Here is a 139,845-nt window from a genome sequence, read left to right on the forward strand (position 1 = left end):
ATTTGAAATGATAATAAAACTTTTAAGTATATATTTAGAGAGAAAAAATGATATTAAATGAAGTCATGAACATAGATTAACTGTTGCATTATTATTGATTATATATCTCGGGTCATGAATCTCAAGTAGACTAGAATTATAATTAATTTTTTTGTGTAGGTTGAAGGGTCGACCAACTTATTGCCCGCTCATGAAGTTCAAACGCGGCTTAAAAACAGCTTTTGAACTTATAATTAATTTCATACGTATCCTAGACACTTTTATTTATTATAAAATAGAAAAATAATATGCTACGTATCTTATGTGAGCTCCTTATATGAGCATCAGTCTTGTTTAACGTGCATTTAGCGTTGTTTGTTTCAATTTATATACTCCTATTGATTCTAATACATTAAAAAATGTTATTGCAATTTTTAATTTTAAAAAATTTATAAAAGTCAAAGATTGATATGATTTGCTTGTTTGCTCTATAATTTCAAATAAAATAATAATAAAATAAATCAAATGAGAGTGATGCTCATTATAATAAGCTTACAGTAAGATACGTAGCATATTATTTCTCTATAAAATAAGTCATTATAATTGTGATATATCAGATTTACTAATGATATTGGTTTTAGTTTCTCCTTTCACTATTTGTATAAATCTCTTATAATATCAAATTTAAATAATTTAAGCCCAACAATAAATATTGAACCCAATTTATTTGTCAAAAAACAAAGGCCTAAAATATACCTTCTCCTATCTCAGATTCAATTCAACAATGGAAAAGCTATAAATAAGAAATTTAATGCTATCGCTGACCAAGAACAATCCTTTGAAGACCTTCGTCAGTCAACTCACTCTTTGTGCAAAACCCCAAAACCACTGAAACAAGAATTACAAATAAAAATTGAATCTTTGCGCCGCGTTCAAAATGGGAGTCTGATCAATTCTTCAATTTTGAAGTGCGTGAATCGATCATCGAGATAATGGGGGAGGCGCGTGTTAGATCTAGATGTTTTTTGTGTGTGATCGTCGTGTTAGTTTTGTTTGGTTTGTTTTCGCCCCTTTCAGCTCAGAGCCGCAGCCCCAAGAATGTGCAGGTCGCCCTTAGAGCTAAGTGGTCTGGCACTCCACTTCTTCTAGAAGCTGGGTACTCTCTCTCTCTCTCTCATACTGTAATAGCTACATTAGCTTTGATTAACATTGGCTATATGGTTATGAAATTGAAGCATTGTATCTTGGTTTGCATTTGCAATTGCTTGTATTGAATGGCTGCATTAGCTTTAATTGACATTGATCATGATTGTAGGGGAGTCTTTGATGAGCTGAGCTGGTTTGTTAGCTTCAATTCTGATTTCAATTTTTTGAATTTGGTAGGGAATTGTTATCTAAAGAGTGGAAAGATTTGTTCTGGGATTTCGTGGAATCATGGATCCACGCGGTGGATTTGGATTCGGATTTGAGGACTGCAAAAGATTGCTTGAAGAAAATAGCTGAGCATGGGAAGTCTCTGTTGAGTGAACCATTAGCATCAGTGTTTGAATTCTCTCTAACTCTTAGGTCAGCTTCACCTAGACTAGTGCTGTATCGCCAGTTAGCGGAGGAATCTCTTTCGTCTTTTCCTCTAGCTGATGATGGAGGGACATCAGAACCGAGTGAAACTGCGAAGCTTGATATTTCTGAAGCGTTGCTTTTGGGAAAGAACGTCAAGAGTCCTGGAAATAAATGTTGCTGGGTTGACACCGGTGGTTCCCTGTTCTTTGATGTCAAAGATTTGCACAAGTGGCTGGAAAATCCCGTTGACACGTAAGTCCAGCTCTAGGTTGTTCTCGTCTGATTATTCGAGGATATGAGAGATTTATTATAGACTTTTATGTTTTATACTTCCAGTCAAGATAATGTGAATTTCCAGCATTGTTTTGAACTATACCTTTTGTGCCTACAGAAAGGATAATGCATTTCAGTCTCCAGAGATTTTTGACTTTGATCATGTCCATCCGGACTCAACTGCTGGAAGTCCCACTGCCATTCTCTATGGAGCTCTTGGGACTGAGTGCTTTAAGGAATTTCATACGGCCTTGTCAGAAGCTGCTAAAAATGTAAATGCTCAGAAACAGAATTTCTCTCTTTTTTAACTATGCTAATCTTCTGGTCTGAGTGTTTCTGGAATTCAATTCTTCTTAGGATATGATAGGAAAACTTTTGTCTTAATAAGTTACAAATTTATTAGAAAAATAAGAAAGTAGGCAGGACAAAGTAGGCTAGGAGATTTCAAGGATACAGAAGAATATTAGAGGAGGTGGTATGGAGTTAAGTTTTTAAGTTACATGGTGGGCCTCAACCTGCAAAGATTCTAAGGCCTCGTTTGTGTTGAATATTGGAAAAGATTGGAGCTGTATTTGTGGTTAGCCTGACTTCACCTTCGGGAATTTCTCATCCCTTTCTGTTCCATAGGGTTGTTATCCTCATAACGCACACTATGATCTTGTTTATTTAGCTAACTAGTTTATCCTTCCACTTTTGAACTATGTGAGTTTTGTAAAGTGTTCCGTTGTTTTGGGGCCGGCATACTTATGTCCCTACTTCCTACCCAATGACTGTCAAGACCAGAGATATTCTCCACTTTTTATATTTGTAATGCCACTCATCCTCCTTAGTTGGGTGATATAACTAGAAGGACTCTTCCGTTTCTTATTCATCTATTATTTTCTGACCATTTTTTATCAACCCTTTAGGGAAAAGCCAAGTATGTTGTCAGATCCGTATTGCCTTCTGGATGCGAACAAAAAACTTCTCCTTGTGGAGCCATTGGCACTGGCGATTCTGTAAACTTGGGTGGCTATGGTGTAGAGCTAGCACTGAAGAATATGGAATACAAAGCTATGGATGATAGTGCAATAAAGAAAGGTAAAATCCCATGTCCTTGCTAGATTGATAAATCAATGATGGCATGAGTAAGTAATGTGGTTATGATGCATTTAATATCATACTAATACTCTTTGACACAGAACTCTTACATTGTCCAACCGTAATTTTTTTCCAAACAGTCTAATTTCATTGGACTTTGAGATTGTTTGTAGCTTAATTGCATTTACTTGGAAAAACAACTAGCCTCCCTGATAATTAACAATAGTGTGACATACCGTGATTCTAAAGGTTTTTTTATAACCATAACAGGTGTGACTCTTGAAGATCCCCATACTGAAGATCTTAGCCAAGAAGTCAGAGGATTCATTTTCTCCCGCATTTTGGTTTGTTCATCCTCTCACCTCTTCATACAAAATTTATCTGTCAACTGTAATGTAATGGATGGAAGGCAAGAGAATGAAACATGAATAGCTGTGTCATTTTTGATTTGATGTTTGGACTCTCTTCAGTTTAAATTATCTGATATACATATCAAAAGGATGGAAAGTAATTACAGTGACTAAATCTTATACCCCTACGAATTAGGGCAGTTATGCAGTCATAGACTCTGAGCATACATTCACTTGTGGAAACAGATATATAAAGAGTGAGATATATGATAAATACTTAATTACTCATGCATTTCACTGTTGTTCTCAATAATGGGAGAGTCGAGACATTAAGGTTGCCTATGCTGTATGTAAAAGTAGCTTATCTCATCGAGGACCTAGATGAGATGCTGACTACCAGTAAATATTTTTGTGAAGTCTACAATAGAGAACATTCAATGAGAAAGAAAGTTTTTTTTTTTAAACTTAAAGCTTTGAATCATCAGTAATCTTGTGTGCATCACAAAGAAAGTCATACAGTATGATAAGGAAATATATTTTAATCAAGATTGAATGTGGTGTATGTAAATCCTATAGACCAGTTAATTTATTGTTGAAAAATCTTTGTGCTTGTGCAGGAACGTAAGCCAGAGCTAACATCTGAAGTAATGGCTTTTAGGGATTATCTATTGTCATCTACTATTTCTGATACACTGGATGTTTGGGAACTAAAAGGTAATTCTATCATTGTAGCTTAAACAACGCATTATAAAATATAAAGTTTAATCATTTACAAACCTTTGTCTTTTTAACTGCACAGATTTAGGACATCAAACAGCACAACGGATAGTGCATGCCTCTGATCCTTTGCAGTCAATGCAGGAAATCAATCAAAATTTTCCTAGTGTTGTTTCTTCACTGTCTCGCATGAAGGTATTGTAATTTGTTTTGGAGATTATACAGACTTTGATATTAGATACTCCCTCTGTCCGCGAATAGGAGTCCCGTTTTTCCATTTTAGTCCGTCCGCGAATAGGAGTCCCGGTTCATTATTACTGTAAATGGTAAAGAGACCCCACATTCCACCAACTCATTCCACTCACATATCATTTAAAACTAATATATATATATATATATACATATATATATATATATATATATATATATAAATGGACCCCATATTCCACTAACTTTCTTCCACCCACTTTTCTTAACATTTCTTAAAACCCGTACCATAATGAAATGGGACTCTTATTCGCGGACAGAGGGAGTAGTAGTAATAATGTATAAGATGTGATCTGCATGTGACTGCTGCTCTTTAAAGACATCGTGTCTTTCTGTGAGCTGATGCCGTGTAATTAATATTTTGTAGCTAAATGATTCCATAAAAGATGAAATTATAGCCAACCAGCGAATGCTTCCACCCGGAAAGTCCTTAATGGCTCTGAATGGTGCCTTGCTGAATGTTGAAGATATAGACCTTCATCTGTAATGCTTCTTTCCTAAACCACTCATTTAGATGTTCTATTATTCTCTCTTCAATTTAATTCAATCCTTGACAAGGAAAATAAAAATGCCTCTAATAATTATTGGTCTATTATTTATCGGGGTTGGCGGTGCATTGGCCCTTTACCTTCATCTCATGGAAACAAGTTTTGAGGCAGTTTGGCTTGCATTAGATTCTGCCACAATCATTTTAAGAGCGTTCTTTATGCTTCACATGCAAAAATGTCAAATGTTAAGGAGGGTTGTTGTACTGACTTTATGTTGGTCACTTTGGTTTGAGAGATCTTGTGTGGTATAGGACTAGTTCAGAGTTTTGTGGTGGGTCTCAAATCATGAGGAATTTAAGACTTTCTCTTATTTATTTTATGCAACAGAAAGTCAGAGTTAGGTAGGCTTTGGAGTTGTATAATTAGCTATAAAGCTGTAATTAGTCTGTTTATAACTCGATTTAGTCAGTGTATTAACTGCACAGAGAGAGAGAGAGAGAGAGAGAAAGAGAGAGAGAGAGAGAGAGAGAAGTCTTCAGATATTTGTGCAATTTTTGTCCAAAAAAACTTGTTCCCAATTATAATTCTTTTAATGTTGTGTTGTGCAGGTTGTTTGACATGGCACACCAGGAGTTGACACTGGCCGATCAGTACAGAAAACTGAAGGTATTGAAATTCCACCAAGCATACAATTTTATTTGACTATAAGAAGTAGAAGAACTCCAACTATCTTTTGGAATTTCATTTATCCTGAATGATATATATTGAGGCTATTCCAGAAAGTTCCCACCTGTGTGATGGTTCAATGCTAGATCTTTTGGCCTGCAATCTTCCCTCCCTGCACTGTGCTTGATCTCATTGAATATCTCATGTATTTGAATACTAATAATGAATGTTGATAAAATCCTAGATCCCTCCAAGCACCGTAAGGAAATTCCTCTCGGTTTTGCCACCTTCAGAGACACATGCATTTCGTGTTGATTTTCGTTCAGACCATGTTCATTACATCAATAACTTGGAAGTAGATGCCATGTACAAGCGCTGGAGAAGCAATTTAAATGAGGTATAGCTATTTTTTTTGTTATTGGACTTAGATTACTTGCAGATTAAATTGATTACATGTTCTTACACGATGAGATCGTAGATCTTGATGCCAGTCTTCCCTGGACAATTACGATACATTCGAAAAAATCTGTTCCATGCAGTTTTTGTTTTGGATCCTGCATCTCCTTGTGGGCTTGAGGCAAGTTTTCCATTCTGCATATCACATGTGCTTCATTTATATGATATTCGATATCCGATGCCTTTGGTAATCAATTGGAATGTTGCAGACAATTGACACTATCATTGCCTTGTTTGAGAACAATCTTCCTATGAGATTTGGTGTGATATTGTACTCAGCAAAGTTAGTCGAAGGGATTGAAGCAAATGATGGTGAACTTCCAGTTGCTCGTCTAAAGTATGATGAAGACATTTCAAGTTTGGTAAGTGGAGTATTTAGCTTACAAAGTAATAAAAATGTCTGTGTTTTCTTGTTTTTCTCTTATATGTCTCCGACTCTCCAGTAATATGTAAATGTTTCTTCAAGAATTCAAGTATCTTGTACGGCCTATCATCTTCTTTAGTCTTTGGTTGAATTATCATCCTCCAAAAACCCCAAACATTACTCACCTTCTCCAACAAATTTCTTCCCAAGCAATATTCTTTTCCTAGACATGTGTAGTAACAACAATCAAACGCATACGGCCTCGTTCCTATCTTCTAGGGCTGGTGACATATTTGTGTGATATACTAGTCAAAACATAACCAAACATTATCTTGAAGTCTTGTTACGTTCTTTACTTAGGTTTAGGCGTTCTGCCTAAGCTTCTTGGAACCCTTGATTATTTTCATTCTATAATCAGCAAACATAGCTCTTTTTCTTCCTTGGAGATAATTTGTAATTAAAATCAGCAAAGAGAATTTTCAGTCCTATATAGTGTAACTCGGAACAATTTTCTTTGAAGGAGCTTCTGACTGCACAAATTACATGATCTTAGGGTGAGCAAATCATAACTATTCATTATATTGTATTGAAGAAGGTGGCTTCTTGATAAACCTGTATAAATATTATGACCCTTGAAGTCAGTTTTTGGTTTTGTGTGGTGAAGAAGGAAAACAGCCTTGTGGTGTAATATCGAGGTCTAGGATATTGTGCTTACAATTATGAATTTTCTCTTAGATGTTTTAATAGTTGCACTTAGATATTTTAATATAATTGAACTCTCTTTCTCTCTCTCTCTCCTGTTTTCCTAGACTAGGGACCAATTATATGGTATAAGAAACTGAAAGAAATTTTCTTGGTAATGTGAAAAAAGAGAGAACACACTGTATCTATACTTTGTTTGACCCTATGACCTTGATGAACCACTCTTTACTCTCCTGATGATGTGTTGTTTCAATTTGTCAGATCATACGCCTCTTCAATTACATCAAAGAAAATCATGGTGCTCCAACGGCTTTCCAGTTCTTGAGCAATGTAAGAGTCTGATGCGCAAAGAGTGATATATTGGGCATTCTTACTTACTCGAACTTTGTGGCACTAATTCCCTTGTGGGAATCTGGTATTTGGTTCCAATTTCTATGGGTTTGGATTATCCATTCCCTATTGTGTGATCCTGTTAGAGACTTACAGTTGGACAGCTACTCACTTATCCAAACATATAATTATTGATCTATGCTTTATCATCAGTTGGGTGTCATCGTCTAGAAATTGTACTCTATTATACACATATTTTAATCTGTATTTCACAATCACAGGTGAACAAATTGAGAATGGATTCAGGTGCAGAGGATGGTCCCGAAGTGCATCATGTTGAAGGGGCTTTTGTGGAAACAGTGCTGTAAGACTTTTAAATTTACCTTCTTGTAACTGTGATCTTGTTGTAATTTTTCCTCTCATCTACAAGGGTCATTGATTCTCCAATTGAATATATGTGTTGTTGGTGAAATTCTTGCCAATTTTCAGAGATCTAATTATAATTTGCCCTTTTAGGCCTAGGGTGAAAACGCCCCCTCAAGAGACTCTATTGAAATTGGAGAAGGACCAAACTTTGAACGAGCTGTCTGTGGAGAGCACCATGTTTGCCTTTAAACTGGGCTTTGCTAAGCTTGAGTGTTCTCTATTGATGAATGGACTTGTCTATGAACCTAACGAGGTACTCTTTTGCCATCCAATAAAATATTCTGATTTATTAGCATTGAACTTTATTGGGGTTGATTTGTATGAGTCATGTGTGAGTTAGTTACATCATATCTTTTGGTAATTCCTAAGTATTTGTATCATTTAGCATTTATCGGCTTCAGAAACTGATTTTTGCCATCATATTGAATTTAGAATATGTGACTCATTCTTTGAAAATAACTTTTGTACTTGTTTAAGATGTATTACTAGTTTCTTTCATGTATCATATTGAGTGTGTTTATCCAATCCTTTTAATGCTTGGCACTATTTCTTTGTGAATGGATAATTGGCTATTCCTAAATCACAGAATCAAGCTTCAGAATCTTTGTGTTTAGTTAATGTGATTTTGTTGTTGGTTCTTCCATTACCAGGAGGCTCTTATGAATGCCATGAATGAAGAACTTCCCAGAATACAAGAGCAAGTATACTATGGACAAATAAATTCCCATACAGATGTTCTGGACAAATTTCTCTCTGAAAGTGGTGTTCAGCGTTATAACCCAAAGGTCAATTTTGATCACATGTTCATAATTAAATTTGGTTCTGTACATGTTTATCACTTCGTGTTCCTTTTTTGGTGTGTTTCTCTGGCTAAAGCTCTTCGAACCTTTGATCCTGCAGATAATTGCAGATGGTAAGGTCGTCAAACCAAAGTTTGTCTCCTTGTGTGAATCAATTCTGGTGAAAGAATCAGTATTGAATGACCTCCACTACTTGCATTCATCTGAAAGTAAGTTCTTGGTGATAAATATCAAGAATGTTAGCCTTCATCTTATATTAAATATCTGATCTTGAGCATTTTATTTCAGCATTTGATGATGTGAAGCCTGTCACTCATATTCTTGCTGTTGATGCCACTTCAAAGAAAGGGATGAAGTTGCTACATGAAGGAATTCGCTATCTGGTGATATTAATGTTGCAGTTCGTTTAATTTAATAGTATTCATAATATCATTTCTCCATTGATAGGTTTTGTTTAGGATATCTACACTATGCCCTAGATATTTGATAGCCGCCCTCTTTAAAAGAAAAGCACTTAAAAGTACTGGATGTGACCCTTGTAGTCCTCGATTGAGCCTATATCCCTTTTCAGTTGACCAGGACGTTAAACAGGATAAATGGGAAACTAGGAACTGCTTCAGCAAGTTCCATTCACTTTGTCGCCCATTTCATTGATATAGTTAGAAATACTAGTTATGTTTTATAATTCCAACACTAATTGATTGCATGGTTTACTTGTTCCGAAATGTTTTCCTCTATTTCTTCTTTGTGATAACGCTTGCATTATGTTTCAGATTGGTGGCACCAAATATGCTCGGATTGGTGTGTTGTTTAATGTCAATGATGATGCAACTTTACCAAGTCTCCTTTTCATGGAAGTCTTCAAAACCGCAGTATCCTCATATGGGTTAGTTGAGCTTGTGATTTTGGTAGCCCCCTTCTCCCCTCTTTCCCATGCTATTTCGTCTTATAGTCTCTCTTATTTGCTTTGCAGACATAAAAAAGGAGTGCTACAGTTTATCGATCAACTCTGTTCATTCTACGAAAAGGAATATATGTCGTCTTCTGGAGCTACCGAAAACCATCAGGCACTTATTGATAAGGTGGTACAGTTAGCAGATGCAAATGGGTTGCCATCAAAGGGCTTCGTATCTGCCTGCTCGGGATTTTCTGCTGAAAATTTTAGGGGTTACTTAAAGAAGGTTTGTTTTTCTTCTTCTTCTGGTGTTCTGTACCACTAAGTCATGAGTTTTCTCTTTAGTCACATTTCTTTTTCTCACATAGATGTAAGTACTATTTTAGCATGGAGCAAATTAATGGAATGTGGTCAGGGTCAGAGTTGTTGCCATCATCTTTTCAATTATTCTAGATGCTTGTTGTCTCCATATACTTATACAAGATTCAATTGGACGCTGAATTCTTGCATGGTCCAAGGGGCCTCTTGTCTATCAATGTAAAACTATCCATCTGTGGTGTGACAAAGATTCTCTATCAATGGTTATTCCATCATGCAATCCAGGTTGCAATAGCGAGATACGACATGACAACCAAGCCAACAAAATAGTCTAGCGCTTAAAAATACGGAGTACCAGTTTTGGCACTAGAAAATTAGAATACAAAAGAAATTCACTGAAATAAAGACATTAACCTTGCACACTCTGTGGACTCTTGTTTCGCGAGTGGGGCTAGAAAAGTTTGCTGTTATATTCTATATGTACCCAAAGTAGATATATCAGTGCCCAAATTATTTATAGATATGTCCTACATACACTGTTGACATTTTGCTCAATGCATGTGCAGGTGACCCAGTTCTTGTATAGGACTATTGGTCTTGAATTTGGGGTCAATGCAGTTATTACCAATGGCAGAGTGAGCATCCTTTCACTAATCTTGATATATATTGCAGACTTTGGATCAGCCTGTGCTCGTAATAATTTTTTGAAATAGTTTGCACTTTGCATTTAGTTGCAATTGTCTGTTTGGTTTGAATGTAATAGGAGGCTCTTTGAATATGTGAGGAATTCATTTAGTTGGTGGGACTGGATTGGGTTTTGAAGTTGCTTGTTTTTTTATAAAGAATATTGGTTAATATATTGTGTTTCATAAACTCATAATGCATTCGATTTACCACATTTTCCCCAGCTGAGTTGCTTTTTGGCAATTAATTAAATAATTCTTGTACTCACTCAGGGTCCTTGTATATTCCATTTTGTTCCACAGGTGGTCCGACTCTTTGATGGTAGTACATTCTTGAGCCACGATTTGCATCTTCTTGAATCCTTAGAGTTCAAGCAGCGTATTAAACATATTGCTGAAATCATTGAAGAGATAAAATGGGAAGGTATTGATCCAGATGTGTTGACAAGGTACATCGATGGTCTAGGCTCATTTGCTGTTAAATCCATAATGTCACTGTATTCTTGTAAATTAGTTCTATGTTTGAAATCGTATGAAGAGAATAGTATCTTAAATGCTGCATAGTACTCTTTACCCTACCAGTTTTATGCTACTGTCTTTGCTAGCTCAGTTTCAGCACATTTTTTCATTCATATCCATTAAGCTGCGAATAACATATTTAGTTTTTTCCTCTTTGCAGCAAATTCATCAGTGACATTGTTATGGCCATCTCATCCTCAACTTCTACAAGGGATCGAAGCTCTGAAGGTGCCCGTTTTGAAATTCTGAATGCTGATTACAGGTACGGACTACTTGTTTGCAAGAATTATTTTATTTGGAGGTGGGAAAGGGATATGATAATTTGCTCGGTGTTCCTTTTCGACTCATTTTTGCCATGTCCTTATATAACACGTTGGCATTCTTGGATAATGCAGTTGATTCCTTTTATGCGGTCACTTCAAAAGCTTTTAAGTCAATTGCTATCAAATTTCCTCCTTGAATCGGTGCATGAAAGTGATATAATTGGTTAATAGGATTACAATTTTCTTCAGGATCATTCTCTTGCGTCGATAGTTTCTCTTATTCTGAAGAATCTGAACTTCTAATTTTCAACTCAGTGTATTCACCAAAATCCTGTTTGGTTGTTTGATCTGTACTGCATATGATGTATTATCAGATGATATATATCTTGACAATGCATTATGTTTGATCAATTTGTGCATCTAATGTGGATGATTGCATGAAGTACTTTGTTTAGTAAAATTTAAACATTAATAAAGAGAATAAGTCTAAACTTTCTGCAGTTTGCTCATTGACTAAACACCTTCTGCGATAAAACTTTCTGCAGTGCTGTTATTTTGCAAAACGAAAATTCAAGCATCCATATTGATGCCGTGATTGATCCCTTGAGTCCTTCTGGCCAAAAGCTTGCAGCTCTTCTTCGGATTCTGTCGAAGTATGTACAACCAAGCATGCGACTTGTGCTCAATCCAATGGTAAGAGTGTCGAATCAAAAGCTGCCTCAGGATACCTTACTGAAAATTTACATCATATACCATGAAGCAAAATGTGCTATGTAGCATAAAGCGAGACTATAAGAACAAACTGTCCTATGCATCAACCCAGAACCTTATTTTGTTATTTAAGTCTTAATTTTCTCTGAAGCTTATGTCGGATTAACTGATTAAGTATCAATGTATTAAGTTGGAAAGGCTATCCTGCATTTGCTTCCTGTTAAAGGCAAAAAGAAATTTAAAATTTTACCTCATGTTTACGAGTATATTGTTATTTATGTGCCCAAATTTTATTGGACAATCTTTATGGATACGTCACTGAGTATGTCACTAAGCCTTAAAAAATAATGACTAAATTTGTTAGTTTTTCCTGGCAGAGTTCTCTAGTGGATCTTCCTTTGAAGAATTATTACAGATATGTAGTGCCAACAATTGTAAGTGTTAACACTCTTAGCCCATCACCCATTTATTTCAGATTCCGTTGCTTCCTGTCCTCACTGTCATTGACTTTTCAGGATGACTTCAGTGCAACGGATCATGTCGTGCATGGTCCCAGAGCATTTTTCGCGAACATGCCACTATCTAAGACTCTCACCATGAATCTCGATGTTCCCGAACCATGGCTAGTTCAGCCTGTAGTTGCTGTGTAAGTTTATGAAAAAGCCCTGCAAGCATTGGCATGTCAAAAATTCATTACGAGAAATGTTCTGCAAGCATTGATATGTTTCCTTTAACATTTAATTTTAATAAGTGTGATAATTTGCAGCCATGACCTGGACAACATATTGCTAGAGAATCTCGGGGACACCAGGACCTTGCAAGCAGTGTTTGAACTCGAAGCTCTTGTCCTCACAGGTACTGTTTTTGCTTCATTATTGAGTTTGATAATCAGTCAAAGATACTAATGGAGTAATACGCAATCAGGTCATTGCTCTGAGAAGGATCACGAAGCCCCTCGGGGCCTGCAGTTGATTCTAGGGACTAAGCATGCTCCCCACTTGGTCGATACTCTTGTGATGGCAAATTTGGGCTACTGGCAAATGAAGGTTCTTCCTGGGGTATGGTACTTGCAGATGGCACCAGGCAGAAGTTCCGAGCTGTATGTCATGAAGGAAGATGGTGAAGGAGCCGGTGACACGACTTTGTCGAAACGAATCACAATAGATGACTTACGGGGTAAATTGGTTCATATGGAAGTGATTAAGAAGAAGGGCATGGAGCGAGAGAAACTCTTACTGCCGGCTGATGATGATAGTCACTCTAATAAGAAAAAGGTAAGAAGCTATGAAATTCACCTATATGTTTTACTCTGTGTATAATGCCCCTATAAATTTTTGTTTATTAGCTTCAGAATCTTATTTTTTGGGGATTTTTTCGAATAAATGTTCAGGGATCTCAAAACGGCTGGAACTCAAATATCCTCAAATGGGCTTCTGGATTTATTGGAGGAAAAGAACAGTCAAAGAAAGACGTGAGCAGTTCCTTGGTAATATTAAAACTCGTTAATGGACATTCCTATATACTTATGCTTTTTCACAAGATTATGCTTCTCAAATAATTTCACAATTCATTGCAGAAGCCAGGAAGTGGTGGTCGTCATGGGGAAAAAATCAATATATTCTCGGTTGCATCTGGGCACCTGTAAGTCCTTATATCTCCACTTCGACAATTAATTTAAGCCCATGGTTGGAAATTTGGTTTAAACAAAAACAAATAAATAGATTCAAACAAAATAAACGGCTTTAAGGGTGAGCATCTAGTGTTTCTTTCCTTGACACTTGGTATGTGAATTGGAATTGGTGTGTCAAATTTTAAACTCTCTGCATTTACATCTAACGTGTGACACACTACTTTTATGCAGGTATGAGCGTTTTCTCAAAATTATGATTTTAAGTGTCCTGAAAAATACAGATCGACCGGTCAAGTTTTGGTTTATAAAGAACTATCTTTCTCCTCAGTTCAAGGTTTGCCCTTCACTTTTGTCACCACCTCCGTCCCATATATATTGACACATTTCTTTCGGGAATGGGATTTTATGGAAGTTGACTTAAAGGTGAAAAAACATGTCAAATTGTCAATATATACAGGGCAGAGGGAGTGATATTTGTTGTTCTCTTTGCTAATCTCAACTTTATCTGTATAAAATTATCTATCATCCGCTTAAGCATTACTTACGATTTTTGGCAGGATGTGATCCCTCATATGGCAAATGAATATGGCTTCGAGTATGAATTGATCACGTACAAGTGGCCTACATGGCTTCACAAACAAAAGGAGAAACAGCGAATAATATGGGCGTATAAAATCCTTTTTCTTGATGTCATTTTCCCACTTGCCCTAGAAAAGGTATATTATGGTTGCTTTAATGATGGTTCGTTTCGATCTACTGCAACTATATACGTAAATGTGGTTTCTCAAACTGCAGGTTATATTTGTTGATGCCGATCAGATCGTGAGGGCAGACATGGGAGAACTTTATGATATGGATTTAAAAGGACGGCCCCTCGCGTATACTCCTTTCTGTGACAATAACAAAGACATGGATGGCTATCGGTTCTGGAAACAAGTAAATCCCCCTTTTTATTTATCGATCTTTTCCTTGTGGTCGTAACTTCTAAGGAGATTAAATTTTTAATCAATCATTATAGCTGATTGATTTTTAATTTTGTGAACAGGGATTCTGGAGAGACCATTTGCAAGGAAGACCGTATCATATTAGGTATTTGTCTTTTCGTTTCTTTTGGAATTCAATATCTTTTCATTCTGATAAACAAGCCTAACGTGGGGTGGGATGCTTCTGTAGTGCATTATATGTCGTTGATTTGGTCAAATTTCGGGAGACAGCAGCAGGGGATCAGTTAAGAGTGGTTTACGAAACCCTAAGCAAAGACCCCAACAGTCTCTCTAATCTCGATCAGGTACATGATGAGTTTATTTGGTTGCTTCAACTCTGCCTTTTCCGGTTTTCTTGAATAACGGGTAATGCCATGCCGCTCTTTGGGATTTAGTCCCACAATCCCACAAGGTTTGAAAACGGAGTATCAAATCACGAAGTTGCAATATTTCTCGATTGTATGTACATAATGACGCCTTTTAGTGATTTTTTATTTTCTTATCTTTTTTTAATTAAACATCTTCAAAGCCACTGTTTTGTGCATGGATGGGAAAATTGAGAGAAATTGAAACTTCATAATTTAATACTCCGTATTTCTTTTTCAGACCTTATGAACCAAACTTCGTGATTGAAATCGACTATTAATCCTAGTATTTTGTGTGAAAGTGACGCGTTGGTGATGAGATTTGATGTGTGTTTCAGGATCTTCCAAACTATGCTCAGCACATGGTGCCCATCTTCTCCCTGCCACAAGAATGGCTGTGGTGCGAGTCGTGGTGTGGCAACGCAACAAAAACCAAGGCGAAAACCATAGATCTGTGCAACAACCCCATGACTAAGGAGCCCAAGCTTCAGGTTTTTTTTCCCAACTCCTCAACTCTCGACACCCACTTCACGTCTCTGCCTTCATCACTTCTCAGCTTTCGTCTTTCGTCTTTCGTCCTCTGCTTTCTTGTAGGGAGCGAGAAGAATAGTCGCAGAGTGGCCAGATCTTGATCTAGAAGCCAGGCGCTTCACCGCCAAATTTCTGGGCGAGGATATCGAACCCAAAGAGCAAGTCGCACTGCCTCCCCCCGAAATCCAGAAACCAGCTGCAGATTACTCAGCAGAGGACGCGGAATCAAAAGCAGAATTGTGAATGCAACGGATTCTTGAGCGAAAATTCGACACGTTAAAGTTTTGCGAAACCCCTTGGTCTAACACTGTGAATCAATGTTTACACAATGCAGTATTTGCAAAAATGTGCAGCATTGGTCTAACAATGTAGTCTAGATAGTTCTCAGTGATAGAAGAAGAGACTCATTTTTGTCTGCAAAATGCATAGTAAGATTTTTGTTACGAAACTGAATTATTCATAGTTCTGTTGTTCAATTTGTAGTGGTTTTTTTCTTCTGATTTATGATGATTATAAGGCAAATGGGTGACATTTGCTCAAGTTGTCGATGAAATACGGAGTATGCAAAATGTGATCTGTATGGTGGTTAATTAACTTAATTGATTTATATCTATACATATATAAAAGGAAAGGAGAATTTTGAAGAAAATGACAATAATGTCATCATTATTCATGAATTATTTCATAAACTTGTGGAAATAAAAAGTTTACATTCTTTTGGTGATAATTATGGAAAGTGGAAGTGAAAAGTTTTTAATATAATAAGATTGTCATTATAGATTTTTTAAAATAGAATAGCATGCCTAATCTGCGGCATCTCCGACTCTGTGAACTACTACGCACAACACACTTAATTACACACTACATTTCTTTCTTATAGAAAACCAAATACCACTGTGCACTAACACATCATTGACATCAGTGATTTTTGTGAAGTATAGGGATATTTTATTTCCTTTCTAGAAGGCTTGATGCTGACAATAGATATTCCTCCAATTTAATCTACAATATTATAGAGTATTATCGAATAAAATAAATCATATCCGAGAATATTCTGTAATGTATCCAATATTGCACGGTTGCACCAATATAAATAGCCATCTACTATGCTTCGATCTTGAGAAATCCTATTTTAGATATCTATTCTGGCTCCAAGCAAAGAAATAGCCATATACTATGCTTCGATCTTGAGAAATCCTATTTTAGATATCTATTTTGGCTCCGAGCAATGGCTCCATAATAAAGCAACGGAAGGATAGCTATGTTAGTGATTTTAAATATATTGATGATCACGTATGCTATGATGATAGTGAGGTGATTTTTGTATTACTACTTTAGAAAAAAAATTATACCCAGTTGATTTCTAAATCTCTAATTTACTAAAGCTCAAAACTGTTGAGGATATATAGGAATTTAATCATTGTACACCGAATTATAATTAGAACCTTGCATAAAATGCAAACAATTTTGCTTTTTTTTTGGTAAGATTCAAAAAATATGCTGCTATATCTATTTGTAAGGGTGTCAATCGGGCCAGCCCAAAGGGTTTCGGGCTAACTCTATCGCGTTTCGGGTCAATCGGGTTGTATTTTTTCGGATTATAAAAATTCAACTCTAATCCTAGAAGCTCGGGTTTCATGCTAACCCAACGGGTTAATTAGGTTGCTACCGATAAAATTAACATGCGATCAATCTAATAAATAATTATGAAAATTAGTTTTATTTATAAAATGTAAAACATTTAATTATGATAGATTTGATAATTTGAGATATATACTGAAACTCAAACATGAACATGAACAAATATTAATATTTGAGATTTGTGCAAAATGAAGTATAAACATATTTCAAGAAAATTTAAAGCATGTTTTAGAAATAAATATATTTTTTTAGTAAATTTAAAGTTTCTAATTTATTTATCTATTATTATATTAATAATTTATGTATTTAATATAGAATTAAAAGTTATTTTTATAGTTATATATATTATACAAGGGGAGTGATCAATTGCTAACTCATCATTTAATTGTTAACTACAACTAATTTAAGATCATAGGATTTTAGAAAACTAGTGGTTTACAATTTGCCACGTGTAATTTTTCGTTTTTATTAATTAAATTGTAAAAGATAAAAAAAACTACCAAATTAGGGTTTTGGACTAAAATGTAAATATGGTGTTTCGAAGATATCAACACAATGTTTTGAGAATGTTAACACATTGCTTATATTGATATTTTACATATATTATATTAACATATTTTATATATCATGTTGCAGTTTAAAAAATTGAAAATTTTCGAATTTTTTTTCAAATTTTGACATCGAAACATATGCAAGAGAGATCTCGTTAGAATCTTTATCAAATTATCTTTAATTTGATATATGTTGTGAGAAAAAATAATTTAAATCGAGAAAGTTATATGCATTTTAACATTATGAGATATTTTTCAAAAGTTAGTTACAACTAATTTATTGTAAATTGACCTTAATACCCTTATTTACGTATTTTTTTATCGTATTGACATTCCGGGGTTAATAATCTAGGCCTTTAATTTGAATATCTAATGACTATTATTTAGTTGTAGTTAGTAATTAAGTATTGAGTTAGCAATATAACACTCTCCTATTATACAAATAATCAATGAAGTGACGAATTATGAGTCAAATAAATAGAACAATAGAAATTTTATCGGGTTTTCGGATCTGGCCCTAACATGTTGCGAGTTAATCGGGTGCAGGCTAATCGGGTTGTAATTTTATCGGGCTATGAATTTTCAACTCTAACCCTATAAATTTGGCGGGCTATTGTGGGTTGCACTCCTATTTGATACCCTCAAAACTGCATAGAATCACTTCACAATCTGAACTTACTTAACTGCTCTTTTCGTGACGAGCAATTTCCCGAGCCAAAGACTTGGAGCACAAGACGACTGACTGCAACTGACTGCAGTTGCTAGAGCCCGAACGTTGTTCAACATCAGCATCACCAGTAATCTTTACACGAGCACACACCGCCGTGGAAGTGGTGGAAGCGGTTTCTATCACGAACTACTATCTCTAGGTCCATGGTGCCCGACACAAACTTGATGAACTCATGACAGTCTCCACAGATACGAAGGTTCTTGAAAATCCTGATCTTCCCAGCAGCACTGCCCTTGTTTATGAGAGCCAACCCCAAAGCCAACCTCTCACTGTGATGCAAAAGATTATCCACCCTTTCCTTGCCCGAAACATTGTGAAGCGCGTGCTTTGCATCCGGTGCATACCCTGCTTCAGTCACCGCGTCTCCCAACTCCTCCAACTTCTGATGGATATCCGACAGCCTCGGATGGGATGCATCCTGAGATAGGAAGACATGAACTTGAGCATCAACCTCGACCCAGCTGCAACCAGGTTCCTTCTTCACGCCTTTACTAGACATGGATGCTCGTACCCTAGAGGCATCGTCCCACCTCCCTTTTGCAGCGTAGAGATTAGCTAGCAAAACGTAGTTTGAATCTGTTTCAGGATCCATTTCGAAAAGTTTCTCAGCAGCTTTTTCACCCAATTCCACATTTCCATGGATTCTGCAAGCACCGAGTACATTCTCCCATATCAATGCATTTGGAGTTAGCTCCATGTCTTTGATAAGGCGTTCAACCTCACTGAATTTGCCTGCTCGGCCAAGCATATCGATCAAGCAAGCATAGTGCTCGATACTGGGAGAGATGCCGTAGGATTCCCTCATTGAGTGAAAATATTTTTTTCCTTGTTCAACTAATCCCATGTGGCTGCAGGCACAAAGGATACCTAGAAATGTGATTTCATCAGGGAGCAGTCTGTCGTTCATCATTCTATTAAATGCTTCAAGCGCCTTATCGCCCTCTCCGTGCTGAGCATATCCGCATATCATTGTGTTCCACATTACAGTATCGCGCAGTTCCATCCCATCAAACAGGATTTCAGCATCATTGATGTATCCACATTTCCCGTACATGTCAACCAGTGCGCTAGATACGAAGATGTCGGAAGACAGCCCTGCTTTAACCGCCAATGAGTGCAACTGTCGTCCACTCTCAAGGCTGGCAATCCCGGAGCAACCCCTCAAACAGCTAGCAACGGTGAACTCGTTAGGAGCAACACCTTCTCTCCTCATCTCATTGAAACAACGAGCTGCCTTTTCTCCTTGATTCGTCTGTGAGAAACCTGAGATCATAACTGTCCAAGTGAATACATCTCTTTCATTCAACGTGTTAAATATGGCTTCCACATCCTGCATCCACCCACACTTGGCATACATGTCGATCAGAGCAGTCCCAACATAACCATCTCTGTCGAATTTGTCTTTTATTATGTGGGCATGAATTTGTCTCCCAACTTCAACATTCGAAAGGCTTGAAGATGACCTTAAAGTGCTAATATAAGTATACATATTGGGCCTAAAACCATCAACAAGCATCTGTCTGAAAATCTTGCTTCCTTCATGAGAAGTTTCATCATCATGGAATCCAGACAAAAGGGCGTTCCAAGTAATGACATCTCGATTAGTCATTCTATTGAAGATACAGTACCCGTCTGACACTGACCCAAGCTTCGTGTACATGGAAATCAACGCATTACTCAACAAATCATCAGATTCAAGCCCAACTTTGTAAGCACAGCCATGAATGCTTCGACCATAGCGCAGGTCACCTATATTTGCAGCAGCACTAGCAATACTTGAGAGGGTGAATTGATTAGGCCTCATCCCAGATTCCGTCATCTGTTGAAACAACTTGGCTGCTTCTTCCTTCAGACCTTGATTATCAAGCACACTGATAATCGAGCTCCACGCAACTATATCAGGATTGCTTATCTTCCCAAACACTTTTAAGGCGTCATCAGCCACTCCACATTTCGAGTACATATTAACTAGACTACATGTAACAAAATCATCAAGCTCACCACCAACCTTGATCGCCATTGAATGGATCGCTTGACCGGCTCTAAGAGCACCGGAGCTAGCTATCCCTTTCAAAACAATCGATAACGTGAAGTTACTAAACCTCAATTCTGCCTCATCCATTTTCAAAAACAATCTTAAGACCGCCTCTCCATTTCCCACCTGTGCATAACCATTAAGCAAAGCACTCCACAAGAAATCATTTTTCTCCGGCATCATACAGAAAACACCATCCGCATACTCCAGCTCCCCACATTTCGAATACAGGTCAATCAAAGAGGAGCCAATGTAAACATCCGACAGAAGGCCAACCTTAACCACCTCCGCGTGCACTTGCTTCCCAAAATCCAAATCCAACGACAGCGAGCAGCCCTTCAGGACAGTGGCCAAAGTGAACTCGTTCGGCCTCACATCATCCCTCCTCATTTCACAGAACAACTCGACGCTCTTTATCCCATTCCCTCGAGCTACATAACCCGATATCAGAGCAGTCCACGACACCACGTCTTTAACCGGCATTTTCTTAAACACACGCCACGAACACTCCAACGCCCGACATTTTGCATAGAAGTTAATCAAAGAAACCCAGAGATGCACATCAGGCTCAGTCCCTCTTCGAACAATACAGCCATGAATCGCCCTCCCTTCTCTAAAACACATTCCAGTCGCACAATCCCTCAGCTTTTCCGAATACCATTTAATCCTGTTTTCCCCGTTCGACGCTTTTACCACATACAAAGATCGTATCTTTTCCGGTTTTCTTCTCCAATCCACCCTTTCCCCAATTCTCGCAGCAGAAGTCGAAATTGACGAACAAGAGCCGAGCAATTTCGGGAGATGGTTTTTACTCAGGCAAAACGTCGAACACCTGGCGGGAACTCCGTACAGAGTTGAGAGAACGCCTCTGATTGCGGTTTGTGGTGGACTCCGCATTTGTGTAAAGCCAAAATCGCATCCCATTAGCTTATTCACGAGTAATAAATGGTAATCATTAGTGTATTTATTGGTTGTAGAAGGCTTGGCAAAAGCTGTGGAGTTGCGGCTGCGGCGGCGGGGGAGCTTCAATTAGGCGTTTCTCTCCGCCTACGATGAGCAGTTCCTCCTCACTAACCTCCGAGCTACACCGGTTCCTCCTCAGCCACGTCGACATTGTCGTCTTCCCGCCATTTCGCCTCCCTTGCTAGTTGCTGTCTGTTGCTATAGTTTATTTACAGAGCTCTCTATCTCTCTCTTCTTAGTTTGGACCTAACTGTTGGGCCCAATTATATTTGGGCCGAAATTAACGGGCTTAGGAAAAGCCCATAATCTAGTCGTGGATTCATAAATTCGAAGCCCGCTAAATTGTTGGCTATTTTTTAGGTAAAGCCCAAAAGTTAGGGCAATAGAGTGATGAGTCATGATTGGTCGTTAATACCATCAACTTTGGCTTATTTTTTAATTTTTTCTACAAACTTAAAACTTTGCGTAAATATCACAAATTTCATATTTTGTTTCTGATTTCTCACTATACTTAAGATTGAATTTGACATGGCTAAATTATTAAAGTGTCAAATACTAGCAAATAGTCGTTAATATCATGAACTTGACTGAATTTCAAATCTTTTCCACAAACTTTAAATTTATTAAGAGATATTATGAATTTCAGTATTATAATTGTTGTCATTGTCAAGGAAAAATTATGAAATTTGATCGTGAGGTTTGTCTCAAAACTTTAAAAACATACTTCAAAAGCTATGAATTTTAAATGTTTTCTCAATTTTTTTGATAAATCTAATTTGCACAAAGTTATATGGTTTGTATCTAATGCGATATTAAAAAATTCTACAAGGATGAGACCGTTTGTGAATTTATTATTTTTCTCAGTACATGATCAATTTGAATAATTCAACCACATTATCATTTGCCAAATCAATAACATATTAATGCATGATGAATCTCCAACTTCAATATTCCTACACCATTACTATTCCACACTCGCATCAAAATAAAATAATTCCTACGTACATGTAAGATTATTTTATTTTGTTGTAAATGTTTATTTTGTTGTAAGTGTTAGAATAAGAATAGCTTAGAATGTTGGGGTAGGAGATCCGCTCAGATATTAATGATATTATAAATATGAAATCAAATACGGATTATTATTGCTTTCTAAAGTCTCTAAGCGAAGCCGAAATTCAACAAAAAATAAATCAAATACGGATTACTATTGATTTCTAAAGTTGCGAAATTCAACAAAAATTCATGATATTAAATCCACGTGACAATATCTACCTTTCTTCTTCCCGCGCCCTCCTCAGCTGCTCCTCCGGATTTGAAAAAACAGTGAACTGAAAAAAATCCCTAAATGGAAAATCCAGAAGAAAATCAAGTCACTGAGGAGCAGCGGCGACGCGCCGAGGCAAATCGCGCCGCCGCCCTAGCCAAGCGCAAGGCCATCCTCTCCCTCGCCGAACAACCCTCCCATGGCTGGGATCTGTCCAAGTGCCGCAAGCTCTCTCCGGAGACTAGCATCCACGTCGCCAAACCGCCCCTTGCCTCCTGCTCAATCGCACCGCCTGAGATCCTCCACGTGCGGGTGGAAATTTGCGCGCCTGATTCGTTTTCAGTCTCTCCCGTCGCTGCCGAGGGTTTGGCGTTTCCCGGCGAGGATGCTGCTTTTGAGAAGCTCGCGGATTGTTTATCGAATGTGTGTGAACTAGGTCGTTTTTAAATGTCTGGTTTTGGAAATTGTTGCATTGATTGTGTGTTTTTTAGTTTTTTTATTTTTTGTGCTTTTTTTTGCTGGGATTTCGCATAATTGAGCCGGTGGTGTTTTGTTTGTGTTTGATAATATGCCGAAATGCTCAAAATGATAGGGTGGGAATGCGGTTTGTTCTGTTTTGTGGGTAGAATGTGATTTGGATCAGACAGTTTCGAGGGATTTGGTATTTGCCTTTTTGCTGAGATTTCACACAATTGACCCGTTGGTGTTTTGTTTGAAAGTGTGATGACATGAAGATATGCACAAAAATATAGGTTGGAAATGCAGTTTGTTCTGTTTTGTGAGTAGAATATGAAAATTTGGATCAGATAGTCAGTTTCGAGTGATTAGCTTATTGCTTACTATTTTATTCCTGAGGTTTTGCACAATTGAGCTGGTGTGTGTTGTTTGCAAGTGTGATAATATGAAGAAATGCTCCAAAAAGATAGGTTGGAAATGCGGGTTGTCCTGTATTATGAGTAGATTATGGAAATTTGAATCAGATATTCAAATTTCGAGGGATTCGTTTATTGTCTTTTTGCTAAGATTTCTCACTATTATGCTGCTGGCATTTTGTCTGAGAGTGTGATAATATGAAGAAAATGCTCCAAAAAGATAGGTTGGAAGTGCTGTTTTATTTTCTTATGGAACGAATGGGTTGATCAATTCATTGTTTCCATGGCAATGTGTGTATCTGGTTATTCTTAGGAACGTACCTAGAAAATTTGATGTTTGTTTATTTACTTAATGTGGGCTGAAACTTTTATGAGAAAATTAAGCAAACTTTTAGGTTGTTTTCTTAAGGGAAGATGGACTGCATATATTATTCTCCTTAACAGTCTGTTTCAGTCCCTTTATACTCCCTCCGTCCTATAAAAATGGACATTTGGGATGGCACGGAATTAATGCATAACTAGTAAAGTAAGAGAGAGATAGAAAGAGAAAGAATATAGTATTGTTAGTGGAAAATAGGGCCCACCTTATTAGAGAGAAGAAAGTTACCAAAATAGAAGGAGATGTTTTTATGGGACATCCCAAAATGGAAAATATTTTTATTTTTATGGGATGGAGGGAGTATTCATTTTAAATCTTGATAGTGTAAATTGGCAAATTTTTGTACAAATCTCTGTATATTCAGTTGGTGGATCAATATTCTCTATTTGCATTGTGACCAGGTGGCTTTATCACACTACACACAGAACACTGGTGGTGGAAGGGGTAGTGTTTACAGGCTTCATGATTATCACTCGGTTTTGAAGTCCTTAAAGAGTCGCAAGGACATTGTATGTGAAGATATACCTTGGTGTACTTTCAATGTTGTTGAGAAATTCTCGCATTCATTCATTTCCGGAAGATGGACGCCATGCAGGCCTGAGCACTTCCCTGATGAGAAAGTGGATGAGTTGATTTCCGAGCTCCCAAAAGCGTTCTTAAAAGCTTTACTACCTTTTCAAGTTGATGGTGTTCGTTTTGGACTGAGGAGGGGTGGTAGGTGCCTCATTGCAGATGAAATGGGTCTCGGTAAGACTCTCCAGGTACAAATAGTAACTATGCATGTTATAGAATCTTCAATCAAATCCAAGGGATGCCCAGTTTGTGAACTGTTCCTTTTTATTATTTATTTCATTTGAAGGAGGTATGTCGTTTCATATTTTATGAATGTCATGTCAACAGCTGCCAGTAATATGATGAAATAATCCTGTGGTCTCTAGTTAAGTAACCTTTTATTTCCTACCATGTAAATAGCATTAGGACTTCTAAATTTTATCAGGTGGATAGCCCAGTCTCACTGCGTAGAAGTTAGAACTTACTGAAGTTGCTCACCAGAGGTGCCAAAGTCTAACTGGAATAGGATGTGGCTCTGCAAATATGAAAGAAAATCACAGTTTTTGAATAATGAATGTGTAGCGTGCCAGGAAAAAAATGCTGTGATCTGAAGTTGCAAATTTTGCTTCAGCTGATATGACACAATATTGTATCTGCTGAAGTTTCCAAAAACTTTTTTATGAACCTGTCACTGTCCTGTGTGATTAATAAATTCACATCAAATGCTGGTGCTTCTCCCTCTTATCTTCGGTTTAGTAGTTCTCCACCTAACATTCTTTGGTAAATTTTGTCTGGAATGAGGCACCTTCATTTCTACTTAGTGTGAGGGTGCATAATGGAACCTGCTTGAATACATTACCTTAGATCCTAGGATATTCCTATCTTACAAGTCTTTTACTCTTGACCATTGGATGGTATATTAATAGTCTAAAAGAATGATTGATTAATATAAAATGCTTATAGAAAGTGAAAAAATAGAGAAATTGTGTTTCTTTGTTCTCAAGAGTCTCTCAAGGAGGATCTCAAATAGGTCTTGTATATTTTCTTTGTTTTACTTTCCCGTTGGTTTCTGGAAATTGTGCTACTATGAAGTTTTGTTGTACTAATTCCCCCTAAAATCAATGAAGGTAATTAAGGAGAAAAGAAAATTGTTGAACGCGGAACGTACTTGAGTAGTATTAGTTGTTTCTAATCAATATGGAATTCCTTGTTTTATTTGTTTGTTATGGCTAGCTAGTTTCTTTTGTTCATAATATTTATCAAACTACTAAGACCCTTGTTTGCACTAGGCTATTGCAATCGCAGCCTGTTTCAGGAAGGAAGGTTCCATACTGGTTGTTTGCCCTGCTATTTTGCGATATTCATGGGCGGAAGAATTGGAGCGCTGGTTTCCTTTTTGTTTGCCTTCTGATATTCACTTAGGTATACTTCAATATTCACTTATTGCTTGCCACTTTATACCTTCCATGGAGAATCTGGAGATCAATGCAATTAGTTTTCTTTGTAAACTTTTCCCCACACCTCTGAAGATAACAGAAAATGCAGTTTTTTAATACGTTCAGTGACTAACAATTAAGAGGGTTTTATTTTAACCACACCCTACTGCACCGATATATATGGTCAACAAGTATTGCAAATTACTTATAAGTTTAGTGCAGTTACTTGATAGGTTAAGGGCAAGAGTTCTCATATTTCTCACAATTAAAACTTTTTTTTATTAACCACACTCTGTATAGGATATAATTATACCTATAATTATAGTATACTACTTCTCACTGTATACTACAGTTGTTTTAGCTGCTTCTGTTTCTCCTTTCAGTTTTTCGTGGTCCAGACAATCCTGCAAGATTAGCTAAACTTCCAAGAATTGTGGTCATATCATACACCATGCTTCGTCGTTTACGAAGTAGCATGCTGGAACAAGATTGGGTCACCTTGATAGTTGATGAATCGCATCACTTGCGCTGCAGCAAACAATCATCTGAAAAGGATGAGGTACAAACTTGTCGATCACATTATGCTTTCTAATGGATATTGTCACATTGAACTTTTAATTTTGTTAAATTATGGATACTTGCGTGCATAATTTAGTAATCATATAAACATGGGCATTACTCAAACTTTTACTATGTCCTAGATCACTGTATATCTATGAGGTCAAGAAAACTTTAATGTATCTTTTCATTTCATGTCACTCACAAGTTTAGCTTTTATTATACTGGGTCGAAAATTGTCATTTGTCTGGTTAACTGAGACATAAAATTGATGATTATGCTCATCAGTTGGTTTATTCTTCACATTGCCAAGAAAGGTTTTGTCTTTAATTTACTAAATTGACCAGGCTTATACCATTAACCTCTCAAGCCTCAGCTTGAAAAAGGCAAATCATCATACCTATGCATGCACAATCATGAAAGTCATGTGCACAGTCCTCAAAGCGTGCCAGCACTTTCTTGGTCATTGTGGCTAGAAAGGATTTGAGTATCAAAAAGCCTGTAAGGGATTTTAGGTTCTTTCTGGGTATCAAATTGTAAAGAATTGAAGGCTTGTTTTTCCTTTTGTTTTATTTTGTTTTATTTGTTTCAAATGTTGCAGATTGGAGCTGTATCTTTAGCTAGGATAATAGTAATACTTTTTGGGGATGTGTCATCCCTTGTTATAACTCATCCTTTTACAAATAAAATCTGTTTGATCTGGTTACTACCATAGAATAATGTTCAGAAAGAGTATTGTGAGCACGTGTAAATCTTAATACAGTTCTATCTTATCATATTTGCAATAGCATAATTTCAGTGGTTATTTGATCATGCAAATTGTGACCATACATCTGGCTTTTTTTTCCCCCTTAATTCACGCCAAAACTTTTTTGGATGTAGTTAAAGTAGCCCTTCTAAGTTGTGAGCTTTTCTTCAATCATATGAAGTCATTGCCTTATCTACTCTTTAATAAATTATTCTTTTTTTCTCAGCTACAAGTTGTGCTTGATGTGGCTACGAAAGTCAAGCATCTCATTCTTCTCTCTGGAACTCCCTCTCTGTCAAGGTTGTTGAAATCATCTTTTTTCCAGCATCACTAGCAATATTGACTATTAACTTTCCCGTACTGCTTATTTGTCGTTTTGTGTCAGCTGCAAATGCTAATACAGGGTTGCATTTTTTCCTAGGTGATAATAGGCCTTTTGACATTTTTCATCAGATAAATATGTTGTGGTAAGTGATTCGACATTGCACTAGCAGGAGTTGTGATATGCCTTCCTATTTTAATTTGTTAATTGTTATGCACCTCAATTTGATGCAGGCCAGGTTTGCTTGGGAAGGGCAAGTATGACTTTGCGAAAACTTACTGCTCTCTCAAAGAATTTCACGGTCGTCAAGGATCAGTTTTTAAGGTGCCTTTGGGTTGACTCTTCTATGGTTATTACCTAGAACTAAAATGTGTTTAATTTACATAAGCGGGGTGCATCTGCATCTCTAATATGTTCATCCTGCCTGTAATCTCATGTAGCTTATGCAAGTTTCCATTTTTCTTATTATGATCTGTGGTTATTTTTTACCTAAATACCCCACCCCCTGCATCTTTGAAACATTTTGACTTATGAAATGTATTACTATATAACCATCTCTCATTCATAGGATTTCTCTAGGGGAACCCGCTTGGAGGAATTAAATATTCTACTAAAGCAAAGTGTAATGGTGAGGCATTTGCACCTCTATTTCCTTACCCCTTTAAATATGTTAAATATAATTGAAGTTATGTGTCTTAAGCATTCAAGAACTGCAATGTATCTAATTAATGAATCTGGACATTTCACAAAAAATAAATCCTTAAAAGTTGAAAGTTCGACTCTTCCAACACAGTGCACCAGGTAGAAGTGGTCTTTGCTTAGTTCACAACTAAACAGATATGAGGTATATCTTCTGAAATATGACAATAAGTGTTTCTGAAGTAAGAGAGTGATTTTCAGTTGGGCCCACTATATATAGTTCTCTTAAATATATGGATTTGCTTCTGTACTCATAATTACTTAAATTCATTTGTGATGCTGCAGATTAGACGTCTAAAGGAACACGTTTTACTCCAACTACCGCCCAAGCGTCGGCAAATCATAAAATTAGTTTTGAGTAAATCAGATATTAATTCTGCTATGGTAGCTCTAGGGCTTGAAGATGTTGATACTACTGCAGAAAGTGATGCTGAAAATGCACCTATTCCCATGTCCGATGTAGATCCAGGTGTCATTTCATATCTTTTAAATGAATATGCTGGAGTTGAGCAGACTTACCATTAGCAATTAGCATGCAGTAGAGTTATTGATTTTCAAGGAACCTTTGTTGTCATGCACTCATGCTACACCTAAAGGTTCAATATCTATCTTTGACCTCTTTTGGATAAGATGAGCACAGGATTGGGTGAATTTGTTTTGCCCGGAAAAAGATGAAATCTTTGTTAATTTGTCATTACCTGGTGTAGTTGTGGCTTGAGGATATTATGATATCTTTGTTAATTTGTCATTGCCTGGTTAGTTGTGACTTTGAGGATATTTGATGGTTACTATGCAAAATCCTGTGCATGCTCATATCATATTATTTCAAATGGAAATTAAATAGAGAAAACATATGCCTGAAGCCTCTTGTTTGAGGTGCAGTGGCTAATAAAGAGTGAACTTCTTTCTTCTCTTTCCATGCAGATTGTGATATGAAGAAGAAATTGTCAAAAAAGCTATCTGCACTTGGTTTAGCAAAGCTACCTGGATTCTTTGAGTGGCTCTCTTTTCATCCTATTATGTTGGAAAAGGATGGAGATGAAATCAGGCAAGAAAGTTCGAGTTCACACAAAATGATAATATTTGCCTATCATCATAAGGTGCTTGATTATGTACAGGTGAGAAAATCTATTTAGAATGACTATTGTATTTAATCCCCTTTTGTTGTATAGTTTTTTAATTTATGGACACATGTGTTTATATCGAAGTACGGGAAATCATTTAGAAAATACTATATTTCATGTAGGTGTTAGTGTTTCAGTTAACATTGCATTACATAGTCAGGCAGTGCTTCACTGTCTTCTGATACTAAACATGTCTTTATATGTATGTGATCTCTACCTTCTTTTGCTATTGCTCAGGCATTTCTCTGTGAGAAAGCAATGCAGTTTGTTCGTATTGACTGTACTGTAACTGGTGTTGACAGGCAGGCAGCTATTCAGTCATTCCAATCATCAAAAGAGGTTTGTCATCTGTTATTATTTTCATATTCTGTAGAAAATTGATGTTTCTAGTCCTGTTTGTGCTGTTTATATCTTTTCCTGGAATATTCTTTTTCTGGTGTGGCCTAATGATGATGAGATTTGATCCTCCAGGAACTTTATTACTATTCTTTCAGCTGCTTGTGTGTAATGCCACTGTACCTACATTTTATTCTACCTAAAGTCTTCTGTCAAATGATTTTGTATTATGTAGTACTTAGGTCAAATTGCAAAAAAATAACAGAAGTTCATTGTTCAATTTCTTTCAAGGCCCTTACTTGTGCATAACAACTCTTTTGAATTTCACCAGGTTAAAATTGCCTTGATCGGCATCCGTGCTGGAAGCACTGGTCTTAACTTAACATCAGCAGACACTGTTGTGTTCGTGGAATTACCTACGAACCCTGCTGATATTCAACAGGTTCCTTCGTATTTCTGCTTCTTTAAGTTTCTGTTTTGAAGTTACCGATCATCATATACTCCACTTCCTTTATATTGTTTAAGGATTCCACTAGAAGTGTTGTTGAAGCCTGGTAATATGGAGTTATGGTTCCATTGTACAATTTAATTCCTTCGAAGAGGAATCTCAAACTAACTGGGCCATCAATAAATACTAATGTTCCTTTTTCTTGCCAATTTTCCTCTAATATTTGTTTATTCATGAAACATAAAGTACTTCTTGAGGATCATAGAAAAATTGATCCTTTCGGTAGATTGGTGGCATATTCTGCAATTAGGTGTTGCTGTCTTTTCTACTAATTAAGGCTTATTTGTTATTCCGAAAGGTGTGAAATTCAGCTGCAGATTGGGGCCTAGGACCTCAATGGGGCTTAGGCAGTGTTAAGTGGGGAAGCAAAGTGCTATTAAGTGCTGATTGATGATATTTATAATGTTGTTTACATAAAGATGATGAAATGCTAATTGTGTGCATTCTTTAATTGACAGTACCGTTTATGACTGGTCACTAGTTGTGGGTTTATTCTTGCTGATTTTGACCTTTGGATCGATAGTATTTAGGAGCATATTAAAAAATTAGTCTAGCTAGTTCTGTTGAAATATCAACTACATAATCTTATATTGTCTCCACTTTTTAGGGGCTTTGATATCTTCGCCTCTTTTAAAGTTTCTTGATTGATTTATATGTCATTTGTGGTTTCATGTCCTGTTTTGGAACATGGCAAGGTCTTAATTGTCAATGAAGCTTGCAGTTTTGTTTATAATAATAATCTTTACATACTAAGTGATGCTTTTACATTTTTTAAAAATTTGAAGGCTGAAGATCGAGCTCACCGGCATGGACAGAAGAGAGTGGTGAATGTATACATTTTCTGCGCAAAGGTGGCTGTTATAACAGTACTATATAATATATTAGCTGATTATTTTCATGAAATGTTTTCTCTGGAATTTTCTTCTGTGGCACTTATATTGATTGCTTGTCAGGATACTTCAGATGAGTTACAGTGGCAGCAACTTAATAGGAGTTTGCTGCGCGTTTCTTCTACTGTCAATGGGAAGCGTCACGCTACACGTGAGATAGAGGTATATAGCTTCAAGTAGACATTTTTTCAGTACTTCTTTAGATGCATCAGGATATTGTTTATAGACATCTATGCATCAATAGTCCCAATAGATGATGGCATTTAGGTACTCACCTACCAGTAGGTACCCATGTACCTTCTGAATTTTAATCCATTAGCTTTGTGCAATTTATCTCGAGAGATTTATGATAGCTTCTTAAAGATCTTCTATAAAGAATATTCCCTCAAATTCAGTGTTGAAGATTGATTTAATGGTTTTCCGTTTGTGTTTAATTGAGAAGGTTTTAAGAAATAAACAGCTGAACTGACCGGATTGAAGGAGAAAAGACGTCAAAGTGGTTCTGTAAAATGTTTATGTTGCTGTTGGGCTAGAAAAGTTCCAATATTTTTAGATATTCAGATACCCAAAAGAAGACACTTGATGTTCAAATATGACTTCCAAGAGATAGAGAGAAACAGCTGCATATTGGATATACTTGATAATTTGGACACCAACTATTTGCACTCAATATCTGATGCGAGTTTGCCACTATGCAGTGTGATTATTAGCTTCTAATTTCTAGGCAGGAGTCGAATTTTAAGTATTTTTTGTTTCTTCCCAATTTCCTTTCCTTCGACCTATTTTGTTTCAACCTTGAGATTTAGAATTTAATGTTTAGTTATGACACTGTTTCTTCTATTGGGTTCTTATGCTGCTAGGTTGAGGGTGTTTCTTCTCTAGAAAGCGCAAGAAGTACAACTGAGAATAGCAAGCAATCCATCGTATTTCAAAATGCTTGTGTAGAGCATGAACCAGACCTTCCAAAGGCATCATCTGATATGCATGTAGAGCTAGATAACAGTTGTGTTGAACTACATGAAAGTGAAATAGCATTGAATGGAGATGGACGTGTCAACAAAGTTGAATGTGGAGTGAAGGCTGATATCCAGCGAAGCAGTCTTCGCTTTGAGGTAAGTTAATTTGTTTAAACAAATATGTCACTGAAGTCCATGTTTCTGCTTGTGCATGTTGTGGGAAACTGATTACTTGTGACAGAAGCAAGAATTTATAAACATATGTAACAATAATTTATTGAAAACAATGCAATCCAGCAAGCCAGATAGTATGTATGCAGTTGGTTGAAGCAATCATAGAGTACACTGACACAAATGGGTGAGGTTAGTGGAAATCATAAACTGCTGTTGTTGTCTACGATATTGTTGTGATATCTTCTAGCTGTCCATGATGATTTTCTAACTGGACTGGGGCTGGGAATAGGATACATGATTTAGTGGATGTCTTGTCCCATAAATGTACCAGTCTGCTAATTTGTGTATATACATGAGCACCTTGGGACAAAGTTGGATTTGCTTATTTATTTATCTACGATTAGTTGCTACCGCAAAAGTTATGTATTCTATCACAACTCTAAGGAGTTCTTTAATGTGATGTCTTTGTATTGTATTGTATTGTAAATTATAATTTATTCCTTAAGTTCTATGTTCTCAGGTGAGCCAACACACTGGCAGGATCCACTTATACTCATGTACCTCAGAAACACAATGTCGACCGAGCCCACTTTTTAAGAGTTTTCGGCAAGAGGAGGTTGAGTGTCACTCTCTTGCAGACGAAAATGAGAAACCCAGTGGTGAATCAGTTGATGATAATTCAATATACATGGAAGCTCTTATGTCTTTCATCAATGAATGGAAGGAGCTGAGGCCTATTGAGAGGAGGAGATTGATCAATAAACCCTTGCAGCTTCCACTGTCTTGCGAATTATGTTACTTGAATGAAAGTCTTAATCACGAAACCGGGGTTAGTACTTAATAGTTAGCCGATCTTAACCTTTGACTCATGTAATATGCGCTTTTCACATTCAATCATTTAATAACTGAACTATCCAAATCTTGCAAGAAATTTGTTGACCCCAACTCTGCTTATTTATCTAGGGACTACTGAGAGGTGGCAGCAGCAGGCGTAAAACACCTTTAGATGAGATAGGCAATTCCTTACCATCAAATGCTGCTTGGAGAAATGTCAGCCTGTGTAGTGGCCAAGGTCAGAAAACGAAAACGTATACTCAAGCTTGGTCGGACATGGATGAACCACTCTGCAAACTGTGCCAGAATCCTTGCATGTAAATCTTTTAAATTCTCTTTTCCTGGTGATATATGAAGCAACTTATTGATGGCTTCTTCGGTGGCAGGGGAAATGAAGCCAAGTTGCCCCAATTCTTTGAGGATCTTTTCTGTGGTTTGGGCTGCTTTGAAGAATATCGCTCACGAACTAGCAATAGATTCCTTCGTCAGGTTTGAACTCAGATTTCCTACAGATGAACCTGTATATTTGTATCAGGTGTTTCGTTATTCTCATTTTATCGTAATCAACTTGCAGGGCCTTTTCCAAATCGAACATGGCATTTGCACAAACTGCCAACTTGACTGTCATCGACTTGTGAAACACTTGAGAGTTCTGTCAGTTGAGAAGCGGGAAGCATACATTAAAAATGTGGCTCCGAATATTGCAACACACAAGAAAATGTATGTCGTAATCAGATCTAAATGCTTTCAAAAAGTGTTGGTTAAACTCTTATCTCAAGGACAAGCTTGCCTACTCACTTGAAAATAGCAATTTTCTTCGGAATGCACATTTATGCCTTATTCCTTTTTTGTTTGGCATGTTGCAGGCTAGCCAAGCTTGTTCAGGACCCTTCCGAAGGCAATGCTTGGCATGCAGACCATATCATACCCGTGTATAAAGGAGGAGGTGTGTGAGATTCCTACTCCCCCCCCCCCCACCCCCCCCCCACCCCCCCACACACACACAATTAAAAAAATGGCAAATTAACCAAAAAGACCATCAAGTTTGGTCAAATTCTGGTCAATCCCGCAACTTTAAAAAATGCAGACCATATCATACTCGTGGATATATGATGCTTTGCTCTAAAGAATTCCATACTTGAACTTTATAGGCGAGTGCAAGCTGGAAAACCTGAGGACCCTCTGTATTGCTTGTCATGCTGATGTAACCTCTGCACAATGTGCTGAACGGCGTATTGCTCGGAAAAAAGCTAAGAAACAACTCAAAGTGACGATGAGTGACCTCATAAATAGTGAAAATCGGACAGACATACTAAAGGTGCTGTAGTTCTTACTGGAATCTCTGTCTGTCTCTTCCCCCCATCCCCAACCCCACCAAATAGATCGACTAGCTGTTCCTTACTCCATCATGAATCAAATGAAATGCTTATCTGCTGGTTAGCGGTTACTTGAACTCTGAATCTCCCCACCGCAGTTGATACACACTATATTCGGTCAATTTAAACATTCATCTCGCTTCTTGTTTAAACATTCATCTCGCATCAATCAGGTTCAGCAATTTTAAGAAATGCACCATGTGATATCTCTGTCATCAGAAATACTATGTTGCTAAATGTCATCTTAATTCAACACACTCAGTATGCTACATTGATATTTTGGTGAGTATTGTCTAAGTTACGTTGCGTTTGTGCCTTCAGAAATGTGATCAACAGTCCGGAAGTAACATTGTGGATGACGATTTACTAATTGACATTCCCGGGAGTGCATATTCGGGACCAAACATCAACGGGTTGAACGAGCAAAATCAACAACCAGAAGTGGTTGGTCAATCTTCGTCAGAACATATTCTCTGCAGCAGTGGTGATGGCAAAATAGTCGTTCACTGCGAGAAAAGTTGACACTTGACCACTGGAAAATCCATTCGCTTGAGAAAGGCTGTCAAGAATGAGTTCGGGCTTGAGACAGTCTCTTGAAACTACCCTGGCGTTCATCCACTGGAAACAAGAACGGATCGCGTGGAGGGAATATTGTACCATATCGAGTCTCTATCGCTCTTTAGTCATAATTTTCATGACATTACGAGCATAAGATTGCTTAATGTAAATTTCGATGTCTCTCTAGTCTCTAATCATTTGTTTCTCACACGGGAAATTCAAAATGAGTTCTCATTTGCTTCACTTCATTTACAAACTACAGCTCTCAAGATCAAGAATATTTAAGGATGTTTGCTTGAGTATTTTTGGGGATTTGGAAAATGTTATGCTAATGCTCCCTCCGTTCCAAGTAAATCTATTCGTATTTATTTTTGGAACGTCCAAAACTAAATTAGTCAATTCATCTTTCGGCAAAAATAAACTCCTAATCTCTTTTATACTTTTATCGCTCTTCATTTATCTATTCTATTCTCTTTCACGTAATTTCATTATACTTAGATTTCATGTTGAAAATAAATGTACTTTGTATATCAATTAACTTTTTTTTTTAATATCAATTAACTTGGGACAAAAGGAGTAGTAAACATTAGTGTTTGTTTATATATTGAGAAAGAGAGATTATTACCAGATGCCAAATCACACTTTTGAAGAAATTAATTAGAGACGTTTGTGAATATTCTTAAATGTTTTATTGAAGTAGAAAGATTGGAATGAAATTACAGATGATCAAAAAAATTACTATTGCAATAAAAATTGAACTACTAGCTTCTGAAATCTGAATAGAAATAAAATGTTTGTATAATGAATAAAAAAGTGACAAAAAGTCAAAAAGTGACAAATAAGGAGACTTATTTAAGACACTATTGAATAACAAATTCCCCTTCCTTTTATTTACTATTCAAGTCATTTCTGAAACCAGGTAGTATAATATAATTCTCATTTCTCTGTTTTTGGATATAAAAAATCTATCTTTCCTAAGAGACATTAAAGCTGTGTATACTATTATAAATATATTATGTATTCAGACTAGAAAGAAAAGTATTCACCTCAAACTAATTCACCGTTGCTTGTATTAACCTCTGCTGTAAAAAACTCTTCTGCTTTCCCGACGAAGCTTACCGGGAACCTCGAGTGCAGCATCAACGTGGAAGTTTCCGAAGCAGATTGAGCAGCACCCGTCTGCATTTCTTCACTAACCTTCACCAGTTTGCTGTCTCTAATGTTTCTCGACTTCAGACCTCTCGTGTTAACACCACCACCGCCTCTCTGGGGAACGAGACGAGCATTTCTTGGATTGCTCCGGTTGGATTTCTGAGATGTGTCAGCTTGAGCTTTTCTTTCAACACCGGTCCGACTCAGAAGTTCACCAGCATCCTCGGCTGACAACGGGCCACACTGGTTTGAATTGCTTTTGCACGACTTGAGTGACGGGAGGAGCATGTCCATACTGAGCTCCTGCTGAATAACGGCCTTGTTCTGTTCACATCCGTATGAGGCAGCTACTAATGTGCCGGCTAAAGCAGGCATCAGCTCCGGATCGCTGAAGAACACGAAGGGCAAATCGCAAACCTGTTGATTACGAAGCGTAGTTAGACTCTCCGACGTTAAATCAGAGGTAATGTTTGAGATGTCAAGCAAGTCGATTCCTCACCTTGTGAAGAATCGTAGGACTCTTTCCCCAGCGTAGGACGGCTTGATTTTCGGAGTGGAATAACGCAAAATAACCAAGAAGTGCCAAAGATTCCAGCAAGAGGGTTCCAATCTGCTAATTCCAGTATACAACAGTTTTCTTTAAGAAAATCAATAGATATTAAGTACTCCTTTATTCCCAAGTTAATTGAGTCGTATTCCTTTACGGGATGTCCTGAGTTAAACAAGTCATTTCTTTTTTTTTTTTTGCAAAAATCAACTCTTTTGGCCTCTTCACTCATCTGCTTTATTCTATATCCACTATATTCACCAAATAAAACTTTCTTAAATCCCGTGCAGAAAAGAAACGGCTCACTTAACATAGGACAGAATGAGTAATAGATTAATACAAAGTTATATTATTACCCCTCAACTGAGTATTTATGAAAGATAGTAATACATTAACATCAAATGAAATTATAATAGCATTTAGATTGGCTTCCAATTCAAGAAAACAAAAAGGAAAATGTACAATTACCTTATCATTGGCGACTCCCCAGTTGCTTGTGCAATGAGAAAGAATAAAACTCATCAAGTGAAAGAACTCCATTTTAAGATCTGGTTGAGCCTGAAATATATTTCGGAGGAGAAAATCAACTTTGGACTGAAAAAATGGAGGAAGGGGGTTGGGGTGGACTTCGGAGTTGGGACTTACCAGCATTTTCTGGATGAAAGATATATCTATCAGAGCCAGATTGTTCAAGACCTTCAGAACTCCAGTCGCTACTTCCTCAAAATTAGATGGAAGCACGTACGAGCTCTGAAAATGGTTCAAAAAATTATTCATGACGAAACAGTGCTTGAGGCTTTAGCACGTTCACTCACACACACAACAAGTAAGATATACTATCTACATAAAGAGCAGAACCTAAAAATTAAGTTCAAATTCGCTAATATTCATAATCGAATTAAAGCTGGATTCTTCCATTGCTGAGCATGATTTCAAATATTCAGATCGAATTACTAACAGCTCACAACAAACAAGAAAAAAATACGGTGCATAATAAGATTATTGTGTGGAAATGTTGACGTTCACCAACCTGTTCAGGAGATAATCGGTTATTTCCCTGCAATAGCACTGCTGTTAACATGGAAGGAAGACATACTAAGCCAGTCTCGGACATTGCCGCAAGAAGAAACACAGCAGGCTGCTTTGCTTCGGGGCCGTTTCTATTTTTTAGCTCAGCACTGTTACCTACACATTTATTGCTGTCCTCACACTGATACTTATCTACCAGAGGTCCAGCTGAATCATCCATGGCATCTTTAGAAGCAACGCGATCAACATCAAGAGAGGTATCACATTCAGGAACTTGACTATCGGTCACCTCAATATTTGAACATCCATCTTTTTTACCCTCTGGCACATCCAGAGAATCTGCCGGTAAATCGCCAGTTGGCAAAGAGGGTGTGACATCCATACTAGATTCATGTTGTAAATCAGCTGGCCCAGAAAATTCTCTCTCCCCGAGTTTATTTCCTTGCATTATATCATTTGGAAAAGAATCCCAGTCTATCGAGTATGACCCTTTGAATTTTGAAGTCAGAACTGTCAATAAATTAATACCTAGGAGAATAGATGAAGGGAAAGGAGAACCTTCCACCTGAGGTCTATCATAAAGCGCAAAAAGATCTCTTAACCGGTGAATAATTTGGTATGCAATAACAAGCTCTATCAAACCATCCTGCATCTGCAGTTGGTACTCGTTACAGCTAACATGATCAACAATTGCTGCAATAGTCCACAGGAAACCATCCACAATTTCAGAAATTGACTCCAAATTTCCATTCAACACTTTACTTGACACGATATTAGTTGGACCAGGAAGATTTGATGATGCCGCCATCTTGATATAGTTCTCAAGGGCGGTTGCCAACATTGGAATAAGTGGGGGCAAAAGATTCTGGACAAGAAAATAGCATTTGTTTGCCGGCGTTGCCAGCACTACCTTCAAAAGCCTTAAAAGATATATAGTAACCTGGCAAGCTTCGGGTTTGGACGTGTGAGAAGCAGGAAGGGCGGAAGCAATAAAATCAAGCAGGCCGGCTTGTCGAGAAGCCTGCAATTCAGCATCCTTTCCCTCCAGATACTATAATTGAAAACCAAAAAGGGAATACAAGTGTGTCAAGGACTCAAGAGTAATTGATAACTACATAATAAAGAAACACATAAATCAGGAAAAAATAGTCAACTAAGTACTTCGAGTGAGAGTCAATACCTTGATAATTTCAGCAGTTATCAGTCCAAAATTAGCAGCACCATCTTTTCTTGCTTGGCGAAGCTTTTGCAAATCCTGAAGCCACCTACCGACTTTTCTCCTTGCAGTTCCAACAGCAGTCCTATAACCAAGACTACAACTTTCAAGTGCAGCTGAAGGCTCGGGAAATTCATGTTTTAGAGACATTAGCCTTTGACGTATTTTTTTAATTCTCTTCTTTAGCGAGTGTTGCAACGCCTCACCATTTACAATACTAGTACCAGATGGGAAACTACTATCATTGGTAAGATTATCATCTCCATTGCTGTAAGCAGCTGACCGAACTTGGGCTTGGCCTTCTTTACTTGCAAACCGTCTCAGTAAAGGCGAAGACTGGTCCCTAAAATCCATAGATGCTCTTTCTCGAATTTGTTCTAGATAAAATTTCCGCCTCTGTTCGCTTTCACTGAGTCTTTCAGCTAATTTCTGAGCCAAGAGTTCAGCTTCCTCCTGCCGCGCTTTGGCTCGGATCTCTTTCCTCCTCATGTGTTCTATAGCCTTGGCTTCACGAGCAGCGCTTGAGGCTTTCCTCTCTTCTTCCCTTCTAACTTGAGCCTCTTCCTTTCTTCGCTGAGTTTCTGCAAGGCGCTGCAACTTCTCAGCTTCGATGATCCTTTTACGTTCCAAAACAGCCTCTTCCCTGGCCATGTCCTCTTTCTGTTTAGTTTTTATTACCTGAAGCTTCTCTGCTCTCCTCAACTCGGAATCATGAAGCTTCTTGCGCAATATGTGCTTTTTATTCTCTTCATTCAGTGAGGTGATAAAACGTACCTCATTAACTTTACTGGTCTCATCGCCAGCTCTTCTCACAACCTGAGCTATATAAGCTTCATGTCTGGATTCACTACGTTGATGGCGAGCATACATTGACTCTCGCAACTTATTGCTGCGCACAGTTTGCCATTCACTTACACGGCTCAGTTTCTCCGATGTACGTTGAAGCCTTTGCACTCTCTCGTGCTCAAGTTGAGCTCTGATTCTGGTGGCACGAGCATGTTTCTCTTCAGCATCTTTTTTTAGATCAAGAGCAGATTTTTTCTTTTTCTCAGGAGACATAAGTTTATCATGCAGAACACGAACCCGCTCAGTGCTTTTCCTGCTTAAGCCAGGTGAATATGAGAAGCGGGAAGACACACGATGTGGGATCGCAAGTATGTCCTCCCAATTTCTCTTCTCTTTCCAAGCATCCATGGACTTCCCTGAAAATCCATTTCTCTTCTCCCTTTCTCTTTCAGGAACAGGTCTTCTCAACGGATCAGCCAACTTCATATTTTTCTCAGCAGTGTTGTTCTCTGTTGGAGTTTTGCTCTTTCCATTAACGTAGGGAATAGAACCTTCTTTTTGATGTAATTTCAATGCCCCAGAACCTGGCTTTGAATCGTGGTTTTTCTTTTCTTTATTTAGATGCTGAGCTGTAACTGATACACCAGTCATGTTGTCGGCCACCTTCACTGTTGATTCTTTAGAGCCACTCACCAAATCATCTTTTTTAATGTACTTCTCCAAGTCCACAATATCCCTTGTTCCTAAGTTACAACTCTGACAATCAGACCCCGGATTCATAGAGTTGTGGGAACGTTCACTTGTTCTCTCTCGCTGTATTTTGCGGAAAGCTTCAAGAGATGAAGACAAAATTTCTGCCCTGTGTGGTGAAGTAGTCATTCGACGGACCTGTCATCAGATAAAACAAATATATACTAAGAAGTCTGCAGAAATTGATGTCAATGAAATTGAAGAGTTAGACAAACCCTATGGGAATGAACACATAGATTCATCATATTTTAAACACTTTTATAAGCATCATTGTCAGTTATAAAATCTCGTATGACATAAATATATTCCACAAGAACTATAAAATGAAATTACAAGAGTACTAATACTATCATTGCTTTGTTTGAGAATCTAATAGACTACATATTTCTCTAACCAATTTATTCATTGTTTGTTGCTCAATTACTAGCGTTATGAGTAAATGCATTCAAACAAAAGAAGGGGAAACCTAAATGACACGAATTGAAAAGAGCACGAATGCTAACCTCCCATGAGAGGGCATGTGGTCTGCGATGATCGGACTGCAAAACCAATGGACTCCCATCAGCCCCATGAGACGAGGATCTTTTTGATTTCTCAAAAGTTTCTACTCTGCTATTTAATTCTCTAAAGTCTAATGCAGCTTCTTCAAGAACAAGACTAGCTTCTTTCATTTGCTCAAGATCGCATTCAAGTTCACAGAGAAGATAGAGCTCATCTACAGCCCTATTGAGGTTTTCAAAGAGAAAGCACCAAAGACGTTCTCTGAATCTTTCTTTGCTTTCACCCACCTCGACTGAAGCAACAGCATCTGCATTCTGGGCATCTAGAAGACCATCAGAGTTTGCTTCACTTTTTTTATTGCTCGATTCTTCAATTGGAACTGCCAATATAGATTCTTCACTTTTAGCTTCATCAATTGTCCGACTACTTGTAGCCGAATCCAAAAGATGCGCAACTGAAACATTAGCTGATTTGGCCCTTTCTGTCTCTTTGTTGTCTCTGCAGGCACCGTTTTCTCCAGATGAACTGCAGGGCACCTCATTATCTGGCTTGACATGCTCGTGTTCGAAATTAGAGCCCGAAATAGAAGTACTCTGACCAACTATTCTCTCACTAGTAATTTGATCTTTAACGTCTTCTGAAGATACTTCATTCACCTCCTTATCAGTTTCTTCAACAGATACAGTCCTCAGAGATGAAGAATGGGGTTCTGGAAGACAATGATCCCTATCAGATTTCGTCTCATCGGGATCAACTGGAACGATGCAGGGAAGACACTCAGAAGTATCATCAACCTTCACAGAGACCAAATTGCTATTTTTGACTCCCACAGACTCAAATTCAGCTCCGGAAGCTTTTCCGTAGTGTTTGAGAGTTCTCTCATCCAAATCCCCCCATTTTATTTGTGGAAGGACATTATCTTTGTGGGTACTTCCTTGACTGACGACTACTTTATGACTAGGATCTGCATTACTTTTAGCGGCCAAATGAGAAGAACCTAAATCTTCATTGCTTTGACTGACAACACGTTTGTCAAGGTAATGATTAATTGCCACATTCCCATTAGAACTCGAGGTGTGTTTGGTAGCATTAACGCTGTCACCATCAAGGCAACGTTGAACTGCCCCATCATCAGTAGAGATAGAAGCGGGCTCTGTAGCCTTGCTGCTGTCACGCTCACGATCACGCACAGCACAATCTTTACCTTTATTATCTCTTTGGTTCGTTGCACTTGAGCTACTCTCCGATTTTTTAGCAATTGATATTTGATTATTTGGCTTGCTAAACCTCTGTTTTCCAGACAGCCCTTCAACCCAACCATGTAATGAGAACTTCAAATTGCTTCTGTGTTTCTGAAAAATAAAATGATCACCTCAATCGAAAGATAAAAATGGAAATCATATCCTAGTTTCCTACCCATGGCCATTACCCCGAAAGTAACTTAAAGGTCCTTAAATGCTTACCAGAAAATATAGAAAAAGGAAATGTCACGAACTTTGTAGTTCTATCCCAAAACCATGTGGTCGGATAGTACACATAATCCAAAGTTCGAGCAACATAACCAAAGAGAAAAACAATCCATACATCACAAACAGGCAACGGATTATGCTTTTCGGCATTACCACTTCAGCAGCTCTATGAAATGGAGCATCAATCAACTACTACTACACTAATAAACATCGAAACACATTAACCACCAAGAAAATGCCTGCCCACATATATAATTCAAAAGAGACAGTTAAATTCAATTTCCATCCATATCATATGAAAACACAATTCATTATTCAAGGTCATCAACGATTACAACATAGAAAGCATAGATATAAGCGGGTTCGGACAAGGGGAATCATCAACTTTTCGACCTTTTCAAACCATGCCCATAAAATATTTTGAGAATCAAATGTCATGAACTTTCTAGTTCCATCCCACAACCACGTAGCCGGATAACGCTCATAATACAAAGCTCGAGCAACATAACAGATCCATCATCAGCATTACCACTCCAACAGCTCTATGAAATGAAGCATCAAACAACCACTACACTAAAAATTCATTCTTTTTCACTAAAAAACAACATTTAAACACATTAATCACCAAAAAATTCCTGCCCAAACACACAAATGATTAGAGACGATTAAATTCAATTTTCATCCATACCATATCAAAACACAATTCATCACTCAACCCCCAAAATAAACCAAAAAAACAAACCTTTTTCACTTGCATCCATCCAGAAGCCTGATCATCCCCACCATCAGTCCTCTCCATCAAAAACCTCAACACCCAAATTCTTTCCTCTCTTTCCACAAATCAAATTTTCAATCCCACATAAATTTTCCTTTTCAACATCAAAACACTGTGAAACAAACGCATCTGCGCCGATTCTGCCGAATAAATGAGATTGATGGCTCAGTAATTAAGATTTCAAACTACAATTAGAAAGTAGATACTGATGAATTGATGGTCCCGGGCGAAAACGCCTCAGAAATGGCTGCTAAATTCGGATAGAAAAGCAGTGTTTTTGTGCTGATTAAAGGTGAAAAATTTCAAGAAAATGTGGAGCAGATTTGTCAGTAAAGAGCTGTGTATTCACAATTTTTTTCCTCAAACAAGAAAAGAAAAGATTTTGGGCGAGAGCCGAAAAGAATGATCATGGAATATTGACAGCAATTTAAGAATTATTAAAGCTTGATAGAGATATAATAAACCATCAAATGATATTTTATTTGCAAAGGGCAAATTAGTCATTAAAAATTAGTAGTGTTAAATTTTGGCATTTTCACATTTTTAGAAATTTCTTCACAAAATATATTTTGAGTAAAAAAAATTTAATCATTTTTCTTAACAAATTAGCTAATAACTTAACAATGTCATCAATTTGAAATACGTATATCAAATTAACATGCAATAACGTTATAAACTAAAATTCAAGTACTATTGAGTTATAAAAACAAGTATTTTTAAGAAAACATTATATAGTTTCAATTTTAAATAAGCTTGATAGAAGCTATAATATTTAAAGTACGAGGTTATGACTAATACAATACATAAATTATACTAGTGGGTTCAAAAAGTAGTACTCATCACTTGATTTTAATTTTTCAGATTCGAGTCAGATATGTTTTTTTCAAAAACTATTTTACAAGCTTATGAGATAATACTCATATATCAGTTATATTATAGGGGGAGTGTTATATTGTTAATTCAATGTTTAATTGCTAACTATAACTTAATAATAGCCATTAGATATTCAAATTAAAGGCTTAGATCACCAACTACCAAATGTCAATACGATCAATAAAAAACGTCAATAAGGTCATATGATTAATTCCAAAAAATATCAATAGGGGTATTAATGTCAAGTTAGTTATAACTAACTTTTAAAAGAAATCCCAAAACTTTAAATTCATATAACATATATCAAATTAAAGATAATTTTATAAGGATTTCAACGATATACTACGTGCATATGTTCCGACGTCAAAATTTGTAAAAAAAATCTAAATTTTTTGTATTGATGTACACAGGTTAATGTCAATGCAGTTAAGATAATATGTCAATATAAAGCATATACAATGTCAACCCTAAATTGTGTTGACATTCTCAAAGCATTGTGTTGATATTTTCGAAACACTATATTGACATTTTCATCCAAAACCTTAATTTGGAGTTTTTTTATATCTTTTTCGATTTAATTAATAAAAACGAAAATTACACGTGACAAATTGTAGACCACACGTTTTCTAAAATCATATGGCTTTAAATTAGTTGTAGTTAGCAATTAAATGATAAGTTAGCAATTGATCACTTCCCTCAGATTTATTATTTCAAATATTTATAGAAAAAATGTTTCATATGCTATAACTATAGAACAATTTAAAAATAAAATATATGTTCATTGTATGGAAATAATTTAGTCGAGTCAATATTTATACTAAGTATTCATAATGTTAAATACACAATATCTATATGAATTAAAATACTTAGGGTTAAAATGGGCCTTTAATATGGATTAACTAATATTTTTAAATACACAATATCTATATGAATTAAAATACTTAGGGTTAAAATGGGCCTTTAATATGGATTAACTACGATATTTTAAAGCCCAACTTTTAGGCCCAATAAAATTAATTATATGATCACAAACAATGAACAGTTACACAAATCTCCCGCGAATTCACGATCAAATTGAGCAAAGAGCAAACCCTTCCTCCGCCACCGCACCGCCGTTCGCCGCCGAAATTCGAGAGTCTCTGACTCGCATCTGCTAGGTAAATCTCCTTCAACAGCTACATTTCAATTTCTCAACCGTGGAAACTTAGAAATTACACGTTTTTAGCGGTATAAACTTTTAATCTGTCGCGATTATGTTGTGATGTTGTTTGGGTAAAAGAGGCGTAGGATTTCAACTGTTGATTCGAACTGATGCGTTTGAAATTCAAAGCTGTTTTGAGTGCCTTTTGCTCTGTATAAGCTGTAATGTATAAAATTTTCGTTAATTTTATGTTAATCTTTTGGTATGGTAAATCAGCATGAAGGGAAGAGTTTTGGTTGTGTTTTGACATCTTCAGAATGTTGAATGGCTGGTATTTTGCTAAACCTAGTTTCCAAGTTGAATATTAACATGTGCAGAATGTTGGTATTTTGCAAAATCTAGTTTCCAAGTTGAGTATTAACATGTGCAGAATGTTGGTATTTTGCTAAATCTAGTTTCCAAGTTGAGGATTATAACATTTACAGAATGATGAATGACTGGTATTTTGCTAAAAACTAGTTTCCAAGTTGAGTATTGACATTTGCAAAATGATAGATGACTTGTATTTTGTTTAATCTAGTTTCTAAGTTGAGGATTATAACATATACAGAATGATGAATGACTGGTATTTTTGCTAAAACTAGCTTCCAAGTTGAGTATTGACATTTGAAAAATGATAGATGGCTTGTATTTTGTTTAATCTAGTTTCTAAGTTGAGTATTGATATTTGCAGAATGATGGATGACTGATATTTTGCTATATCTAGTTTCGTCCAAGTTGAGTATTAACTTTTGCAGATTGTTGAATGACTAATACTTTGCTATATCAAGTTTCCAAGTTGAGTATTAGCATTTTCCAAATGTTGAATGACTGATTTTGCTAAATCTTGTTTCCAAGTTGAGTATTGACATTTGCAACATGGTGGATGACTTGTATATTTGCTGAATCTAGTTTCTAAGTTGAGTATTGATATTTGCAGAATGATGGATGACTGATATTTTGCTATATCTTGTTTCCAAGTTGAGTATTAATTTTTGCAGATTGTTGAATGACTAATATTTTGCTATATCTAGTTTCCAAGTTGAGTATTAACATTTTCCAAATGTTGAATGACTGTATTTGGCTAAATCTAGTTTCCAAGTTGAGTATTGACATTGGTAGAATGATGCATGACTGATATTATGCTAAATCTAGTTTCCAAGTTGAGTATTGACATATGCAGAATGATGCTAAATCTACTGCGATATTGTGCCAGATTCTGTGATGGAGAAGTTTGTGGCGATATTCTGGGCCATCATAGGCTGCACCTGCAGCTTCCTTTGCCCCCTTTTCCTAGGGCGGGACGACTGGCCAGCCATTGGCGATACGAGCCGTGTTCAGCTGGTTGTGATGCTTGTTAGCTGCACTGCTGCAGCTGGCGCTTATCTCGCAGGATATGCATGCAGGCCCCGTGATACTGAGGGTACAGGGCTGAGGGATGCGCTTCTCCTCAGCATCTGTTGGATGGTCTTCGTGGCCTGTGACCCCTCGCCCAACACTGTGGGGCTCGTGTTGCTGTCTGAAGCTGTATACATGCTGCTGGAGATGGCCAGACCCATCTCTCAGATCTACATCATGCTATTCTGCTTTTACGGTGCTTACATACCTGTTATGACTGATGTTCTTCGTGATGGTTGGGATTGTCGCTACCTTACCCAGCCTCTGCTGCTCACTCAGCCCATGATCATTCACAGCTTAAGTTGTAAGATGTCACAGTTGCTAGAAGGAAAGAGAAAGAGAAAGAGAAAGAGGGAGTAGGAGTTTGGAGCTTAGCTTGGTGGTGTAGTTGTGAATCTTGACTGCTTGAATCTTAGTTTCTTACTTTTGCAAAGAAACTTGAATCTTGTTAATGAATTAGGAAATATGATGCTGGCTAGGTCTTGTGGCCCTTTGTGTAGCTTGAGCATGTAACGTTTTCCCGAATATGTACGTACCTCGACTTTTGTGCAGCGATGAATGTAGAAAAAATGTTGATAAAGTCTCATTGGTTTATATTTTGCTTATGTACAAACTAGTAGTGGAGCAATATTGTATTGACATTGATTTGGTATTGGAAAATTATGCTGTAAACAAGAACTTAGTTACTCAAACATTATTGTCTAACTAACTATACTGGTAAACGCAATAGTTACTCCTTTAATGGGTTTGACAGCATGTTGTATTGAGATTGATTCTTGGTATACTATAAAATTATAGTGTGTTGTGAACAAGAACTGAATTACTCAAGCATTATTGCCTAACTAAGTTAACTAACTATACGAAGAACGCAAAAGTTAAATCACGTCCTAATAGAAGTTATGGTGAATACAACACATAGATTTTATAGGATCAAGACATATACTCCCTCCGTCCCGCTTTAGGAGTCCCGGTTGAGATAAATTAATAAAAAATGCCTACAAAGTGTTAAAGTGGGTCCCAACATCCACTACAACTAATAAAAAAGTGTTAAAAGTGGATCCCAACATCCACTAAAACACTTATTTATTGGACACTCAATTAAAAGTGGGTCCCAACATCCACTACAATATTTATTTATTACACACTTAAACACTTTTTTCTTAAAACATGCGCCCGACTCAACCGGGACTCCTAAAGCGGGACGGAGGGAGTAATAAATAAGTTTTAATCATGTTTGGGATCAGTGGCGGATCCGGGGGGGCAGGAGGGGGCGGTCGCCCCTCCCCCGGCGGCCGTGAAGGTTGAATTATACCAAGGTTTTACCGGAAAAAGCCATGTTCGCCCCCTCCGCAGGAAAAAATTGAGAGAGAAAGAAGACTTGTTAACTGAGCGGCAGTGGGGATCGATCCAATATCAGAAGATGATTTGAGATAATAAAGTTATTGGAATATGAAGATAATGGTTTATTGCCGGAAATGGAGATTTTAAGCGCAGAGATTGAGTTAAGAAGACGAACAGTGGGTTGGGCCTAATTATTGGGAAATTTTGAGAAATTTGTGGACTGCAGTTATAGTTATTTATTAATAGACTCCACTTCTCAAGACAGTTAGTCATAAATATAATTACCGGACTTATTGCTAGAAATTTTATTACTTCAATTCTTAAATAACAAATGAAATTTACACAATAAATATTATTATGGGCATGTATTAAACATATTTTAGTTGATTATAACTTTAAACTTTATATAACTTTAAATTACTCCGGTAAAGTTATACTTTTGTAACAATTTTATAAACTAGTTTAATGTAAGTGATATTTTACAGAAATTTTATACCAAGTTAGTTTTCAAATGAAAACTTTAGCAACCTTTTTGTCCATTATTAATATTTGATAGAACCGTAAATATTTGGAACCAAAGCTAAGACACAAAATATGTATGACTATAAAGTTCTTTTGAGCAAAATATATGAAATCAATTTTAAACTTTAGTCTATCGAATATATCAAATATAGTAAGAAAATATGATAATAATTATGGGTGATGTTGTCGTTTATATGTACGAGAAGACGGCAAACAACGTTTTAAAGAACAAAATTCCGCCCCCTCCGAAAAATATTTCTGGATCCGCCACTGTTTGGGATGACTATGAATATAAGAATCCTAGTCAACAAGGTGATGCTCATAAGTCTTATCTTTCAAAATTCAAATGAGACGATGTTCACAGGTCATAAGCAGTCGCCAAACTCTAGACGAATTGATACTCATGGTCTGTATTGACTTTTCATGCCCAAAACGAGATGATACTTCAAAAATATATTTATAAATTTCAAATGAGATAGTAATCGTAAATCAGTTCTACTATTTTAAATATTTGAACAAAAAATAATTCATATGCTATAATTTAAAACAATGTAACAAATTATAGTGTTCAGAAATTTTCTAAAATGGATCATATTACTGAAATATACAATCCTCCATTAAAAGTTAATAAATGGGCCTACATGGGCTAATTTTATATTTTGAAGCCCAAATCATTAGGCCCGATAATATTATACGTGCGTATTTTAGCACAATAAAAGTTTGGATTCACAGTCTGCTTCCCCTGAGTTAAAGCTGTCGGACCTATTGTTTGAATCAGACCTTGCTGAGGTATTTACTTTGATTATTGTGTTTTATCTTATTTAATGAATTAATTATTTGTCACTGATCATTATCCTTTTTACAGATTTCTGATAAAGCATTTGTCACTCCTGATCTATCAATTATAACTAAGGAGAGTAGTCTTGAATGCAATGCTGAAAGCTCAATTAAAAGATGTTTGGAGCTGGATTTTGATAGTTGTGAAGATTCCTTTGGTGATATGTTGAAGAAGAAGAAGAAGGAAGACAGTGGTTCTGATTAGTTGAATGTTGAAACTATTGTGTTATGCTTATAGCTTTTGTATGTTTGATTTTTTCCATTTGCATTGTTGGATGGCTATTTCTAATGATTTATTATCATATTGAAGTTTATGAGATTTTATTACTATTTCAGTTATATTTTACTTCTAATAGTTATTAGTCATGCTTTCTAGACATATAACATTTAATATAATATATATCACCTAAAGTTATTCGTTACTGACATCTTTTCTTAAATTTTTAAAGTAGTAAATGTCTTTTTTAAATTGTATATAAGCATGTTCAAGTCTAAAATATAATCTCGTATAGAATGATAGAAAATCATGTCATAATTTAGAACTATAACTAATAACTAATAAGTACTCCCTCCGTCCCGCTTTAGCAGTCCCATTGACTTTTCTGCACTTGTTTTGTAAAAATGATAATAAATAGTTAAAGTGGAGAAATAATAAAGTAAAAAAGAGAATAATATAGATAAGACTCTTCTCTATATTATTCTCTTTTTTACTTTATTATTTCTCCACTTTAACTATTTATTATCATTTTTACAAAACGAGTGCAGAAAAGTCAATGGGACTGCTAAAGCGGGACAGGGGGAGTAATAAAGTAACGGAGGACTTGGTAAAGAAAGTACCTTTCTGACTTTGTGTGAAGTAATACATGGTTTTTGTACTCTAAATCCACCATACTTCTTCCTGTCATGAAAGAATATATGTATTAAATAAATATAATTTATCTTATATACAAATTTATTCATTTATATAGTTTGAGACTAAATCAAATTATATCCAACATTTCAAACTACATGGCAATAATACCGAGTTTTCTTCAATATCTCTTATTATATCCAACATTTCAAACTACAAATTTATTCATTTATATAGTTTGAGACTAAATCAAATTATATCCAACATTTCAAACTACATGATTCAATATAAGAATCATGGCAATAATACCGAGTTTTCTTCTAGCTTAACTACATGTAATTTTTTTTTGGCAGCATTATCTTTATTTATAGCTAATAATAAATATCTCTTCCTAAAAATTTGAATATCACATATTAGCAGCATTATCTTTATTTATAGCTAATAATAAATATCTCATCCTAAAAATTTGAATATCACAAATTTGGAATTTGATTGTATCTCTTTCTGTAAGAATTTAACTGACTCCTAATATCATCAAAATAATTATCTTATAATTGTAACAATATATGTGTACTTTTTGTAATTTGTTTTCATTAATTGTTATGTTCATTAACTTTTTATGGTTGAAAATTTAATGTGTTGTAGCATATTTGTAGAGTCTCAAAAGTTGGTGAAGCTTGAAAGTTTTATTGGTACTTGTGTTTTCCTAAGGAGATAAAGCTATATCACCTATGTCCTCATTTGTATCAGCATTGGTTCAGGAATTCGTTAGGTTCATATTTTTCTTCTTTAACCTTTGCTGCTGCAGGTTTCTTCTCAAAGGGAACTGTAATTGTGTTTTTAAATATCCAATTACACATTACTGTTGAAGAAGAGATGAGTGAACATTAAACTAGGTGTGTTTTTATTCCCTTCATTTTAGTTTTGTCTTTTAAACTCTACCTTTTCATTTGCCCTTATTATGCTATGTTAATAATTGAAGCCAGTAGTAGTTTTAGGATTCCATATTAGTAAAAGTAGACTTTTATCTTTCATCTTTTATGTATTCTCTATAATAGTTTAGCAGAAATAACTATTTTGTTTAGTTTTTAAAGGCCCTTAATGAATCTATCACATTATGAAATACATTTAAGATGAAATTGATAGATAATTAAGAGAAACACATAACTTAATGAAGTTTCCTATCAAAACCATCACAATACCAAATTAAAGAACTCCAGACATAAGATCAATAGTTGTACCAAAAATTTGTTTCTCAATTAGTAATGCTCCTAATTCTACAACCACATACACTATATTTTTCACATTTTGGTTAGTGTTTTGATGTTCCATGTTGTAGCTACTGTTTTATGATGTTTTAATGATGTTTTATGTACATTATTGTACAACTTAATCAAATGAAGAAATTGAAGAAATCTATTATACAATAAAAGGTTCTATTGCTTATGAAACCCCAATTAATCAATCAGGTAAGTTGTATATACCTTAGATCAATGGCGGATCCAGAACATATAATCCGTGGGGTCGAAAATACTCCCTCCGTTATAAACGAGTTACGCTACATTCATTTTTGGGACGTCCCACCATAAGTAAGTCATTCCCTTAAAGCAAAAAATCTTCCCTCTTACTTTGTTTTCTCAAATACTTTATTCTTTCCACTCCTCTACTTTTCTCTATCTCATACTTTACTATCTCTAATTTAACTCGTTAAAATTTAATTCATTAAATCATATGCCAAAAAGAAATGACTCGATTATAACCGATGGAGGGAGTATAATATATAAATAATTATTTAAAAATCATTATATTTTAAGTAGTCACTAAATATTTGTATATACAATAGCCATTAAAATTCTCATTACCCAATATTTTAATAATAATTTCAAAAAATGAGTAAACAAAAAATATAATAAAATTGTAGTTGATGAAACGAAAATTATAAAAATAATTTTTCTTAGTTAATCCACAAAATGAGCCAACCTATTAAACTACAAACATTTTTTTGGTGGCCCAACAAATAAGCATAAAATAGACCCAAATATTTCAATCATCTTTTTCATCCTTTCCAACATCAAATTTCTGCAACCCCTCCCCTTATCTCTTCCTCTATTCTTATTAGTATTGTTTCTCTTATTTTTTGGAAATGGGCGGAAGGCTTCGGGTTGAGTTGAAGCTGCCGCGGGGTCGAAGACGGAACTGCACCAGGTCGAAGGTCGAAGATGATGTTTTCCGGCAGTGTTCGGTGGACCGCCGGTGGGGTCGGCCGACCCCGCGCGACCCCACCTGGATCCGCCAGTGCCTTAGATAATACATTTGTTGTGTAATGGCATTGTAATCTTTATGTTTCCTTTGGTGATGTATTGTTCTCTTCTATTTACCTGTAAAACAGAATAATGTTAGAAGTATATCAATTAATTTTTTTAATCTAAAAAAATCATAGGAATATTCTATTACAAATTCTTATCTGATGAAACTATGATTTTCTTTGCTTTGATTTTCACACAATGAAATTTTGTTAGATTGTTGTTTTACCTTGGATTGAAAATCCTTCGATTTTTCACCAAAACCTTGGAATTAACCTTTGTCTTAGTTAGTTGCTGGATTTGTTTGAAGCTCTTCCTTCTCCCTTGCTTCTCCTTCGTCGGCCACCAGTTTTGGTGTTGGGAAATTCTATTTTTAGTTTGTAGCTGTTGATTGGAAACTTTTATAGCACTTCGCCCCCTCTTTTAATCCCGATCTTCGACCTCTGTAGCCGGTCTATCGATTTTGAGCGCGATTGTCGGTGTTGGTGTCTTTGGGCAATTGAAGAGTTTCTGTCAAATCCCCAGATAGGCGATTATGTTTGGGCAATTAAGTGCCGGCAATTGGTTAGCGGTTTCATTTTTGACTCCGATTTGTGATTTTTAGAAACTATCGGCATTGCATGATTGATGGAGTGTGTGTGTGTGTGTGTGATTTTGTGTTTGGCGTAGGAGACGATGTTGGTCCTCTATAAAGCAAATGCTTTGTATTTGCAATTGACACACGGCTACTCCTTAACTGTTAAAACCTATCTCATTTATTAAATTAAAACTTAGTATGTATAACAGTTAACTAAGACAATATTCATTTACTTCATGTTTCGACATTTTATAATTTGTGGTCATTTTGTAGTTTTTTGTTTTAATTTTAAAATATGTGTTGTTTACAACAATTGTATTAATGATGTAATATTTGGTGTAGGTATTGTTGATGTAACGGTTGAGAGTTCTTCAGTGCGGAGCAACATAGATAATGTTGAGTGTAATTTACTTGATGCGAATGAGAGTACTATCGCTAGCTCAAGTTTGGTTAAAAATGAAGGTATTTTTCTCGTTTTGATTGAAATATTTTTTTTATATATTTTTAGAATATTTAGTCATTATCTTTTAAATTATCCATTCCAATATTGTATTAGCAATATTGTAGTTTAGTTGTTAAAAAAAATGCAGTACTATTAATCATGAATATACAATCTTCAAATAAGGACAAATTTTTACCACGCTTTAATTATTTAGTTTAACTACCAACTATGTTTGCACATGTACAAGGTACTTTTACATTTTTTTTAGTTTTTAATTTTATACTGCCTTATTTCTTTACAGAATTTTGGGATATTGGTGACGCTTCGTTCACCTGTTCACATTGTGGTGCATGCTTTTGGTTTGAGGAACGTCTGGGCAAACCATATAAGGCCAAAAATCCTAAATATTCGCATTGTTGTATGAATGGGAATATTTAGATTCCTAATATGATATCTCCTCCTGAATTATTACATCAATTGATGTTTTCAAACGATCTGAAAAGTACCCACTATTTGAAAAATATTCGTTCTTACAATTCAATGTTTGGATTTACCTCAATGGGAGGTAAGGTTGATAATAGTATCAACACAGGTCGTTCACCTCCCGTCTTTCGATTGCATGGGCAAAATTATCACTTAATTGGTAGTTTATTGCCTTCAGATGGTTGCGATCCAAAGTTTGCTCAATTGTACATCTATAATACTGAGAACGAGGTCAATAATAGAATAAAGTCTGTTGGGTATGTTTTTCTGGGAGCTACTCTTAAATTTGAAGTTATTAAATTAAGACTTTTTGTCATTATTTGATTCAATAATATCTCGATTTTTCAGGAGGAGTGTTGCCGACAATGATCTTCATTCAGAAATAGTTGGTGATATTCAGAATATGTTGGATGAAAACAATGTTTTGGTACAATCATTCCGAATGGTCAAAGAAAAGATTAATCAAGAAAATCAACCCAATGTAAGTTTAAGGTTGCTCGGTAAGAGAACTAGGGATGGAAGAACTTATAACCTACCTTCTGTCTCTGAGGTTGTTGTTCTTGTGGTGGGTGATTTTGATGAAGCCTTGGGTGATAGAGATATTATTGTTGAGACTCAATCAAGGCAACTGCAGCGTATTAGTGAACTTCATCCTTCTTATCTTGGTCTTCAATATCCACTTATTTTCGCTTATGGCGAGGATGGTTATAAAGAAGATATTGGTTTTTTCAATTGTAGAAATTCTTCCTCGACCCGTAGAAAGAAAGTTAGCCCAAAAGAATATTTTTCGTATCGGTTGCATGAGAGAATTGGTGAGTGTAACATTATTTTTTACTCTCGACGATTATTTCAACAATTTATCGTGGATGCCTATACGATGATCGAGTGTGGACGACTAAGATTCATTCGATCTAACCAGAAAAAGCTACGGGCTGAAATGTATAATGGTTTGGCTGAGGCTGTTCTTCGAGGGGAGACAGATGGCTCCAAACATGGAAAACGAGTGATCTTGCCTTCCAGTTTTGTTGGTGGTGCACGCTATATGATTCAGAATTACCAGGATGCCATGTCAATTTGTAGATGGTTTGGGTATCCAAATTTGTTTATTACATTTACATGTAATCCTAAGTGGCCTGAGATAGTTAGATTTGTTGAATCCAAGGGGCTGAAGTCGGAGCATCGACCAGATATTGTTTGCAGGATTTTTAAAGTAAAGTTGGATAATATGATAAGAGATCTTAAGACAAAAAAAAAAATTTGGTGCTGTCAAAGCAGGTTTGGTTACATTTTTTATAATTCTATATTTGCATCGTTTAATTACGTTTCTTATTTTCTCTGATGACTAATATGTTGTTTAAATTTTTCTCGCAGTTGTCTATACTGTTGAATTTCAGAAGCGTGGATTGCTCCATGCTCATATCCTACTTTTTCTAAGCAATGAGGACAAACAACCTCATCCTCGACGCATTGATGAGATTATTTTTGCTGAACTCCCTGATCCAGTAACTGGTCCCCTGTATTATGATAATGTCAAAGAATTCATGATGCATGGGCCATGTGGTGTTATTCGAAAATCGTCTCCGTGCATGGTTAATGGTCGATGTTCCAAATATTTTCCAAAGAAATATATTGCATCCACGTCGTTTGACGATGATGGTTATCCTGTTTACAAACGTAGTGATAATGGTCGTGTTGTTTTGAAGGATGGTGTGCCATTAGATAATAGATACGTTGTTCCTCACAATCGGTTTCTCCTAATGAAATATCGTGGTCATATCAATGTTGAGTGGTGCAATCAATCACAATCTATCAAATATTTATTTAAATACATAAATAAGGGATATGATCGTGTGACAACATCCTTTTTTCAATCTGGTGCCGAGGGTGCTGAACCAAATTTGGATGAAGTCAGTTTGTATTACGATTGTAGATATATATCGTCATGTGAAGCTGCTTGGAGAATACTTGGATTTGAGATTCAATATAAGGATCCTTCTGTTGAAAGATTGAGTTTTCATCTTCCAAATGAGCAACATGTTATTTTTGAGGAATCTGAGGATTTGGATGATGTTTTGAATCGTAAAACAATTCATGAAAGCAAGTTTTTGGCATGGATGCAAGCAAATAAGAAATATCCTGAAGGTAGAGATCTTACTTATGGTGAATATCCAACCAAATTTGTTTGGAAAACGGATCACTGGCAGCCTAGACAACAACGATTTTCTATTGGGAGGCTGTTTTATGTTGCTCCTGGTTCTGGTGATCTGTATTACTTCAGGTGTTTGTTGAATATTGTCAAGGGAGCTACATCATTTGAAGACATTAGATTTGTAAATGGTGTTCAATATGATTCATTTCGGGATGCTTGCTTTGCATTGGGGTTGTTGGATGACGATAAAGAGTATGTTGATGGCATTGTGGAGGCTTCTTTTTGGGCATCTGCGCATTCTCTAAGACTATTGTTTGTTAGTTTGTTGACCTCCGAATCTATTTCACGCCCTGATGTAGTTTGGCAAAGTTGTTGGAAATATTTGTCTGATGATGTTCTCTATAACCAACGAAAACTTTCAAATCATTCAGGTAACTTATAAGTGAAATCAATTTTGTTTTTGTTATTTATGTTAGGGATTTTTTTATTTATATCGTGAATTTAATTTACTATTTTTTCGGTATTTGTAGCTTTGATGCTCAATGATGATCAAATTCAGAGTTTCGCTTTGGCCGAGGTTGAGAAAATGTTGGCCAATGTTGGCAAAAGTTTGCGTAACTTCAGCTGTATGCCGTATCCAAATTCAGAGTATTTTGAAACTCCTGACAATAGATTGATCAGTGATGAGTTATGTTATGATCGTGAAGCTTTAGCAAGAGAACATTTGGAATTTGTATCCAAGTTCACTCATGAACAACTTCATGTTTATGATACAATAATGTCAAGTGTTGATTTAAATGCTGGGAGAATGTTTTTTGTATATGGCTATGGAGGTACTGGTAAAACTTTCATATGGATGACATTGTCTGCAGGGATTCGTTCGAAGGGTGATATTGTTTTGAATGTCGCTTCCAGTGGAATAGCTTCTTTATTATTTGCCCGGTGGTAGAACGGCCCATTCCCGCTTTAAGATTCCTATCAATGTGAATGAAGATTCGATGTGCAATATAAAACCAGGGAGTGCACTTGCTGAGCTCATTTTGAGAGCTAAACTTATTATATGGGATGAAGCTCCAATGATCCATAAACATTGTATAGAAGCCGTGGATAGGAGTTTCAGAGATATTATGCGTGGATGTAATGAGTTTAGTATGGACCAACCTTTTGGTGGAAAAACTGTAGTTTTTGGTGGTGACTTTAGACAAATTTTACCAGTTATTCCTAATGGTACAAGGCAAGACGTTGTCAATGCTACCGTTAACTCTTCTTATCTTTGGAGGAGTTGTACAGTTTTGAGGTTGACAAAAAACATGAGACTATTGAGTGTTCAATATGGTGATGAAGCCTCCAAGTTAGAGGCTTTTTCCTCTTGGGTTGCCTCTATTGGAGATGGGGTTATTGGTGGTCCAAATGATGGTGAAGTATCTATTCATCTTCCTTCTGACATTGTTTTGTCTAATTCTGGAGATCCTCTTAGAACCATTATTTCCAACATATATCCTTCGTATATGAATCCCCACGAGTTAAGTAATTCTTTGCATGGTCGTGCAATACTTGCTCCTACTTTAGAGGTAGTTGATGAGGTTAATCAATTCATGATTTCATTGGATCAGTCTCAAGGTCGAGTTTATTTGAGCTCTGATAGTATATCAAACTCTGATTTGACATCAAATGGCTTTGCTGAGATTCATACAGTTGAATTTTTGAATAATTTGAAATGTTCAGGTACTCCTAATCATGAATTGTTGCTGAAAGTTGGTACTCCAGTGATGTTGTTAAGGAACATAGATCCTTCTAATGGTTTTTGTAATGGCACCCGATTGATTATTACACGTTTAGGTGACTATGTTTTGGAGGGACAAGTATTGACTGGTCATAATGTTGGTCTTAAGGTGTTGATTCCTCGAATGACTTTAATACCATCTGATCCATCGTTGCCATTCAAATTCCAACGACGACAATTTCCATTAACTGTGTCTTATGCAATGACTATTAACAAAAGTCAAGGTCAATCGCTTTCACATGTTGGATTGGTTCTGAAAAAGCCCGTTTTCAGTCATGGACAACTGTATGTTGCTGTATCAAGAGTCACAAGTCGTGATGGTTTGAAGATATTAGTTTGTAAAGATGATATTGATAGGAGTGAAGATTCTACTATTAATTTTGTTTACAAAGAAGTTTTTCAAAATTTATAAACTCATGGTTGTTGTTGTTACTATTGTACTTTCTATTTTTCTATTTTTGTGATTTTTGTTGTGGAAACTTATGATCTATTTATTTAGTTAAATTGTTAACTACTATTTTGTAATTCTGATTTTATTATATTGTTGATTTTATTATATTGTAATTGTGTAAGATTAGCCCTCAAAATTCATTTTAGTTGCACATTTCCTTATATACATTTTAATCAACGGACAGATAGTTTACTTCGCGGACAGAGATTGATATTTTTCTCCATATTGTATTTATATTTATTTTAAATTTTAAACTACTTACCAATTGTCTTCATTATTGAAAATCCTATGACCCGTGCATAGCACGGGTGTTAACACTAGTAATCATAAACTGTGAGCTAAACTCCTCCGCGAATTCACAAATTAGTAGTGGGATAACTTTTCTCGAAATCTCGGGCGATGATAACAAGGCATCGTGGCACGTCTCCATAATGCCTACTCTATTCGTCCTACAAGAATATGAACTTTCTAATTTTGGAAACACTTTTTTCTCTAATGAGGTGAGATTCATTCTCCAGATAGGTTATTTACCTTTTTTTTTCTATCTCTCTTTTACTTTATTAATTTTACATTAAAACATGTGTTGAATACAAAATGTATATTTTTTGGGATAGAGAGAGTATATTACAATATATCTCATTAATATTATCTTACTTCCACTTATGGGACTAATATAAATTTAGATCAATTGCATTTTAATTTATTACATATTGTTTAATGGATCGAACACCACCCATCTATATCCTATCTATATCCTAGTACTAACTAGTTTGAACCAACGGGTCGCAGCGCAGTTGGCAGCGCGGAGTTGTGGTGACCATGAGGTCACGGGTTCAAACTCCGCCATTCACTTGGAGACTTTCGGCCTTAATCCGCAAGCTCGGTCGAGCAGGATTAGTCGGATTCCGCCAAAAGGCGGATTCGGTACACCGTAGTTAAACAAAAAACGGATTCCGCCAAAAGGCGGATTCGGTACACCGTAGTTAAACAAAAAAAAAAAACTAGTTTGAGTAACAATGGGCCCTACAGTTTGGGCTTACCATTTTCATTTCTAAAGCCCAAATCCTTAGGCCCAATACCTTTGAACGTGATAATTTTTGTAGTCGTAGTACTACAAATCACACACCGTGCGTGAACTCTCCCGCGAATTCACAACGAAATTCAGCAAACCCTTCCTCCGCCACGCACCGCCGTTCGCCGTCGGAATTCGAGTGTCGCTAGCTAGCATCTGCTAGGTAACTCTCCCTCTGCATTTCAGTTTTGGAACGGTGTAGACTTAGAAATGTGTAGATTTTAGCTGAATAAACTTTTAAAATCTGTCGATTACGTTGTGATGCTTTTTTGGCTAACAGAGGCGTATGATTTGAATTGATGCGTCAGAAATTCAAATTTGTGATCATTTTTTGAACATTTCAGTGATAAATTATATCATAAATTTCTTATGATAATTTTTTGGGTGTAGTGCTATTAAGAGTGAGGGAAAAATGGGAATAGTTTTAGTTGAGCATTCACAAATGTTGAACAATTTAGCATTTCAGCTCCAGTTCCTTTTACTCTGTAAATAAAATGTACTCCTACTATAAATTTTCATTATTTTCATGATCATTTTTGGTTGGGAATTCACAAATGTTGATTGAATTAGTGTAAATTGATATCATTTCTGGACCAGATTCCACAATGCCGCTGCAGAAGTGGGCAAATAGCCCTACTCTGGCAATTTTTTGGGCTGCGATAGGCTGCATCTGCAGCCTCATTTGCCCCCTTTTCCTAGGGCTGGAGGATTGGCCTTCCACGGCTGATGTGAGCCGTGTTCGGATGCTGGTGATGCTTCTCAGCTGCACTGCTGCAGCTGGAGCGTATCGCGCGGGATATCTGCTCAGGCACCGTGGCATAATGAGGGACGAGCCTACGTTCTGTGTAATGCTGATGGAGTACTACATCACCACCTTCGCTTTTGTGGCCTTGTTTGTTGCGTTCTTCAACTGGGGCACTTGGCCCAACGTGGTCGGGCTGGAGTTGCTGTTTGTAGCTGTTTTCGTGCTGGTGGAGATGGCGCGGCCCATCCTTGAAATGTACACGCTGTTTTACTTGTATAGTATCCCCATTAGTGCAGGTCTTCATCGCCACGGTTGGGACTTTTTCTACCTCGGCTGGCCCATGCTCACCGTGCCCTTGACGCTCTTCCTCATCGGGTGGAGGATCACCATGCGGCTCGTTGCTGGGCCGGCTTTGGCTCGTGTGTGATCCGCCTCATCGGGTATTGGATGCTACTGTTGCTAGAAGGAATGGAGGAGCTTAGCTAGTAATGTAGTAGTGAATCTTGACTTGAATCTTATTTCTTATGCAAAGTAAGTTTAGATTTTGGTAATCAAGGGGTGTTGATATGATGCTAGGTCTTGTGGCCCATTGTTTAGCTTGAGCATCCATGGATTTTCCCAAATGTGTATGTACCACGACTTTTGTGCAGGAATGAACGTAGGAAAAAGTATTGGTAAAGTTTCGACTGATATATTTTACTTACAAACAAGTAACTCATGTACATGCATACATTACTAAATTTGCAATATAACAATCTTGACATAGTTTTTTCGTTAACGCACAAGATTCTCTATTCCAATCAAATCGAACTCTATAATTGATTATTCTATTTTAGTTGCAAATACAAATTCAAACTGTTTTTATTTATGTTTGCTTTTTTCATCAACTTATCTTGATTTTAGGATATTACAATGTATCCCAATGCAAACTTTGTCGGGAGTGAGTGGTTAGTTTCTAAGCAAATGGATGATCAAACCTTTCCAATATGCAAAAATATGCCAAGAGCACAATTTACAATCACGTAATGTATACGAAAACAAGCAAAGAAACAATAAAAAGCAACACCATGATTTACGTCCCTCTCTATGCTTAATGATCTTAGACAGGCAAGGGAAAATTAGAAATTTTGTGCATATTTCATGATTTTTTTTGGCCAAAATTGAGAATGGGTCAATTTTGTAGGAACAAATCAAAACATCTTTAGACTAATGTACTAAAGAAATAGACCAATTTTGGAAATTTATAAGAAATTGTTTGATTGTAAAGAGATTTTATCGAATCAATTAATTTATTTTCAACCTTGACTTCGCTAAGTAAAAAAGATTCAATTTTTATCTCCTCTTTTGATGAGACTGTATTTGGGTAGCATTTCTTCTTGTATAATTAGGATATATTTGAATTGGTAGATAAAAATATTTAGAGTGCATTTAATGGCATAATCTAGCGTTTGATATGTTAGTTAAATTTTCTGGGTGACCTGCACAATGGGAAAGAGCTCGTTGAATTAAGGCTGAAAAGAGTGTTTTATTATCATGAAAAAATATAAAAAAAGTTAGTTTTGAAATTTCCTACTATTATGTGATACTCCCTCCGCCCGTGATTAAATGTCTCATATTTGACTGGCACGGGTTTTAAGAAATTGTTTGAATTTATGTAGAAAAGTAGGTAAAAAAGTTAGTGGAATGTGGATCCTAACATATTAGTTTTAGTAATAAAATGTGAGTGGAATAAGTTATTGGAATGTAGAGTCCACTTGCCAAATAGAGTAAAAGTAAAATGAGGCATTTAATGACGGACGAACGAAAAAGAAAAAACAGGATATTTAATGGCGGACGAAGGGAGTATTAAATAACAAACCAAATATGTGTTATTAAAAACTACGAATAAAATACCATAAATAAAAATTAATTTTTTTTAAAAAAATATTTCTGCAAAATGATTGTATTTAAATCTAATTTTGCATGATATTATTCTGCGTTTCTGTATTTAAATTTAATTTTGCATAGATTAAAACTCCTTATCTAAATCTATAATTTATAGGGAAGTGATCAATTGTTAACTCATCATTTAATTGCTAACTACAACTAATTTAAGGTCATAGAATTTTAGAAAACGTGTGATCTATAATTTGCCATGTGTAATTTTCGTTTTTATTAATAAAATCAAAAAAGATAAAAAAAAACTCCAAATTAGGGTTTTGGATGAAAATGTCAATATAGTGTTTCGAAAATATTAACACAATGCTTTAAGAATGTCAACACAGTGCTTTAAAAATGTTAACACATTGCTTATACTGACATTTTACATGTATTATATTGACATATTTTATCTAGTATGTTGATATTTCTGCTGTACGAAAAAATTAAAAATTTTCGAATTTTTTTTCAAATGTTGACGTCGGAACATATGCATGTAGGATATCGTTGGAATCCTTAAATTATCTTTAATTTGATATATGTTATATGAATTTAAAGTGGGATTTCTTTTAAAAGTTAGTTATGAGTACTAATTAATTGACATTAATACCCCTATTGATATTTTTTGGAATTAATCCTATGGCCTTATTGACGTTTTTCGTTGATCGTATTGACATTTAGGAATTGATGATCTAAGCCCTTAATTTGAATATCTAATGGCTATTATTTAGTTGTAGTTAGCAATTAAGTTATAAGTTAGCAATATAACACTCTCCATAATTTATAATCTATAAATATATAAAGTTAAGGGGAGTGATCAATTGGTAACTTATCATTTAATTACTAACTACAACTAATTTAAGGCTATAGGATTTTCGAAACCATGTGGTTTACAATTTGTCACGTGTAATTTTCGTTTTTATTAATAAAATAAAAAAGAAAAAAAAAAACTCAAAATTAAGATTTTGGATGAAAATATCAAATCTATGGTAAAAATCTCTTCCCCTTCTTTAATTAGCCTACAAATTTCATAAATATCTCCCTCTCTCTCCCAAAAAGCGTCTAAATCTGAGGTAAAATCTCTTCCCCTATTAGAAATGTGTCACTCACCTCTTAAAAGGCCTCATAAGGGGGAGGGTTATCCACATGTGGGACAGAATTTAGAGAATTTAACACGCCCCCTCACGTGTGGGCCGGAAAGGACATCGGTCTTCCACGTGGGTAGGCAATGCTAGAGATAAGAGAACCATCATCGATGTGGGCCGGAAAGGACATCGGTCTTCCACTCGTGAGGTAGATAAGAGATAAAGAGAAAACCATCATCGACTTGGGCCCGCTCTAATACCATATTAGAAATGGGCCACTCACCCCTTAAAAGGTCTCATAAGGGGGAGGGTTATCCACACTTATATAGATTATATTGGATCATCACCAAGTCGATGCTGGACAGAATTTAGAGAATTTAACATCCCCTTCTTTAATTTACACTCTAGTTGTATGCTTCTATGGAGCTGTGGATTTTGATCTGCCGTTTTCTGTAATGTCAATTCGCTTCCCATATTTTAGCTTGGAAGGACAATTTCTTTCATTTGAGTTAGTCATTTTGGCAATGGCAGCTACTTTGCTTAAATTCACAGAGCAAATTGCAAATCAGAAAATTTATAGCTATGCCATCTACCTTTAGTCTGAATTCAATTCATAGACTTAAATTTATTTGTATTCCTTTCGTAGCTATGCCAAAGATTTCACGCCGTGTGTCTTCCCATTCATCAACAAATGAACCTTATACAAAGAGAAGGAGAGCAGAGGAAAGAGGAACGCAGAGAGAGGAGGCCGAGGCCGGAGAGAAGAGAAAGAAACGCGAGAGAAGGAACCTTTTAAAGGCGAGTGCAACAATAATTATGTAGACTTGCTGGCCGGAATGGGATTCGATACGCATGTCCTCATGCAGGTTACGATCTCCTCAAGTCTGATCCTTCTGTAATGCGATTTTTATGGAGTTTGGTAAAGCCACGGCAGTTAAAGCTTCGGATCTAGTCTCGAATGATCACCAAACAGCTGCAAGGTTCATGAAATATCGGTCCGTTGATGACAGACGCAAAGTATCTACTTAAGAGGTTGTCTCAGCTTTACAAGTAGTACTTTTCTGTAATGAATACTCTAATCTGATCTGAACCCTATCCATTCCGGAAGCCGTTCCATATGTTATTAATATGTACGTACCTCGACTTTTGTGCAGCAACGAACGTAAAAAAAATATGCTGATGATCAAGTCTGAAGACTGATTTATATTTTGCTTAGTTTTTGTGAAATCTGATTATCAGCAAATGAACGAATTTTCGGATGGAATATGGGTCGATCGATACTCAAAAGTGCTGAACAATTTTCTGCTTTATTGTACAAATAAGCTCTATACGTAGCATGAAAAATATCTGAAATTTTTTACAACAGAGTAATGGCATTGGCATCCTACTTTCCAAGCAAACGACGAGTGCGATGGTTAGCGCCTCTCACTCGAGAAACCAGCTCATCCATATCATCTTCGGCATGATCCAAAGCTTTGTTCTGATGTTCAATCTCTGATCCCATGTCCACAGCCATGTTCTTTAGCTCTCCCAATATGTTACTCAGATCTCCAAGGGCGTCGTCTTGTTTCCCCTTTTCAACCTGCCATAGTTCCGTGTAATTGTAATAAGTTGTGTGTAAACGAACATGACCACGTAGCAGAATGGATAAACGAAGCTATAACCAGACATGCCTAGTTTTATGTATAACTGATATATGCCTATTTTTAAGTAGGCTTATACTGTTAAGACGAGGCCTTGTATTGGTTTCAACGATAGCAGAAACCATGCAGCAGAATGGATAAACTAAACTATAACCAGGTAGGCCTAGTAGTGCATCTTTGTACAGTTCATATATTCCTATATAGAAGTAGGCATAAACTATTATTAAGACGAGGCTTTGTGTTGATTTCACCGATAACAACACCCAGCAAGATGATAGAGCCGTAAACTTCACATTGTTTACATGTATATACTATTTCAGTTTCAGTTTTTTATTTCCAGACATAAAATAGTAAGCTCAAAATGCATACCTCAACTTTCTGCAGGGCATCGGTGGGTTCTGGTGGTGGTTTACGTGAAGTTGATGATCTTTCCTTTGAGGCCGAAGACAAACCAAGTCGTTCCCTCTGTTCCAAGTGGTTGCCCTTTCTATGTACCGGATCATCTAGCGAAGAATTAATTCATAAATCACATCAAAAACATCCATGTGCCAGCGATTTATTTTAAGCTAAAGACGACCATTGGAGGGAGAAAATCGACCAGGTACCTCTAATGATTACAGGGCCTTTTATTGCTTGATTCTTCTTCGGCTTCCATGTCTTGGAGAACATGCCCCCAAGGTTTCCCAAAAGCTTCTCCCCCTGAATGTTAATCATAAACCAATAATTTGAAACATTAGATACGAAAAAAGAAAGATGCAGCACGTCGTCTGCACTGAGCATGGTAATCATTTTCGCAAAATAACTCCAGATTCACCCTACCCCCCATTCCCCACACGAAAAAAGGGAAAAAAAGAAGGAAAGTTTTTTGAATTCTTTAGGTGTCAAAGGGAAAAATGAAGCAAGTAATGTGAGGCATAAGTTTGTGAAACCACTTCATTTCTAGTATAAAGGGAGAAAGGATGAAAGCTTGTAACCAAAATTGAACAGGAAGAGATTTCGAGACAGACTATAAAGCTAAAAAAACGAACAATAAACGAGTTATCAATAATAATCCTCTCATATATATATATATATAGTGATGTATTCATATTCATATAGGGATGTATCTATATATATATAGATATAGATATAACAGAAAACTCGAGCCTCTCCTAGTGATAGATAGTGCAAATTGAAAATTGTTGATGCATTAACAGGATACGAGCTGAAAATGTGGAGAGCATACCCTACTAAGGTCGTGGTCTATGTCGGCAGCAACTGTGTGAGTTCTGGTAATTTGTTCTCCCTGTTGATGCAACATAACTAACGTACTGGTGGCTTCTTCGCGCATGTCCTCTGCAATCTTAAGGCAATTGTTAACAGATTTAGTCGTATCTTCAGCTTTATATACAGCATAATTTTCCAGTTCCTCCACAGTCTGGCTCTCTAGTCCCCCAGAGTCACGGAAATCATTCTTGTAATTGTTCCTTGAGGAGTTGAAAAGGCTCTGAGATGACGAGGCTCCTCTAACATCACCACCGTCATCATCAAAGGGGTTCGAACTGAAATTTGGTGTGACCAGAGCAGTATCTGATGATGTTCTTCCAGAATCTTTAACCGATTTCAACTCATCGTTCGATTCAAAGGGATTGGTTTGATGGTTAGGGAGGTCAGCAGGCTCAGCTGACTTGTGCCGTGAAAACCTATGCAAGGGAGACTTCTTGTGACCGAACATTTTGATACTTTTATCCGAACGAGGCTAAGCTTTTATCAATGAAAGAATCTCGGAGTTTAACAAAGGACCTGGAAGCACAAAATGTATGGAACCATATGAGCGTGCCTGCTATTGATAAGAATAGCTACAAGTAAAAGTAACCAAAAGCAACACAATCCAAAATGCTTACAACAGAGAGGAGAGAGATATACATATAGATATAAACAGACAGAAAAAATGATAAACTGAAAATCATCCCTTCAAATGTTTTTCTATTTACAGAAATTCAATTCCATCAAACAATATGTATGCATAGCATCTGATCTTTGCTTTATTCCATCCAAAATTGATCCAATAACAATGATGCCATTCAATCCCAGGTTTAAATATATTGTGAATCAATCAAACAAATAGGAAAAACCACACCCCCAAAATTAAAACACAGCCTCAAAAATCTTAAGCTACACAGCACGGCTCTCCACCAAAAGCAATCAATTGAAGAAAATTTGATCAACAAAGTTATATACAAAGTCAAAAGTTCATACGATTTTTCAACCCTACACAGCATCATCTAGAACAACTCTTTTCTTATCCTAAAAGGCTAAGACTTTGACTAGCAAAAACACAAAAAATCAGTTCAACAAACAAAAATGATAACTGGAACAAATAGAAACATTGCATCATCTCCTTCAAAACACACACACATCCAAGCTGATCAGAACTGACTCTGAATACTTTCAATTTTTTTTTTTTTTTTTGAAAATTGAAAACGGAAAGTTGAATTCGAAATTTACGCAATTAAGACTGAATTACAGCAGCAGTACCTGAAATTCCACTAAAATTTGGGGAGAGAAAAAATTGAGAGATTAAATGCGAAGTAGAAACATGATCAATACGTATATTTAAGAAGAATTGATGCGAATTCCTTGTCAATGGAATTGGTGAGCGGAAGCAGAAACTGTCAAGAAATTGCAGCTCGTGGAATTGTTCAAAACTCGCTTTGATTTGACTCTTTTTTTATTACGATTGTTTTTAATTTTTAATTCATCGCCTTTTTATTCATTAACGTCTCTCTACTTTGGTAGTATTACAAAAGGGACCCTGGACTATATCAAAATTGCAGTTTTACAATTCTGAAATTACATTTTTGCTCCCTAAACTATTTGTGTTTGGGGTGTGTTTGATAGTGAACAAATTCGTGAATTCGAGTCACCACTACCACGAAGGCAAATGAAGAATTCTTTTTTTTCCCTTAAGAAAGGTACATACAACTTATTGACCTTATCAAAAGCCACATATATCTACGTCTAAAATAATCTTATTAGTCTTAGAGCCACTACTTTGGACAAGTTGCTATGATCAAACCATTTTCTTTTATTTATCTTCAACTTGCATAAACATGAGTTGATTTTATAGTAATTAATTCCCATAAAATGTCATTAATTTTGTAGCTGAAAAACAATGCATTTAATTATTTATTTTTATTATATTATCTCTTCTACTTTACTCTCTCATTTTTCCTTCTATTTTATTCTCTCCACTTAACTTCATAATTAAGATATCATTTCTTAAATCTTGTGTGAAAAAACAATCACTTCTAACAAGATGAAAGTAATACTATTTTTTTTTTAATTTTTTTGAGATTTGGTTTATCCTATTGAAATATAAGAAAATAAAATATCTAGATTTTTATAGAAAAATATCTTAATGTATAGAATATGAAATACTTATAGAGTAGAAAATTCTAGAATAGGTTAGGAATAGCTATATATATAGATATAAATATGGGTGTGTTGCATCATTTAACATAACTAAGTATTTCTCAATTTGCTAAAATCTCCAAAGTCTTTTCTATTCACTCGACTCATTATACTTTTAATATTTTTTATAAACTACATTAATCATCCCACATTTATCTATATATTTTTTTTAATTTTGAATAAAAAAGCTTAAAACTATCAAAAGATAATATAATCATGTCATATGCAAATTTAATTCTATTATTTCGAACACCTAAATTCCACCACCTCGCCGTTGGCGTTATATCTCTTGGAATTTAGTAAGAAGATGGTTTGGTCCTCATCAATTTTGTTTATATACTAAATTTATTAATAAGTTTCGATTTAGTAAGGAGAGGGTTTGAAACTTAAAAGAAATAATACCTAGATATGAGTAACTCTCTTCAGCGAAGTCCTCCTGGTACATATTCTATGGGAGGTGACAACTTTGAACCATGCTGGTTTTTAATGGCTTTATGACAAAGACATCAAACACTTTTGATTATGTCTATTGCTTGCATCCAAATTATGATATGCTTGTTTTTTTAATTTGAATAGTTTTTGTTAATTAATTGAAGTAAACATCATTCTTAATTTGGGTTTGAATGGACAAAGTAAACGCTATTATGTAGTACTCCTCCGTCCATTAATAAGAGTCTCATTTGCTTTTTCGCACTTGTTTTGTAAAAATGATAATAAATAGTTAAAGTAGAGAAATGATAAAGTAAGAAAGAGAATAGTATAGATAAGACTCTTGTCTACATTATTCTCTCTCTTACTTTATCATTTCTCCACTATAGCTATTTATTATCATTTTTACAAAATAAATGCGAAAAAGTAAACGGGACTCTTATTCGTGGACGGAGGGAGTACAAGTTTGTTGTAAGTGATTAACATTTAAAGAAAGTGATGTTGCATTTATGAACCCGGATTACGATCAGCACCAGACATTAGTATTCTTTTTCTTAAGGAAATATATCTAGATCAATAGACCTTTTCGTATCACATATGCCGACGATAATGTAACACAGACGTGTTTTAAAATGATGGAACAGATGGGTGAGGTGCAACTGATCGGCTTTGATTAGACATGTTCAAGCTACATTTTCGTCAGACAAACTTAAATAATCATGTGATAATCAGTCAGTACCACTTTCTCCACAACTAAAATAATCTCACAATTCAATTCTAGATTTCATCTCATGATTTTGCTAACAAACCGAATAGTCACTTAGTCTACAATGAATTGTCTTTGAAAATTATCTCCCATTAAATGTCTCATTTCATTGTTATTACTTTGGTAGGTAAAACTTAGTACTCCCCCATCCATGAAATATACTCATTTTGCCCTTTTGGGATGCCCATAAAAAATAGTCAAATTTCTTAAAATAAAGTTTCTCACTCGTACTTTTCTCCCTTTTCTTCTCTCTTATACTTTTCTCTCTATCTCTCATACATTACCCACTTTTTCTCCGGGTTTCTCTCACTTTACTAATTTTGTATTAAAACTCGTGTTATCTACAAATGAGACATATTTTTTGGGACGGAAGGAGTGTTGAGTAACTTTTTTTTACACTAAATATAACAATTGAATAGTACTAATTCTACTCCTGGATAAAAAAAATTTACACTATTTGATTATGCAGTTAATTAATGTTGCTTTAACAATAATTTTTTGAGTATTAAAATCAAATATCATAGTTGAAGGGCATATATATCCAAATCCATCCATAAACAGAACCAAGAAACAATGCTTCATCAACTAATAAAACAGAAATCATATTCCAAAACCAATTAAATAATCTCAGAGCGTAGAACTAGCTTTGTAAAAACCGTATGCATTTCTGTTTCTTTCAATCGCCAAAATCCCAACAAGAAACAATTCATTTCTCCTCACAAAATGTCAAGACAGATACCATCAATGCCACAGCTCATCGTGGGAATCAACTCAACAAAATCCAATCTTTATATACCCGCCAAAACCCGCATATTCACTCCGCACACCACCTGTTCGACAAAATTCCTGAGCGAAATTCCCCGCACCGATGACGAACTGGACCGCGATCCTCCCGTCGAATCTCCTCCCCGACGACGCCAACCCAGAGTGGCTGAGCAAAGGGGACAACGCGTGGCAGCTCACCGCGGCCACCCTCGTTGGCCTGCAGAGCGTCCCGGGCCTGATCATCCTCTACGGGGGCGCTGTGAAGAAGAAGTGGGCCGTGAACTCGGCCTTCATGGCGCTCTACGCCTTCGCCTGCGTGCTCGTGTGCTGGGTCTGCTGGGGCTACCGCCTCTCCTTCGGCGACCAGCTCGTCCCGATTTGGGGGAAGATCAATGTGGCCTTCACTCAGCAATATCTGTTTGAGAGGGCCTTCATGGGGTACTTGCCCAATGCTACAATGGTGTATTTCCAGTTCGTCTTCGCGGCCATTACCTTGATCTTGATCGCTGGCGCGGTGCTCGGGAGGATGAACTTCTACGCGTGGATGCTGTTCGTCCCGTTGTGGCTCACCTTCTCCTACACCATTGGTGCATACACCATTTGGTCTCTTAATGGCTGGCTCTCCTCGGCCGGGATGATTGACTACTCCGGTGGCTACGTCATCCACTTGTCCTCGGGTGTTGCTGGCTTCACTGCTGCGTTTTGGGTTTGAATCTCTGCTTCTGATTTTGCTGCATTGTGTATTAGTTTTTCGATCCATTTTTTATGCCAACAATTGTTAACGAACTCAATCTGTTTATAATCCGCTGCTAACCATTTTTGCTAGTGTCTGCTAGTAAATAGAGATTTTTTTAGTAGTGTGTTTCATGGTGATTTTGGTGGTGTTTTTTGTTTGTTGTAGGTCGGCCCTCGCTTGACGAAGGATAGGGAGAGGTTTCCGCCTAACAATATTCTGCTGATGCTGGCCGGGGCCGGATTGCTGTGGATGGGGTGGACGGGATTCAATGGAGGTGACCCTTACGCTGCCAGCATTGACGCGTCTCTGGCTATTATCAACACTCATGTGTGCACGGCTACGAGCTTGTTGACTTGGCTTTTGCTTGATATCATCTTTTTCGGGAAGCCTTCAGTGATTGGGGCGGTTCAGGGCATGATCACCGGCCTTGTCTGCATCACCCCTGCAGCAGGTTTTTCCTCAGTTTACACTGTTTTTCTGAAAGGAGTGATTGCGGAATAATTCAAGAACTTAAACTCATATCTTGCTAGTGTGGCTTCCTCAATTTGTTTTGATGGTTGGAAAACGATATTGATACTGGTTGGACTAAAATCGATCAGGAAGATGACATGAGCATCGGATTGGACTGGAACAATATTGTTGCTTGTGAGTTTAACTGAAAAGCGAAATACTTTGGGATATGGTAATAATTACACAGTGAACGACAACTAGCGATTGTGTTGTCTTTCTGGTCAATTAGTTCACTTTGGAATAGTTAAAAAGATTGGATATTTATACACAAAGGTTCAAAAGTGAACTTAAATTGCAAAATGTGTATAACTGTGTGATTTATATCTTATTTGAGCTTGAAATATGGTTGTGTTCAATCTGCATTGTGTGGTTGGTGTTTTTGAGTGAACGACGTCGTTTAATGCACAAAGTTTCAAAAGTGAAGTCGAAATAATGGTAAAAGTGTGTGATTTTTATGTAGGAGTTGTACAGGGTTGGGCTGCCATCATAATGGGGCTATGCTCCGGCTCGATCCCTTGGTTCACGATGATGGTTGTGCACAAGAAGTCCGAGCTCCTCCAGAAGGTCGATGACACCATGGCCGTATTCCACACGCATGCAGTGGCCGGGAGCCTCGGAGGGGTCCTCACCGGCCTCTTTGCCAACCCGAGGCTCTGCTATCTGTTCTATGGGAAGTACAACCGATACGTTGGCCTGTTCTACGGCATTCAGATGGGGGCGTACCGCCACGGATTCAGGCAGATAGGGCTTCAGCTCGTGGGCGTAGCCTTTGTGGTTGGTGTCAACATTGTGACAACGAGCTTGATATGCATTGTGGTGAAGCTCATCGTGCCTCTGAGGATGACGGAGGAGGATATGGAGATCGGGGACCAGGCAGCGCACGGGGAGGACGCTTATGCCATATGGGGGCAGGGCGAGAGGAACGAGAACTCCCGGTTCTCGACTCACAACGATATGGAGATGGGATCGTCCAAGGCTAAGGGCCATGTTGAGAGGACATGATTTCTTGAAGTTTGGAAGAGAATCATGTTGGAAATGAGACATTATAAATAAGATTTAGGATGTAATCCAGAAATGTGATCTGGCTTTGCTAATTTGTCCATTTGTGATCAAGATTCAAGAGCTAGTTGAATTGGCGCCTAGTTAGCTTTGTATTTCTAGGGATGAACTTTCGAGTTTCGGATCGATTTTTGCCTAAATCGATACTGATCTGATCCGAAAATCCGAACTGATCTCATCCAAAAATCCAAAATTTGTATGTCCTTCAATATTTTGATTTTATTCGGTTCAATTTTATAATTCTGATGGATAAATTGTTCACCTATATTTACTTTTATAACCAACTATTTCTTCAAAATTATATTCCCTTCGTCCACCATTTTATTTCATTTTGACTTGGAACGAGTTTTAAAAATTGTTTGATTTTTTTATGAAAAACAGATAAAAGTAGATAGAAGTAGCATGTGGAATGTGATTCTCATTTTTACATATTGATTTTATTTTTACATATTGATTTTATAATTGAAAGTGAGTTAGATGATTTAGAAGAGTGTGTGCCTCGGTTATTAAAAATGGAAACCAAAAAATTAAGGTTGTAGCCAAATTAGCAAAATGAGACATTATTTTTAATGGAAATATTATACTATATATATGGATTAATAATCTTATTTTATAATTAGAATTTGTCTCTATTTATATGTGATGAAATTTTTCTATACACGTGGATATTAGTACTTTTTACAAAACTTGATATAAATTTAATAAATTTAGAAAATCATTTAAATTGTGGTAGTCTTGAATAATATCTCTACCTGTTTAAGAGTAGTTTATGCAAAAAGAATATGCTGATAAACACTACCCATTAACCCGACCTGACCCGACCCGACCCAAATTTTCTTCTTCGCGGCATTCTTCTCCTTATATTGTTAGGATTTGATGTGAATTTTGTCTCCCTTAATTATATAGTAAGTTTTAATTTATTTCGATGTTGATTAGGATTTGATATAGGAATATCTCCCAAATCCATAATATATACGAAAAGAGTTATTATCATGTTGCTATCCCTAATTAATTTTTACTTTTCATAAGCCGCCGTCAAAACAATATGGAGGGAGATTCTTACAAAACATGCAAGAAAAATGATTTGCAAGAACTATGGATACCGCAAGATATATGGAAAGATATCCTTACAAGACTCCCGATCAGCTGCCTTATGAGGTGTAGGTGCGTTTGTAAGTCATGGCGCGATCTAATTGAAGATGATTGTCTCCTTGCAAAACAATTCATGGCGTTCGTTAATGAATTACATGATGGGGTATGCGGTCGCTGATGAGGACAGCCAGCCACTCTTCCAATTCTACTTGCCCCCGTATTCAACTTCTCACCATCGTTTGGTAATTAGTTCAGTTGATGGTATGCTTTTGCTGTGGGATGGACTGGATGAAAATCGTGATATTCTTTCCGTAGTTAACCCAATGACTTGTGAATATGCTGAGCTTCCTCCTCTACCTACATGTGGGTGTCTATATGGATTCGAAGTGAGCAAATTAAGTGGACAGTATAAAATTTTATGTGTCGATAAATCTAGGTTTTCTCATGTGTACACCCTTGGAGGAGAATCTTCGTGGAGAAGGATCCCAGCACCACTGACTGACAACTAGATTGCCTACAACAATGCCACCGTGGGACCCAGTTACATTTAGACCGTTACATTTAGACCGTTACAACTAGATCTACTTTAGAAACACTGAGGCATATGATGTGCGTCAGTGCGTGGTTTTCTTCAACAATATCCCTATTATTACTTTCCTAGCACCATACACCCAAGCTTTTTTTCACTCAAAACATTGGGAATTCAGAATGTTAACTCATTATGTTTTTATTAGGAATATTTTTGCACCTTTGTAGATTTTTGTAAGTTTGTTTATTTAGAAACTAATACTACTTTTTACTAGTTTATTGATTATTGTACTATTTGTTTAAGATTCAATCCAAATGTATCACAATATATACTTTGCGTGATGTCTTGTTAGTATGCCTTTTTTTTTTATTCGCATTAATTTTGATAAAAAAAAATAGTAGTACGATTTTATTTTATTTTCTAAATTTGACATAATGTATATGCGTAAATTTTTTAATATAACTTTTCTTTGGGTCTCTAAATTTATGAAATCACCTTAGTACAAAAATTTTAAATTATTTATAAATGACTTTGTTCAAATTTGGCCTCCTATATTGTCGACATAATATAACACTTGATCTACTTATTAGATAGGAGAATACAATATTCATTTATTGAAATTGCATCAAAGTAGGAAACCGATAAGGTACATATCCTAACTGAATACGAACTTTTCAATTAGGATTTGATATAGTCATATAGGAATATCTCCCAAATCCTATAGTATAAATATGTACGAAAAGATTATTATCATCTTAGTTTCTATACCTAATTTGTTCTTACTTTTCATAAGCCGCCGTGATATGGAGACACGTGATTTCATCGTACCTATCTTAGTTTCTATCCCTAATTTAATCTTACTTTTTATAAGCCTCCGTAGTAAGGAGGCACGTGATTCGCAAGAAATATGGATACTCCAAGAAATATGGAGAGAGATCCTTTCGAGACTCCCGAACAGATGCATTATGAGGTGTCGGGCGTTTGTAAGTCATTGCATGATCTAATAGAAGGGGATGGTCTGCTTACGAAACAATTCATGGCTTTCGTTCGTCGAGACAAGAAGGGGTATGCAGTGGCTGATGAGGACGGCCGACCACTTTTTCAATTCGACTTGCCCTCTTCTTCAACTCCTCACCATCGGTTTGTACTTAGTTCAGTTGATGGTTTGCTTTTGTTATGGGATGGATTGGATGATAATAATGATATTCTCTTCGTAGTCAATCCAATGACTCGTGAATATATTAAGCTTCCTCCTCTACCTGCACGTAGGTGTCTATTTGGATTTGGGGTGAGCAAATTAAGTGGACAATATAAGATTTTATGTGTCGATGAATCTAGGTTTCGTCATGTGTGCACTCTAGGAGGAGAATGTTCATGGAGAAGGATCCCAACACCAGCGGCAATTAAATTGCCTCACACGCTAAATATTACATATAGACCGTCACTTGATTATGCTATATTTTTTAACGGAAATATTCACTGGCTTGCATGTGACCTTGAGAATAATTTTTTGATTTGCTGCTTTGATCTTGAAACAGAGCTCTTTACCAGTTTTCCTCTTACGATTCTACCCATTTCCAGGGTTATTCCTAAAGTGTGGTTTTCGTATGTATTATGTCAATATCAACTATGCATTTTAGAGGATCGACTATGTATATGCGAGGCAATGCATATTGGACGTACAAAAGTTTGGAAGATGGACAACTATGGAGATCCAAGTTCTTGGATAATGGAATATGACTTCGAATTACCATTACATGCCACTCAAGTTATCACTCCGCTCACAGTTTTGGCAAATGGCGACTTGTTGTTCTTTAGTGAACATATGTTATTTATCTACTCTAAAAACACTGAAGCTGAAGCTTATGCACTGTGTGATTTTCTTTCACAATATGTCTTTTCTACTTTTCCTAGCATCATTCTTTATACCCGAAGATCTTTTTCGCTCGAAACGTTGGGGCTTCACAATGTTCAATCATTACGTATTCATTAGGAACATTTTTGTATTTCTGGAGATTTTATAGTAATTTGTTCAATTATTAAATATTCCATTAGGAACGATTTTTTACTTTTAGAGATTTTTTTTACTATTTCTTTCCGTATTCAATCCAAATACATCACATTATATATGTCTAAAATGATTGAGCTTTTGTGCCATGTGTAGAAAAAGCTTTTCGTTCTTGATTTGAGCGGACATATCTTCATATGTACTATGATCAAGATGATATAATAATGAAAATACATAATCTCCTATGATATTATAACGAGGCTATAGAGCAAATCATAGCTTATTAAGGATAGGTTGTAACTTATTGTGCATCTCTTAGATTTGTCCCGAGCATAAGTTCGTATTTATTATATATGGGATATCATCTATGTATTTTAGAGTATTTATTATATATGGGATATCATCTATGTATTTTAGAGGATCGACTATGTTTATAACGATACATCATATCCTATAAATATTGCTAAAATTTTAAAGATGGACAACTATTGAGATGCAAGTTATAAGATAATTGAATATACCTTCAAATCACCATCATCTGTACCACTCTACTCAAAGTTTTTGACGGATGGTGATTTGTTGTTCAATGACCAATGAGCATTACTCCCTCCGTCCCTAAAAATAGACATATTTTAAACGGTACGAGTTTTAGTGCACAATTGGTAAAATAAAAGAGAGATAAAAATATTAAGTGATTAGAGTATTGTTAGTGGAGAATGAGAAGTAAGTTTCTTTGAATAGAATTGGTCTACTTTTAAAAGGTAGAGATTTCAGAATATGAGTATCGATTCGCTGACCATTCCATATTTTAGATTAAATTCGTTAACCTTTCAGAAGATGGGATCGAGCCATGCGAATTTTTCGAAATAAGTGATTTTTGTTTTTTTCCTTTATCTTTCCTCTTCTTTTTCATATTATTTCACTCCCAATATTTATCAATTGACCAAACTACCCACCTCACACCTGAATTGCAAAAATCAATTGAAATTTAGCTCCGCCTCATCCTATCCTTTCGGCCTCCTCTCCCACAAAATTCAATTAATGCATGTACCTTTTGCAAAGGTACATTCACGCTACAAACTCTTTTTTCTCTATTTCTCTTTTGTTTGACTACAAGTGTATTAAACCCGCCTTCAGCGGAATTCGACTAATCCTGCTCGATTGGATTTGTGAATTAAGGTTGAGTCTCTTAACAGGTGGCAGGATTTAAAATCTGTGACCTCAAAGTACCACAACTCCACGTTGCCAATTGTCGTACGACCCGTCTGTTTTGTTTTCTCTACTAGTATTAACACCCGTGCTATGCACGGGTCATAAGATTTGTCATAACATTTTCAAATAATAAAAGCAAATTGTAAATAATTGAAAAAAAATAAATTAATATAATTATTATGTACTACACATTAAAAAAATATAGTACTAATCAAATGACCTATTCAACACACAATTTAATACATTGTTAATTTGTGAAATGAATGGAGAAAAATATATTTGTTATTTAGAATAATATATAGAAACAAATATTTATTAATTAGAATAAGATATAAAAAAATAAAAAAATGGTAATCTAATGAATAAATATTTAATTCATGAATTTCGACTTTCATATTATACTATGAGGGCAAATCAACCGTGATAAAGGTAAAATCATTTGATGAACCAATTATCACTAACTTCTTCAACTTTAAAAATTAGAAATGTAATACAATTATATGGACGCTAAAAGTAAAAAGATATAATAGTAGTAACATCTTATTAAACATCTAAAATTATAAAACTAAATAAGTTGGAAACTAAAATAGAAAAGACAAACGAAAGTGTAAATTAACTACTGCAAAAAAATTATTATTAGAAGAATAAAAGTAAATTAACTATAATAAAATTGCAAATTTTTTAAAATTAGAGAGAAATTAACACATTTACAAAACAATTAGGTATATAAGCACAAAAGTCCAATTTAGAGAACCCCAATTTACAAAACCCGAAATTTTCAAATTTAAGACATAAATTGACAAAAAGGCTGATTTTTTTTATTAACTTTAACCTACAACCCATTCAATTATAAAGAAAATTCAACAGAAAATAAAATGTCAAGCCCAATCTTAGATACATTACAATCAGCCCAGAATAAAAGCCCAAAAGATTTTTAAACAAAAGCTCCACTTAACATTACACTGATTTAAATTATTAAGCATAATAATTAATCAAACTTAGTTCTAAAACATTATTGACTCAAAAATATATAAAGCTTTTATCACACAATTTGCGCCGCCAACACAAACCCAAGTCACGATGACTCCAAATCGGCCGTTCTCAGGCGGTGGACGGCGGAAAGGCGACCACGGCTACACAAATCGCCTCAGCCTCCACGCGAGTCGGCGACAAAAACCCTAATTCATTTACCTTCTATGTGACATCAGGTAAACAATAACTGATTATTCACGCTTACTGCTCAAAAATATGTATTCTATTCATACTCATCAAAAGAGCTGACAAAACTACCAAAATAACTTCAACACAGGAAAATGCAGATCAAGATCAAGAACAGAACGGAGGCACAACAACTGGCGGAGGTAAAAATAACTGTTCTTTAGTCAGCTAAGAAGTGAAGGCATAATAAACGACTATTCGCAGCAACAAAAAATGTAAATGTAACTTCGAACATAGCAAAGAACATAAACAAAGAATAAAAAGAGGTAATTTTTAAGAGAAACGGGTGGTAACTGAATTTTCACTTGTGTAATCTAAATGAGTGTGAGTGATGGTAAAATCTTTGTGAAGTGGGTATGGTATTTTTAGGGGGAAAAAATACTCCGTACTAAGCATGCTGTTTAAAAATAGCTATTCTTAACTATATATAAACATATTACTGCCATAAAAAAATTGTGCCTTAATTTATTTAATAATGCATTCTATAAAACATAAATTGTGATGACAGCAACCACATATTTTAATTTCCATGCTCCAGTTTTAAAAGCTGAGAATAATTTGACTTAGTCATTATTTATATAACTAACATTGATTTGTATATGGTATAAATTTCTTTTATTTAAATAGTTCTTCTTTTATGGCAGGAATAAGTACGGTGGATTTTGAGTCTCCTGCCACCAACTTGAAGCAAATTCAGTGAAGGTAATTTACCAAGTATTAAATTAGTATGTAAGTAATATAATTTAACTCTGACATGCTTTGAGAATGTATGGAATAGTTTGTCAGATATACCTGCATGTGTGTTTCCAGAAATTTATAAATGATTATAAACTACTTTAAAGCTATACCATATGAAGTTTGATAACAAATAACATAATATAATGTTGATTACAAATGTCTAATTTACATCCTTTAGGACTGCATAAGATGTTTGCTATACATGGTACATAAATAACTTCAATGAGTTGTTTGCTTCTTATGTGTTGAACTATGACTCATAATAAATTATCTAAGTAATGTCTTTGAAGGATTAATAATCAACAAAAAAGCTATTTCTTGTTTATAATTTAGAATATTAAAGATAATATGCATATGAAACTTCATTATGATTATTGAGATTTAAGACAGTACAAAACATTACATTTCTCCAAATCAGCTACATGAATATCCCTCCAAGAACTGAACTGCATGAATCAGAATATAATAGGAATTCTAGCTTCATAGATTAGCGCAGATCAAGACAAAAGACAACATTCAAAGAAATTAAAAAACCCAAAAGTCAGAAGCCAAAACAACATCTATTCACCTTCAGTAAAGAAAATGTCATTATTTTATGCAGGGACTCATCTACATGAAAGAAGATTACAGTGGCAGCAAAGACAAAGCAGATTAATAACAAATATTCAATAGGTAATTGACCAACTCATTAAACTGAATTGAAAATTTTCAAATTAGACAAAAATGTCTTTTGGTAATATAGTTGACCAAAGAGTAGGATGATAGAAATAGTCTCAAAACTAATGTAAAAATGGGAAATATTAGAGGCAGTAGATATTACTGATGGTGCAATAAACATATAATTAGATAATATGTTTCATTTGTGTAGATTCTGATGTACAAAAAAAAAGGATACTCTTGGAAGCAAAAGGAAGAAGATACATATAAACTCTAATGAGGTAAAAACTAATCTGATCAAACTAAATTGAAAATAGGAAAATGTGATGATAGATAGATACTAACCACCATACTGAACAATCATCCACAAATAAGGACATAATATGATTATTTAGTGCATAAACTGATCTACTAATATGAGTGGCAGGAGATATTACTCAAAGTAAAATAAACATATTTTGAGATAATATGTTATTTTGTGCAGGTACTGATGTACAAAAAAAAGATACACATGGAAGCAATAGGAAGCATCTACATATAAATACTAATAAGGTGAAGACTAACTCAGTAATTAAACCGAACTAAATATAGAGAAAATGACATGAGAGAAAGAAGAGGAATGAAAAACTGAACAACATTCATCCACAAATGTTGTGCACAAATTTGAAAAGAAACTGAAATACCTAATTCGCCTAACTGAGTTTCAATTACTACTTGCTAAACTTGTTGATGAACTTGTGGATTGATATTGCTTAGTGATTGTGAAAGAGATAGGAAAGAGTATTTATAGGGTAATAAATGGTGAGCATGCTATTTAATAAAAAAAAACAGCACGTTCCCAAAAAGAATATAATAATGAAGGGACCTTCCAGCTTTCTATTAGAAATGTATTATGCATAAACATGCTCAGCTGAATTAATGGATTTATTGTATATTTACAATGGGATATTCATTTTCAGGTACAAAAGCATTAATAAAAAGTTTAAATGCCAGCTTTGGAAACATGGAAATGGAAGATTCCTTGGTTGTTGCCAGTGTTTATCAAGTAATAATCCTATTTCCAAGCATGAATAGGGTATAGAGAGTTCTGAATTTCAAATTTCTTTTAAAATAGAAATAGTTGCTATTTACTCCCTCCGTCCCACATAATTTTACACACTTTGATCCGGTACGGTTTTAAGAAATGTAATGGAAAGTGAGTTGAATTAGTTGGTGGGATGTGGGTACTACTTTTAAAGTATTAGTTTTATAATAAAATGTGAGTATGAATGAGTTAGTGAAATATGAGGTCCACTACCAAAAATGGTAAAAGTGAAATGGGTAAAATTATGTGAGACGGCCCAAAATGAAATATTGGGTAAAATTATGTGGGACGGAGGGAGTATCTTTGATGAAAAAGTTCTACTAATATTTATGAGAAATTTTGTTCGAGCCTATTTTCTTTTTACTGGCAGATTTTATGTCGATTTAATATTTTCTTTGTTTGTGCAATTTTATATGTTAATTTAAATATAAGTTGTTTACAAATTCTGAATTTAACCGTTGTGCAAATCAAATTCAATTTCAGGTTTTGGTTCTATTAAAGAGGCAAATAGCAGTGGAAAAATTTTAAGAATTTACTGCATGATTTATGATTTAGTTTTGTAATTTGTTGATTCTTGCAAATGTAGGTAAGTAGATATATACGAATGTGATGTCTGATATGTAAATAGATCAGATATTAGACTAAAATAGGCCTGCAACCAAAAATGACTTTTTAAACCCCAAATGAAGTTAAAACATACTCACGCGCCCTACAATACTTGTAATTCCAAAAATCTGCAAAAAGAGACATTAACCTAAGCTTCCAAAAAATGAAACATAAGATTCCACATTAAATGTTAATGTTTTCCGCCAAAACAGCCCAGAATGGCATTTCTATGAATATCATAACAACTGTCACTTTAGATATTGATAGATTTCTCATTCTCAAACCAAATTCAAGTGCATGCTTAACAATGCGGGAAACCTTAGCTTCCATATTGTCTTCCTAATTCTTTTGAAATCATTAATAGGTACCAAACCCTATCTTGATACAATTTTTAACAATTACTGTAAAAAAATTGTTTCATAGGTATATTCAACTACCAAATTCCCATTTGTAAACAAATGCAAGTTCGTGGTGTGTCCAGACATTTTGTCCAATGCTGCCAGTAGGACTGACAATTTTTAACACGATATGATAATACGACACGAACCCGCACGAAAATAGGTATGTGTCAAAGCTTATTGGGTTCGTGTTCCTTATCGTTTCGACACGATAACGACACGAAAGTTTCGTGTCGCGTTTGTGTTACACGTTAAGAAATAATATTATATATTATAATATTATTATTTTTTTTAAATTTTAAATTAGGTTTAGTCTAATGGAGCACTTAGTATTAGCGTGAAAATAGATTTTTCATTTTTCGTATTATTATAGTGTTGTTATTGTGTCGTATCATATATGTGTTGTTATCGTGTTGTGTTGACCCGAAGTGGTTCGTGTCGTTAATGTGTTCGTGTCGTGTTCGTATCTGAGGATAGCGGGTCATGTTTGTGTTTGTGTTTGAGGTTTTCTTAACGGGTCGTGTTCGTGTTTGTTGTTATCGTGTCGACACGATAACCACACAACACGCACGATTTGCCACCGCTAAATGCCGGGATCTCGCTGCTTGCTACCATCGGCTCATATTTATGTTGGATGATCAGAAATGAAAAATGTAAATATTTTTATAAAACGGAAGAAGTAAGTGACCAAGTCCCTTGCCAAGGGTTAGGAAACAACCGAGTAATATTTTTGCAAAAGTTGAGATAAATTCAATAAAGTTTAAAATTTTAAATTGATAAAATCATTAAAAATTGTGGTATTTGATTAGTACTCCTATGTTGATAAAGACTACCCATTAACCCGACCCAATCAAATTTACGTAAAAAGAAAAATCAAAATTCCAATTTTTTCTTGAATTTGGGGGCTAGGGCACGCACATCCAGATTTCAGATTCCATTCCTCTCCATCGCCAAATCTATTCTTCGATATCTGAGTTCAGCTACTGAGCTCTCCGTCGTCGTTTTCAAGCCTGATCGGCGGCGCCACGACGGAGCCTTGACTCCTCTAGTCCGATCTCCGGCGGCGAAGAATCAAAGGTTAGTCACCCAACACGAATTCTTCACTCGGTTACGGTGATTATCAGCTGTTACGCTACTGCTCCTTTTCAATTTTTGACTCAAATTGGAAATCGCAGAGAATTTGTGGTTGGATCGTCAGAAAGAAGTGAGATGTCGAGGTTCAATGTGGGCGGGAAAGTGGTTGATACGGTTGACTTGTTGAGAAAGAGGCATTGGGCATGGCGTTTGGATATGTGGCCTTTCGCGATTCTATACGGAGTGTGGGTGTCAGCTGTAGTCCCCAGCTTGGATTTCGCGGATGCTTGCATTGTTTTGGGCGGCATTTCTGCATTTCACATTCTCGTGTTTCTGTTCACCGTTTGGTCCGTGGATTTCAAATGCTTTGTAAAATTTTCCAAGGTTCGTCTCTTTTTTTTTTTCTGACTGAATATGCTTTTTTTAACCACTCTGTCTTGCTTATATTTTTTGCTTAAGTTTGATTGATTCTATAGGAAGTGGACTATGTTACAAACTTGTGATGATCATATTGAAATCATCTGAAGTTGACATCTTTTTTATATGTTTGTCGCCCATAGTACTGTGATCGGTGTTGATAGTTGAGTTGAGATTTCTTTAGTTGGACATTTAGCTTTTGTAGAAATGACTGCAATAGCTACTAGAATTCCTTTGGCTGTACTTCCTTAGTTGAAGTTCTAACATGTACTGAGCTTCCTTAGTTGAACTTGAGTTATTTTTCTTTGACTGTATTTCCTTAGTTGAAGTTCTAACATGTACTGTGTTGCATGATAGGTTAATGATATACACCATGCAGATGCTTGCAAGATTACTCCAGCTAAATTTTCAGGCTCTAAAGAAGTTGTGCCGCTTCACTTTCGGAAGGTTGGGACTTCAGCAACCCATTCTCTCTGTCATTCTTGAGAAGAAGAAAAAAAAAGAACTGTTGTCTAACTTTGTTACAAAATAAAACTATATGTGCCTAATTCGTACCATTTTGTTAAATGTTCCTAAGTTGGCAGCTTCTTCTACATCACCAAGTGCAGAAGAGATCTACTTTCACTTCAGGAAGCAACATTTTATTTACTCTAATGAGAAACATACATTCTCTAAACTTCCGTATCCATCCAAGGAAGCAATTGGGTATTATCTCAAGAATACTGGTTATGGTACAGAAGCTAAAATTGTTACTGGTACCGAGAAATGGGGAAGGAATGTGTAAGTTCTTTTAACTAACTAACTATTTTACCTTCTCTCTCACAACACTAAGTGATGTGGTGCTATTATGTAAATAGAACATATACTATTATCTATTTCATCTGTACTCATTATATATGTCAAATGTTCATGTACTTTTCAACCTTTTTTTTTTCTGAAAGGAGTATTAGTGGTGCACCCAAAGCTTTTTTGCTAATTAATAAGTTTTGACTATGCAGATTTGAGTATCCTCAACCCACTTTCCAAAAATTGATGAAAGAGCAGGTCATGGAACCATTTTTCGTATTTCAGGTATATAGTAAATCCAACTACCTTTTAGTTTCAGCTTGATTAATTGTTTTATTATAGTAATTTTTTTTATGTGCATAATTATACTATCATTTTTCAATTTTTTTGGCCCATCCGGAGGTCTTATCTGAGCTATTGTTGTAATGTATTTAGGTTTTCTGTGTTGGCCTGTGGTGTTTAGATGAGTATTGGTACTACAGTCTGTTCACTCTGTTCATGCTGTTTATGTTTGAATCAACAATGGCTAAAAGCCGTTTGAAGACTTTATCGGAGCTTAGACGTGTAAAAGTGGATAGCCAAATTCTGATGGTTTATCGGTGTGGCAAGTACGTCCCGATCAATTCCTTTCTCTATTTCTTTAAGAATACTATGCTCTGTAATTTTAATTACTTGCATATATCCTATTATCCTTTACCTTTTACTTTGAAATTTAGGTGGGTTAAACTTCCTGGGACAGAGCTTCTGCCTGGGGATGTTGTATCCATTGGGCGCTCTACTGGTCTGGATGGGGAAGACAAATCTGTGCCTGCTGACATGCTTATTTTGGCTGGAAGTGCTATTGTGAATGAAGCCATTCTGACTGGGGAGTCTACACCACAATGGAAGGTTCTTTCCATTTTCCAATACTAAAATGATACACTTGTCTTTTTGATTTCCTTATTATGCTATTCTCATTTCCCATAATCATGCAATTCTTGTTATTCTGTTTTTCCATATAACTGATTTTAGTTACTATAAGATGATGTTCACAGGCAGTACATGCAGTAATAACTAATAGCTATATTTTTGAGATTTGGGAAGAGAAGAATGGATATATTTTATCCCCAGAAATTTTTGGTACACTTCCACCTGAAGGTTTTCATTTTAATTCGTTAAGATTTTTGTAGGTTTCAGTAGGCAACAGAGGAAATGATGAGAGACTATCAATCAAACGGGATAAGGCACATGTTCTTTTTGGTGGTACAAAAATATTACAGCATACACCAGATAAGGTTTCTCACTTCTCTCTTTATTCCATTGGCAGAATTCTCGCATATTTTCATACTTAAGCATTCATTTATTTTCCATACAGACATTTCACTTGAAAGCCCCTGATGGGGGATGTGTGGCTGTTGTGCTGCGAACTGGATTTGAAACTAGCCAAGGAAAGCTAATGCGAACTATACTGTTTTCAACTGAGAGGGTAAAGTTGTTTCTGTTTCTAGGTGGTTTATTAATGTTATATGGATTCTTCTGTTCATAATTTTCTTGACAATTTTAATATTGTATGTGATCCCATAGGTTACTGCAAACAGCTGGGAAAGTGGGCTTTTTATTCTGTTCTTGGTAGTATTTGCTCTTATAGCTGCTGGTTATGTCCTTAAAAAGGTAAGTTGGTTCTGATAGATGTTCATGAAGATCTCATTCGATCCTTTTTGGATACTTTATTTGGAAAGAACATGGTGTATATTATGCAATAATTGTTCCACAGGGCCTTGAGGATCCAACAAGGAGTAAATACAAGCTTCTTCTGAGTTGTTCGTTGATTATTACTTCTGTGATCCCCCCCGAACTTCCAATGGAGCTGTCGATAGCTGTTAATACTTCTTTGATTGCACTAGCCAGACGTGGAATTTACTGCACAGAACCATTTAGAATTCCATTTGCTGGAAAGGTGAGTAGCACAACTTTTTGTTTCTGATAATGAATTGTACGAATATACATCAGTGGGTTTGTTTAGTTCCAAACTTCAAGCTCTTTATCTTGTTGAGATTAAGATAACACTGTGATTTGTTTATCGATTGTTTGTTGCTTACACTTTCCTTAAACATTGTACTGTTTTCTTCTTGATATTGTTATATTTAAAACAATTGTGCTGAGTATATACCTTAATTAATTCAAACTAAGGAGTTATGTCTTTTATTTAATAGGTTCTTTTGAGTCTAGCGAAGGGACCAACTCATTTAGTCTCCACGTGTCTTAATTAGGTTGTAAAATATTAAATGTTCTTTGATGTACAAACTCGTAAAATCTTATTTTAACTTAAGCCTTTCTTCTGACCAGAGTATATCAGGTTTAGAGTTGAAAGTTGATTCTCCTCTAAATTGTACAGTTTTGGATCATCTTGTGCCTCATTAGCAGAACTCATATAACCCTTTAGAATGTTATAGCACATATTTGCTCTTTAATAATCAATTACTTAGAACTAATCCGTGAGCCTATTGCCATCTTCAACCAACGAATCAGAAACCTATTTCAGTTAGCAAATTGTCCATCATTATCGACACATGCTTAATATTTTGTAGCCCAGTGCTTCTTATGTAACTGCAATCAATGATACTCTAGACAGCAACACTCCATAGCATTCTGAATGATATTACTTTATAAATGATAGATACCACAAGCATTTTCTAATCCGAAATGGGTTGATTAGAATTATAAATTCCATTACTTTTGGTATTATATCATTGAATTTCTTGTTCTCAGAACTCAATGTTTGCTATTCTTTTTTCATCTATAAATGTGTGGTTACTGGGTTTCATAGTCTCTTATTGCTATAGTCTAAAAAATATGCTTCTTTGGCTGTTGGCTGATGATTATTCCGAAGCACATCTGCTGATTTTGAGCTATTTACCTTTCAGGTTGATATATGTTGTTTCGACAAGACTGGGACACTAACTTCAGATGACATGGTATGATGCTCAAGCTGTATTATACGTGACTCTTCTTGATCCTACAGTATATTGTGTTTATTTTCTTCATTTGTTCCTCAGGAATTTTCTGGGGTTGGTGGTCTGTCAGATAGTGAAGACTTAGAAACAGAAATATCTAAAGTGCCAGATCGAACTTTGGAAATACTTGCATCCTGTCATGCTTTGGTCTTTGTGGACAATAAGCTGGTATGGTGTATTGTCATTTGTGATGCATTCAGTTAAGCTCACTGTATAAAAAGTGATTGTGTAAGTTCGAATTGGTTATGAATTGGGAGGACAGGGAAATAGCAAGGGTAGGAAGTTCATAAACTAAAGATTTTGCAAAGTGTATGATGTGTGATTGTATTATTATGATACAGTGTTTATGTGGTTCATAAAACTGAAGAAAGTTCATGCATTTAGTAAATTATCTTCCTGGAAAATCATGCTTCATCACAATCAGGGTTCCCTATTTGAGAAATCTGAAACATTTGATAAGGTATATTGCTCACATGCATTGCAAGAAAATGTAAAATGTACTATTAATTGTATTATGCTGTCAATAGGGTGGTCTTTTATTTGGATTTTCATTTGTTGGGAGATAGAAAAGTCACTCAGGTGGAATCACATAGTTCCATTATCTGCTATACATATTTGAAAGTTTTTATTGACATGACATCAGATTCTCTTTAGTCCAAGATTTAGAATTTCAAACGTCTTAAAACTGTATATTCTTTTTTATAAACTCTTGTTTTATGCAGTAACATTTTCCCTTCATACCTTGACATAGGTTGGTGATCCTCTTGAGAAAGCTGCACTGAAAGGAATTGATTGGACCTACAAATCAGATGAAAAGGCCATTCCAAAAAAGTATGCTATTAATCTCTATTTCAGTTATTGCAATTATGTCGATGCAGTTAATTTATTTTTGTATCTGATGCTAAACTTTACCTGATTCCGTTTTAAAAGAAAACCCTTTTTGCTGTCATACAAATTGGCTTAAATTTCTCAATGTATATTTTTATCTATTCTATCTTCATAAGCATATATACTCTAAAAACAAGTCTTAGCCATTTCTTGATTTCTTGAATTTGCTGTATTACCCTAAGGTAAATCTTATGTTAATTTATTCTCCTTGATATGAACAAATGCAGGGGAGGTGGCAATTTTGTCCAGATTGTTCAAAGGCATCACTTTGCTTCTCACTTAAAAAGAATGGCGGTAGTTGTTCGTGTTCAGGAGGAATTTTTTGCTTTCATTAAGGTACAGATACCAAAGTATATGTTTGTGCGCCTACTATGCATCCACATGCACATCCTTGAAAGGTTTTCATAAAAAGGCAATCTTTCAAGTTTCATCTACTGTAAACAAAAGCTAATGTAATAGGAATACAAGATGCAGTACTTGTACATTCTTTTGTTTTCCTTCTATGAATATAGCTGAATGCATTTATACTAATTTATTCTCATTTATTCATATATAAATGTTGGATTATAAAATAGTTAATGACCCCATTTCCTTAACATTGCAGGGTGCTCCAGAAACCATTCAGGAAAGGCTTATTAATGTGCCTGCATGGTATGTTGAGACTTACAAGAAACACACACGTCAAGGGTCTCGTGTTTTGGCTTTGGCTTACAAGTCCCTTCCAGATATGACAGTAAGAAAGTTTCTTTACACCCTAGCCATATTTCCCATTCTTGTACTTTGTACATCCAAATGTTGACTCTTATTTGGTTGCAATGAATTCAAACTTAATACCATTTCGAAATATTAACCTGTCAAAGTTGTCTGTTTTTTGTTAATGCCACGTTTATTCCTGATCTGAAGGTTAGTGAAGCGCGGAGCTTAGAGCGTGACACAGTAGAAAGTGGTCTAACTTTTGCTGGATTTGCAGTAAGTAATCTAAAAAGCACATTAACTGATTTCCCCAGTGCCCCCACCTTCCATTCTGAAGCACAAATATTAAATTGATCAATTTTCTTTGAAGATCTATCAGTTAGATGCTATATAATTGTTTGTATGATGGGTACTTTAGGTTTTCAATTGCCCTATCCGGGGAGACTCAGCCACTGTGTTGTCCGAATTAAAAGCATCCTCACACGATCTGGTGAGAACTTTGTGCTACTGTTATTGAATTGGTTATATGGAACTATGGAATTATGATATATTGAAATTTTGTGATGATGGATGTATGTAAATGCATGGACAGCTTCATTAAATGAGCAAGGAAGATTATATTTGCTGATGCTATTTTTGCCTCAGTTGAGGAACTCATGATATATATTTCAGGTAATGATTACTGGTGATCAAGCTTTGACGGCTTGCCATGTCGCCCGCCAAGTTAATATAATCTCAAAACCAGCACTAATTCTTGGCCCGGCTAAAGGCAATAATGGTGGGTATGAATGGGTTTCTCCAGATGAGACCCAGACAGTAATCTTCAGGTGAGGATACTTTCTGATTTAAGGGTTTCAATTTACTTTCAATGTGATTATTCATGTTATATCTTCCTCAAACTGCCAAATCTTTTGCTTTAATTTATACAGTGTTTGTGCATTTCCCTACATCTTTGCCTAAAAACTTACATGGTTGCTTCTTTTACTGAGGTGTGTTAATGTTTTTGTTTTTATCCTTTTGAAAGCGAGAATGAGGTTGGAGATTTATCTGAGAGTTATGATCTTTGCATTGGTGGTGACTGCATGGAAATGCTGCAGCAAAGCTCTTCTACCCTTAAAGTCATTCCTTATGTGAAGGTGCAACTTATGGCTGTTTATTTGTGGCTCAGCCTCATTGCTCTCTTATTGTTAGTTCTTACTGAAAAAAGGTTTCTACGTTTTCCTAGGTATTTGCCCGTGTTGCCCCTGAGCAAAAGGAACTCATAATCACTTCTTTCAAATCTGTGGGGAGGGTGACGTTGATGTGTGGTGATGGCACAAACGATGTTGGTGCTCTAAAACAGGTAATTACTCTAATATCCACTTGGATGAAATATTTCTCCAGAGGCATGTATGAAAGTTTAATTGGTTATCGTAGATATGACAAATTTCGACTTGCTTGTCATAATCAGTCACAAACTGTTTGGGTAAAAGAAATTAAGTGAATCTTGATGATTCTTGTACAGGCACATGTTGGGGTGGCTTTACTTAATGCAATGCCCGCGGGACAAACTGGGAAGTCTGCAACATCGTCAACGAACGAAACCGAAAAGTCTGGTAAATCTAAGAAACCGAAGCCTGCAAGTGGAACTGCTGATGGTCCTTCAAAGAGCAAACCTGCTTCAAAGTCGGAGTCTACCAGCAGCCAGAATGCAAACCGTCATCTAACCGCTGCAGAAATGCAACGCCAAAAGCTGAAGAAACTAATGGATGAGCTAAACGAGGATGGTGATGGCCGTTCTGCTCCAGTTGTTAAACTGGGTGATGCCTCTATGGCGTCGCCATTCACAGCAAAGCATGCTTCAGTCTCTCCAACTATCGACGTGATCCGCCAGGGTCGTAGTACCCTCGTCACCACGCTCCAAATGTTCAAGATACTCGGGCTCAACTGTCTTGCTACAGCCTACGTCCTTAGCGTGATGTACTTAGACGGCGTGAAGCTGGGCGATGTTCAGGCCACAATCAGTGGGGTCTTCACTGCTGCCTTCTTTCTGTTCATATCCCACGCCTCCCCACTCCCGACACTATCAGCCGAGAGGCCTCATCCCAATATCTTCTGCTCCTACGTCCTGCTCTCCCTCCTAGGCCAGTTCACCGTTCACATCTTCTTCTTGATATCATCGGTGAAGGCAGCTGAGAAGTACATGCCAGAGGAATGCATCGAGCCCGACTCAGAGTTCCACCCGAACCTCGTGAACACCGTTTCCTACATGGTGGGCATGATGCTGCAAGTGGCCACTTTTGCTGTCAACTACATGGGCCACCCTTTCAATCAGAGCATCTCACAGAACAGACCTTTCCAGTATGCCCTCGTCGGGGCTGTTGGCTTCTTCACTGTCATTACCTCCGACTTGTTCCGGGACTTGAACGATTGGCTGAAGCTCGTGCCCTTGCCGAAAGAGCTGAGAAACAAGCTGATGCTCTGGTCGTTCCTCGCGTTCCTGGTCTGCTACAGCTGGGAGAGATTCTTGAGGTGGGCCTTCCCCGGGAAGATGCCGGCATGGAAGAAGAAGCAACGGGCCGTCGTGACAAGCGCAGAGAAGAAGAGAGTCTAAAGCAGCTATGGAATTTTGGTATGATATAGCATCACTTCTAATGGCTAAATCCCCATGTTTTTTATACGAGGAAATGATTTTTTGTGCATGGATATTAGTTTTATGCCGCCGCCGTATGCAGCCTTACGCCACCACCAGTTCTAATATGTGGGGACAGTTTTGTTTTTTGGATATAAAATACGACAATTTTAATCAAATGTTTTGTTTAGTTTTAACTGATTATACCATTTTTACTTTTTGGATCTTACACATTTTCTAAATTTCACTCGTCCCATTATAAGTAATGCATTTTTATTTTTTAAATGTCTCATTGACATATTTTCTAAGTTAAAATTATTATTATCTCTACTATATTTTTTCTCATATTTTATTTTCTATCAACTCAATTCATAAAATAAAAATTATGTGTCGAATGGGAAATACTGCATCCGGATAGAGAGTATAAGAATTCAACAACCAATGTCACTTAGAAAATTATTTTCACTTATTTTAAAATACGTTGGTTTTGGGGATAAATTATTCTTTTTATTTCCTCGTTAAACAGTTTACTCATCCTATAAATCTTATCTACATGCTCATCTCAACAATCGAAATTTCTTGCATTTAGACCTCCGAGACTGAACAAAATTTTACAAGAGTGCATACTAATTGCACCAAATGTGCTTAGTGACAAACACGGGTACACAGTCTTATTCATTTTATTTCAATATAAGACATCTATTGTTCAAAAATAATCTGCGCTTTTCTAGCCGCGCGGGAAGATAGAGGATGCAAGCGTTATTCGGAATGATTGGGCGTAAAGCGTCTGTAGTACCGGCGGTGGAAACTACCAAGCTGGAGTAAGGTAGGGGAAGAGGGAATTTCCGGTGGAGCGGCCTTTTAATTGGTATGCTTTTTAAGATAAGATTAACGACAGGATCTATTATCGCTTTTTGCATGTCCTTGGAAATTTAAAGTAGGTACAAATTCTCCCAATTTTGACCTACCATACAATCTATCTGTTATTACTTAATGAGTTTGAGACAGGATCAAGCCAGAAAATCTTGACCAAGAAGCTTCTCGCAATTGGATCGCACCAACTGAAAGAAACGATCGTCAGCAACATAAATCCACGCTTCGATCCCGTCCCCGGGCGGCGGAGCTTCCACGAGCACCACGAGGTTAATGTATGGAAAGCCGCCGACGCAGACCCTCCCCGGCTTCCCCCATCCGAAATCCACCTCGTACAACCCCATCCTCAGCCAGCTGCTGAAAACACAATTCCTCGGCTTACGAAACACATCGCTCGTCTCATCCATCGCCCGCACCGATTCCTCATCCTTCACAACTTCATTGATGAAATCCCTGTCCACTCCTCGCACGGCGCCCCTCAATTTCGACACCGCGTCTTCGCCTTCGCCAAGCGAGGACGCGGCTGCCACCACGATGCAGTTGCCAAAGGTGCGGTCGGTCAGCCCTGCTCTAGGGCGTAGGTTCACTATATGAGCGGCGTGGAACGACGTCGTCCCCGTCTCCGCAGCTCCGGACTTTTTGTGAGCGGCGATGAAGCTACGCCACAGGAGAGCGGAGACGGCTTCCACCCTAGTTGGATCCTTCACCTGGCTTCTAGAAGCTTCCAGCTTCTTCATCCTCTCCACCTTCTCCGCGTCAAAAACCAACCTCCTCGTCGCCATTTTCTCCCTCGTGACTCCGAGATGCAACGAGGAGGGCCGGGGAGAGGCCGATGGCGGGAAATGGAGCGCCAGGTCGAAGGAGGGGTGGGCGCTGGGAAGGACTCTCGTTAGGCTTATATATGCATAACTCAATCTTATTGCATAGTAATAAAACCACTTGTAGGTCTTTTTAGTTTTTTTTAGGTCATTTTAGAAAGAATAACATAAACTATCTAGAAACAACTTCCATATTTTTAAATTGAACTAAAAACTACTAAAATGACCTTCGTGTTATCTAAGAATGATATTACGGTCTTCTGCAATTATTTGGTTCAGTTTTAATAATCCTATTCAAGAATATATATACACATAGAATTAGGTGAACATACAAATTACTCACTTTGTTTCAAGGTAGTTGAATAATTTAAATATTATTTTCTTAAATTACATGATTAAAAACATCACAACTGATCTCACGCTAAAATTACATGCATTAGAAATATCAACATCTTTTCAAAAATATTACTCCCTTCGTCCACCAAAATTGATCTCACGCTAAAAATGGAAAGTTGATCTCAATTTATTACTCATTTTTTATCTTTCTCTCCTACTTTATTCATATTTTTTTTTATTTCTCTATCCTACTTTACTCATTTTATCACTTTCTTTTTTCATACTTAATTAATTTTGTATTAAAACTCGTGTTATCCACCCATGTGACTGTTTCATTTTTTTTTGGATGAAGAGAGTATAAAATACTAAGGATATATCATAATCGCAAAAGGAATAAGAAATAAATGAAACTATAATTATAAAAATATAGCATAAACCCTATTTAAAATGTTAGGTGAATATAGTAAGTTAACTAAGGAGTTTAAAGAATTAGCTTAAAAACATCAGAGTCTTATTTTTCAACCTTAGCAATTTGTTTGCAGTTAATTTTGTAATGCACTTTCACTATATTATTTTCTCTTCACTTTAACTATTAATTAGTACTAGTATATTATTTTTCTAAAACGAGTGCAAAAAAAAATTACATTTTTTATTGGGCAGAGGGAGTAATGAGGCCAACCTTAAGTGTGTCTGCCCATGGAAGGGGTGGATGATTCCAGAAGCTTCCCCGCGGCAGCTCTCCGCCCATGCACGGACGAACGCCGCTGCAGATGAGCCGTCTGCAAGCTTATGCGACAGAGACACGCTAATGGCAAATCCACCGCACTCGAAGAAACTAGTCTTCACGAACAAAGTTCGGGTTCCACTGCTGCCCGCCGTGGGGGATAACTGCTTCACCAATTCCTCAAAATTAAGGTTTTGTGTAAAGTGTGAGAGGCGAGCATGAACCCGGGCTTCAACAAACTCTGCGCCCGTGTCGTCGCAATTCACGTGCGAGTTTTGTATGACTGTGCCTGCAATGGGGTAGAAGATGGTTAGGGTCTCTGACAAAGACCATCTCAGACGTTTGGAGATTTCTTGTTGCGGCGCAGATTCATTGTTTTCATATAAGAAAATGAAGGGGGTGTATATTGGTGGTAGCATTTGATCAAGAAATGAGAGTTTGTGGATTTTGAAAGCGAGTGGAGTTGGAGATGATGGTTTTACAATATAGGTTGTGATGATTGTTTGTGCCATTTTTGTTGTTATCTTAATTTTCATGTCAATGCTTTTGATACATATAGGAATGTTTGAAGGCATTCAATAATGTTTATCTGACATGGTAGTTACAATAATAGTTAATACTCCAGCTGTCCAATTATTGCATGTTTCATAAGAGCATCAGCAACGCAAAATGTGTGTTTATAAAGAGCGTCTGCAGTGCAGCCACGCGTTGGTAATCCATTGGTTTTTGTGGCGGCCTAGTAGTGGTCGACAGTGGCGGAACCAGAAATATGAACAAGCCGGTGCTGAAATATAACAATTAATAATATTAAAATAATTTAAAATTTGATACTCCCTCCGTTTTTTAAAAATATGGAGGATTGAAACGGCACGAGTTTTAATGCACAATTTGATAAAGTAAGAGAGAGAGGAAGAAAAATTGGTAAAGTAAGAGAGAGGAAGAGAAAAAAGTCATAGAATTAATGTTAGTTGATCATGGAGTCCAATTTTAAGTTGTTAATTGTAGTGGTATAAGTGGTAAATAAATTGATGTATATGAGTGTAAAGATTTCTTAAAACAGAAAGTTTGAAAGTTGCAATTTTTAAAGAACGGACTAAAATGAAAAGAGTTGCTATTTTTAAAAAAATGGAGGGAGTAATACTTATAAGCTTTTACAAAATTTAAATAGAATAACATTATCTCAAGAAAAACTATACACCAAAATTCTAAGACAATTTGATAACAAATTTTTTTATATAATTTTTCACCATAAAATTATAAAGATTAATTTTTTTAAAAATATTTCTCCCCATTTTCTATAAGAAACCATATCCCCTAAACTCATACTCTCATTAGCAATGACTAAAAAATAAAAATAAAAAATAAAGTAAACTGAAAAAAAATAAAGAGAACACCATCCCATACGGAGTAATACAAATAATAGATAGAGGAACTAAATTCATGCACCAAGTATAATTGATACATGAAATAGAATTTATAAATTGATAGGAATAAATTGATAGGAATTTAAATAAATGAGTTAGAGTTATAAAACTAATGACTACCGATTTATCTAGTGAGAGATATTTGGTCAGGAATTAAATAAGAGTATTAATAGCATCTACTACTAAATACTAATGGCCCAATTGATTTTATTATACATTCCAGCCCAATAGCAAAACCTAAGCCTGTAAACTTCATCTTCTTTCTAAAGCATTCAACAGATGCTGCAACTGGGCGGCGCCGCGCCCTTACAATTTCCGGTGGACGGTGGTAATAGTGATCAGGAACCAGCAAGCCCCCGCTCCAGCGGGGGCTTGGCCTATGCTGGTTCCGCCACTGGTGGTCGATGTGCAGAAAAACGACATCCTGTAAGTGCGTGAGGTCGACGAATGACATCAACATCTTTCCAAAAATAACTTTTTACTCATTCTGTCCACCAAAATTCGGCAAGATCTCCTCATCTACTTTTCCTACTCCACTCATCATCCACATCTCACAATACAATAAAATAATTCATCATCACTTATTAAAATTGGTTATAATTATAATATTATTTTATTATATTGTGAGAGGTGGACGAGGAGCGGAGTAAGAAAAATGGATGAGGAGATCCTACTTTACCCATTTTATCACTTTCTTTTTTATACTTAAGCAATTTTCTATTAAAACTCGTTATCTATCTATGTGACAATTTTTTATGGATGAAGAGAGTGTAGAATATAAGGATCATAATCGTAAAAGGAATAAGAAATATATTAAATTATAATTATAAAAATATTGCATAAGCCATATTTAACATGTTAAGTGAATATTGTAAGTTAACTATCTAAGGGGGTTAAAAGAATTTTAGAGAAATTTTATTTATTAGTGGGGACTGGGGTCACCTAACTATTCGATAGATGGGGTTTAGCCGTTTAGCTAAACGTTGGTTATAGCCTGTAGGTTACTAACTTTCAGTACCTTAATAAAAATATCGATCTATTTCAACAACCAACATAAGTTAAACAATTAAGAAATTGTCTAGTCTCGTACACAAACCATTTTTATTGCACTCGCTTAATACGTGTGGTTTTAATAATAGTGATAAAACAATTTTCTCTCTCCAATTAAAATATTCAACTTTTTTCTCTATCCGTTTATCATTTACGCACACATTTTCGCTCTCCAATTAAACACACGTAGTAACAAACAAATCCTAAGATCTCATGTCGACTAAGAAATGGTTCATCTTAGCCTAGACGGAGGGACGGTTTTGTTTTTTGGATATAAAATACAACAATTTTAATCAAATTAATTACCCGGTGTTTTGTTTAGTTTAATTTGTTGCTTTAAATAATCTTCCCTGCCGGCTATTCTTCCCTGTGTCGGCTAAGATATATTTCGTCTCGTGAGACATTCCAAAAAAGAAAATGTGTTCTAAGCGGGGTGGAGGAAATATAAGAATCGAATACCTAATGTTATTTAGAAAATCATTTGGGGGAATTTTTATTCTTTTTATTTCGTCGTTAGCAGTTTACTTATTCAATAAATCTTGTGTCGTACCCTTCTAATAACTGGTTTCTATCTTCGCATTTAGACTTCTTAGACTTACAGTAGAATTTTACAAAATTCATACTAATACATAATTGCACCAAGTGTGCTTAGTGACAAACACGGGTACACGGACCAAATACGGGCATTGAATAAACCCGAAAATCTTATTCATTTTATATCAATGTACTTGTGAGTTTGGGACATGATCAAGTAGCCATAACATCTTCACCAAGAAGCTTGTCGCAATTGGATCGCATCAACTGAAAGAAACGTTCGTCAACGACATTAATCCAAGCTTCGATTCCGTCTCCAGCCGGAGCATCCATGAGCAGCACTAGGTTCATGTACGGAAAGCTGGTGCAAACCCTAGCCGGCTTCCCCCAACCGAAATCCGCCTCGTACAACCCGAACCTCACCCAACTGCTAAAAGCACAGCTCCTCGGCTTATTAAATTCACCAATGGTTTCATCCAGCATTTGCAGCATTTTTTCATTATTCATAACCCCTTTCATGAAATCATCGCCCACTCCTCGTATGGCTGCCCTCAATCTCGACACGACGTCTTCGCCTAACGAAAGAGCCTCAGCTACCCCCGCGACGCAGTTCCCGAAGTGCGATCTGGCAGCCCTACTCTAGGGCGCAGGTTCACCGCATGAGCAGCGGGGAACGAAGTTGTTCCCGTCCCCGTCCCGGCCTTTATGTGCGCGGCGACGAAGCTCCGCCACATGAGAGCGGAGACGGCTTCCACCCTAGTTGGGTCCTTTACCGAGCTTCTTGAAGCTTCCAGCTTCCTGATCCTCTCCACCTTCTCCTTGTCGAAAACCAACCTCCTCGTTGCAATTTTCTCTCTCGGGACTCCATAAGACAACGAGGGCCGAGGCGAGTGCAAGGGCGGGAAATGGAGCGCCAGGTCGAAGGAGGGGTGGACGCTGCGCAGTGAAAACTTATTTAAAATAAGAACTTTGAGAATTGAAAATCATATCAAGTACTCCCTCGTCCATGATTAGGACTCTTATCTACATTATTCTCTATCTTACTTTATCATTTCTCCACTTTAACTATTTATTACTCCATCCGTTTCTTCATAGTTGAGGCGGAACTTTTCGGCACGAAGTTTTAGAAATGAATGTTGGGTGTGTTAAATAAATAGATAAAAAAGTAAGAGAGAGGAAAAGGTAGAGAAAATAAAATAGAGAGAATAAAGTAAGAGAGAGTAAAGTTATAAAGAGAAAAAAGTTACTACCATATATGGAAATGAATCAACTATGAAGAAACTTTCCAAAACAGAAAAATGACTCAACTATGGCGAAACGGAGGGAGTATCATTTTTACAAAACAAGTGCAAAAAAGTGACCGGGACTATTATTCGTGGACGGAGGGAGTAGTACTACCTCCGTTCACTCATCGTTGAGGCAAAAAATTTCGACAAGGAGTTTAAGAAATGGACGTTTGGTGTATTAAGTAGATAGATAAATACAAAGTCGGATAGATAAAAAAAAGCGAAGAGAGTAAAGTAAGTAAGAGGGAGAAAAATTGTTACTCCCTCCGTCCCCCATTACTTGACACAGTTTGCCATTTTGGTCCGTCCCCCATTACTTGACACACTTCACTTTTTCCATTTTTGGTAGTGGACCCCATATTCCACTAACTCATTCCTACTCACATTTATTATAAAACTAATACTTTAAAAGTAGGACTCACATCCCACCAACTTTTTCAACACTTTCCATTACATTTCTTAAAACCCGTGCCGGGTCAAACCGTGTCAAGTAATGGGGGACGGAGGGAGTATAATATATAGAAATGACTCAATTATGAGAGAACTTCTCAGAATAGAAAAATGACTCAACTATGAGGGAACAGAATGAGTAAATTAATATTAGTTGGTATTACGAAACAAATCAGTTTCTAATATTCACTCAGGAACTGATATTGTGTCAGCAAATGATATTCATGAATCAACTAATAGATATTGAGTCAGGAATGGATATCTGATAAGTATGTTTTGCAATGTGAACTGATATTATTGTATTTTCAAACTGGTATAGTTCTGTGTTTAGACTTTAAAAAAAAAAAATTAAACGAACCATCTCTTAGGGAGCAAGAGGCCAACCTTAAGTGTGTCTGCCTACGGGAGGGGTGGATGATTCCAGAAGCTTCCCCACGGCAGGTCTCCCCCCACGCGCGGACGAACGCCGCTGCAGACGACCCATCCGCGAGCTTATGCGACAAAAGCACGCCAACGGCAAATCCTCCACACTCGAAGAAACTAATCTTCACGGACAGGTTTCGGGTTTCGGTCCCATCCGCCGCGGGGGATAACTGCTTCACCATTTCCTCAAAATTAGGGTTTTGTGTGAAGTGTGAGAGGGGAGCATGAACCCGGGCTTCGACAAACTCGGCGCCCTTGTCGTCGCAATCCACGTGCGAGTTTTGTACGAGTGTGCCTGCAATGGGGTAGAAGATGGTTAGGGTCTCCGACAAAGACTGTCTCAGACGTTTGGAGATTTCTTGTTGCGACGCAGATTGATTGTTTTCATATAAGAAAATTAAGGGAATGTATATTAGTGGTTGCAATTGATCAAGAATTGAGAGTTCGTGGATTTTGGAAGCGAGTGGAGTTGGTGATGATGGTTTTACTATATGGTTTGTGATGTTTTTCTGTGCCATTTTTGTTACATTAATTTTCATGTCAATGCTTTTGATATTTGTAGGAATGTTAGAAGTCATTCAATAATGTTTATCTTGAATGGTAGTACATTAATAATAATTAACACTCCAGCCGTCCTATAAAATGTAGGTTTCTTATAAAATGTACTCCCTCCGTCTCATAAAAGTTGAGACAAAACTTTTGGGCACGGAAATTAAGAATTTATATTAAATAAATAGGAGAGATAGAAAAAAAAGTAAGAAAGATAAAAGAGAATAAAGTAAATGATAGAATAAAGTAAGAGTGATTAGATGTTTTGTCTTTTGTTAAAAAAGGAAATGACTCAACTTTGTTGGAACGGACTAAAAAGGAATACGATTCAACTTTTATTGGACGGAGGGAGTACGTTTCTTAAGAGCGTATGCAGCATGAATTTATATAGAGAGGGCAAAGTTAGACATCGACAAAATTTACGAGTTTTAATAGTGAGAAATTTAACAAATTAATTTTATTATGTATAATTTATATATATGTGATGAAATTTGAGGTGGGGTTTTTGTGGCGGCCCAGTAGCGATGTGTATTTGAGAAAACCGGCAATGTATGCGCGCCGCCCAACGATTGATGAATATTCATGAGGTGTCAAACGCTGGCTGTAGCCTAGGTTACTAACTTTCATTTTCTTATTAAAAATATCGATCTATTTCAACAACCACCATAAGTTAAACAATGAAGGAATTGTCTTTTTCTCAATTCTACCAATAAAAAAAATGAAGGAATTGTCAAAAGTGTGCGAGTTGGTCAAGCGATAAAGAAGTTAATACTTGAGGCCATGAGACCAAAGGTCCCAAGTTTGAGTCCTCTGCAGAGAGTGGCCTTTAAATTTAAAGTCATTTATCCATCTAAAAAAATAAAGAAATTCTCAAGTACTACATCTCTTACACAAACCATTTTTATTGCACTCACTTAATACGTGTGGTTTTAATAATAGTAGTCCCTCCGTCTTAGTTAAGACTGCACACTTTCCTTTTTAGTTTGTCTCAATTAAAATAGACACATTTCTATTATTGGAAACAATAAAATAATTTTCTCTCTCCAATTAAAATATTCAATTTTCTTTCTCTCTCTATTTAATATTTACGCACACATTTTCTCACTCCAATTAAGCAATTAACAAACAAATTCTAAAATCTCACGTCAACTAAGAAATGGTTCATCTTAACCAGATCGAAGGGAGTAACATTTAGCATACAATCTTGAGGGGGGCGAATCTATTCGATAGAAATAGTTTGCAACGTGTAGTGAATAGGGAATGAAAAGTTTTTTTTTTTTTTAACTTCAGTCATGGGTGAAATTCTAATTTCAAAAACAATTTCGTTTGTCACGTTCTTGTTGAAATTTTCTGACCGGAACATGACTAACATCTAAAAGACTAACCAAAAGAATTGATGAAAAATGAAGGTCTATTTTTCCATTAAGGTATTACTACTTTGCAAGCATTCTTTCTCTCTCATAAATCTTACATACAACCTTAAAACTTAAAGGTGTAAGCCAATTGTGGGATGCAAAACCAAATGTTGACATCAATATATATGTTTATAGTATTGATAAAAAAGACTTTACAGGTTGTGTTCTAGGACAGCCTCAGCGCCATTTCTTGAAGAAGTGACCGTTTTTGCGATGCGTTGATGATGTGACTGGTCTCAGCATTGTCGAGGACATCAGCCACGATTGCAGCAGCATGGCCGAGAGGTTCCTCTGCAGCTCGTTTCAACATAAACGCCTGAGAAACACAGTATATGTTAGCGTAACAAGAGAAGGAACGAGGCAGATGGGCTAAACGAAAGAATCAGTCAATACAGAGAGAGAGAGAGAGACCTGTCCGTGATGTGAGATGTTCAATGTACAAGGCTGTTGAAACCATGGTTCCCCATCAACTTGAACTGGGAACCCGGCGAAAAGCTGGATCTTAATCGACCGTCCCTGTGCAAGCCGACGTGCTCGGGATAGGCCAACCTTACATGAATACATTAAGTGGTTTAATATACCTCTCTACATCCCTTATTTGGGAATTTTAGTTTTTGATTTCTAAGATAGATAGATAGATATTTTTATTGATCAATAGGACACTACCTGCAGCTTTCCTAGATGCCACATGCCTGAAATGCTTACGACCTCGAGCATTCTGTCATGCATGGATTGAGGGTCGAAATCATCATAGCTATCGTCTTCATTGTGCCACAAGTCGACGCCACCCATGTAACTTCCAATATTAGCTACAAGGACTCCCTCTGCATCCTTAAAACAAAGAAGACATCAAAATGTCATGTTTCCCACAAAATTCTTGCACTAGCTGATGCCTACACACATTACACGTATATATATGCGCACACTGTCACAAGAAAAGGTATTTAGGATGGAAAAAATGGATAAAGATGCATTTATCAAAGAAATGTACAGCTTTGTCAGTTATTGAGTAATTGAAATATCATGCTCCCACCTCAGGAACCTCGATCTCGACACCATCAACCTCCACCCGGACTTGCCAAGGTAAGTCAGCAAATGTTCGATCCATGATGCTCTTAGCACCTTCTCTAGCATATAGAACCTTATTCATGAACTGCAATAAAACTACAAGTTATTTTTTTCATGTGATAGTAAAACGTGAATAATAAACAAGACAGTACTACACAAAATATGACCGGTTCTCTACTCATCAGCTTGTGCAAAACCAAATAAACGACCAATATGTACAAGTATTTGACGAGGAAAACAAGACTTCCAAATCTAATTTCTTTAATTCCTTAAGAGAATATGTTTCTTGCGAACACTTATTGCAACTGTCAACCTGCCTATGTATTTTACAACTATCATGAGGGGGAGAAGAAAGTTAAAATGAGTATTTTAAAAAATAGGAAGCATATAACCAATATCACCAATAACACGCATCGATTAACAACAGCTAAACACTCTCTATCTTTAACAATGGATTTACCTGATTATAGAACTTCTCTGGATTCTCTTCTCTCAAATTATGGATTTCTAGAGCAACCTTTGCATCACAACCAACACCTATAACAATATTGGAATTGCATTAGTATACAGCACAAATGGATCACAACAGAACGATCGCAAACTTAGTTCCTTTCAAATTCCACCGGAACTCATCTTTAGCAGTAGAAGCATGTAAGTTTCTGAAGCATAAAATGGGCATCATTAAGCATTTTCTAAAATACACTCAACAAAATAAAGAGATTCTAATTCTTCTGATTATAGAGCGTTAGATTGAAAATGGAAATTGTGGTGCATTTTTGAGGAAGTGAAGTTGAAGTCTCAACAGAGGTTGGCACTAAATATGCACACCTAATCAGAGGTTGATGGTACATGATGTGTATCACATAAATTTTGTAAAATGGTAAAATGAAATATAATCTACACATACCAAGATAGTTGTTCATAAACTTAGGGGACTGGAGTGGCTTCCCTTGCTGGTTTGAGATTAATACCTTCCAGCGATCAAGAACAGTTACTGCAGCATGTTCTATGTCATGCAAAAGAGTGTAAAGGCCTGCTCGCCTCTCAAGTAAACCTAGACCAGCTCCCCACAAGAGAACCCGAGCCAAATCATTTCCTGTTCCCGCTGGAAGGATAGCCACTGGTGGAGGAGAGATAAAATTTTGCTTGTCTATGGCATCAAGAACCCAGCCAACAGTGCCATCTCCTCCACAGACTAGAACACGGAAATGCCGAGTCTTTCTAAATAAATAGAGTCCAACTTCTGGCCCCTCTGTTGAGCTTAGTTGACAGACCTATAATCAACATTAGTAGTAAGCGGCAAGATTAGTAGCAGTGGGGGACAACAACAGCACATAATCAAAGGGCTGGCTTCAAGAGGACACGGATATAAACATATGGCTTATGATGTCTTATTGTCTTGTATAATCAACGACGAAACAGAATCATGTAGTATAACTTTATACATAAGCAACCTCCCCAGCCCATCTCTTTTGCACTAGCAAATGTTTGTGCGATAATAACACATTTTCTACTTTCTCACAGCTGATTTGCAAGCAATCGATTAAATAAGGCTTTGCAAATGTGTGTTGAGTCTTCTTTAACTAATTATCCTACTGAATCAGTTTTTACTGTGTCAGTTACACAATGAAGATTCACATTTTTACAAATATTATACTATTATGCAACAGATGCAGCTATATCAGAAGTTTCTCTTATAGAAGCTCTGACCTGTACAGGATTTAGAAGAATGTTCAGTCTTTGCCTGAGCGAATCCCCTTGTTGAGCTCCACTTTTTTTGTTGATAAATACTAGTAAGGGCCTTGCCTCTGGAGGCAAATCGACCAGCTCATATGTCTGTCTCATGCTTACTAAATCATTAGAGTCATTTTGATTTAGTGATGAGCTTCTCTTGAAGCTGGGTATTTTTTCCATCTTGTTTGCTTCTCCATTTTGCCGTTGATTCCCTTCAGGGCTATTGCTGTAATCTTCCATTCTAGAAGTAATACCTTCGTGACTACCATCTGCAGCACTGTCACCAGACATATCACTCATATTGCTTCCATTACCTGTATCAGCAAAGGTCTCGGGTCCATGTCTATGCTTCTTACTCTGACTTCTAATAGTGGCACGTACAGATGATGCAACCTCATTGGCTCCAGCAGTAATGGAGCTTAGAAACCCTCCAGAAGAAGTTCTCTTCAACTGCTTGACATATAATGGCGAAAGAACGAGCCTTTTAAAAGGCCCCAAATCACAAACATCCCCTGTTTCATTAATCATACTGCTGTGGCAGTCGATATGTACAAGGCGTTGACACCATAAGCAACACCATATCGGTGTTCCTTCAAGAAAAGAACCAGTGTACGGCTCCTCGCAATGGCTGCAGAAAGAAGATTCATCTGGCCGGTCTGTTTCCTCTGTCCACTGAACTGCCCATTGATGCAAAACTTGACCACATCCAAACATCGAAACACATTTGCAATCCTTTTGAGCACCAGCAGAGCAGTCCAAGTGAGCTGCTGCACCACATATGCTGCAGTGGTGGATGTAACTATCAGAAGCCACGGGACCAAGAGTCTGTGAAGGAGTGATGGACTCCAAGCATACGCAACAGCTCAAATTTCTACCTCGAGCTACAGATTCCATACTCCAACTGTGCGGAACCTGTGGGACTTTGTTCATTGACTTAGGGTTTTTCTTGGATCTAGCTATGGCTTTCATCCAATTTAAGTTAATATTTCTTCTCCACCGCCAGGCTGAGTAGATTATAGTCAATATTCCTATGATGCTTGCTACAAGGCAAGATATTACAAACATATGATGTTCTTCCATTTCCATTTGATTTTTACTCATCCAGGTAAAAACAAAACCTTCATATTCCCTGTACTCGTTCATTTCTTATATGATATCCACCATCATACTCAATTTATACAAACAATACCACCAGCTAGTTTCAATTGATCAAGATGGAGAAAGCTTTTGCAATCTATGATAATATACTAACACTAGCTAGAAACTGCCCTTTCCAAAAAGAGCCACCTAGTATAAGGTTTTCTTTGTATGTATGAGCTGAAGTTACATCGTGTCTGTCATTCACTCATTCCGGTATCCTCAAAAGTATCTTGTGAGTTGTGAAGCCAATTTAACTGTGAAAAAATGATCAAATATTTAACACATTAATACCTAGACAATTAGTCTAGAGAATTAAAGATTAAAACTTCAATGGATAATCATAACAAGCCTGTGGAACTCTGTACTAACAGATAAAGAATGCACCCGAAAACTAATCATCACACGCCAAATTAAGAGTAAAACACTTAAAGGTTTTTGATTAAATGGGACATGTATAGGACACACTACGGTACATCCTGATGCACAGTGCATCCATCCTAGTTAAATCCTAATTGTGAATAATACATTCTAATTGGGGATTTATGAACTCTAATTAGGGATTGATAGACCCTAATCCTTTTCCATTACTACTTCCTATATGGTTGCTTCCTAACATTCATTGAGTGTGGTTTGTAATTAATACTCCTTCCGTCCCAAGATAAGCGACTCACATTCCTTTTTGGGATGTCTCAAGATAAGTGACTCATTTCCTTTTTTGGTATTCTGTCTCTTACTTTTTCTCTCTACTTTATTAACTCTCTTACTTTATTCACTCTCCACTTTACTAACAAAACCCCATTTTCCTTAAATCTCGTGCCGAAAAGTTTGTGCTCACTTATCTTGGGACGGAGGGAGTATAAGCATTATGTGAGTGCAGATTGTGCAAGCTGCTGCATCGCACCAAAAAATGAACTGAGATTGTCAGTGATAAAAGGTCATAGTTCAAAATCCTTGCGATTCTTCACGAGGAACTACTATTAATTATAGTCACCATAAGATATAATCTCGCAACTGTTTATCCATCTTTTGATTCAAGAAAAGTCAATCGCTGATAAAAAGAATGGAGATTACAGTCTTTGAATGCCTAAAAAACCTCCACTTTCACTTGAATAATTTTAATGAGAACCATATGTATTTTCCAGAAATTTGAATATGTTCAACTGATTTCTACATCTTTCAACTTGATAAATATCACTGTTAATAGTTTAAATCAAGGTAAACTTCCAACAAACCTGAAATCTCAGAATTACTCCACTGAAAATCATATAACAAAGTTACTTCATCCAACTACCTAAATCATATTTTACTCGGATCGCAACTCAACTTATTAGCACAAACAGAAAGCACATAGAAACATTCGAGATCAAAACCGCTACATAAAAACAACTGCAATCAACCTGCCAATCAGCCTCTAAGCCTAATCCAATCATAAAATTAAAACAAAAACTAAAACGCAGCAATTTCTGAACTAAATACACAGTTTAAACTCATAGAAATCGTGCAAAATCATGATCCTCCAATCCCATTCACACAAACCAATATTCACCCCCAAAAAAATAAAACACAAATCCACACATACACGCATTGAGGAGTTCTCTAAAACAGAACAAAAAGCAGGAATTTAACCGGAACAACTCACAAAGAGAACGAGCTCATTATTAACAAATCGCACATCTTTCTCCAGCGACCAAAGAGGCGAAAAAGCGAGCAGATGAAATAGAAGCTTGTAACTTTGTATAAAAACGGTTTGTGTATGCGATTGATTGATTGAATCGATTGATCTGTGATTCTGCTAGCTGAGTGGAGGTGAGTGCAGTGCAGCTCTAATTCGTATCTCTAAATTTGGAAGCCATTTTTGATGGAGAGTGGAAGCACTTTCTAGAGGGAAAAAAACACTTCAAAGAAACTAAAGTATGAATGAATGATTGAAATAAAGTAGATATAATGTTGATTTGAAATGAATAATAGAGTATAAGTTTTTTATTTTTTGTCCTTAATACTTTTTCATTAATCTAGAATGATTGGAATAAAGTAGAAATACAATTTTTTTTAAATGTTCTCTTTATTTTTTAGATTAGAATAATGACGATTTGTAATGAATAGTAGTAGTAGTACGATTAATCCTTATACTTTTTGTTTTATTTATTTTAATCAAGAATGATTGGAAGAGAATTAAAATAATGGTGATTTTAAATGGATTAGTATAATATTATGAAGTAAGTACATTTTTTTTCCTTCTACTTTTTTTTTTATTTTAATCGAGAACTATATGTTCTTTAAATTCATCCCAACCATGTGTTCAGCGTTTTTTTATTAATCAATTATATTTCTATCTTTATTTTAATTAATATACTCTAATAGCTTCACTAATCACTGATAATCTAGTGGAACTCAACAATATGGTCATTAACATTGTTATCACTTGAAATGGGGAAGATTGAAATGAAAATAGTAAAATAAAATTTCGGCATTCATAAATACGTTTGAAGGGACAAAAACAATTCAAAATATATTGTATCGCAAAGTAGAATAAAAGGTTTAAAATTGAAGGGTAGTAGTTTGATTTAATTATCACAATTGGATTAAAGTCCTATTAAAATATAGTCACTTGTATATTAATTTAACTAGTTTCTACCTCCGTGCGATGCACGGCTCAATTAATTTTATGAAAACTAATTTCATATATCACTTTTTGATTACTTGAATTTGAAAACTAAAAAAATCTAAACTTCCAAAACTTAACATATAGTACAAAATATTTACAACAGACATATATACAGACTACATATGTATTTGTTCTAAACTTTTCATCCTATTCTTTTTCACTTCTAGAATTTTCTACTTCTTTCTTATATATTCTATTTATTTCTATATATTTCTACTATAAATTATCTTTAATTTTTAATTACAAAAATTAGACTTATTAGGTATTTGAACACATTCCGTGCAATGAACATGCAAAAATAAGAAGACGATGAAGCGCAACTCAGTTGATAAAACGTTTTTTCTCAATCCAAATATCCAATAGCTTAGGATTTTAAGTCATCACGAGAATAAATAGAGAATCATTATTGATATTTTTTTTAAAAAAAAATTGTAGATTAAGTAGGTTTTTAAAAGCATAAAAAATTTTAAGATAGAGAATTATTATTAATTTATAGTTTGACATTTTGACTTGTTTTTTTAGTGAAATGACTGATTTAAAAAATTTGGCTATTAATTTTTTTTAATAATGTGACCATTACAATTCCTGATGACATGTAAGTTGTGAGATAAAAATGTACATATACAAAAGTTAAGGCTAAAATATAAATTAACTGAATTAAAGGAATTTGATTGTAACCACCCCATTAATTATTTGCTTAAACATGAATTCAAATTTATTTAGAAATTATCCTAAATTGTTATCACAACATTAAAATTTATTTAAATATTAATTAAAATTTATTTTTAAAAAATAGTCACTCCTAAATCTGCAATAATTCAAATTCATACCTAGAATTCATAAATATTTAAATATAGACCAAAACTCGTCTTTTATATAGTTATAAATACTATTTCTATAAATCACTTAGGGCGGTGGAGCGAATAAATCCATAATAAAAGAACCGCACTCCCATATTTATTTTGTAAATTCAATCAATCTAGTGTAATTAATTAAGTCCTAGTTATAGAATATTAATATTCTAATTATAAATTAATAATATTAGTTCAAATTATAAAAGCCTGATTAAAAACATAGTAATATAAAGTTTAACTAATTTGACTAATAATTATGATTAAAAATATTCACTAACCTTAAATATGAGTCTACTACATAGTGTTATATATATGGCCCCAATCTAATGCAGTGAACCAAACCCTAGGTATATATTTTGCACATACTAAAAAATTAACTCAGATGAAACAATTCTTTTCAGCACAAAAAATTTATATTATTTATTGAGTTAATGATACTACTAAAAATACAACAGAAAAGAGAAAAGAGTCAATCAACTTAGGACACCCTATCCTAACAAAAATACGAATCAATTGACTATAAATGAGAGGAATAACATTATTATTATACTCCCTCGGTCCCGCTTTAGCAGTCCCATTGACTTTTCTGCACTCGTTTTGTAAAAATGATAATAAATAGTTAAAGTGGAAAAATAATAAAGTAAAAAAGAGAATAATGTAGATTAGACTCTTCTCTATATTTTTTTACTTTATTATTTCTCTACTTTAATTATTTATTATCATTTTTACAAAATGAGTGTAGAAAAGTCAATGTGACTGCTAAAATGGGACGGAGGGAGAATAATTTTGGTATGTTTACACAAACAAGTCAGTTTCAATGAATTAATTACTTTATTCAAAATATAATAATCAGTTAGTAATTTTTTTCCAACATATATTCACTTTCCTAGTTGGCATTTTTCTGTGAATAGTACTAGTAGACTAACCTTCAAAGGTTAAAAACTCAAAATAACTACAGAGTACACACACTACACACACTAAAGTGATAGTACCAAATTATCCTCAACGTTTAATTACAAGCAAAAGAAGCATAACAGTTCAAAAATAAAAAACATAGGCCCTTCTAACAAAGCTAGAAGCAAAAGTATATTCAACCACAATTCATCAGCAAACTCTCATCTTGGATTTTGAGTTGGCGTTACACATGTTCCTCCATTTATCTTTTAGGTCTACGGGAGTACGACTTGGATGGAACGTAAGTTTACCCTCTTCCAAAATCGTTGTCCATGGGATGTTAAAACCAGTGTGATGATGTTTGTGCACCCCCTCCTGTTACAAAGCAATTTGAGAATCACAAACATAGGACCCCGAAACAAGAACATTATAATAAACAACTTGTAGAAGGCCAGGCTCTAGCAATTAAAAATCTGAAAAGATATCATAATTTGAACAATCTTTCCACAGACTGAGCTCTTGCTCTGAGTAGGGCTGAATCACCGAATATCAGGAATTGCCATCGTTTTCTTCGTAAGTTCAAGATTGTCACATCCAACTCACAACGGAAATTTAGCTCCAGTAGGGACTCGTGTTAAAATGCAGGAAGCATGGTAGAATAGAGCATATTATATCGAAGCAGTCTTACCAATGGCTAAATGAATAGGCAGGACTGTAATGATATAAGCTGTATATGCATTCTCAAGCGTAGGGTATACAGTATACTGGAATCTTGGTGACTTCGAGAACAAAACCGATTATGATAAAAAATTAAAAAAAAAAACATAGAAAGACGAAGACCAGAAGAAACATTAATTTACATTAAGCTCTATGAAATGCCAATGTTGAACTCAAATGTTGAATAAAGTTATGCCACATAAATTCTACCTTCAATTTGTCTTCTTCTTCACTTGTCCACAGGAGTTTTCGCCTCTTCAATTGAGGAATTGCTGGGTGCAAGCTGCAAAAGGAAACAAAGATCAGCCTCACTCTTTTACTATCTTCATATGTGGAAAATTACTACATGTGGCATCCCAAAGCATATTTGATTTGAGTCACGGACTACCATCATCATACTTTCTACTTTGAGTACTAAAGAGAGAGCCATAGTCCCTGTCTTCTAAAACACGTGTTAAAATATCTTTTCATCATGAGCACAAGAAGACAGCCCTTGATAGGAATTAGAGGCGCTTTGGCTTGGGAGCAGATTCATCTTCTGCCAGATTATTGTGTTGTCACACTGACCATTTCTGCAGCTAAAAATCCTGAGAGATCCTATTTACTCTTGCATTTCCCTTTCATTTTCTTTTTCAATTTTTTACGTTCTAAAAGATGAAATGAAAATTACATACCATATTATTCATCTCAAATTTTAAAAGTAAAATTCAACACAAAACTATGGACCTTATAACTATAAACTGAAGAAAATGTCGTCTAGATGATATATATAGGAAGAAAATAACTTACTTTTGCCTTTTTTGTTTTTGAAACCTTAAACGACGCTTGGAAGGTCCAGAATCCTCATTCTCTTCTTCAGATAAGTCATCTGCATAATTTGATTGAGAGCTTTGTGAGCATAAATGCTCACAAGGTAAATTTTTTTCTGGTGGGCGTGGAACTCCCTTTTTGAATCTGACATCAGCATGCTTTGCACTCCCACTTGTCTCTGAGGCCACAGTTTCACTCGGAGAGTTACGAACTGCCTCTGCAGCAATGGGTTTCGGTCTGCAACCTGCCAGGCGTTGGGATTTTTGCCTAGATCCTTCCATATCTTGCTTAACCGTTTTAAAACTATGAACTAATTTATCAGTTGAGTCTGCTGTTTTTCTTCCAAATGGAGGGTTGAAATCAGCATGCAACTTTGAATTCCCTGCCTGCTCATATTCCAGGTCCAGCAATACCTTCTCCACAATATTTATTTCTTTCGGTTCATTACTTTTAGGCAACCCTTCATTTTGTTTCAAACAATTTCCATCCATCCCAACTGATTTACAGGTCTGTATGTTTGGTTCATTTTGCGGCCCCAAGGAAAAAAATGTTGCAAGGTCCTTTCTTGCCAAGAAGGCAGATTTCTTAACTTCCATATACTTGGATATCGACCGAGAATATGCACAAAACGGGCAGTAAAATGTCTCCCTTGTGTCAAAGCTCACATCTGAATCCAAACAACTCTCATGAATCATTAAAGGGCACGCAGGAGAAATACAAGACAACATTTGTCCAGATTCTCCACCCATGTGACATTTCATACAAAAATGTAGTTCTCTTCCATCGTTTGTTGCTAATGAATTTTGACTACATGTCAAATGATAGCTCAAATATGTTTCCTTCTGAGTGGAAATAGCTGCCTCCTCGTCCTGATATCCATCATCATCACTGGAAATATGTACACCAGCTTCAGCTTCACCAACAGTTCTGACAGTTCTATGAACATTTTGGTCATCCTTATAAATGTCCTCGTGAATCGATGTGAGCCCATGGAAACCTTTCATGTCATTTTCCCTGGTTTCATCCTCGTTATTTTGCATTGCGACATCAAAATTTTCATTCAGTACTCCAGTACCACGATGGGGCAAAACGTGAAGGTCCTTTATTGAATTACCCTGGCTATTACCATTCCCAGCAGATCCATTTTGCTTCATGACCTCTACACAAGTTTCTTTCTCTAAGCTGCACTTTTCTTTACTGTATCTTTTAGATGCATCTGCTAAAAGATTTTGAGCTCCACTATTAGTTGTTTCCAAAGAATCTTGGCTGGAAGTGCACTGAAGACTGTGCAAAGCCTTTTGCTTCCTAGCAGTGTCAGTCTTGCCATCATCGTTACCATCATTATCATCAGAAACATGAGATTTTTCTTCCACTGCATCAACATTTTCCATATGTAGCTCAAGTCCACCATTGACATCATCATTAGTTGTTTTGAGGTCATGGGCTTCATTCTTGCCACCTTCTTCTTCAATGTTCAGTTCTTGCCTCTGCTGCTCCTCAGGTTTGTTATTCCGTCCATTGTCACAATGAGAAACCTTATTCTTCTTGACGGGGCTTACGCGGGTTATACACAACTGTTCAGCTGGACCTTCATTCGATCTCTTTTTCCTCGGTACTAAGTTTTCATCAGGCAAATCCCTCGGCAAAGGGCTACCATCATCAGTGTGGCTTTCGGCTCCAGGCGAACTTCCATAGCAATTACCATCTTCTGCCGGGGCTTGAGGCTCCGCATGACTCCCAACTGGCAAACCACTTTGTTCTCTTATATATGACGGAATAGATGGGCTTCCTGTAAGAATTGCATCCTTCAGCTGTTTAACGAAAAGCATAGGAAAAAATAGACCAGACTTAGTCAACTCAACATTATTTCAGTATTCTTGCAACATCAAGTCATGTAATGTAGCTCCGTTCACCTGTTTCAGAGCATATCTAGGCAAGTTAGATTTTTGATGCTCTATGAAGGGCTTGAGATCCCACTTCGATATCTCTGGTCCAGCAGCTTTCAGATCCGATAAAGATTTCTGGCAATATGAACATAATTCATCATCACCGAAGCTTCTCAAATAATTTGAACTCTCTAAAACTGAGAAGTACCTCGCTCAATATTTGTCGCAGTACATCTTCGCAACGGTCAGATGGATCAATAATAACTTTTTCCCTCGAGGCAGACGATACAGAATTTGCACAAGCTCCATGAATGGATAAACTCTCTAGAAATTTCAGTGACCCCCGTTCCCTTGCATTTTTCCCAATATCCTTGCTAATTTGTGGTGTCTTCCTAAGCAAATCTATGAACATGAACACACAAAAAATCATGTGTCTTTACCAAAGCCATTAATTATAATTTTCAAAAAAGCAAAATTCACTGCTATGGTTACCTAGTAAAAGAGATGCCTCCACACGATTAGAGCATGCCAATGCCTCGAAGCACCATATATACGGAAGAAGAGACGATCCACAGTCCATTAAGTTTTGCTTCAAAGATTCAAATCATGATACCCTGCTATCGGTAGGTCGTTTTTAGCATCAATTTAGCATCGAATTTGCTCCGAAAAGGTTGTCACTACACAATTGAGAGTTTTTTTTTTAATTTGTCATTCAAATTTTGGATAAACAAGGATTTAATCGAACTTTGTGATTTTAAAGGCAATTAACCAAAAAAGGAAGATTCAGGGTCGGCCATTGTACCTTTCCTTCCCTTCTGCGGTGATTGTTGAAATAGCACTGAAATTCTAGAAGAAAGTGCGCCAAACATTCTCCATATTAAAAGAGAGCAATGAGATTGATTGAGGTTTTGAGAAACGTAAAGAAGGAAAAGAGTGGCAGTGAAGAAGATGAATTTTCAAAGGGTTTTAATATTGGGCAATATGCTGCAATCATTCCAATGAGTTAATTTTCGAGGTTAAAGTTGAAAGGGTTTTTAAATTTTTTATTCCTTGTCTACGAAAAATATGGCCGAAGTTAAGGTTTACTCCCTCCCGTCCGCCGTTAGGAGTCCCATTTGTGGGCGGCACGAGTTTTAAGAAATATTAAGAAAAATGGGTAATAAAAAATTAATGGAATAGGGGTTCCACTTGTATATATTAATTTTAAATAAAATGTGAGTGAAATGAGTTAGTGGAAGATGGGACCTTATTATCATTTATGGTAAAAGTGAACCAGGACTCCTATTCGCGGACGGACTAAAATGGAAAAACGGGACTCCTATTCGCGGACAGAGGGAGTACATTTTTAGAATATTTTTATTTAATTTTATGTGATAATACTATCAAAATTTTAATGGATAAATCAATTTAAATTTAAAGGCAAGGATTCAAATCTAACATTTTTGGTCTTAAGCATCACCTCTTTACTACTTGGCCAATTTACACATATAATTCTGTCAATTTTAATTTTATAAATTTTAATGTGAAATTGGTTAGTATGAAAGAGAAAGAAAAAAAAATAGAATTAGTGAATATTGAGATCCCCTTATTAGAAGTGTAACTTGTGACGAAAAAACGTTTCCAATAAAGTGAATTAGCTTGTATACTAAAATAGATTATTTTTTAAGGAGGAATAAAGTAATTATTACTCCATTGCGTGCCATAAATGTTGCAACATTATAGTTTGAAGCATGACGATGGTATTATGTCATGCGTCTATTAATATTTATGAAATTAGATATCTTAAATTAAGCTTGCAATTATTAGTTGTGAATTATTTTACTACTACTACTCTATTTGTACCCAATAACATGGAATACTTTTTTTCCGGCTATGCAATTATTTTATGTCAAGTGAAAAGATAATAAAATAGGATATAGAATAAGGTAGAAAGTGAAAAGATCAAAAGACAAAATATATTTTCATTTTATTTTCATACTTCAATTATCACACCCTTCATCCCAAGTTAATCTGACGGTTTTCATCATCTCATATTGTGACATGGTTAGATGTCATCTTCAGGTACTCCTAATCATGAATTGTTGCCGAAAGTTGGTATTCCAGTGATGTTGTTAAGGAATATAGATCTTTCTCATTGTTTGTGTAATGACACCCAATTGATTATTACACATTCAGGTGACTATGTTTTAGAGGGACAAGTATTGGCTGGTCATAATGTTGGTCTTACGGTGTTGATTCCTCGAATGACTTTAATACCATCTGATCCATCGTTGCCATTCAAATTCCAACGACGACGATTTTTATTAACTGTGTCTTATGCAATGGCTATTAACAAAAGTCAAGGTCAATCGCTTTCACATGTTGGATTGTTTCTAAAAAAGCCCGTCTTCAGTCATGGACAACTGTATGTTGCTGTATCCGAGTCACAAGTCGTGATAGTTTGAAGATATTAGTGTGTAAATATGATATTGATAGGAGTGAGATTCTACTACTAACTAGTATTATCACCCGTGCTATGCACGGGACATAAGACTTTCAAATAATGAAGAGAAATTCTAAGATCAGTGGAATAAAATAAAAAGAGGATAAAGAGAGTATAATGATGATTAGAGTTAAAAATATGTGTTAATTAAAATAAGTATTCATAATATTATAAATAATTAAAAATATTATAAACAATAACAAAAAAAAAATATGTACTTCTCTCAACCTACTCTAAATGAAACATTTCAGATTCGGCAAACAATTTTATACAGTTTTTATTTCTGATATGAGTGGAATAAAATTAAATAAAACAAATGACAAAGAAAAGATATGACTAATGATCAAAGAGTATGAGTTAAGTGTAATAATATATACACATAAAAGACGCGACTAAGTATCAAAGAGAAAAAAAACATATAGTTTGAATAAATAAACAATTTAATAATTTTACATGTCATATGGTGAACATCAAAATCTTGTCACCAAAATAAATTATTTTACATAATCGTATTTTAGTGAACCATAATATACTTAGAAAAATATTTATAACACAATTAAATAATATGACATTTCATCTAACGTATTTCTTCTGTGTATATGATACTCCCCCGTCCCGCTTTAGGAGTCCCGTTTGATCAATTTCGGGCATCCCGCTTTAGGAGTCCCGTTTGATCAATTTAAGGCGTCCCGCTTTAGGAGTCCCGGTTGAGATAAACTAATACAAAATGCCTACAAAGTAAATAAAAAAAATGTTAAAAGTGGGTCCCAACATTCACTACAATATTTATTTATTACACACTCAATTAAAAAAGTGGGTCCCATCATCCACCACAATATTTATTTATCATACACTCATACACTCATACACTTTCTTAAAACATGTGTCCGACTCAATCGAGACTCTTAAAGCGGGACAGAGGGAGTATTTATTTTTAATTAATGTCCTACATGACACCATATTATCATATGTTCATCTCAATATTTATTTTAAATTATAAATTATTAGTATTTAACTTATGATGTCATAACTTTCATATGTCACATATTAGATTAAGCCGACGTGAGCAAATGAATACTCAAGTAAGTTTTTCCACAATTAATAAATTCGCTTTTTCTCAAATTAAATTCAATACATGATAATATTCATAAATATAATATTTTGAGAAGCATAAAAAAAGAAATACTCATTCTGTCCCATTAAAAGTGAAACGTTTTTCTTTTTAGATTGTCCCATTAAAAATGAAACATTTTCTAAAATAAAAATAATTTTATATCTATTTGTCTCTCTCTTACTTTACTCTCTCTCTCTTTAACTTACAAAACAACACCACATTAACATTAACATTAACATTAAATCTCATGTCAAAAGCAAATGTTTCATATTTATCGAAACGGAGGAAATATGATCCAAAGTTGTAGAATATATAACACTATCCAAGTATAATAAATCCAAATCAACTCAATTATAACTATACATACTAATTTTAGTAATTTGAATATAGATATAATTAAATTTACATATAAATTTATAGAAATGTGAGCAAATGAAAACTCTAAATATTGTACAAACTCAAAACTATAATCTGGACCATTGAAAAATGTCAACGGATAAAAAAAAACATCAACGGAAAAATGTCAACAAAATTTCAATGGTAGTCAATGATTGATGCTGTGTTGATATTGTGTTGACATTAAAATCTTAAAATTTTACATTGTGTTGACATTGTATTGAAACTGTGTTGAAGCTATGATGAGGAGTTTTGAGTTTGTACAATATATAAGTGTACATTTTATCACTACCCTAAATTTATAAATATAAATATAAATGTTTCATATTTATTGAAATGGATGGAATATGATCCAAAGTTGTAGAGTATATAACACTATCCCAGTAGAATAAATCCAAATTAACTCAATTATAACTATACATACTAATTTTAGTAATTTGAATATAGATATAATTAAACTTACATATAAATTTATAAATATAAATAAATTCAATATATTTACTCGTTGCGCCATTGTCGTCTGCTTCCAACTACCTGCTTCGTCTGCTTCGCTGTGATGTGTGGCTGGATTTGCTTTGAATTTCTTGGGTGATAAGTATTCAGGTTTGATTTAATCTAATAATATTTCATTTTGTTTCTGTTTTGAATTATTTTGTTGAATTCCTATTTGCATTCTACAGTATTAGTAGAGTTTTGAAACTTATATGAGCTCTCTCTTTCTCTATCTTATCTTTATAATTAATTACTACCTCCATCCACCAAAATTTGTCCCATTTTTTCATTTTCATCCGTCCCTAAAAATTTGTTTCATTTCATTTTTACCATTTTTTGTAGTGGACCTCATATTCCACTAACTCATTCCTACTCATATTTTATTATAAAACTAATATATAAAAGTAGGACTTACAATCCATTAACTTTTTCAACTCACTTCCATTATATTTCTTAAAACCCATGCCGAGTTAAAGTAGGACAAATTTTAGTGGACGGAGGTATTATTTTCTTGTCTTTGAATATTTTGGAAGAATCAATATAAAGAGAGGAACTAAAGGATACTCCAGCATCCATTACAATTTACACAGTCCGCTTTCTATTTTGCCTTCAAAAAGAGCAAAAATGTCATTTCAACAATTGCCACGATATATTAAGTAGTATAGTATAGATATAGATATAGGTTTCTATATTAAATTATTGTGTTACAGATTTAAATTGCACATAATAAATTAATCTTATTAGTGTAATTATGCATTTTTTCTAGGCTCGACTATTGAAAATGTATTAAATTTAATTTGAAGTAGAAATTATAAAACTTAAATTCGATAAAAAGTAAATAGATTTTATGGCTGTCATAGTTTTATCTTCCATAATAATTTGATTAGAGAGAAAAATTTCGAAAAAAGATTCCACTTAAAAATATGAAGTACCGTGTAATATATTTTTCCTCCTCATTGGAATAACTCTATACTGCTACTATAACATAATCCAAACAATTTATAAGCCCAAATATTGGCTCAAGTTCAACTCTAGGGTTTGATATTGTACACACAGAATTCCTCACCCGCTTATTCTTCCGCCCAAGCAGCAGACAAAAGTCACAAAACCACCGCATACTCTCTACTTGGTCACCAAATATTTATCTGAAATTGTAATTTTTTTAACAATAGACATTCTTCATCATTCACTATTCAAGTTGTCCTCATATTACCATTTCATCGGTCGAAAATGCACAAGAATTGTAGTGTTGGCTAAAACACTACATCTCGTTGTTTTGATTTTACCGCAAATTCCCCAGAAAAATCAAATTGGAGACTTTTGTTATGAACCATTTTTTGTTCTTTTACATCGCCTTTTAAGAGCTTTTATTTTACACCAACACGGCAATACCGGCATTTGTCCATTTTGTCAAACAAAATATCACAATTTAATAGTACTACTATTTTTTATAAATGTTGTATGAGTTTTTTCTGTTACTTGCCACTTTTGCCACTTCTGCAATGGCTGCGCTGTTGTTGGGTCTTCAGTTGTTGCTCTCTCTTCTTCATTGATGTTATTCTTTATCATTCTGGAAGAAAATTATAGATATGGTCTTAATTAGTGCATATAAGGTTCTAAAATGCCTTCTTTGATATGTTCATGAGTTGAGGCTCACCAACATTTATATCAATAGCTATAAAATGAGTACATCCTCTTCTTAATGTGATATGATTTGGTTTAAGCAAATATCTTACCTGTATATCCTCTGTTCTTATCTCTTTTGGCCCACTTCTATTTTTTGCAATATTAATAATTAAACTTGCTTTTCCATCATAATTTATGACGTACTGCTTGCATTCTGATTGGATTCTTCTCTTCTCAACTTATTTCTTTCACCTTCCTTTCTGCAAAAGGTAAAATGTCATTCTAAGATAGGAGTAGTAGAGTTTATGAGAGTAATTGTTAAACGGCTATTCAGATAGAAATTTTGTGACTAAACTGATGAAAATTGAAAGGCGATGAATGTTGTGAATAAGAACATGTTTACTAAACATGTAAAATTGAGAGAGAAACTGAATTAGATTGTGAAATTATGTTAATAGAAATTCCCCAGTTTCATATTTATAGACTTTTAAAACTTCTCTGGTAAACCATTTTACATGATGGATAATACAGTAGCTTTTGTCTTATTTACTTATTTACTTATATGTAAAATTGTTCACCATATTTCAATCTTATTAAGATCAGTTTTTTATTTGATAGATTTAAAAATTGATATGACCGCCTCTGTTATGGAATATGCCAACTCAGTCTTGATGTGACTGCATCTCTTATGACATATATCAACTCAAAAATTTCCTCTCACTTCCACATGGACCACGAGGCTCGAGATATAAAGAGGGAGACATAGTTTATTAATCACTCCACCTCCTTCCAACAAAGCTGATTTGATATGGCTTATTATCCAATGAATATTCAAGTAATGGCTTGACTATAATATTCTACCATATTGAGAAGTTAATATATGTTTCAGCCATATTTTATCAAGTTGAGCGGGAAAATTTAGCCTGAAAAACTGTGGCTTTATATATTTATAGAGGTTGTTTACAAATAAGTTTTTCAAAATTTATAAACTCCTGGTTGTTGTTGTTACTATTGTACTTTCTATTTTTCTATTTTTATGATTTTTGTTGTGGAAACTTATGATCTAATTATTTAGTTAAATTGTTAACTAACTATTTTATAATTCTGATTTTTATTATATTGTAGTTGTGTAAGATTAGCCCTCAAAATTCATTTTAATTGCACATTTCCTTATATACATTTTAATCAACAGAATTATATTTATTCTACATTCTTAAATATAAACATCGCTATCTCTTTATTCTACTTTGTGTTACTTTTTCACTCAATTTTACAAATCAATTTTTTATAAATTATGTGTCTATTACTAAATAGTTTACTTCGGGGACAAAGATTGATATTTTTCTCCATATTCTATTTATATTTATTTTAAATTTTAAATTACTTACCAATTGTCTTCATTACTGAAAATCCTATGACCCGTGTGCACGGGTGTTGACACTAGTTAGATATCTTAAATTAATCTTGCAATTATTAGTTGTGAATTATTTTACTACTACTACTACTCTATTTGTACCCAATAACATGGAATACTTTTTTTCCAGCTCAAATTTTATGCAATTATTTTTATGTTAAGTGAAAAGATAATAAAATAGGATATAGAATAAGGTAGTAAGTGAAAAGATCAAAAGACAAAATATATTTTCATTTTATTTTCATACTTCAATTATCACGCCCTTCATCCCAAATTAATCTGACGGTTTACATCATCTCATATTGTGACATGGTTAGATGTCCTCTTCCGAGGGGCAGCACGAGAACAGATGACGAAACACGATTTACAGCAAAGGTTATAGCCAACACGAGGGCAAGACTAGGAGGCTCGTACTAGTTCAACGTGAATGGCGGTGCTAAGGGGATTGCGCAACATTTACTCTTTCAGCGAAAGGCGCGCATTCTGGACCTTCACAGAGAGCTTCAACTTCTGGTCCTCCATGTCTCTGAAAAGTGCAAGCAGAATCGCTCGATACACTTCGCATCTTTGGTTCGTCTGCTCAACTTCTGCTGTCAGTTCTTGGATTTTCTTCTCCTTCTCCTCCTGCAAAACCAATAGCATTAGGATTCTCTACGAGTGACACTCTGTTTTGTAGAGCGAGAGTGCTTAAACCGAGGAGACGAGAGCTCTAACATTCGTGATAAAGGATTAATGATCAACATTTCTGCTACGAAATAAAGCAAAAAAGGCTATTAGAAAAGCAAAAGAGAATTGTTTACCCAGTTCGACACCACCAACACAATTTGTACTATCATTTTCAGATACACTATTTATATTGGCAAAATGACTAAAACACCCATTGCTAACAAAAACAGACCAACCCAGGCCCAGCCCCGGGATTACAGAGCACGTCAGCCATATGTCTCGAAACCCTTAACCCTATCTACAATATAAGTATGCATGCCCAACAGCAATTCCCACAGCCTTTTAGACCTAAAAATGATGAGAAAGTTCGATGTGTGTGATTATACAGCTTCAGATGCGGTTTCGTATCATTGGCAACAACAGTATCTTGATTTAAAACAAAATGGAAAGAGATAATCAAGAGAATCTAACCCTGGATAAGCACGATGAAGACTGATTCTTGATTGCATCCATCTCCTTATTTCCTCCATTTGCTTCAATGGTGCAATGTGTAGAGCCAGAGCTTCTGCTCTTTACTGCAGCAACGCACTTTGAAGCCTCTTGCAGAGCGTTCATAGCCACATTGTACACATGTATAGATTTTGCGCCTTCTTCCACATACTTTAGAGCCTCTTGGCGTAGATTATCATGACGAACCATTTGAGATTCTTGATAAGTGCTTGGTCCCCCAAAAGCAGATGGCATGGCTTCTCCACAGCCGGTCTTGGCATTTCTTGTCCAGCGTTTCAGAACATATTCAGACGGGAGCATGAGCACGTTTTTGGCTCTGAAAACCGAGAGTATATGTCTGCATGTGATACCTGAAAATTCAAACATCCGACAACTGCACGTAGCTTTCAAGTCAAACGTGCTGAATCTGACCGAGTGAGCTCGGTGCTCTTCGCCAAATTTAGCCACTCGGTACGTTGTTACTCCACCAGATTCATCGACTATAATGGCCGGATTAGCAAGGGTTTCCACCAGCTCCCCTTGAAACTTCATGAAAATCCTCCGGGTGTAATGGTTCGCGGCCTGCTTCTCCATAGGGGATGGTGTCTTCAAAGCGGGCTTAGCACTAGATGTATCAAGGTCATCCTTCAATTCCTTCTCGTGCCAACTCGAAGCAACCTTCTCGCATTGTTTAATCAACATCTGTATTGTGGGGGAGCTGCTCAAGAACCCGTCAGAGAAGAAACTAGAGGCATCACTGCAGTCCACTGCAGATAACTCCCCAAAAAACACGTCCCTCAAGTAAACCGGGACCCACTGATCACGGATATTATACAAAGACTGCAACCACTCGTTATTCATCAAATAGTATCTACTCACTAAACTCCCCCAACAAGACTCGAACTCCTCAACCGTGTCGGCCTCATTCACACACTTCTTTAGCTCAAAGTCGAAGCTCGGGTTGACCTGACACACATTGCCCAACTTCTCCTGCGTCTGCCTGAACACACTCCACCTACAGAAGCGATTACGTGCCTCTGGAAGCACCTGCGCCACAGCCATCTGAATCAGTCTATCGGGATCACTAGTGACGGACACAGGTACACGTCCAGACATTGCACGGAGCCACGTCTGGAGGAGCCAAACGAAGGAGGTGTCCGATTCATTCAGAAGCAATGCACAGCCAAACAGGACAGGCTCACCATGGTGATTTATGCCCGTGAAGGTGACGAATGGTATCTTCGACCGGCTAGACCTATACGAGGTGTCAATCCTAACCGTGTCACCGAAATAGCTATAGTTCGACCGAGAAGCAGCATCCGCCCAAAACACATTACCACATAGCTCATTATCACCCTCAAATGCATAGAAGAAACCAGGATTATCAGCTGCCATTTTCTTAAGATAATCCAGCAAATACTGAACCCCGGGGCCAAGGTTTCTCTGCCTATTGCTGCTATTATTCATTTGTAATTTTATCCCCAATTAATGCTGCAACGAGAAATCAAACAGTATTAACCTAACAAACCCTAATCCCTAAGTAAAATGGATATAGCAAAAAATTGCAAATCCTAATCAAATTTAGCACATTCAAACCATCAGCAAATTAATTGAAGTGGGATATAATTCAAAATGCAGCAGCATAGAGATTCATATTTGCTCACATATATCTGTATACAAATCAAACCATATGTGGAATCAGTTCTTCCGTTTGCAATTACAATTATATGCGAAAACGCAGAAATAGTATTATCTATCAATTCGATGGAGTATAAATACTCAATCAAGTAACGAGAAAAATCAAATAAAAAAAAATCGCTGTGAAAATTCTTAGTTATCTGCACAATTGAGCGGTTCATAAGCAAATTCACGCCCAAAGTAATGACAAATTGAAACTTGCAGAACGTAACACCAGAAATTGAAACGGTTTTTGAAGATTTGGAAAAAAATTCACGAAAACTTACTGCGCCGATGAAGGAGGTGTAGGAGCTTTCAGCGAAAGTTTTCAATATGTTAGTCGAAGTAAAAATGCATTTTGCCAACTTGACAATAAAATTAAACATAACACTATATGTATAATATGTGAAAACCATGTTCTAATTTTACGGAGTACTAATAATTCTAATGGAGTTCATGTTCTTAATCCCAAAACTCCAATTAAACTAGCTACTCATTTGCATTAGTTTAAAATATTTTAGTTTTATTTAAGGTGTCTTCCAAAGGTTTGACTAGGTATACCTACTCAAATATACTCTATTTGCATAGATATGATGCATCTATGTCGATGATGCTAATATATTTTGGAAAGTGATAAGAAGTCGCAATGATTAGAAAAATCATGTCTTATCACCATTCTCCTTTGACACATCAATATTTTATCATTCAGTTTATAAACATGTATAAGGGGAAACAAACTAAAAATAATAAAAATAAGCTTTAATGGTTACGTGCCCAAATTTCTTCGATCATATCATGTTGAAATCGAGGATGGGCTTATTATTCGCACATTGTAGTCGTTGCCGCTAGAATCTCATTAAAGTCGCGCGGAAAAGAGATTAGAGTTGAAAGGTGATAGTAATGAAATAATAACGGGGTGTATTTATAGAGTGAAATATGAGGGGAAACACAAAATTCGTAGGGCGTGTGCAATAGTGGACGATCGTGCGCCCGAATGATCGGTCGACTAATTGGGTTCATCCACTATTGTGTATGCCCTAAAATCATACCATAAACACTACAGTATTTTTTTCATTTTTTCAAAATAATGTCGATAATAGTGGTATATTGCAAAGTCGAGTCCATTCGAAAACGTTTTACTAACTAAGTTGCATCGACCATAACCAATTAATAAAAGGGTCTGGCCGGGCTGACTAGTTGGGTTTAAAGCTCAAGGGTTTTTAGCTTCCCAACAAGGGGGTTTACACAAACTCAATTGGGTTTAGGGTTCTTCAAAACTACGGCCTTTGATCTCAATTGTTCTTCAAACTCAATTGTCATTCAAAACTACGGTCTTTGACCTCAATTCGCGGATTCCTGAATCACAGAAACGATTTTATCGGCAAATGTGTGGAGAGATTGAAATTGTTCGATGCTGGTATCTACAATTAGGTCAGCATCTCGCCTAAATCTCTCCAGATATCTCCAATTTATTCGATTGCAATCAGTTCCTTCGCTAGCTCATTCCACTCCTTATTTTTCGGATTCCGGCTCCGAGGAGCTGAATTCCGGCTCGGAGAATGATGTTGCCGTAACTAATCACGGCGGGAATGAGAATTGTTTGGGATTGAGTTCACGCGATGTCGTTCAGATTCTGCAGAATATGCAATCGGAACCGGATTATGCGTTATCCTTTTTTAACCAGCTGAAGGAGAGGGGATTTCAGCACGATACAGGAAGTTACTTGGCTATGATCAAGTTACTCTGCCATTGCCGCTTGGACCAAAAATTGGAGTCTTTGTTTAAGGATGTTGTGAAATTGAAAGGGGGGAATTTTTGTTTTGAGGTATCGGAGTTGTTGGATGCAATTGGTGAGGAGGTGAAGGCTGCTGGTGGGCGTAGCTCCCTGATTCGGGCGCTTGATGCCATGGTTAAGAGCTACGCTGGTTTAGAAATGTTCGATGAGGCGATTGAGACTCTGTTTGTGACTAGAAGGCACGGTGTTCGGCCGTGTGTGTCGTTGTGTAACTTTTTGATGAATAGGTTAGTTGGGCGTGGGAAAGTGGACATGGCTGTTGCTATCTATAGACAGCTGAAGAATATTGAGGTGGAGCCAAATGTATATACTTTTGGGATTGTAGTTAAGGCGTATTGTCGAATGGGGAGTTTGGGAGAAGCTGCTGACGTGTTTTTTGAGATGGAGGAGGCTGGGGTGGTGCCTAATTGTTTTGCCTGTACAGCTTATCTAAAAGCACTCTGCAGTCATGGCCGGTCAAGCTTAGCGTATCAGTTTTTACAAGCTTGGGATGCCAAAGGTGTCCCTGTGGATGTTTATGCTTATACTATTGTAATTCAAGGCTTTGTTAGTCAGAAGAATCTGAAAGAGGCGGAAATGGTATTACTTGACATGGAGGAACATGCGATAGTGCCTAGCAAAGTTAGCTATCACGCTTTAATCCGGGGGTATTGTGATTCTGGGGATATCGTTCGAGCCTTGGGTATCCATGATGAGATGGAGAAAAAGGGTTTCAGAACTAATTGCTGGATACTCTCTTCGATTCTTCAGTGCTTGTGCCTGAAAGGCATGTATTCTGAAGCAATAAACTGGTTTGTTAACTCTAAGAAGCTGGGCATCTTTCTCGATGAAGTCATATATAATGTTGTTATTGATGCTTTGTGCAAAATGGGCAAGTTAGATGATGCAAAAAGATTGTTGGATGAGATGAAGTATAAGAAACTCAGGCCAGATATTGTGCATTATACGACATTGATAAATGGTCACTGTCTAAAAGGAAATATTTTTGATGCTGTGCGTTTATCTGTGGAAATGAAACAAAGCGGCCTTAGAGCTGATATTGTTACTTATAATGTCCTTGCTGGTGGGTTGTCTAGAAACGGACTGCTGGATGAGGTGTGTTCACTGCTTAAAGTGATGAATGATCAAGGCTTGACTCCCAGCAGAGTCACGCACAACATGATTATTGAAGGCCTTTGCTTAGCGAGGAAAGTGAAAGAAGCAAAAACATATTTCATGAATCTGGGAGAAAAGAGCATAGAAAATTATTCTTCCTTGGTGAATGGTTACTGCAAATCAGGCAAGGTGATCGAGGGCTTTAAAGTTTTTTGTGAATTGTTTAACATAGGCATACTTATAAGTAGGAATTCATGTGCAACACTTATTAACAGCCTTTGTGTGGAAAAGGAATATAAAAAAGCTATTGTAGTTTTTCAGGATATGCTTTCTACTGATGATGGCCCTAATACATCGATATGCACCAATATTATAGCTGCTCTTTGCCACGCTAGAGACATGGAAAATGCCCGATGGGCATTTGACCAAATGGTCGGTAGGGGATTAACTCCCGATGCAATTATCTACACCATTATTATGAATGGATATTGTCGAGTGAACCGCCTGCAGGAAGCCTTTGATCTTTTAAGTGATATGAAGGCAAGGGGCATGAATCCTGACATTATAACATATACGGTATTGGCTGATGGGCTGAATAAAATAACTCTGAAAGAAAATCGATCTAGGAAACGTTCAGAAGGAAACAAGATGGTAAAACAGGAACCTTCAACCTTTTTGTGTGATGTGAAGGAGATGGGATTAAAGCCTGATGTCATTTGCTACACAGCACTGATTGACAGTCATTGCAAGTCAGGGAACCTTCAAGATGCTGTTTCCCTTTTCAATCAATTGATTGATCAAGGTTTACTACCTGATATCGTTGCATACACAGCCCTCATTTCTGGTTATTGCAAGCAGGGAAATCTGGGCAAGGTTTCAACTCTTGTGAATGAGATGTTATCCAACGGAATGCGACCAGATGACCGCATTATGGCAGCATTGTATGATGGTATCATGAAAGCAAAGAAACTGCAGTTTCAGCGGTAAATTTTCCCAAATTCCCCTTGGTAGGACTTATGTTTCCCCTTTTTGTATGCTGAACTAGGATTAAGATTTGCATAACCTCTCTTCTTCCATTAGATGTTTATAAATTAGAGCACCACATATTTTCTTATTTAGAACAATGGCAAAAAATCACATGTTGTTTATGCCCCTCTTCTATTTATCTAACAACAAGCCAAATAGCCACAATTGTTATATTTAAACTGCTTGTTTGATCAAGCTGCATAATTTAGTTATTAATTTTCATATTACATATCAGGTCTAGTATCAGCCCTTGATAGAGCCAAATTCTGGGAAATTAATACCCTCGGCCATGTGAACTAGGTTCAAGACAGGAGATCTGATCCACTATCCAACAGATTGCTTGTTCTGTCATTATTTTTTGCTCTGTCCTCTTTGGCCCTACTTAACTAGTAGTAATACTTAACGAAACTCATTTGAAGCCAAATGTGAAACATGCACATTGTCTATCATAGATATCTTTCCCTTTCCTGTAGGATACTTTACTTGGATGGGCTCTCATGAGCTAGTGGTTTATTTTACATAAGATTGTATGTTCTTATTTCATAGTAGTACTATTTTAACAACTCAGAGGGTGTTTGACTGAGCTTATAAGCTCCTTAAAACACTCTAGAAGTATAAGCTCCTGAACTACATATACGCTTTGAAAATAGGTGCAACTTGATTTGACATTTTTCTGTGCTTGGGTTTATCAGGAAATATTCTGATTCCCACTCGGTGAATGCTTCATGGATATTTATCCTGTAGGCAAAACCGCAAAAGTAATCACAAGCTTGGTCCAGCTATGCTACAACTGCATGCGCTGGCATTAAAGGTCAGTTGTTAAAATACTTGGAATTTTAAAACTGAATCTCATCACGTTTTATCTCTAAGAATTTGTTTGATTCAAACTGGAAAAGCATCATACATTGGCATTTCGAAATTCGAATGATAGTTTTGATCAGAACAGCATAATATCTTTTTCCGTAGGTCCAGAATAGCAGTAATAACACCTACTCCGTCCATCCCTATCGCATATCGGTCGATTAGAAGTATTTCTCTATGGCTTCTTAATGTGGTATTTGTGTCAGGAAAACTTGGTACTGAGATAACTCAAGATCTGGGAACAGAATTCCAGGCATCCGGCTATTGATTTCATCGGAATATACTTGACTCACTCTGTTTCAGGTAATCCTTTTTGAACTTCAGACAACACGCTTAAATTAGCATTATAACACACCTGCTCCGATTAAATAAAGTCCATGTACACAGTACACTATCTGACTCTTCTCAATTTCTTCAAGAAATTACTCCCTCCGTCCCACATTTGGAGTCACTTATTGTTATGGCTCGGATTTTAAGAAAGAGTTGAAGTGTGTAATAAATAAAGTGAGATGGTAGACTGTGTAATAAATGAAGTGAGATGGTGGAGTTGGTTGAAGGTGGGTCCCTTTTGACTTTTGATTTTTGTTTTGATTTATTTTAATGTAGATAATGGCATTTTTATGTAATTTTGATGAAGAATGTGGTAAAATTGTATGACCAAATATGGAAAATTTTAAAAGTGACTCTTAAACTGGGGCAGAGTTTTATGGCAAAAAGTGACTCTTAATCTGGGACGTAGGGAGTATTACTGTAGTTGTCCTTTTGTTTTTGGCTCGTGGAGTTGGGAGTGGATGTTTTTCCACTCAATTGTTTCCAGTTTAAATGACTAGTAGTATCTAAATTTCCGTCACTGTACACTTGCTACTATTTCTCTGTTTCAGATCGATTGTAAATTTACGTACAGCACTTGATCAGAGAAGATTGTGCAAGTTTGAGCTATGTAGCTTCGGCTTCAAGTACGATTCATCAATTCTATTCTAGCTACTCCAATCCATTCATGCATGGAAGTTTCAAAGAACAGCTTCTGGAAACATAAATTCCTACAAATTCAGTATCTCTATACTGCCACTAACGTCGTGGTGTGGTGTGGTGTTTGTCGATAAAATCTCACTTCACAGTTTGTTTCATATCCATGCAGTGGTGCTGCTTGGACATGCCCTGAAATTTGCTCATTTGCTGTTGCAGATATCTCCAGGGGTGTGGAGAGTTGCTTTAACGCGAGGTTTGATGAGTTTGGATCGATCAAAAGAAGGCGGGCGTACTTCTTCTCCTTCTCTTTCTCCTTCTCCGGCAACGTATAAAAGTTTCCTCCTCTTGTTGGGCAATGGTAGATGTATCGCATTTCGTTTAGACCTGTTTGTTATCATTCATGTATATACCTAATATTTTTATATTTTGAATCTTCCTGTTTGTTATCATTCGTGTATATTCGAAATTTTGAATTTTGAGAAAATATAAATCTGAACCGATCAATATTCGAAAACTCTAATTTTTTATAGCTAAATCTGAGCTGAACAAAAATACCTGAGATATTCCAAAATTTTAATTTTTTTTCTTATTATTTAAATATATTAGATTAATATTTTAATATATTTGAATAAAACATTATTTGAATATAATGTTAAAAGAAAATGTATAGTGTTAAATGAACACATATGTGAAACTTAATTTGATAAATATCATATGAGGGGAATGTTATATTGCTAATTAAATGCTTAATTGCTAACTACAATTCAATAATAGCCATTAGATATTCAAATTAAAGGCCTAGATCGATCAACAACCACGAAATATCAATACGATCAGCAAAAAACGTCAATAAGGCTATATGATTAATTCTAATAAAAATTAATAGGGGTATTAATGTCAAGTTAGTTATAACTAACTTTTAAAAGAAATCCCAAAACTTTAAATTCATATAACATATATCACATTAAAGATAATTTTATAAGGATTCCAACGATATACTACATGCATATGTTCCGACGTCAAAATTTGAAAAAAATTTGAATTTTTTTATTGAATTTTCGTATTTTTTGACCAACAAATTTATGTCAATACACCTTACATAATATGTCAATATTATGCTTGTAAAATGTCAATATGAAATTGTATTGATATTATTATGTCTTCGTGTTGATGTATTTTATACACTGTATTGACATTATATTTCTATAGCCCTAAATTTGGTAATTACTATTATTTTTTTAATATTAAAAAATGAAAAACGAAATTACACATGGTAAATTGTAGACCACAAGATTTCTAAAATCTTATAGTCTTAAATTAGTGGTAGTTAGCAACTAAGGAATGAGTTAACAATTGATCACTCCCCTATCACATAGGGAAATCCTAAATAAGCTTCAAAAGTCGTTGCAAAATTCATTTTCCTAGTAGTGTATTCTCAAAAAATACTCGTTTGTTTTTTCATTTTGGTTTATCAACCAAGATTAATCTGATAATCTCTATCTATATATGATAATTTTTTTTTGATGGGTCTCTTTTTTCAAAAATTTTAATTATTATTTTATCCTATCTCTCTTACTTTACTATATAGTACTAACTTGGATTAAGAATCGTGTCATCCACCGCCTGTTACATATATCTCACCACAATATTACAGAGAAGAAAAATACATTAAAAAATCATAAATAGAGACGCCAAAGAAAATAAGTAGTACTCCATATTGCTAATCATTCAACTCCATAGTTTACTGTGATTAACCAAGATTAATAGTACATGATAACAAGAGACTACACGATTGCATTTTCTGTAGCAGAGTATGTTTTATTGTCAAAATATAAGTGATGACTTAGCTATCAAAGCTGATTTCATGGTAAATATATCGACAAGGCCAAGAAATATCTTACTCTTTTCCTTTTAAAGATGGTCCTCCATCATAATCTGGGTTTTTCACGGCTCGATGATGAATAAAGGCTGCAGATGAGGAAAAAACACTTTGAAGAACACGGGGAGATGAAGAATGAGACGCTATATGCTGTGAGAATGTTCGTTTCACAGGGCCAAAACCAGTCGTTATTTTTAAGGGAACGATGTGTGTTAACTAAACTTGTTTCTTTAGTAAATCATGAACTTAGCTATTCGATAACTGCAAGGTAGCCCCTAGGTTGTATATATACCACCAAATTGTTTTGTACTTTTGCAGAATTTGCATTTTAGTGGGTAAAAGCAACAAAAAAAAGGCACAGTGACAAAGGTTTTGGTTTTAGCTATGATGGGAAATTTTGTTATTTATGTTTTATTTTAAGCAAAACAGAGGCAATGAAAGGATTTTCTGGTACTAATCGTTATGAATTGAAAATGAAGGAATGATGTGTGTAGAAGAGCAAAAGAGATACCGTGTCCACACTGACAGGTTTCCCATCCTCCGCTACTATCTCAACCACAGTGCCAGACTGATCAGCCTGAATGATACCACGAACACGCCAAATGTATAAGATAATCATGCATATAGCTTGAGGATTATGTAAAGTACGGAGTATATAACAAATCCAAGAAATGCCTAATTGCAATGCAAGCAAGAAATAAGTTCTTTCCCCGTGGTGCTATCGAAATAATTGAACTTTCCATAGAAACTTAGTCATCACAAAGCCCCATCTGATCCAAACATCTCTTGCTGATTTATTCATGGATTATACTCATTGAGACGGAATGTATAGACAAAAAATCTCGATTCTAAGGTCTATGGCTCTAGGAGCTTACCTCGATATCATTCATCAGTTTCATTGCTTCAATAATGCATATTACTTGTCCTTTCTGAACCTTATCTCCAACCTAGAAAAACCAACTCTGAATTAGCCTTTGGAGCAACTTATTAGTTATTACAGCATTGAAGAAAGTAACGAAGTCTGAAAAGAAAGCACATTATCATAAAATAGTAGTATATATACAAATTGATTACATTTTTTTTTGTTAACAAACTTGATACATCTGCATCTGGGAGAGATTATAGGGGACAAATCACACAGGATGGAAGACATATATATACACAATTGGGCTAACCTTTACAAAAGGTGGAGCACCAGGGGCAGGGGACCGATAAAAGTTCCCAGCCATTGGAGATTTGAATGGGGGATGCGATGACTTTGGCTTTGCTGGGGCCGGTAATGCTGCAGGCGAAGGTGAAGGTGAAGGTGTTGATGAAGTAGGAGCTGGTACATTTGTTGTAGGAGGTTGAGGTGAATATGTAGTCTGTGGGGCGTAAAATACTGGAGCTGAAGTTGAAGGTTGCAGCAGTGCTTCCTTTTTCTTTATAACCAGCTCACAATCCAATTGCTTCAGCTGCAACTCCACAATATCTCTCGAGTCTACAAGTCTGGCCATTTTTCATAAAATGGAATTTAATAGTATTACACTAGGAAACAGTATGACGATTTATGCAAATAAGCGTACACACTTGATGAGATCGGATACTTGATCCATAAAAACTGAAACAGATTCTGCATTTGGGATCTCTGCCACAAGTGATGGTTTTTCAACGGAGACCTTATCAAGGTAACGAAAAATATCAGCCCAAGTTCATGGCAGCATCACGCAGATGACTGGAAGATGGCTAGAAGAAATAATACAATAACCAGCATGTAATTTGCATTCAACAAATTACTGGATATGTACTACCTCGTTCATGGCGAACACCTTAAACGCATCAGAATGGTTCCGGCTAATCCCCTGTAAGAGAAAAAGGAGCTTTAGCCATATCGCGGTTTAAGTAACAACGTACCATTATTCTATCATTTGTGAACTAAACTGCCCTTGATAGGAGTACTTGAGCAAAAACATTAAGTTCTTGTACATCTAAACCTTCTAAAAAGCTCATCCCACTTTCTTTATCTTACTTAGGTTCATCACAACTAATTCGCTTTGAATACGAGCTAGAATAGCACAACACGCCGCAAGGCACAGATCCAGACATCAGCAAACTAATTGAACTATTTTTCCTTAGCAGGAACACATTTCATCTCATAAATCGTACAAAAAACTTCAAGGCTATAATCAATAAGAGCCAAAACAAACAAGAATTTCAGCACTAACTCCACCTACAGTGGGTAAAAATTAGAGTTCTGAACTACGAAATACAGAGAAATACGTTGCACCTCTACTTAGTGTTTGATCCAGTCAAGGAAAGAGCGTTCCATTTCAACATACGCGCGAATTAACAGTGTTTCTGCTAATCAACAATCAAAACTCATCTAAAATCTCTCTACATTACTGCATTGCAAACGCGTAAATCCGGCGCAATGTTAGACATAGCACCACAATGTACACACATCAACACGAGCTACAATCAAACTAAACCGTAAAAATGCAGTCACCTTAACCTTGATTTTCGCGATCGGAAACATTCGGCATTTTGATCGCGGGAACGAATCAATATGCTTCGATGGCGCAGCCAGCGGCGACGAAGCATTTGGACATGGAGTGGCGAACGAAGCCATTTTGCTATGAATGTATGCAGAACAATGCGTGTAGAGAGAGAGGTGGATTTTTGGGAAGAGTTTGAAGGTTTTTTTTGTAGAGAGAGTGACGATAAATTTGAAGAAAAATTAGCAGAAGAAACAGAATAACGGTTGAGCAGGCGATGCATACGAGGTGGCGTTTTGGAAGTTTAAACCAACAAACTGCAATACATACTGCCTACTGGCGTATTAATAATATCATCTTCGATTGATCGAGATTAACTTGTTCTTTTGATATTGACTGGGATCGAGATTAGCTGTTAAGACTAACAGCAGGGAATATAAATCATCTATGTTTTGAAATAATTAATCAGTCTAATAATATTATAATCCTTTGAATTGAATACCATCTCGATATAATTTTAGAGATGCGAACAAATGTACAAATAAATGAGTGTTTTACAATATAGAACACCATTAAAATTTACTAGTAGATGGGATTTACTAGTAGAATCACTAATATTACTAGATACAAGCTTGGAATATTACAAGATAATTTTTTTAAATCACAACTATGAAATAATCTCAAAAAATGAAGATCACTCGCACACTTATCGTAAACAACTTTTAAAAAACAATGAAAATGAACAAAAGATACCAAAATTGATATAGATTAAAAAAATAAGTTGGAAATACTTTTTGTTTATAAATACCATTCAAATCCAATTTATATTGCAACTATCAACTACTCACTCCCCGTATGGTTTGAAATTAGAATCATGATTGGTCATGGTCACATGTTTTGACCGATCTGTATACGTGATGACCATTTAAAATTTATAAAGCTGGTGTAGATATGTTCAAGGGTAGATATCTATATTTTTTTCTAAATTGAGTCACAATATATAAAAATACTAAAATTAGTGTTAGAATTTAACGATAGATGACCATGATAATCAAACACAAATCAGTTAGTAATCTCGATATAGCCAAAAGTAGGCATAATAAATATTGATTAGAATAATACAAAAAATATTACAGTACATTTTTATTTTTCTCATTTTGTTATTGAAACAAATCAAGCATGGAATATGTGAGAGCACCCTATTTATTTACCAACTACACTGAATTTTCAACAACTTCACTCATCCATATCATCATCATCAATCTCTTCGATCTTCATCCTCTTCACCGCCTGGGCAGCATCCGATCGCACGCCGTTAGGGATCTGGATCAATATATCCGACTTCTCCCCGGTCGTTGCGTTCACAAGCCCTCCGTTCTTTCGACCCGGTACGTTAGTGCCGATCCGTCTGTTGCAGCGTCAACAAACACGGTCGAGTTCTCATCTATCTCCTCCCTCACCAGCATCTTCGAGAGCTCCGTCACTACCCTCTTCTCCAGCCACCTCCGTATAGGCCGTGCACCGTATACCTGAGAGCAATTAACACCACAGTCAGCAACACAACACATCGGTTATCGATATACGTACATGCAGAACCAAGCAACGGATCTTACCGGATCATAACTCTCGGCCAAAATGACATCGAGTGCTGCTTCCGTGACACCCATGGCGATGCCCCTCTCTGCCAGGCGCTTCGCAACGTCTTTGAGCTGGAGGCGGCACACCTTTCTCAGCTGGTCGTGCGACAGAGGGTCGAAGACCACTATCTCGTCAAGGCGGTTGAGCAGCTCCGGCTTGAACTGTTTCCTCACCTCTTGCATCACCAACTCACGAGCACTTTCCATGGTGCACTTCCCGCTCAATCCTCTAAGAAGAAACTCGGCTCCGAGATTCGAAGTCATGATGATCACCGAGTTCGTGAAGTCTACTGTCCGGCCTTGCCCGTCAGTTAACCTGCCATCGTCCAAAACTTGGAGCAAGGTATTGAACACAGTGGGATGGGCTTTCTCCACTTCATCAAACAGGATGACGCAATAAGGCCGTCTCCTCGCAGCCTCAGTCAACTGGCCACCTTCCTCGTGCCCAACGTACCCAGGCGGAGCGCCAATCAGTCGAGCAACGGAGTGTTGCTCCATGTACTCGGACATATCTATCCTCACCATCAAGCTGTCATCGTCGAAGAGTTGTTCAGCCAGCGCCTTGGCTAGCTCTGTTTTGCCCACACCGGTTGGACCAAGGAACAGGAACGAACCAGTCGGCTGCTGAGGCCTTCCAAGACCAGCCCGCGATCTCAACACAGCCTCTGCAACAGCAGTGACCGCCTGATCCTGCCCCACGACACGCTGGTGCAGCCTCTCACCAAGACCGATCAGCCTATCCTTGTCATTCTGGCCAAGCCGTGTCACAGGTATACCCGTCCACCGGCTCACGACCTCCGCGATCTGATCCGGCCCCACAGTCTCCGTAAGCATCCCATTCTCAGTAGCACCACCTTCAAGATTCACAATGGCAGTTTCAACTTCCTGAATGGCTCCATATCTCAAGTCTGCAGCCCTCGCAAGATCATATCTCCTCTCGGCTTCTTGCAAGGCATATGTTAGCTCATCCCTCTTTTGCTTCAGCCTTCTGAGCTCATCAATTCTCTCTTTCTCCTTTTTGTACTTCATCATCAATGGCTGCAGCTTATCCCTCAGATCATCGAGCTCTTTACGCACCTACAAAATTAGTCGAAAATGTAAATACAATACATCATTCCTACACATTATGCAGCAGAAGCACATACTCAATTGTAAAAACAAACTCACCTCAACGAGACGAGCCTTGCTAGCTTTGTCCTTCTCCTTATCTAGAGCGTGGAGCTCGATTTCCAACTGTATCCTCTTCCTCTCCATATTGTCAATTTCCTCCGGCTGGCTGTCGAGCTGGACTCTCACATTTGCGCAGGCCTCGTCAACCAGATCAATTGCCTTATCCGGTAGATGACGTCCTACACCAACCTCAAACATTAGACAATGAAAACAACAGGACACTAACGCAAGATCACAGCCAAGCCTACACACATACCAGTGATGTAACGCGAAGACAACTGAGCCGCCACCACAAGTGCCCGATCCTGTATCTTTACACCGTGATGCCCTTCGTACTTCTCCTTCAAGCCCCTCAAGATGCTAACTGTGTCAATAACGCTGGGCTCCGCTACATACACCTGCTGGAAACGCCTCTCAAATGCAGCATCCTTCTCGACATACTTCCTGTACTCCTCAAGCGTAGTTGCACCAATGCACCTCAACTGCCCCCTTGCGAGCATCGGCTTGAAGAGATTTGCAGCATCCATCGACCCCTCTGTCCGTCCCGCCCCCAAAACCAGATGAATTTCATCGATGAACAGTATAACCTTCCCCTCAGCTTCTTCCACCTCTTTCAAAACGGATTTCAGTCTCTCCTCAAATTCCCCTCGGTACTTTGCCCCGGCTATCAACGCGCCCATATCCAACGCAATCAGCCTCACATCGGCAAGATTGCTCGGGACATCGCCAGCAACGATCCTCTGTGCCAATCCCTCCACTACCGCAGTCTTACCAACTCCTGGCTCCCCAATTAGAACCGGATTGTTCTTAGTCCGCCTCGAGAGGATCCTTACCACTCTCCTAATCTCCTCATCTCTTCCGATAACCGGATCGAGCTTCCCAGCCTGCTCCACGAGATCACGACCGTAGGTCTTCAGCGCCTGAAAATTGGTATCTCCGGACGCGCTCTCGACCTTCCTCCCCTCCTTACCCCGCAGTTTCTCAACCTCCGATTTCACCTTAGCGGTTGTCACGCCAGCCTCCTTCAAAAGGTCCTGAATTTGGGAATCTTCCAGAAGCCCTAGGATCAGCTGATCGACTGCTAAGTGCGTGTCGCCACGCGATTTCTGCAGCGACTGAGCGCGGCGGATGACCTTGATCAGAGACGTGCTGGCCGGTATCTCGTCGGGAGGCGGCGTCTGTGACGGCAGCTTCTTCATCGCTTGGTTGATAACCCTCTCCACCGCGTTAACCGAATCTTCGCCGGCACCTGCCCCGGCCAATGCTTGCCGGAAAATACCGTTTGCATCGCCGATCAGCGCTGCGGCGAAGTGAAGAGGTGTGAACTGAGCGTGGCTAGAGCTAATTGCGAGCTCGTGAGCCGCAGCGATGGCTTCAGTAGACTTGTGTGTGAAATTCTCGGGATTCATTTCTGCTCACAGTTGATTGAAATATGCTGCAACGAAATTCAAAAACACAGTAATCAGATGCGAAAAAAAAACTGCGACATCAGCGAAGAATTATCAATTTGAACACAACAATCACACACTCGCACACAAGCATCGATAATTGGGAGAATTTCAGCTTGTTCGATGAAATTCATGACATAATGCTACTCTGTTTCTACATATTTTCAAATTGAAACCACATGAAGAGAGATTATACCAACAGATATGGTATTAGGTATGGGCGAGGATCAATCAATAGAAATGCAGGAAAATGTAGCATAAATCATACCTTTGAACAACACCGGTAACTGGCGGTTGCGATTTCGGATTCAATGAATCTAGCGTCGAAAGATCGTTTGGTAAACGCTGTGTGAATTGCGATGATTGATGTTTGCGTAAGAAGTGAAGAGTGAGGAGAGATGAAGCGGCCATTTTTGATGAGGCCAGAGATATATCTGGAATTTGAAAGCCGCTGCTAGAAACTACTAGAAAATTTCAACCTACTCTGTTTAAATATTCACTTTTTATCGTGGGGGATTTTCTAGATTTACGTGGATTATTCTGAATAAATAATTAGCTACTTTATCTTTAGACAAAAAGTTTATTCATTTTTATATATATTTTTATTTAAAAAATCACTTATTTATACTGATATAAAATCTACTATTTTAATATTTATACGATATGTAAAAGGAGAGTTTTTGAGAAATTTACAAAATTGACATTTAATTTTAAAAATTATATTAAATTAAATATATAAAATTTAAAGATTATTAAAAGTGTGATTATGTGGAGTGAATGGGAGGTAAATTTTAGTGAAATGTTCTGAACATGTGATCATCGGTTTAAATGATTTCATGATATGCGTTAAAACGTCCTTCTCGTCCCTGTAAATAGTTGTTTAGAAGTGTTTTTGTGGTGATTTTTATTTAATACTTCACTTTAGAAACATGATTTTATTTATTAGTATTGTTATTTTGTGAGATATGTTTCTTAGAGAAAAAAGAAAGTGTAGTATCCCAGAAAATCTAATTCAAACTCTAACGGTTGGAGAACTATTATCCCTAATTAGTATTTAATGACGGTGTTAGGTGAGAAGAAGAATTCTTGATTTTGCTCCAACTAAAGGAGTAGAGTACTAGATTTTGGGGCACGAACTGGTTCAGCACTGTGGTGAGCCCGTTGAACATGTTTTCTGGGTTTCACATGATATATGCCTATATTTATATCATCTGTGAACTGGTTTTGATTTTTTACTGTGTTTATTCAATTTTGTAGGGGGGTGATGGAGGTTTGGCCTGATTTTGGTTTAATGTTTGATTAGAATTTCAAATAAAAATATTTTTTGTCCGTTCAATGAATGCTTGTGGTGTGAATTGTTCGATTGCATATTTTTATGGGTTTCATTTTATGTTTTGCTCTATGGGTGATCGTTTTAATACATATTGATTATTGATTTTGTGCATTACAAATTGATTTTGTTCCTTATTTTATTGTAGTTTTAGGTAAGGCGGACGACTTTAAAGATGACAAACGAGTTATTTTATTGTGATAGATTTTTATCTTCTACTCTATGATTTCAGTGTTGATTTGTATAGATTTTTTATTCTCGTATAATTAAAACTGTTACTCATATTGTTCATTGTTAATATTGATTCTAATTTTATTTAAATCATTTATACTTAAAAATTAATATGTAAAAATATGTTAATATGTGCAAAGCACGTCCCGGACGTGATACTAGTAAATACTAAAATTATAAAGAATCTTTTTTCCATGTAACTCTCTCACATATCTATTTTTAAACTCTAGATTATGTGATAATGGAAATTCAGTTTTGGTTTTTAATTCCAAGCAAGATTAATCTCATAACTCATTTAATCTCTGATTATGAACTTACAAGTTGTATATGAGATGATGCTTACATGACTTTTCGTACTATTTAACGATTCAAATGAAATGATGCTCCCAAATTTGAGATAGTGCGTTAAATTTTGATAGATACTATCCATAACTCATTTTATAATACGGGATCATGTGTCAAAA

At 36.2% G+C, this 139,845-nt stretch overlaps 15 protein-coding genes, 2 long non-coding RNA genes and 3 pseudogenes across 33 annotated transcripts; 9 read left to right on the top strand and 11 right to left on the bottom strand.

The window, feature by feature from the left end:
- Nucleotides 1-778: 778 nt before the first annotated feature.
- Nucleotides 779-15,832, top strand: EBS1 (EMS-MUTAGENIZED BRI1 SUPPRESSOR 1). Of its 2 annotated transcripts, none has more exons than XM_048114515.2 (37): nt 779-1,135; nt 1,363-1,791; nt 1,931-2,084; nt 2,721-2,892; nt 3,163-3,236; nt 3,860-3,956; nt 4,042-4,154; nt 4,594-4,709; nt 5,323-5,380; nt 5,625-5,777; nt 5,859-5,957; nt 6,046-6,198; nt 7,164-7,232; nt 7,514-7,596; nt 7,749-7,911; nt 8,309-8,443; nt 8,559-8,667; nt 8,747-8,841; nt 9,232-9,344; nt 9,432-9,639; nt 10,238-10,306; nt 10,658-10,803; nt 11,034-11,135; nt 11,682-11,829; nt 12,225-12,281; nt 12,363-12,493; nt 12,614-12,702; nt 12,772-13,121; nt 13,238-13,333; nt 13,424-13,488; nt 13,709-13,811; nt 14,035-14,193; nt 14,273-14,413; nt 14,523-14,566; nt 14,651-14,765; nt 15,164-15,316; nt 15,420-15,832. In XM_048114515.2, the coding sequence occupies exons 1-37, from the start codon at nt 972-974 to the stop codon at nt 15,597-15,599; spliced, it is 4,905 nt and encodes a 1,634-aa protein (XP_047970472.1). In that variant the 5' UTR covers nt 779-971; the 3' UTR covers nt 15,600-15,832. The 2 variants fall into 2 exon arrangements, with proteins under 2 accessions (XP_047970472.1, XP_047970473.1); XM_048114516.2 differs by having other exon boundaries at nt 13,427-13,488.
- Nucleotides 15,833-17,998: 2,166 nt separating this feature from the next.
- Nucleotides 17,999-21,457, bottom strand: LOC125211763 (pentatricopeptide repeat-containing protein At4g14850 pseudogene; annotated as a pseudogene).
- A 1,078-nt stretch (nt 21,458-22,535) lies between these two features.
- On the top strand, nt 22,536-35,152 carry LOC125211048 (SNF2 domain-containing protein / helicase domain-containing protein / HNH endonuclease domain-containing protein). Of its 3 annotated transcripts, none has more exons than XM_089066820.1 (23): nt 22,833-22,976; nt 24,193-24,300; nt 24,387-24,552; nt 25,633-25,765; nt 26,163-26,338; nt 27,312-27,385; nt 27,517-27,552; nt 27,641-27,731; nt 27,976-28,035; nt 28,392-28,575; nt 29,031-29,224; nt 29,468-29,569; nt 29,898-30,008; nt 30,860-30,925; nt 31,028-31,126; nt 31,825-32,076; nt 32,615-32,923; nt 33,058-33,245; nt 33,315-33,417; nt 33,503-33,648; nt 33,795-33,874; nt 34,080-34,246; nt 34,626-35,152. In XM_089066820.1, exons 3-23 carry the CDS (start codon nt 24,529-24,531, stop codon nt 34,824-34,826), a joined length of 2,796 nt encoding a protein of 931 aa, XP_088922946.1. In that variant the 5' UTR covers nt 22,833-22,976; nt 24,193-24,300; nt 24,387-24,528; the 3' UTR covers nt 34,827-35,152. The 3 variants fall into 3 exon arrangements, with proteins under 3 accessions (XP_047966682.1, XP_088922946.1, XP_047966684.1); XM_048110727.2 differs by having other exon boundaries at nt 24,387-24,538; XM_048110725.2 differs by having other exon boundaries at nt 22,536-22,963; nt 24,193-24,552.
- A 573-nt stretch (nt 35,153-35,725) lies between these two features.
- Nucleotides 35,726-43,511, bottom strand: LOC125213416 (uncharacterized). The gene is made up of 8 exons (XM_048113952.2): nt 43,055-43,511; nt 40,846-42,195; nt 38,771-40,480; nt 37,592-38,641; nt 37,207-37,311; nt 37,030-37,119; nt 36,514-36,624; nt 35,726-36,431 (listed from the first exon to the last, which is right to left on the bottom strand). Exons 1-8 carry the CDS (start codon nt 43,109-43,111, stop codon nt 35,910-35,912), a joined length of 4,995 nt encoding a protein of 1,664 aa, XP_047969909.1. The 5' UTR covers nt 43,112-43,511; the 3' UTR covers nt 35,726-35,909.
- A 1,513-nt stretch (nt 43,512-45,024) lies between these two features.
- LOC125216742 (uncharacterized) lies at nt 45,025-47,118 on the top strand. Its single transcript, XR_016136884.1, has 2 exons — nt 45,025-45,117; nt 46,357-47,118. It is a non-coding gene; the product is annotated as an uncharacterized LOC125216742 (long non-coding RNA).
- A 4,891-nt stretch (nt 47,119-52,009) lies between these two features.
- LOC148930766 (uncharacterized) lies at nt 52,010-53,102 on the bottom strand. The gene is made up of 2 exons (XR_016136722.1): nt 52,621-53,102; nt 52,010-52,466 (listed from the first exon to the last, which is right to left on the bottom strand). It is a non-coding gene; the product is annotated as an uncharacterized LOC148930766 (long non-coding RNA).
- Nucleotides 52,828-55,428, top strand: LOC125216555 (uncharacterized). The gene is made up of 5 exons (XM_089067753.1): nt 52,828-52,955; nt 53,311-53,430; nt 53,712-54,150; nt 54,242-55,168; nt 55,265-55,428. The coding sequence occupies exons 3-5, from the start codon at nt 53,858-53,860 to the stop codon at nt 55,278-55,280; spliced, it is 1,236 nt and encodes a 411-aa protein (XP_088923879.1). The 5' UTR covers nt 52,828-52,955; nt 53,311-53,430; nt 53,712-53,857; the 3' UTR covers nt 55,281-55,428.
- Nucleotides 55,429-55,437: 9 nt separating this feature from the next.
- Nucleotides 55,438-56,484, top strand: LOC148930767 (uncharacterized). The gene has a single exon (XM_089066611.1). It carries the CDS (start codon nt 55,438-55,440, stop codon nt 56,482-56,484), a length of 1,047 nt encoding a protein of 348 aa, XP_088922737.1.
- Nucleotides 56,485-59,407: 2,923 nt separating this feature from the next.
- Nucleotides 59,408-60,750, top strand: LOC148930768 (uncharacterized). Its single transcript, XM_089066841.1, has 2 exons — nt 59,408-59,511; nt 59,946-60,750. Exon 2 carries the CDS (start codon nt 59,954-59,956, stop codon nt 60,518-60,520), a length of 567 nt encoding a protein of 188 aa, XP_088922967.1. The 5' UTR covers nt 59,408-59,511; nt 59,946-59,953; the 3' UTR covers nt 60,521-60,750.
- Nucleotides 60,751-64,346: 3,596 nt separating this feature from the next.
- On the bottom strand, nt 64,347-67,444 carry LOC148930769 (SNAP25 homologous protein SNAP33-like). Of its 2 annotated transcripts, none has more exons than XM_089066241.1 (5): nt 67,256-67,444; nt 65,964-66,520; nt 65,344-65,437; nt 65,108-65,241; nt 64,347-64,677 (listed from the first exon to the last, which is right to left on the bottom strand). In XM_089066241.1, exons 2-5 carry the CDS (start codon nt 66,450-66,452, stop codon nt 64,480-64,482), a joined length of 915 nt encoding a protein of 304 aa, XP_088922367.1. In that variant the 5' UTR covers nt 66,453-66,520; nt 67,256-67,444; the 3' UTR covers nt 64,347-64,479. The 2 variants fall into 2 exon arrangements, with proteins under 2 accessions (XP_088922367.1, XP_088922368.1); XM_089066242.1 differs by having other exon boundaries at nt 67,328-67,436.
- Nucleotides 67,445-69,955: 2,511 nt separating this feature from the next.
- LOC148930770 (ammonium transporter 2 member 5-like) lies at nt 69,956-72,696 on the top strand. Its single transcript, XM_089067250.1, has 3 exons — nt 69,956-70,857; nt 71,053-71,338; nt 71,858-72,696. Exons 1-3 carry the CDS (start codon nt 70,255-70,257, stop codon nt 72,397-72,399), a joined length of 1,431 nt encoding a protein of 476 aa, XP_088923376.1. The 5' UTR covers nt 69,956-70,254; the 3' UTR covers nt 72,400-72,696.
- Nucleotides 72,697-82,856: 10,160 nt separating this feature from the next.
- Nucleotides 82,857-91,657, top strand: PDR2 (phosphate deficiency response 2). 2 transcript variants are annotated; one of them, XM_089067420.1, is made up of 22 exons: nt 82,857-83,075; nt 83,174-83,456; nt 83,847-83,936; nt 84,067-84,269; nt 84,488-84,560; nt 84,711-84,883; nt 84,992-85,163; nt 85,445-85,549; nt 85,630-85,740; nt 85,839-85,925; nt 86,029-86,211; nt 87,179-87,229; nt 87,311-87,436; nt 88,020-88,099; nt 88,384-88,492; nt 88,761-88,889; nt 89,060-89,125; nt 89,268-89,339; nt 89,522-89,676; nt 89,874-89,985; nt 90,075-90,191; nt 90,354-91,657. In XM_089067420.1, the coding sequence occupies exons 2-22, from the start codon at nt 83,208-83,210 to the stop codon at nt 91,440-91,442; spliced, it is 3,552 nt and encodes a 1,183-aa protein (XP_088923546.1). In that variant the 5' UTR covers nt 82,857-83,075; nt 83,174-83,207; the 3' UTR covers nt 91,443-91,657. The 2 variants fall into 2 exon arrangements, with proteins under 2 accessions (XP_088923546.1, XP_047965510.2); XM_048109553.2 differs by lacking the exon at nt 82,857-83,075 and having other exon boundaries at nt 83,441-83,456; nt 84,074-84,269.
- Nucleotides 91,658-92,331: 674 nt separating this feature from the next.
- LOC125212476 (stemmadenine O-acetyltransferase-like) lies at nt 92,332-94,729 on the bottom strand. The gene is made up of 2 exons (XM_048112659.2): nt 94,167-94,729; nt 92,332-93,206 (listed from the first exon to the last, which is right to left on the bottom strand). Exons 1-2 carry the CDS (start codon nt 94,721-94,723, stop codon nt 92,471-92,473), a joined length of 1,293 nt encoding a protein of 430 aa, XP_047968616.1. The 5' UTR covers nt 94,724-94,729; the 3' UTR covers nt 92,332-92,470.
- A 2,627-nt stretch (nt 94,730-97,356) lies between these two features.
- LOC125209975 (vinorine synthase-like) lies at nt 97,357-99,896 on the bottom strand (annotated as a pseudogene). The gene is made up of 2 exons (XR_016137411.1): nt 99,340-99,896; nt 97,357-98,155 (listed from the first exon to the last, which is right to left on the bottom strand). The product of XR_016137411.1 is annotated as a vinorine synthase-like (transcript).
- A 1,424-nt stretch (nt 99,897-101,320) lies between these two features.
- On the bottom strand, nt 101,321-107,195 carry LOC125214939 (diacylglycerol kinase 1-like). Its single transcript, XM_048116177.2, has 8 exons — nt 106,924-107,195; nt 104,121-105,538; nt 103,318-103,684; nt 102,871-102,947; nt 102,376-102,495; nt 102,009-102,173; nt 101,754-101,891; nt 101,321-101,658 (listed from the first exon to the last, which is right to left on the bottom strand). The coding sequence occupies exons 2-8, from the start codon at nt 105,285-105,287 to the stop codon at nt 101,509-101,511; spliced, it is 2,184 nt and encodes a 727-aa protein (XP_047972134.1). The 5' UTR covers nt 105,288-105,538; nt 106,924-107,195; the 3' UTR covers nt 101,321-101,508.
- A 2,581-nt stretch (nt 107,196-109,776) lies between these two features.
- Nucleotides 109,777-114,075, bottom strand: LOC125215704 (uncharacterized). 2 transcript variants are annotated; one of them, XM_048117216.2, is made up of 7 exons: nt 113,913-114,075; nt 113,603-113,724; nt 113,319-113,512; nt 113,138-113,245; nt 111,204-113,035; nt 110,625-110,697; nt 109,777-110,072 (listed from the first exon to the last, which is right to left on the bottom strand). In XM_048117216.2, exons 2-7 carry the CDS (start codon nt 113,688-113,690, stop codon nt 109,908-109,910), a joined length of 2,460 nt encoding a protein of 819 aa, XP_047973173.1. In that variant the 5' UTR covers nt 113,691-113,724; nt 113,913-114,075; the 3' UTR covers nt 109,777-109,907. The 2 variants fall into 2 exon arrangements, with proteins under 2 accessions (XP_047973173.1, XP_047973172.1); XM_048117215.2 differs by having other exon boundaries at nt 113,603-113,787.
- Nucleotides 114,076-120,849: 6,774 nt separating this feature from the next.
- Nucleotides 120,850-123,878, bottom strand: FRS9 (FAR1-related sequence 9). Its single transcript, XM_048118376.2, has 3 exons — nt 123,754-123,878; nt 121,772-123,280; nt 120,850-121,258 (listed from the first exon to the last, which is right to left on the bottom strand). Exons 2-3 carry the CDS (start codon nt 123,254-123,256, stop codon nt 121,091-121,093), a joined length of 1,653 nt encoding a protein of 550 aa, XP_047974333.1. The 5' UTR covers nt 123,257-123,280; nt 123,754-123,878; the 3' UTR covers nt 120,850-121,090.
- A 797-nt stretch (nt 123,879-124,675) lies between these two features.
- On the top strand, nt 124,676-129,661 carry LOC125214442 (uncharacterized). Of its 8 annotated transcripts, none has more exons than XR_016137192.1 (5): nt 124,676-126,545; nt 126,678-127,339; nt 128,075-128,193; nt 128,450-128,546; nt 129,125-129,661. XR_016137192.1 is itself a non-coding variant. In XM_089068666.1 (1 exon), the coding sequence occupies exon 1, from the start codon at nt 124,878-124,880 to the stop codon at nt 127,341-127,343; it is 2,466 nt and encodes an 821-aa protein (XP_088924792.1). In that variant the 5' UTR covers nt 124,676-124,877. The 8 variants fall into 8 exon arrangements, 1 of the variants encoding a protein (XP_088924792.1); XR_016137187.1 differs by having other exon boundaries at nt 124,677-127,339; nt 129,125-129,327; nt 129,429-129,661; XR_016137188.1 differs by having other exon boundaries at nt 124,677-127,339; nt 129,125-129,322; nt 129,429-129,661.
- A 1,252-nt stretch (nt 129,662-130,913) lies between these two features.
- On the bottom strand, nt 130,914-133,873 carry LOC125213190 (biotin carboxyl carrier protein of acetyl-CoA carboxylase 2, chloroplastic-like). 2 transcript variants are annotated; one of them, XM_048113586.2, is made up of 7 exons: nt 133,577-133,873; nt 132,882-132,932; nt 132,661-132,749; nt 132,267-132,579; nt 131,967-132,038; nt 131,603-131,668; nt 130,914-131,180 (listed from the first exon to the last, which is right to left on the bottom strand). In XM_048113586.2, exons 1-7 carry the CDS (start codon nt 133,697-133,699, stop codon nt 131,157-131,159), a joined length of 738 nt encoding a protein of 245 aa, XP_047969543.1. In that variant the 5' UTR covers nt 133,700-133,873; the 3' UTR covers nt 130,914-131,156. The 2 variants fall into 2 exon arrangements, with proteins under 2 accessions (XP_047969543.1, XP_047969544.1); XM_048113587.2 differs by having other exon boundaries at nt 133,583-133,872.
- A 783-nt stretch (nt 133,874-134,656) lies between these two features.
- On the bottom strand, nt 134,657-138,265 carry LOC125213189 (chaperone protein ClpB1-like; annotated as a pseudogene). Its single transcript, XR_016136995.1, has 5 exons — nt 138,089-138,265; nt 136,629-137,807; nt 136,370-136,551; nt 135,179-136,279; nt 134,657-135,094 (listed from the first exon to the last, which is right to left on the bottom strand). The product of XR_016136995.1 is annotated as a chaperone protein ClpB1-like (transcript).
- Nucleotides 138,266-139,845: the final 1,580 nt, after the last annotated feature.

This window comes from Salvia hispanica, chromosome 3 (assembly GCF_029641045.1).
Source record: "Salvia hispanica isolate PSC_SH4W2 chromosome 3, Shi_PSC_v1, whole genome shotgun sequence".
NCBI classification, from domain to species: Eukaryota; Viridiplantae; Streptophyta; class Magnoliopsida; order Lamiales; family Lamiaceae; genus Salvia; species Salvia hispanica.

Coding starts and splice junctions, on each gene's coding strand:
- LOC148930767 (XM_089066611.1), top strand. CDS start 55,438: ATGCATGGGCCATGTGGTGTTATTCGAAAATCGTCTCCGTGCATGGTT.
- LOC148930768 (XM_089066841.1), top strand. CDS start 59,954: ATGCCGCTGCAGAAGTGGGCAAATAGCCCTACTCTGGCAATTTTTTGG.
- LOC125214442 (XM_089068666.1), top strand. CDS start 124,878: ATGCTGGTATCTACAATTAGGTCAGCATCTCGCCTAAATCTCTCCAGA.
- LOC148930770 (XM_089067250.1), top strand. CDS start 70,255: ATGACGAACTGGACCGCGATCCTCCCGTCGAATCTCCTCCCCGACGAC. Junction 70,858..71,052: donor GCTTCACTGCTGCGTTTTGG/GTTTGAATCTCT, acceptor TGTTTGTTGTAG/GTCGGCCCTCGCTTGACGAA. Junction 71,339..71,857: donor CTGCATCACCCCTGCAGCAG/GTTTTTCCTCAG, acceptor ATTTTTATGTAG/GAGTTGTACAGGGTTGGGCT.
- FRS9 (XM_048118376.2), bottom strand. CDS start 123,256: ATGAATAATAGCAGCAATAGGCAGAGAAACCTTGGCCCCGGGGTTCAG. Junction 121,259..121,771: donor CTTCATCGTGCTTATCCAGG/GTTAGATTCTCT, acceptor TTGGTTTTGCAG/GAGGAGAAGGAGAAGAAAAT.
- LOC148930769 (XM_089066241.1), bottom strand. CDS start 66,452: ATGTTCGGTCACAAGAAGTCTCCCTTGCATAGGTTTTCACGGCACAAG. Junction 65,242..65,343: donor AGGCCCTGTAATCATTAGAG/GTACCTGGTCGA, acceptor ATTCTTCGCTAG/ATGATCCGGTACATAGAAAG. Junction 64,678..65,107: donor ATGCCCTGCAGAAAGTTGAG/GTATGCATTTTG, acceptor GAACTATGGCAG/GTTGAAAAGGGGAAACAAGA.
- EBS1 (XM_048114515.2), top strand. CDS start 972: ATGGGGGAGGCGCGTGTTAGATCTAGATGTTTTTTGTGTGTGATCGTC. Junction 9,345..9,431: donor ACCGCAGTATCCTCATATGG/GTTAGTTGAGCT, acceptor TTTGCTTTGCAG/ACATAAAAAAGGAGTGCTAC. Junction 11,136..11,681: donor ATTCTGAATGCTGATTACAG/GTACGGACTACT, acceptor AACTTTCTGCAG/TGCTGTTATTTTGCAAAACG.
- LOC125214939 (XM_048116177.2), bottom strand. CDS start 105,287: ATGAACGAGTACAGGGAATATGAAGGTTTTGTTTTTACCTGGATGAGT. Junction 103,685..104,120: donor TTCTTCTAAATCCTGTACAG/GTCAGAGCTTCT, acceptor TGTTGATTATAG/GTCTGTCAACTAAGCTCAAC. Junction 101,659..101,753: donor ACATCTCACATCACGGACAG/GTCTCTCTCTCT, acceptor TGTGTTTCTCAG/GCGTTTATGTTGAAACGAGC.
- PDR2 (XM_089067420.1), top strand. CDS start 83,208: ATGTCGAGGTTCAATGTGGGCGGGAAAGTGGTTGATACGGTTGACTTG. Junction 85,741..85,838: donor TACTGTTTTCAACTGAGAGG/GTAAAGTTGTTT, acceptor GTGATCCCATAG/GTTACTGCAAACAGCTGGGA. Junction 87,230..87,310: donor CACTAACTTCAGATGACATG/GTATGATGCTCA, acceptor TTTGTTCCTCAG/GAATTTTCTGGGGTTGGTGG.
- LOC125211048 (XM_048110725.2), top strand. CDS start 22,622: ATGGAAAATCCAGAAGAAAATCAAGTCACTGAGGAGCAGCGGCGACGC. Junction 22,964..24,192: donor TCGCGGATTGTTTATCGAAT/GTGTGTGAACTA, acceptor CATTGTGACCAG/GTGGCTTTATCACACTACAC. Junction 28,036..28,391: donor TACTAAAGCAAAGTGTAATG/GTGAGGCATTTG, acceptor GTGATGCTGCAG/ATTAGACGTCTAAAGGAACA.
- LOC125213190 (XM_048113586.2), bottom strand. CDS start 133,699: ATGGCTTCGTTCGCCACTCCATGTCCAAATGCTTCGTCGCCGCTGGCT. Junction 132,580..132,660: donor CAAGTATCCGATCTCATCAA/GTGTGTACGCTT, acceptor AAAAATGGCCAG/ACTTGTAGACTCGAGAGATA. Junction 131,669..131,966: donor AACTGATGAATGATATCGAG/GTAAGCTCCTAG, acceptor GGTATCATTCAG/GCTGATCAGTCTGGCACTGT.
- LOC125215704 (XM_048117216.2), bottom strand. CDS start 113,690: ATGGACTGTGGATCGTCTCTTCTTCCGTATATATGGTGCTTCGAGGCA. Junction 113,513..113,602: donor GGAGGCATCTCTTTTACTAG/GTAACCATAGCA, acceptor TCATGTTCATAG/ATTTGCTTAGGAAGACACCA. Junction 110,698..111,203: donor CAAAAACAAAAAAGGCAAAA/GTAAGTTATTTT, acceptor TTCCTTTTGCAG/CTTGCACCCAGCAATTCCTC.
- LOC125216555 (XM_089067753.1), top strand. CDS start 53,858: ATGATATCTCCTCCTGAATTATTACATCAATTGATGTTTTCAAACGAT. Junction 54,151..54,241: donor AATAGAATAAAGTCTGTTGG/GTATGTTTTTCT, acceptor TCGATTTTTCAG/GAGGAGTGTTGCCGACAATG.
- LOC125213416 (XM_048113952.2), bottom strand. CDS start 43,111: ATGGAGAGGACTGATGGTGGGGATGATCAGGCTTCTGGATGGATGCAA. Junction 40,481..40,845: donor CACATGCCCTCTCATGGGAG/GTTAGCATTCGT, acceptor ATCTGATGACAG/GTCCGTCGAATGACTACTTC. Junction 36,625..37,029: donor GGGGAGTCGCCAATGATAAG/GTAATTGTACAT, acceptor TGGAATTAGCAG/ATTGGAACCCTCTTGCTGGA.
- LOC125212476 (XM_048112659.2), bottom strand. CDS start 94,723: ATGGCACAAACAATCATCACAACCTATATTGTAAAACCATCATCTCCA. Junction 93,207..94,166: donor CATGGGCAGACACACTTAAG/GTTGGCCTCATT, acceptor AGTCCTTCCCAG/CGCCCACCCCTCCTTCGACC.